The following is a 121896-nucleotide window of genomic DNA, read 5'->3' as shown; positions in this document are numbered from 1 at the left end:
CCTAAGAAGAGAGGGTTTTGTCGCATCTTGCAGGGCCACAGAGGGAAGTACCAGTGTCAATCAGGAGGCAGAAGGAGTGAGGGGGAAATATGGGTGCCAGCCTTTATTGTGGTTTTCATGGGAAGGAATGGGCAAGGCAAGGTAAATATTTTAGGATTGGTGAGTTTGAATAATTTTAGCAGGTTACAGAGATGGTCCCCAGTCATCCTGTACCTGACCCTGGGATGATTTAGGGCAGGGAGAATATTGGCTTGATGTGTGAGAGGGTAAAAGAGGAGACTGGTCTGTGAATTTGTTGGTTTGCATACGAAAGACTTGTTGGCAGGCAAATTGTTTACTATTTCTAGAAATTAGCTAGCCCTGGAAGAGGAAGTCTCTCTAAGATTAGCAAGGTTCCAAGATGTCAAAACATATAAATACAGACAAAATTTTAAATATGACTAATACAGTTGAGATGTTTTTAATTTTGTTTCATTTTTAGTACTGTTGAATTTGATATGAGAACATTTGCATCATGAGATAGGTCTAGGATTTTCTTCTCTTATATTTTCCTTCATAAATTGTGTGTGTGCGCATGTTTGTTTGAGGCTTTACCAGGGATCAGGCAGGACTGGGACAAGGACCATGTTAGGGGAGCAGGGCCTGCATACCAGGCCAATACTTGTCCTTAGGGAAATGTTGGGGAGCTCAGGCCTGAGCTCGACAGGTGAGGAGTCCAGTTGGGCACCTCAAAGTAGAGGCAACCATAAAAGGAAGAATGGTCTAGTTGACATTAGTGCAAGAGCGATAATGTCAATGGGGACAGACTGCCGAAGAGAAGTTGAGTGTTGTAGAGCTTTAAAAGGCCTACATGAACAAGTATTTGGGGGAGTAATAGGGGCCTAAGAGGGCTTGAAGTGAGGAAGAAGGGAAAGAAAAGAAGGAGAAATTAACAAGAAGGGTGATTCTGGAGTGCCGGGAGGTCCACCTTTTCTCCAGAGCCCCAGTGGAGCAGTACTGGTGCAGTACTAGCTTCTTGCTCCTCTCTCCTGATTTTTTGTAAAGATTTTATTTATTTATTCATGAGAGATACACGGAGAGAAGCAGAGACATAAGCAGAGGGAGAAGCAGGCTCGCTGCGGGGAGCCTGATATGGGACTCTATCCCAGGACCCCAGGATCACGCCCTGAGTTGAAGGCAGATGCTCAACCACTGAGCTACCTGGGCATCCCTCTTCTCTCCTCTCTCCTGGTCTTAACAGGGCCCTACTAGTTGCCCATGGCAGTCCTGAACATAGGCCTGGGAGGAGGCAGCTGGGCTTTATGTAGGCAGAGATCTTCTTCAGGCCAGAGGGTGATGAAGTCTTTCATGTTTCTTGCATTCAGGCACTTGGGCTCAAATATATGGTGCAGGTCAAGGATGCCATAAGCAAGGAGATCTGCAAAGGTGATCTTGTCCCCCGCAAATGGTGACCTCTTCCATAGAAACTGTCTGTGAGACCTTCATCTTTTTAGGGAGCCCCTCCAAGGACTCATGCTTTGTTTCTCGAAGTCAGGGCTGTAGCAAACACTGGCCAGCTGATTGGAAGTGTCTGTAACCTAGTTCTTCAAATTGTCCACATGAATCTTCTCTCTTGTTTCTCCTCATAGATTGTGCTTGTGAGCAATGCAGTAAAGGGTGGCACTGCTCTGGGTGATCTTGTGAACTTTATTAATGAAGTAGGGCAGACTGAGAAAGTCGAGGCTCAACTTGAATGTTTCATTCAGCCACTGGCTTCTGTCATACTTGGAGTATCCCCATCACATATTTCTTCTCCTCATAGCCTTGAGTCTGTGTGGTCCAGAAGCAGGTGGATGGTATAAGCCAGCCCATGGGTGCCCCAGGGAGCCAAGGTCATGGCCACCGTTCAGCTTTCTGTGGGCTCAGGGTGTAACCTCAGTGGAGCTGGGCTGGAACTTTATCCTTCCAATTTTTCTTCAAGTTAGAAATTACATCCAAATAAAAAGTTTAGGAAGGAAGGAATCCCAAGAGTCAAAAATTAAAGGGAAACCTACTAACAATATAGGCACTAGTGCTTTGGCTACCCTAAAAGCATTACTACATTAGTAAGTAAAAGACTTGCATATTTTAACCACTTGGAGAGGCACCAAGATTTAAGGCCCTTGTGAGGCAAAGAGATGGAATTAAGATCCCTGAATAAAACATAGGCTGTCAAAACTGTGTACTCTGTTCAGAAGTATAGACAGGATATAAATCCTCCAGCAAAGGTTAATGTCTGGATTTGGGATTTGAGTGAAAAGAAGGTCTCCCTTGATAATTGAAAACTGCAGGCTACCCTCACAGGGTACAAATTTACCTGCCTGTGTGGTAGACATTACTTATGCTCTCCAATACATAGTTTTCCTTTCCTTCCTAGGCACCTAAAAGACTGTACTTCCTCATCCCCCTGCAGCTGTGTGGTGCCACATGACTACCTTTTGCCCACGGTCACTTCTGGGCTGAGGAAGTCAAAAGCCCGTTCACCATCTTTGAGCTTTCTTCTGCTGTAGAGACCCAGGAGCCATAAGAACATCACAAAATAGAAACAGCCTGGATCCGCCTGAATCTCTGCTTGGGGAGAGCTGCTTTTGAGGAGATACCCAGCTTGAAGCAGATTTTGTATGAGCAAGAAACAAACATTTGTTGTCTTAAGCAACAGAAATTTCAAGATTAAATTAATTGCTCGCCTGCTTTCTCTCTCTCTCTACACACACACACACACACACACACGCACACACACGCACACACACACAATCTATGAAGGAAAATATAAGAAAAGGAAATCCTAAACATCTCATGAAGTAAAATCCAGCAGTGTACTTAAGACAAAACAAAACAAAAATTAAAACATCTAGGATTTATCCAAGAAATGCAATCAAGTAGGCTTTATTCTAGAAATGCAATGATAATTCATTATCAGAAAATATATTAATGTGATGTTAGATTTATAATAAGAAATATATATTTGGTCTTCATCCTGGGCTCTGGCACAGAGCTCCTAAAACACTTGGAATTTCCTGTGGTAAGAGCAATAAAGATGTCTTTTGTTATGTTAATGAGGTGACCTTTGGACCGCACCTAATGGTAGAGCTGAACACCTGTAGAACCAGCCATGTGATTAGAGATTAGAAGTTTCAATCCTATCCCCTTCATTTCTGGGGTGGGGAGAGGGTCTGAAGATTGAGTTCAATCACCAATGGACAATGATTTAATCAACCATACCTGGTTAATAAAGCCTCCATACAGACCCCAAAAGACAGGATTTGGAAAGCTTCCTGATTGGCAAACACATGCAGATGTGGGGAGAGTGGTGGGCCCAGAGAGGGCATGGAAGCTCTGCACCCTTTCCCATAGTTTGCCCTAGGCATCTCTTCTATCCATCTGTTCCTGAGTTATAGTTATGTCCTTTTATAATAAACCATTAATCTAGTGAATACATGGGTTTCCAGAGTTCTGTGAACCACTCAAGAAAATTTATCAAACCCAAGAAGGGAGCTGTGGGAATCTCCTGATTTAGAGCCAATTGGTAAGAAGCACAGGTGACAATCTGGACTTGTGACTGACATCTAAAGTGTGGGGGTGGGGGGCAGGGTGATAGTCTTGTGGGACTAAACTCTTAACCTGTGAGATCTGATGCTATCTCCAGGTAGACAGTGTCAGAACTGAGTGGTAGGACACCCAGCTAGTGTCTGGAGAATTGCTTCATGCTGTGGAGAAACCTATGCACACATACATTGGAAATCTGGTGATCAGGTCCCATTTAGTGATATATCACACTAATAAATGAGATACTCTAACTTATCCTGACTAGCACACTGAGTCATCCAAGAAAGTCCTGAGAAACCAGTATAAGAGTGGAAAAATGTGATGCCTGGATGGCTCAGTGGTTGAGCATCTGCCTTCGGCTCAGGGCATGATCCTGGGGTCCTGGAATCGAGTCCTGCATTCGGCTCCCTGTGAGGAGCCTGCTTCTCTCTTTGCCTGTGTTTCTGCCTTTCTCTCTGTGTCTCTCATGAATAAATAAAATAAAATATTTTTTAAAAAGTGGAAAAATGACCTCAAATTGATTATATTTCAAGAGGCCTAGAAGAGAAAATTCAAGATCCCATAGAAGGGACCCATTCTCAAAATGGGCCACCTAGGATTTCCACACATAAATATTCCCTCCCCTTCCACTAAGCATGATCTTAACAATAAAAAAATGTGTATATGCAATCAATACATAAAACCAGCCACCATGAATGAAAACATAAAAGAAAACATGAATACTATTCTCTTGAACTTCATATAATGGAATTATATTTGAACTAAAAATAGTAAGTTGGCTTAAGAAATAAAATAACAAATTGCAAATCATGAGGAGGAAAATGCTATTAACAAGAAAACAAAGATTTGAAAATAAAATCAGAAACAATGAAATACCATTTTTGAAATCACCAACTCAATGTACATGCTAAAACACACTACACATAGCTGAACTAGAAGAGTGGTTTAGAACAATTACCAAAATGGTGTGCAAATGGAAAGAAAATAAAATATACAGGAGCACAGTTAAGAGACCTTGAAACTAGAAGAAACACATTTACTACAGTTGTAATAGAAGTTTAAGGAGAAAATACAAAGCATAGAAGAGAAATAATGTTTGAAAAGATAATGACAGTGAGAATCATACTAAATCTCAAGCTGGAGAAATACAAATAAATCCAAAAAACACATCCAGACACATCATAGTGGAACTGCTGTAAAAAATTCATGAGAGGCACACAGAGAGGCAGAGACATAGGCAGAGACAGCAGCAGGCTCCCTGCAGGGATCCGGGTGTGAGGCTCGATCTGAATTATGAGCTGAAGGCAGATGCTCAAGCACTGAGCCACCCAGGTGCCCCATACCTTCATTTCAATCTCCATGTAACCTCCAGAATAATCTCACTCTGTGCTTCTCAAACTACCTATGGTATGTATGTATGTAATCACACCTGAAGGATCGGTGTGATTATTTTTCCCCTAAATCAATGGCCTACCAATACTTTGTCAAAGTCAACCACTCATTTGGATGTGACAGCACTGTCAAATTGCTATAAAAGCTTTCAAATACTTAATCTCAATTTATGTATTTACTGCAGACTGATAACAAATAGTTCTTGAACCAGCAACCATAGGTGGACCACAATTTGAGTAGTACTGATCTAGTTAAAATTCAATTCTGAAAATTCCACTTAAAATTATGTAATCAGTCTCCATGACCTACAAGAAAACTTCCAAATTCCAAGTAATATGGTATACAAGGTCCTTTGTGATCTGTCTCTCCAGTATTATCTCCTATCTTTGTCTACTACAAACTTTATACCCAGGGCTTGCAGTTTCTTAATCAGTAAGAATCACTGAAAAAGGTGAAGAAACACACTCTAAGCTGAGATTCCTAGAGCAAATCCCAAAGCCAGACTGCAGAAAGGAAAGTCACCAAGTAAGCTACTATTTCCTCTACATCAGGAAGCTTCTAGCTCCTGAACCATATAGCCACTGATATAATTTTAAAAAGCTGCTACAATCAGAACAATCATCATTACCAGTGCCACCACAGAACTACACCATACCTGCTAGGATCTACACTATGAAAACTAACATCCCACACCCTGTCTCTCAACACCCATGATGCTAGTTACTTGACATTGGGACCTCTGTTAATGCTGCTGTAGAAAAACTCTGTCTTCCGTATCTTATGTGAATGCACCTACCTGATTCATTTAACCTTCTATAATGTGCATAACCAGTTGCAAGGGAGTCTCTAGAATGTAGATTTAAATTTTCTAACCCCCACACCAGAGAAGAAGACACTGAATCCATGTTTTTCATAATCCATTAATGGTTTATAAAATTGATGTAAGGTGTCATGACTCATTTTTTTAATGAAATGGAATGGGTTGGGATAGACTAGAAAATATCATAGTACACATTCAGGGTTACTAACATTTCATGAAAATTTTGCTTTAGTTATATAAGTCAAGAGAATGTAATATGGAAATGCACTGAGATACTATATAAAATGCATTTATTACTGTAAGTTCCAGTCCAAAAAGTTTTATTTCTTATTTTATTTTATTTTTTAAGAGAGAGAGAGAGAGAAAGTATGGTTTGGGGCAGAGGGAGAGGGAGAGAGAATCCTCAAGCAGACTCTCCACAGAGCACAGAGCCTGATATGGGGCTTGATCTCATGATCCTGAGATCATGATCTGAGCCGAAACCAAGAGTCAGAGCTCAACCAACTAAGCCACCCAAGTGCCTTTAAAAAGCTTCAAATCCATTATACTAGTGCCATAATTCTCAAACTTTAGCCTGCATCAGAATCCCCAGGTGGATTTATTAAAGCACAAAGGTTGGGTCCCATCCCAAATTTCTGATTCACATGTGGTGTGAGGCCTGAGAATTTACATTTCAAACAAGTTTTCAGGTGATGTTGATACTGTTGGTCCAAAGAACATTCTCTGAGAACTGGTCTAGAACAGTGGTTCTTAATATTGGCCACACGTTAGAATCATCTGTGCAGCTTTTAGAAGTCCCAATGCCAGGCCACACTCCAGATCAATTACATGAGGTTCTCTGGGGTGAGACTGGGTCATCAGTTTTTTAAAGCTCCACCCATGATCTCAATGTGAAGCCAAGAACAAGAACCACTGCTCTAGAAGAATGATGGAATAGATGTTGAGCATCTATCTACAATTTTTTTACCTTATTTATCTAAATCCATCATTCTTTAAGTTATCACCTTCAGGAACTGTTTTAGAACCTCTTGATCTCTAGACTCATGCTTCTTTCACTGGCAAATAGCTTCATACACTGAAACAAATGCTGGATTTGAAATCAGAAAACTACCCTTTGAGAGCTGACTCTCTTTCTTACCAGGTATGTGACCTTGGGCAAGATCATTAGGCTCTGTTTCTTCACCCACATAATGTGGGAGATAGTAAAACATCTTGTCAACCTCACAGGATGGGCATGATAATATAATATAGGCAAAAAAACAACTTTATGAATGATGAAGCCAGTGTGCCTAAAGTTCAGGGTGCATCTAGGGTGGAGCATCAAGACATGAAGGAAGATATTTTGATTGGTGTTCGATGTTTAAGGCTTCTCTGTGTTTGAATATTATCCTGGAGTTTGGACAATAAGCTGTGCAGTGGAAATTTTTCAAAAAGGAATTGATATGAATCATTTGTGCTATTTTTCAAACAATAACTCTGGTGACCAAATTCTTTAATGGGAAACAGAAAGAAAGCCCAGAAAGCCATTCTGAGGCTGTCATACAAGAGTAATTAAGAGAGGAAGAGGGTCTGAACTGCAGCGTTGGAAAATCGGACAGAAATTGTGGCTCTACTTTAAGACATCTCTTGGCAGAATAAATGGACTTAGGTGAAGCAATTAATAGAGAAGAAAATTCACTTGGATTGTGCTCGCATGTGATACTAAAATATTCAGACTTTTAAAATAGAATTTTATCCATGAGCTATATATATAGCTACATCATTACTTGGTTAGATATTCAAATAAGGTACTGAATATTTTGGTATTATTTCGTTTTTTAAAGTTTTTATTTAAATTCCAGTTAGTTAACAGGGTGCCTGGGTGGCTCGGTCAGTTAAGTGTCTACCTTTGGCCCAGGTCATGATTCCAGGGTCCTGGGATTGAGTCCCACATTGGGCTCCCTGCTCAGCAAGGAGTCTGTTTGTCCCTCTCTCTCTGTCCCTCCCTGCCCCATACTGTCTCTCTCAAATAAATAAAATCTTTTAAAAATAAATAAATAAATAAATTCCAGTTAGTTAACATACAGTGTAATATTAGTTTCAGATGTACAATATGATGATTCACCATTTCCATACAACACCCAGTGCTCATCAGAACAAGTGCACTCCTTAAATCCCCATATTTTGGTATTATTTTAGATTTATTATAGATCAATTTAAGTAAGTTAATTGATACTTTCAGTCTGGTCAGAATTTGATTAATTGCCGTATACAGTTTCACTTCTTTCACAAAAATAAAGTAATGCTGCTTTTTACTTATGATGAAGAAAGACATACTGGTAACTTGATGTTAGCAAAACATCACAAACATAAAAGGAGCCAAATGTGGTATTTTTACCACAAGTCTGAGTACAATGAGGCACACAAACTGATCACAAAATAAGACTAACAAACCTCTTCCAAGAACCAGAGCCTGGGGAATACTGCATACTGTGCGCCTCTTGGATAGTTATCATACATACTAGCATGTTAAAGGCTCCAGGAAGTCACACACAAAGAAACACGTTCTGTTCTGCTTAAAGCAGCATTTCCTATCCTTATAAGACTATGAAAGATTTTATTATTTTTATTTATTCATAACATCTATTACATTCTGTAAAAACAGGGAAAGGTATAGTATACTTTGGGTTATGTAAGTTTAGAAAAAGTCTCCCAACTTTTAAATAATACACCTACAAGCATAATTGTACTTATATATTACTTATATTTTGCATATGTTATACAATCACTATTGTGCTTAGGTATTACATACATTGTACAACATACATGAAACAGAAATTTAGGATGATGCAATATGAAATAGTCTTAAAATTTCTTTTTATTGTGGCATAAAAATTCTATATTAATATCAGACAAAGTAGGGCCGCCTGGGTGGTTTTGGGAGCCATACAATCTTTATCACCACTACTCTGCCATCAGAGCACAGGGAGACCTGGGTGACTAAGGGATTGAGCATTTGCCTTTGGCTCAGGTCGTGATCCCAGGGTCCTGGGATTGAGTCTCCCATTGGGCTCACCACCGGGAGCCTGCTTCTCCCTGTGCCTATGTCTCTGCCTCTCTCTGTGTGTTTCTCATGAATAAACAAATAAAATCTTTAAAAAATATTTATCAGACAAAATAGATTTAAAAGCAAAAAAAATTATCAGGGATAAAAAGTGACATTACATAACGTAAAAAGGTCAATTCACTAATAAGACATAAGTGTTCTATGTGTGTATGCACCAAACAACTAAGCTTCAAAATACATGAAGTAAAATCTGATAGAATTGAAAGGAGAAATAGATAAATTTACAATTACAGATGGAGATTTTTCAACACTCTTCTCTTAGTACTTGATAGAACAAGTATGCAGAAATTCAGCAAGGATATAAAAGAACTGAACAAAATTATCAATCACAAGGACCTAATTGACATTTATAGAAAACTTCACTTAATGGCAAAATGTTCATCTTCTCAAGTGCATTTGGAATGTTCACTAATATACACTACATCCTGGGTAATAAGACAAACCTTAACAAATTTAAAGGAATTAAAGTGATGCAAAGTATGTTCCACAACAATAATGGAATTAAACTTAAAAGTTAATTACAGAAAGACATCTTGAAAATTCCCAAGCTCTTAGAAATTAAACAAAACACTTCTGAAAAATCCATGGGTCAAAAAGGAAGCACCAAGACAGATAAGAAAATATTTTGAGCTGAAATAAAAGTGAAAATTCAGCATAACAAAATTTGTGAGATGCACAGCCAACACACCGATTAAAGCACAATTGCCAGATTGAATTAAAAAAAAAACAAGCCACACCCATATGTTATCCACAATTATCTATAATTAGGGAGAAATGTATAGCATTAAATGCTTGTATTGGTAAAGAAGAGAGGACTCCAATCAGTAATCTAGGCTTCAATATTAAGAAACTGGAAAAAAAAAAAGAAGAAGAAAAATAAGTTCGAAAGCTCTTTTTCACATTTGGCCTTGGGATACCCAGCGGACCTGTGTGTGGTAAAAGAAATTTTTAAGGTCACTCATTTTATTTCAGTATATAGTTTCAATGTGTAGTTTCTACTTTACAAGAAAATAAACCTTCCAGTCAAATCCACTTAACCAGGCTCATGTAAACTTCAATACCCTGGAATAGAACCAACAAATAGTGAGAGGACCTCTGTCAACCTGTCTACATTTTATGGAATACAAGCTTTCTCTCAGGAAACCATGGATACCGGGTACATGACACACAACAGCCTTCTATGCAGATGGGCTGAGTGAGGCCTTCAGTGTTAGTCTGAGTATTAACTGCTGATAAAGCTTAATTTCTTTCTTGTTTTTTTAAAGGAAAAAGTCCTAATATTTTCTTCCCATACCCAAATGGATCTTTCACATACCCCAACCCAGAAACTTCTAGACTAGAGAACAAAGGGGTAAAAGGACCTAGTTATGAAGCAATTTCATCTCTGAAGTGATCCCATGGAATTCACCCACAGCAGACAGAGTATACTGACCCCAAAGTGAAGCTATGTAAGAAGTACCTATTTCTGAGGCTGAAATAATCCTTTGGAGAACACACTGCATTTTGTTAAGTTGTCAACCCGTGGGTTTCTATTTCTCCTTATATGTTGTGCTGTGACTATCTTCTAAATACCACATTCCACTGTCAGCTTGATATTTAAAACCAGTTGGCCACACTCCACTGTCATCCATTATGTTGCATTGTTTTACAAGAAATATGACTTCTTTCACAGCAGACATGTTGATCCCAAGGAAACTGTTTTTCACATTTTACTGTATGGATTTCTAAAATATATTTATCCTAGACATAAAAGATATAAACTTGAAGTGATTGAACTTACTTAAACAGTTAATTGATTTATACATGCTGCTCCTTTCTCTCGAGATGAATTTTTTTAATATTTTAAAATAAAGTTTAAAACCCCATCTTTGTTGGCTCAGATGCTTGCAGGGGAGTTGGCTCATGATGCTTTCTCATTTGGGATCATCTTCTGTTGCTAAGAGATTTGCATATGCTTAGGATGACTTAGGATCATTGGTGCAAAATATACTCAGAAATTCATCCATAAGTGACATTTTTATACAAAGAGTCTTGGTCAGGTAGACTTTCAAAGAGAAGCAATCTTTCTTTTCCTTTGACAACAGTGGAAGTGCAAGCTTGAAATTTAAGTATAATTCATCACTACCATGGTCCATTTGATTCAGCATTCAGGATGCTATCACCTCTGTTAGAACCTGAATTATCCTACTAAATTCCAAATATTTCCCCTAATATTTGAAAAGAATGAAAAAGAAAGTGCAAATACTTAACAATTGCACATATTTACACATGTTTAGTATACTAGTTATCTATTGCTGCATAATAAAATGCCACATACATTTGTAGCTAAAAAAAAAACCCCACATTTATTATCTCATAGTTTCCTTGGATTAGGAATCTGAGCACGGTTTAGCTGGATTTTGTGCCTCAGGGTGTCCTATGAGGCTGCAATTAAGGTGTCAGCCAGGGCTGGAGTCACATCTGAAAGCTCAACTAGGGAAGGATCTACTTCCAAGATCACTGCATGATTGTGGACAGAATTCAGCTCCTTTTGGATTACTGGGCTGAGAATTCCAGTTCTTTGATGGCTGTTAGCCAGAGGACACCCTTAGTTCCTTGCCATGTGGACCTCTTAAACAAGGCAGCTTGTTTCATCATCTTAAGCAGAGAGTCTGGATAGCAAGATAACATGGCAACAATCTCTTAGAATGTAATCAAAGAAGTGACATCTCATAGTTGAGATAGTCCATTGAAGCAAGTTACTCAAGGGAAGGGGATTACACAGGGCTGTGAATGCCAAGAGATAGGAATATTTAGGAGCTATCTTAGAAGCTACCCACCACACTGAGATACAAGATCCTACCTCCTTTCAGTTATGATGGCCACTTCCAGTCTTCTCATTTCTTAATAACACATGCAGGACATGCATACAATAAAACAATCCTTTTTTGCTTACAAGTAATAATGTATCAGTGAATTCAGCCAGATTCAAGTCAAAAAAAGATTGACAGGTAAGAGATTTAGACCAAATGGTTTTATTTTTTAACTCCTGATATCAGGAGAGATTTTTCTTTCTTGTTTTATAACCTCTATCACGAGTAGAGTCTGAATATATTTTTTCCTCAAATTTAAAGCAACAGGGCACCTGGGTGGCTCAGTGGTTGAAGGTCTGCGCTGCGTTTGGCTCAGGTCATGATCCCGGGGTCCTGGGATTGAGTCTCTTATCAGGATCTCCGCGGGGAGCCTGCTTCTCCCTCTGCCTGTGTCCCTGCCTCTCTCTGTGTCTCTCATGAATAAATCAATACAATCTTAAAAAATATTTAAAGCAACAAATTCAAAGAGGAGTATAACATTTTCCAAACAGGTGGTGCCACATGATAGTCACAAGTCAGGAAAGTGTCTCTAGCCTCCACTAGCAAACTTGAAGTCAAAATATGTTAGAATCATGGACTTGGTTTGGGTTTTATCCAATAAGGAGACTTTAGACAAGTACTGAAGTGTAGGCATCTTGGGGGTGGGCGGGGAAGCAATGTTAGGAAACACTAGTAGGGGAATGGGGAAATGAGAATGGAAGCAACTGTGGTGGATAAAGTGTGTGTTTTCAAGCTAGTTACTATTATGGCAACTGGAGGTCAGCTATAGTGGGGATCTGTGAGAAAGGAAGTGAAGAAACTATCTCAGTGTTATCCCAACTAAGGGTGAAAAAGCTAGGGTATTTGTTCACTAGCTTCTTATTACCATTGGTTGAAGATCGCTTCCAGAAGCATTAACTCTCTGGCACTTTATGCTTACTATGTGTGAAGGCTGAGCATGTTCCCTCAGCCAGAGGGGGAAAAAAGCCCCCTGGCAGAGTCACTGGCATTCATGGGAAGCAGCCTTCAACATGTAGAGATGAGTGTGGAAGAAATATGGATGGGGCACAAATAAAATCTTCTGTAGTCACTGTAACTGAAGAGCTGTTCAGAGACCACCCAGTTCTTTTCCTGCTTTCATCAAGGGTTATACCTAAAAACACCCCTAAGGAGACAAGCAGTTCTTATGTCATGTCTGGTTGTGTCATACGTTCCTGATCATGGCGGGCAAGTGGTGTGATAACACTAAGATGTGAAATGTACAAGAAGCTCCGAAAGTTTCCCAGAAAAGCCTGTGCCCCCAACACAAAAGCAATGGTTCTAAGTAGCAACGACTCTAATACTGTGATTGATTGGGCAGGTCCCCTGGAAAATCACTGATCATTTGACAGCTTACCAAGTACCCTTGGAAGTCGCAAGAGACCACAGAAGACACAAGGTACCCTGGAATGTTGAAATAGATCACATCGGCCCCTAAGTAACCTGGGAGGTTATAATGGGCCACATTAGCTCCAGAATCCTAGGACGTAGTGCTGAGTCACATCAACCCTAAAGCATCCCAGAGGTTTGGGATGGCCCACATCAGGTCTGAGATAAAATGATCTTTGATTTTCTAATTCCAAGACACCTTTCACAGACAGGAAACAGTGGAAAAGGTAACAGGCAGCAGGCACACTCTGACAGTCATGCATTTTTCCAGCCAGCTAAATAGTAACTGACCTCAAGTTATAACTGCACTAAGACTCCTAAACAAAACTGAGCTTTTTCCAAATTTAAATTAAATCAATATTTGAAGTTGCTGGTAAAATGATTAATAGCTCCCCAAAGGCACAGTCTATTTTTTTTCAACTTAAAAAAGACTTAATTTCTTTTAAGAAATTAAGAAATTAAAATCTTAAAATCTTTTAAAAGATTTTATTTATTTATTTGAAAGAGAGAAGAGGAGCACAGGGTGGGGCAGAGGGGGAAGGAGGGACAAGCAGACTCTGTGCTCAGCATGGAGCCTGACACCAGGCTGGATCCCACAACCTTGAGATCATGACCCAAGCTGAAACCAAGAGTTGGATCCTCAACAGGCTGAGCCACTCAGGCGCCCCACGGTACATCCTTGGTTTGCTTCCTTTTGTGTCTCTAGTCCAGTATTTGGGATAATAAATAGGTATTAAATAAATAGATGAACGTCTTAGTGTAACTGTCCTTTAAGCCAGAAACTATTAATAAGCACTTCATTGGAATAAAAGAAGTGAGGTGTCTATTTTCAAATACATAGGGGAATCAAACAGTTAAAGTTAAACAGACTATTTTTACTGTGGGAATTCTCAGAGTCTTTAATATTCCAAGCTGCATTTTAAGTCACCAGGCTAGGGAGATGGCATATGCACCATTTCCTGAACTTATTTAACCACGAAACTCTGTTATTTTTTTTTTCTCCCATGGAACATTTCAAAATCCCAAAGAAGTTTGAGCTGTTCTAACTCTTAAAGGTGGCTTAATGATTAAAAATCATAAATCATAGCAAAACTGAATTGCTGTGGGGGGGGGATTCTGAGGGAAGGGTGTGGTTGCAATAAGAGAAGAAAAATGGAAGCATAATGATTTAGGGTCTCAAATTAACTGACTATGGCCATTGGTAAAAATTAGGTGTCCCAAAGAGTTCTATAAGGGGCTGGTGTAGTTTCTGCATCATGACACATCCTTTCTGACAATTAGATATTCTCTGTTGTTGGATCCCATGGCCAGTACTACCTGTAGACCTGGGCACCAAGGGCCCCTCACCTAGAAGGAAGCCCACACTTGAAAGTTTAGAAGACCCTGCTTTAGATTTCCTCCAGTAGTGCCCTCCACATAAAGCAAGTAATCCATAGAACCAAGGAAATGTGCTCACTCAAACCCCACAGCCCCTCTTCTAGGTCAAGTGTAGGATGCTAAAATTCTCTACCCAAAGGGATCCAAGCCACTTCCAGGGCCCACACAGGCTTGTTTCCAGGTCCATCCTCTTGAGAGCAGACTGTGCTAAGGAATGGCTGATGAACTGGGTGAATGGGGTACAGGACTCAATGGAATACAGTTGGAGCTGCCCAGAGCCTCTCGTAGTTCAAAACAAAGCCAGAGGTGGAAGGAAAGGGAGGTGGAAGCTATGGCTGGGGTCTTCATTGACACTCTTGCTTCAAGCCCTACAAATATTAGGGGCAGGCCTCCCTTTGCAATTGCAGTATTCCTGCCCAATGAGGCCATGTGTGGAGTCCATTTTTATACATATTCTAGTAAAATTACTTGTGACTTCCTCATCATTTGCACACTTAGGAATTATCAGATAACATGGCATTTCTAAGATTTATCTCTAACATCTCACCATTCCTGCCCTCACATTTTGCAAGGATGTATGAGAGACACACTCCTGTACATGGCCTTTTCAATTATATGTATCACAGTCAAGAAGACATTTTTAAAGACCTCTGAAGAAACAATCCGTGTCACAACAGTGCACTTGCATCAATTCGCAGGGAGTCACTGAAAAAGTAAACAGACTGCCTCAGCCAATAGTCTACATCATGATGACAGGAAATGTCCCGGCTCTGCCCACTGAATGACATTCTTCTAGACCACATTCAATCTGAAAATTGAAAAATTGGGGTGGGGGCACCTGGGTGGCTCAGTGGTTGAGGGTCTGTCTTCAGCTCAGGTCGTGATCCTGGGGTCCTGGGATCAAGTCCCCCATCGGGCTCCCACAGGGAGCCTGCTTCTCCCTCTGCCTATGTCTCTGCCTCTTTCTCTCTGTCTCTCATAAATAAAAATAATCTTTAAAAGTTTTTTTTAAAGGATAGCTCTATGCTTTAAAAAAAAGAAAAGAAAAATTGGGATGTCAAGAGGGTAAAAAGCCATGATGAGTCTGCAGCCTTGGAAACCCAGAAGCAGTAGGCAGAGATTCCTTCCTTCAGGGAGGAAGATAGCCACTGACTTAGGAAAACAGAAATCACTCCTAAATAAAAAGTGACGGAGATTGATAAGAGAACATAAGAAATATTTTTTCTCCCTATTTTTATTGTATCATATCATATCATATGATATGATATCGTATCGTATCATATTTCACTGTAAGACTATTTAACATGAGATCTACCACGTTAACAAATTTTTAAGTGTGTAATACATTATTGTTAATGACAGATACAATGTTGTACAGAATATCTCTAGAACTTGTTCTTGCTTTATTGAAATGTTATGCTCATTTATTAGTAATTCCCATTTCTCCCTCTCTTCAACCTCTGGCAACCACCACTCCTCTCTTTGATTCTATGAATTTGACGATTTTAGATACTTTATATAAGTGGAATCACATAGTACTTGTCTATGACTGGCTAATTTCACTTAGCGTAATATCCTCAAGGTTTACCCATGTTGTCTCATATTGCAGAATTTCCTTCTTTTTGGGCAGCCCAGGTGGTTCAGCGGTTTAGCGCCGCCTGCAGCCCAGGGCCTGATCCTGGAGACCTGGTATCGAGTCTCACGAGTCTCACGTCGGGCTCCCTGCATGGAGCCTACTGCTCTCTCTGCCTGTGTCTCTGCCTCTCTCTCTCTCTCTGTGTGTCTCTCATGAATAAACAAATAAAATCTTAAAAAAAGAATTTCCTTCTTTTTAAAGCCTGAGTAGTATTCCATTGTATATATGTACCACATTTTCTTTATCCATTCATTTGTCAATGGACATTTATGTTGTTTCTACCCCTTGCTATTGCGAATAGTACTGCAATGAATGTAGGAGTGCTGATGTCTCTTTGAAATCTTGATTTCAATTCTTTTGGATAAATACCCAGAAGTGGGAGCGCTGGATCTATGGTGTCCTATTTTTAATTTTTGGAGGAACCTCTATACAGTTACCTACAGTGGCTGCACTATTTTGCATTGCCACTAACATTGTGCAAGGGTTTCAATTTCTCCAAATCCTCACTACCAGTTAGCTGTTGTTTTTTAGATAATGGCCATCCTGATAGATGTGATGTGGTCTTTGTGGCTTTGATTTGCATTTCCCTAATGATTGGTTATGTTGAGGATCTTTTCCTATATATGTTGGCCATATGTATGGGTGGGGTTATTTTTTTTTTTTGAAAAATGTCTATTCAAGTCTTTAGCCCATTTGTAAATCAGGCTATTAGTTGTTTTTTTGTTTTGTTTTACTATTGAGTTGAAGTTCCTTGTATATTGTGCAGATTATCACAAATGGCTTGCAAATATTTTCTCCCATTCCATAGGTTACTTTTTCACTCTGTTGATTTTCTCTATTGCTATACGGAAGCTTTTTAGTTTGATATAGTCCCACTTGTTTATTTTTGTTTTTGTTGACTGTGAAGAAACATCTTGATATAAGTCAAGCTAATACCACTGGTCCACAGACCACCCTTTGAGAATCACTGTATTAAACACTCCATATTCCCCAAATCCCACCTCAGATTCAGGGGATCAGATTCACAAGGGAGATGCCCAGAATCTGATCTTTTAACAAACATCCCTGATGATCATTCGTGTCTAAATACACCATGCCTTTTATGTACACTAAAATTCATGCTCTTTCCTTTTTAAGGAGCTCTTCAGACACTGACCAGAGCTCATTACTCTTATCTACACAATACTTTCAAAATTCTGATTATCTGATTTCCCAACACAGAGTAGATTAGAAGCTATCTACTTGTGATGTGGAAGCAGGTTTGTTTCTTTGTTCATTTGATTTTGGTTTTGAGCTATAATGTGAAACTTTGTTTGCAGAAAATAATTTGCTATCAAATGAGGTTATTATATTTTATTTAAATAACAAACTCCAAATCTAGTTTTTCCTTAACCTTCTAAGTTCAACCTACAAATCTATCTTATCATTCTATTTATGAATCTAGTAAAGTTTAATGATTACTCACACAGATGCCTTTGACTGATGATTAGTCCCATTTAAATGAAATGTCCTTATAAATGGAACAATTCAATTTACTTTTTAAGCCCCTTAAATATCTGACTAACAAATAAAACCTTCTCAGCACTTAATTTATTCCTATAAAAGTAATAAATTAAATTTAAAAGTATAGTGAATCTTAGAGTTCTCTTAAATGTCCAAACATGTCAGTATAATGCCCTTAAAACTAGGGACAAAGCCTTGAGAAATTCTTCCAGATGTATTTTAAAATCTGTAAAAGTTGTGTTGAAAAAGAAGGAAAAATGCATGATCTGTCAAGACCAAAGAATTTAAAACTAAAACATAAAGGTTTTTAAGTATCCTGAGATATTAACTTTAAAGATCCCATTTTGTGAAGGAGTAGCCTGAGGTTGTAGGATTCTGTGAGTGGATGGAGGAATTTCGTAATAATTAGGTACAAACCAGGGATGCAGGCTTTGTGATTGTGACGATTAATTTTATGTGTCAACATGACTGGATCATGGAGGGCCCAAATATTTAGCTACCCATTATTTCTGGGTATGTCTGTGAGGGTGTTTCTGGATGAGATTAGCCCTTGAATCATTGAACTCAGTAAAGCAGATTTTCCTGCCCAATGAGAATTGGCATCACTCAATGTTTTAAGGGCTTGAATAAAACAAAAGACAAAAGAGGGAAAACTGTCTCTTCACTGCCTGACTGATTGAGCCAGGACATTGGACTTCTACACTTAGACTGAGGCTTACACCATCAGTTCTGGTTCTTAGACCTTCAGATTTTGACTGATACCACCAGCTTTCCTGGATTTTCAATTTGCAGATGGCAGATTGTGGGATTTCTCAACTTCCATAATTGCGTAAGCCAGTTCCTAATGCAGTGATCATCCCTTCTTTAAACTTTAGTGTATATATAGTACAAGACTCCGTGAGTATAAAAAGGGGGCTCAGCTTGACAGTTGAGATCAGGAAAAAAATTGCTTTGTCTGGCTGCTACTCCAACCCAGCTGATATCTCTGGACACTATGTACCATCAACTCTCAAACAATATTTGGAATGGTATAATGGGGCAATTAACAAGCCCCCAAACCTCAGTAGCTTAGGACAAGGTAAGTTTACTTCCCTCTCATGGAAAGTCCAATGCAGATGTTCCTGGACTATGGTTTTCCTCTAAGCAGAGACTTGGAGATTCAGGCACATTTAATCATGTGGGGCTGCCATCTTCAACACGTGGCCTCCAAGGTTGCTATGGAACAAGTCAAGACAGAGCTTGGACAAAGCACAGCAGCTTTAACTCAATGATCTAAAGTGTCACAATACTTTGGCCACAATCTATCAGCAAGAATTGGTCACATGACCACTCCAGATGAAAGACTACTGAGGACGTGGTCTAGCCATGTGCTAGAAAAAAAATGGAAAAAAAAAAAAAAAGAAAGAAAGAAAAAAATGGATTTGGTGAGTGTCTGGCAACTCTCTGCCAGGGATGGCATAAGTGTTTCTTTAGAGGGTGTATTAGTTTTCCAAAGCTTCCATAACAAATTACCACAAACTGGGCGGCTTATAACAACAAAAATTTGTCCTCTCACAATTCCGGAGGCCAGAAGTCTGAAATCAAGATGTTGGCAGGCCATGCTCCCTCTGAAGGCTCTAGGGGGAGAATCTTTCTTTGCCTATTCCAGCTTCTGATGGTTGCCAGCAATCACTACCATTCCTTGGCTTTTAGCTACATCTCTCCAATTACTGCCTCCATCTTTACTTGGCCATCTTTCCTCTGTTTGTTTATGTGTGTCTACAAATTTCTCTCTCCTTATAAGGACACCAGTCATCAGATTTAGGGCCCACCCAAACTCAGTATGACCTCATCTTAACTTGATTACATCTGCAAAGACTCTATTTCCAAATAAGATCACATTCACAGGTACTAAGGGTTAGGGTTTCAACATGTTCAACGTATTTTCTGTGTGTGTGGAGCGAGGGAGACACAAGTCAATCCACTACAGATGGAATATTAGTTTTCTATGACAGTTTCTGTGGACCATGAGTTCTGGCACAGGTCAGACCAGGGTCTTACCAGGCTGATATCTAGGGCTGTGGTTCTCACGTAAAGCCCAGAGTCCTTTGCTAAATTTACAGGTTGTTACAACTGAATTCCTTGTGGTTGTAGGACTTAGGTCCCAGGTTGGCTTTTTGTTTTTGTTTTGGTTTTGGGGTTGTTTTTGTTTTTGCTGGAGTTGGCCAGGGGTCAGCTACATCTTCAAAGTCGGTAGAATACTTCTGTGATGTTTTTACCTTCTTGCCTGGTTAAGTCAGACCCTATCAATACAAGACTGTCTGTTTTGATTAGCTCAAAGTCGATTGATTAGTAATCAAGTCACAGCAATCTCATCATATTTCTAAGTTTCAGCCACACTAAAGGACAGGTGATTATACAAGGGTGTGGATCATTGGGGGTTATCTTAGAATTCTGCCTACCACAGAGGTAAGGTTCTTTTAATCACAGGAAGATTTAGAATTAAAGCATAAATCTTTAAAAGCTATACTTTTTAAATTTTTTGTATTAAAGAATCTGTGCATATTTGGTGCCTCTGTACTTGAAATGTTCAAGAAAATTTGTCTAACTGGACTAATAAGCCAGTTTGTAATTCCTACCTACATTATAATTGTACAGTGAATTTGGCCAGGTGCATTAAGTTGAAACATTTTAATATCTTCCATTTTAAGAGAATGGAGGCCTTTTCTCAGTTACTACATGAGGATTCTGCCTCTGTTTTTTATATGATTGAGTTTTTCTGAGTTCAAGGGCTGCCATTTTTTACTTCTTCCATCTGCTCAGGGAAATCTGTAATTCTCACTGAAGTTGTAGTTAATCCTCAGCCTTCATTAGATTCTTAGTTTTTAAAGCTGTCTTTATCCTAAAGTCTGGTATCTACTTCCTGGCTCTGTAAGGTAAATATGTCATTCTGGAAGTAATTTCATAAGGCCATAGCAAATAGCTAACCTAACCTGTATGGCTGTAAAATATTTTGCTTTATCATTTCCTGCCCAGCATCACCAACTCCCAACAAACACTCAAAGATGCCAACTACAAAAATGATTTATAGGGCAGCCCTAGTGGCGTAGCGGTTTAGAGCCGCCTGCAGCCCGGGGGGTGATCCTGGAGACCCAGGATCGAGTCCCACGTCAGGCTCCCTGCATAAAGCCTGCTTCTCCCTCTACCTGTGTCTCTGCCTCTCTGCCTCTCTCTCTCTCTCTCTCTGTGTCTCTATGAATAAATAAATTATAAAAAAATAATAAAAATTAAAAAAATAAAATATCTTTAAAAAATGATTTATATTTAATTCTATATTATTAGGAACATAACTTAAATCAACAAGCAGCAGAGAAAGAAGGATCCACTGCCCATAGGCCCATCTACCTGTTGAGCATGGTAGCACATTTCCTTCCTCCAGTTACAACTTGGCTAATAACATTTCAGTGGTGGCAATTAATTAGAAGTTATTTATTGATACCAGGATGGAGACTAGAGTGAAGCTAATGAGACATCCAGGTTTCAGAATGCAAGGTAGCGCTCACTCACACATGTGCTGGAGAAGGTACTGAAACTTCTTCACAGTGAAAGCACAGGGTCTGCACCAAGAGTGTGTGCCACCTTACATTTTGCACCTGGTGCCTTGCTTTCCTCACCTTGGTCCTGGCCTTATTGGTACCTTAAAAGCCCACTGTTACAAAGACTTCAAAAGATCAAGAAAAGACTACCCTCCATCTTGCAATGATAATTCCTGCTTTATCTGGCTTTCTTGCTAGGTGAGGCCATACATGAAGGATTCGACTTTTTTTGACTTGGTATTGCCTCCTCTCTCAGAGCAGCACCACCTGGCCAAACTTTCTCTGACCAATCTCATGTCTGCCATGGAAAATCCATCACAAAACTACCTAAAAATACCTTTGTAGCATATTCATTTTTATACCAGAATATTCAGATCTACAAAAAATAATGACATAAAAAATCACCTTTAATCCTACAACTCAGAAATAACTATCATTTACACTTCAAAGGATGACCTTTCCATCTTTTTTATGCATACACTTTTTAAATAAAAGCATAGACTCAAGCTGTACATATTGATTTCAGTCTTTTATTTACTTCTCATTATATCGTAATTTTCCAATGAAAAATCTTCCATGACATTGTTTTAAAGGGTTACTTAATACTCCATTGTGTGATCTATATCAGGATTTACTTATTCAATCTCATATTGCTGGAAATTTAGAATGTTTCCAAGTTTTCTCTATTATAAATTTCATTATCATGAGAATCCCCAGGGTTAGACTTTTGTACTCATCTTGAATTATTTCCTTTTGGTTTTAATTATGGAAGCACACTTTGAAGAACTAATCTTTGAAGATTTTTGTACATGTTGCCAACTTTCCCTCCAGAGAGTTTATACCAATTTTTATCTTGGTACTTTGGCTACTAATAGCTCAATTAAGAAAAATAGCAATAGTAGTCATTGTAGCCATCATTTATGGAGGGCTCAACTTCTTTTGACTTAACATAGATTATCTCATAAAGTCTCCTTTATGAGACTTTAGTCTCCTAAAGTTAAGTGTTATTATCTCTATGTCATGGCTAATTTTATGTCAACTTGGCTACACCATAGTATGTAGATATTTGGTCAAACATTATTCTGGATGTTTCTATGAAGGTGCTTTTGGATGACATTAACATTTCAACTGGTGGGCTTTGAGTAAGGCACATTGCCCTCCATAATGTGGGTAGGTCTCATCCAAACAGTGGAAGGCCTGAAGAAAACAAATACTGACTTCTTTTGAGCAAGAAGGAACTCTGGCAGCAGACATGTTTTGGACTTGAATTGTAGCTCTACTCTAGGTCTCCAGCCTGTTGGCCTGCTCTACTGATTTTGAACCTACTACGTCTCCACAATCACATGAACCAGTGCCTTAAAATACATCCCTCTCTTCCTCTCTCTCTCTCTCTCTCTCTCTCTTTTCTCTCCTCACATGATATATATCCATATCCATATATCCATATTTTATTCACTCTATTTCTCTGGAGAATGCTAACACACTCTCTTTGGCAGATGAGAAATCCAAGACTTAGAGAGGCTGATGCCCCTAAGTTTACACAGATGGAAAACAGTAACATCACTATTCTAATCCAATTTATCAGACTCCACAACCCATGTTCTTAATTGTTGTATGAAAGAACTAGCCAAGATCGTCAGACTATGAGCCTATCATATTTCATACTCAGACATTCTCCATCACTGTGGAGAGGTCTGGGTAACTTCTTAGCACCTGCCAACATCAGAGAATAATCCAAGAGCCCCTTCACAGTAGAATATCCTGAAGGGGCAAACTCAGTCACACCAGGGCAGCTTTCTGACACATAGTCTCCTACCACCACTAAAAGGAGACCTTCTGATGAACTTATGTTGCAGTCTTTTGAAGGAGAAACCAGTGCCTTCAGTCAGTAGTGGCCATACTATTGCTCCTCTATTTTTCAGCTCCCAATGCAATGGGTTAGGTTCAGACATTCTCCCTATTTTTGTGATTTCAGGGTCACCTATATGATGAAATTGAAGAGCACAACTTCTTGTGACAGTCTTATTTCAAATCAAAATGGGAAGTTAGCTGTGAGCAGAGACAAATAAATGAAGAAAACTAGCAGACTTTGCTTCTTGTCTCTTCTAATTCCAGCACCTAGGGAGTCACCCTGTCTGAAATGAAAACTTATGAATAAACCCCCTGAAAGGAACATTCTCCTGCCCCAATACTCTAATTTCTTGTAATTCAACAATGTGCTGATATTAAATAAAGATGATGGACCTGAGCGAGCTGCTCTTGGACTGTCACTTTTTCTCACTAATTTTAGGAGAGCACCAGAGGCCCTTAGACACAGTTACTGAGGAATTCAAATTTTAACTACAAATTTTGTATTACAATTGGCAGATGGGAAAGCTAGAACACTAATCTATTTCAGGAAATGAGGCTCCAGCTTTTGGTTTCATATAAGGGGTGTTGACTGCTACTTTTGGAATTCAGACTGCCGCTCAGCTCTGCATCCAGTTCCATCATGTTGGTGTTCAGTTGGCAGGACAATCTGGGAGTCATTCACAAGGATGAATGTGTATTATTTCATATAAAAAGGAAAGCCATGGAGACTACCTCAATTTAAGTCTTTCCTATGTGAAGGTGATGCAACCGTATGTAACCTAAAGATTGAAATATCCTCACCAGGGGCACCTGCATGGCTCAGTGGTTGGGCATCTGCCTTCGGCTCAGGTTGTGATCCCGGAGTCCTGAGATCAAGTCTTGCATCAGGTTCCCTGTGGGGAGCCTGCTTCTCCCTCTGCCTCTCTCTGTGTGTCTCTCATTAATAAATAAATAAAATCTTAAAAAAAAAGAAATGTCTCCCCCTCAAGCCCAAGACCTAAAGGGATGACCCCTTCATGCCCAGGGAACCTTTAATAGCTTTGGTGAAAGTGGTTCCAAGAATGTTTGGCTGCCCCCAATTCTGCCTCAGTCAAATAGATACAAGAAAAGCAAACACAGAATGGGAACTTTCAACAGCAGAAATAATAACCTCGACAAATTGGGCACAGAAGGAAGAAACCTCAACATAACAAAGGCCATATATGACAAACCCACATCTAATATCAGACTCAATAATAAAGGGTTGAAAGTATTTTCCTCTAAGATCAAGAACAATACAGGCATGCCCACTCTCATCACTTCTATTCAACATAGTGCTGGAAGTCCTAGCTAGAGTAATTAGGCAAAACAAAGAAATGAAGGCATTCAAATTGAAAAGGAAAGAGTAAAACTATCATTACTTGCAGATATGATATATATAGAAAACCCCAAAGATTCAACCAAAAAGTTTATTGTACCTAATTAATTGACCCAGTAAACTTGCAGGATATAAAATCAACATTCAGAAATAAGTTGCTTTTCAATACAGTGACAATGAAACATTTTAAAAAGAAATAAAGACAGCTATCCCATTTCACAATGGCATCAAAAACAACAAAAAAAAAAATATGTAGGAATAAATTTAACCCAGGAAGTAAAAGATCCATATAATGAAAACTACAAGACTTTGATGAAAGATATCCTATGTTCATGGAACAGAAGAATTAATATCACTAAAATGTCCACACTGCTCAAAGCCATATTTGAGTCAATACAATGCATATAAAATAACCAGGGGCATTTTTCACAGAAACAGAAAAAAAAAAACAACCCTTAAATTGTATGGAAGAGCAAAAGACTCCAGAGAGCCAAGAGAAAGAAGAGCAAACCTGGAGGCATCACACTTGTGATTTCAAAGTATATTACAGAAGATGAGGAAGATGGCAGCGGAGTAGGAGGACCCTAGAGTTATCTCATTCCATGAAAACAACTAGATGACTATCAAACCATCCTAAATACCCCAGAAATTGACCTGAAGACTGACAGAACAAACTCCACAACTAAAGGAAGAGAAGAGGCCACACTGAAGAAGGTAGGAAGTGTGGAGAAATGGTGTAAGGGAGAGACAAATCACAGGCACTACAGAGAGGAAGGAGCCATAGTCACAGAAAAGGGGGAGAGAGACAAGAGCACATAGGAGAACTCAAAAGGAGAATGTTTCCTCAAAACCATCGGCTTGGGAAACAAAAGGTGCTGAATTTTGTGAATTTTTTCAACCAGCGGGACTTAGATCCTGAGGTTTTAAAGGCCACCAGGATTGGCTGGGATAGAGCCCAGAGAGCAGTGCAGTGCTCCTGGAGAGAAGGCAGGCAAACAACACAGAGGCAGACAGTGTGGAAACAGCTATCTAAAGAATGACTGGGGCACACAGGATGGAAATTATTCACTCTTCTCAGCGTGTTCCTGAGAGACATCATTCACAGAGACACCTCTCCTGGAATAAATGAACTGGCTGACAGACACCATTTCCTTCAACACAGAGCCACCTGCAGGAAGCAGTGCAGCACTGACACTAGCTGCTTAATTTGCATACAGCAAGCCCCATGTCCCTGCACTCTGGTGGGACTGCCCTTCTCAGTAACAGTTGCCTCAGTCCTGATGCAGTGGGCCCCTTCCCCAGAAGACCAGCACAAAACCCTGCCCCTGCCCCTACCACATTTACTGAGCAGAGAGTTCTGTAGGGCCTCAGTTGTGGTGGAAGTAGTGTCGGGTCTCATTTCACAAGCATACCAGAGCACACCTAGTTAAAATTTGCCACAATCGAGCAAGGGGCCAAACATTGCCCATAGCAGGCAAGGAGAGTCTCTGCAGACAACTGACCTGAAGGATAGAACAGCCAAAACACAACCATCAACACATACCAGAGACACTCCCTGAAGTACCAGGCCCTGGGCACTACATGACCTCTTCTTCACAAGGACATTACTTTCAAGGAGCAGGAGACATAACTAACTTTTTTAACACAGAGAAGAAAGCAGAGACTTATACAAAATGTGAAGACAGAGGAATTCATTCCAAGTGAAAGAACAAGATAAGGCCATGGCCAGAGATCTAAGGAAGATAGATATAAGTAACATGCCTGATGGAGAATTGAAAGCAATGATCATAAGGATATTCACTGGGCTTGAGAAAAGAATACAAGACATCAGTGAGACCCTTACCACAGAGATAAAAGAATTAAGAGACAATCAATCGGAGATAAAGAATACAGCAAACGAGATTAGAAACAGGCTTGATGCAATGAACAGAAGGATGAAAGAAAAAGAGGAATGAATCAGAGACCTAGAAGACAAAATAATGGAAAATACTGAAGCTGAACAGAAGAGAGAAACAAGAATTATGAAACGCAAGAATAGACTTAAGGAACTCAGTGACCTCATCAAATTTAATAACATTTGTATTATAGGAGTCCAGGAGAAGAGAGAGAAAAGTGGACAGAAAATTTAATTGAAGAAATAATAGCTGAACACTTTGCTAGTCTGGGGAAAGAAACAGACATCCAGATCCAGGAGGCACAGAGAAATCCCATCAAAGTCAACAAAGCAGACCAACACCAAGGCATATTGTAATTAAATTTGCAATATATGGTGATTAAAAATTTTTTTTAAAGCAAGACAAAAGATATCCTTAGCTTACAAAGGAAGACCCATAAGACTAGCTGTAGATTTCTCAACAGAAAGTTAGCAAGTTAGAAGGGAGTGGCATGATCTCTTGAAAGTGCTGAATGGGAAAAATCTGCAGCCAACAATACTCTATCCAAGAAGGCTATCATTTGGAATAAAAGGAGAGATGGTTTCTCAGACAAGCAAATCTGAAGGAGTTTTGTGACCACTAAACCAGCTCTGCAAGAAATACTAAAGGGGACTCTTTGAGTACAAAGGAGAGACCAAAAGTCACAAAGACAAGAAAGGACCAGAGAAAATCTCCAGAAACAATGACAAAATAAGTAATAATATGGCACTAAATACACATCTATCAATAATTACTTTGAATGTAAAAGGGATAAATGCTTCAATCAAAAGATGTAGGATGTGAGAATGGATAAAAAAAAAAAGACGCATCTATAGGCTGCCTACAAAAGATTCATTTTAGACCTAAGGACACCTGCAGGTTGAAAGTGAGGGGATGGAGAACCATCTATCATGCTAATGGACATCAAAAGAAAGCTGGAGTAGCCATACTTACATCAGACAAACTAGGTTTTAAACCAATGACTGTAACAAGAGATGAAGAAGGGCACTATATCATAATAATGGGCATAATCCAACAAGAAGATCTAATAATTATAAATATTTATGCATCCAACATGGAATCACCCAAATATATAAAACACTTATTAACAAACATAAAGGAACTAATTGATAATGATAAAATAATAGTCGGGGGCTTTAACACTGCACTTACATCAATGGACAGATTAACTAAACAGAAAATCAACAAGGAAACAATGGCTTTGAATGACACACTGGATCAGATGAATTTAACAGATATATTGAGAACATTCCATCCTTAAACAGCAGAAAACAAATTCTTTTCAATTGTACATGGGACATTCTCCAGAATAGATCACATATGAGATCACAGATCAGTCCTTGACAAATACAAAAAGATTGAAATCATACCATGCACCTATTCTGACCCAATGCTATGAAACCTAAGTCAACCACAAGAAAAAATCTGGAAAGAACACAAACATGGAGGTTAAACAACATGCTACTAAAGTAAGTGGATCAACCAGAAATCAAAGAAGAAATAAAAAAAATACATGGAAACAAATGAAAATGGTCCAAAACCTTTGGGATGCAATGAAAGTGGTCATAAGGAGCAAGTATGTAACAAAACAGGCTTACCTCAAGAAGCAAGAAAGATCTCAAATAAACAACCTAACCTTACACCTAAGGGAATTACAAAAAGAACTACAAATGAAGCCCAAAGTGAGCAGAAGGAAGGAAATAATAGAGTAGAGCAGAAATAAATGATATAGAAACTAAAACAACAATAGAACAGATTGATGAAACCAGGAGCTGGTTCTTTGAAAAACTTAATAAAATTGACAAATCTATAGCCAGACTTATTACAAAGAAAATAGAAAGGGCCCAAATGAATGAAATCACAAATGAGAGAGGAGAAATCACAACCAATACCACAGAAATACAAACAATTGTAAGAGAATATTATGAAAAATTATATGCTGACAAACTGGACAATCTGTAAGAAATGGATACATTCTTAGAAACATATAAATTACTAAAACTGAAATAGGAAGAAATAGAAAACTTGAACAGATGGGTAGCCAGCAAGGAAATTGAATCAGTAATCAAAAAACTCCCAACAAACAAAAGTCCAGGGCCAGATGGCTTCACAGACAAATTCTACCAACATTTTTAAAAGAGTTAATACCTATTCTCAAAACATTCCAAAAAATAGAACAAGAAGGATAACTTCTAAATTCATTCTATGAGGCTAGCATTACCCCAATACCAAAACCAGGTAAACACTCAACTAAAAAAAGAGAACTACAGGCCAATATTCCTGATGAACATGGATGCAAAAATTCTCAATAAAATACTAGCAAACCAAATCCAATAATACATTAAAAAATCATTTACCATGATCAAGTGAGATTTAGTCCTAAGTTGCAAAGGTGGTTGAATATTCACAAATCAATCAATGTGATACATCACATCAATAAGATAAAGGATAAAAACCATATGATCATTTCAGTAAATGCAGAAAGAGGATCTGACAAAGTAAAACATCCATTCATGATAAAAGAAACCCTCCTCAAAAAGTAGGTTTAGAAAGAACATACCTCAATATAATAAAGGTCATCTATGAAAAACCCACAGCTAATATCATTCTCAATGGGGAAAACCTGGGAGTTTTGCCCAAAAGTCAGAAACAGGGATGCTCACTCTCATCACTCTTATTTAATATAGTACTGGAAGTCCTAGCCACAGCAATCAGACAACAGAATGAAATAAAAGGCATCTAAATTGGCAAAGAAGTAAAATGTTCACTATTTGGAGATGACATGATACTATATATAGAAAACATGAAAGACTCCACCAAAAAAACTGCTAGAACTGATACATGAATTCAGTAAAGTCTCAGGATACAAAATCAACATGTAGAAATCCATTTTATTTCTATACACCAATAATGAAGCAGTAGAAAGAGAAATAAAGGAATAAATCTCATTTACAATTGCATCAAAAACAATAGGATACCTAAGAACAAATCTAACCAGAGAGGTGAAAGACCTGTACTCAGAAAACTATAAGATACTGATGAAATAAAGGTGACACAAAGAAATGGAAAGAGATTTCATGCTCATGGATTGGAAGAACAAATATTGTGAAAATATCTGTACTATCCAAAGCAATCTACACATTTAATGTGATCCCTGTCAAAATATCAGCAGCATTTTTCACAGTGCTAGAACAAGCAATCCTAAAATGTGTATGAAACCACAAAAGCCCCCAGAGAGCCAAAGCAACCTTGAAAAAGAAAAGTAAAGCTGGAGCTGGAGGCTTCACAATTTCAGGCTTCAAGTTATATTATAAAGCTGTAGTGATCAAAATAGCATGGTATTGGCACATACAAAACAGTATGGTACTAGCACAATACAACAGAGTGGAAAACGCAGAAATGAACCCACAACTATATGGTCAATGAATCTTCAACAAAGCAAGAAAGAATATTCAATGGAAAAAAGACAGTCTCTTCAACAAATGATGTTGGGAAAACTGAACAGTAACATGCAAAAGAATGAAGTTGGACCACTTTTTTACACTATACACAAAAATAAAAAATTCAAAATGGATTAATAGATCTAAATGTGAGACCTGAAATCAGAAAAATTCTTGAGGAGAACACAGGCAGTAACTTCTTTGGCATTGGCTGTGGCAGCTTCTTTCTAGGTAAGTCTCCTGAGGCAAGGGAAACAAAAGGAAAAATAAACTATTGGGACTTTCTCAAAATAAAAAGCTTCTGCATAGCAAAGGAAACAATCAGCAAAACTAAAAGGCAACCTATAGAATGGAAATGATACTTGCAAATGATATCTGATAAAGGGTTCGTATCCAAAATATATAAAGAACTTATAAAATTCAACACCAAACAACAAATAATTCAATTAAAAAATGGACAGAAGACAGGAATAGACAGTTTTTCCAAAGAAGGCATACAGATGGCCATCAGACATATGAAAAGGTGCTCTGACCATTAGGAAAATACAAATCAATACTATAATTTGATATCACCTCACACCACTCAGAATAGATAAAATCAAGAACACAAGAAACAACCGGCATTGGTGAGGATGCAGAGAAAGGGGACCCCTCTTGCACTGTTGGTAGGAATGCAAACTAGTGCAGCCACTCTGGAAGATACTATGGAGATTCCTCAAAAAGTTAAAAATAGAACTACCCTATGATCCAGCAGTTGTACTACTAGGTAATTACCCAAAGAATACAAAAATGTTAATTCAAAGGGATACATGCACCCTGATGTTTACAGCAACATTATTAACAATAACCAAGTAATGAAAATAGCTTGAGTGTCCATTAGCTAATGAATGGATGAAGAAGATGTGGTGTGTGTATGCATATATATATAAATATATATATGCATATTACTCAGCCATAAAAAGAATGAAATTTTGCCATTTGTGATGATGTAGGTAGAACTAAAGAGTATTATGGTAAACAAAATAAGTCAGTCAGAGAAAGACAAATACCTTATGATTTCACTCATATGTAAAATTTAAGGAACAAAACAAATGAGTAAGAGGAATAAAAAAAAAAGAGAGGGAGGCAAACCAAGAAACAGACTCTTAACTATGGAGAACAAACTGACTGTTACGGGGCGGGGGGCGGGCAGTAGGTAGGGAGAATGGGTTAATAGGTGATGGGAATGGGTACCTGGGTGGCTCAGTCTGTTAGGTGTCTGACTCTTGATCTCAGCTCAGGTCTTGATTTCATGGTTGTGAGATCAGGCCCTGCAGCTGGCTCCACACTAGCCATGGAGCCTACTTAAAAATAAAACAGATGATGGGGATTAAGGAGCACACTTGTTGTGATAAGCACTGAATGTTGTACGGAAGTGTTGAATCACTATATTGTACATCTGAAATTAATAATGTATGTTAACTACTTGGGATTTAAATAAAAACTAAAAAAATTTTAAGTATACTAAAAGCTGCATTAATCAAAACAATATGTTATGGGCATAAAAACAGACACACAGATTCAGTAGAACAGAATAGAGGGCCCAGAAATAAACCCTCACGTATTTTGATCAACTTATATTTGACAAAGGAGCCAAAAATGGGCGAAGGACAGTCTCCTCAATGATGTTGGGAAACTGGATAACCACATGCAGAAAATAAAATTGGACATTTTCATACCACTTACAAAAAAAAAATCTCAAAATAGGTTAAAGACTTGAACATAAGGCCTGATACTGTGAACCTCATAGGAAAAAAAACATAGGAAAGAAGGTCCTTGATATTGGTCTTGGCAATGAGTTTTTGGACATAACACCAAAATCACAGCAACAAAAGCAAAAAATCAACAAGTGGGACTACATCAAACTAAAAAGTTTCTGGGAAGAGGGAGAGTTTGACAGGCCAACAAGCACATGAGAAAATGCTCCACATCACTTGCCATCAGGGAAATACAAATCAAAACCACAATGAGATACCACCTCACACCAGTGAGAATGGGGAAAATTAACAAGACAGGAAACAACAAATTTTGGAGAGGATGTGGAGAAAAGGGAACCCTCTTGCCCTGGTGGTGGGAATGTGAACGGGTATAGCCACTCTGGACAACTATGTGGAGGTTCCTCAAAGAGTTAAAAATAGACCTGCCCTACGACCCAGCAATTGCACTGCTGGGGATTTACCCCAAAGATACAGATGCAGTGAAACGCCGGGACACCTGCACCCCGATGTTTATAGCAGCAGTGTCCACAATAGCCAAACTGTGGAAGGAGCCTCGGTGTCCATCGAAAGATAAATGGATAAAGAAGCTGTGGTTTATGTATACAATGGAATATTCCTCAGCCATTAGAAACGACAAATACCCACCATTTGCTTCAACGTGGATGGAACTGGAGGGTATTATGCTGAGTGAAGTAAGTCAATTGGAGAAGGACAAACATTATATGGTCTCATTCATGCAGGGAATATAAGAAATAGTGAAAGGGATTATAGGAGAAAGGAGAAAAAAATGAGTGGGAAATATCAGAGAGGGTGAGAGAACATGAGAGACTCCTAACTCTGGGAAACGAACAAGGGGTGGTGGAAAGGGAGGTGGGCAGGGGGATAGGGTGACAGGGTGACGGGCACTGAGGGGGGCACTTGTCGGGATGAATACTGGGTGTTATACTATATGTTGGCAAATCGAACTCCAATAAAAAAAATACAAAAAATAAAAATAAAATAAATAAATAATAAATAAATAAAAATAATAAATAATATATAAATAAAAAATTTCTTCATAGCAAAAATAACAATCAACAAGATGAAAGGCAACCTGTGGAATGGGAGAAAATATCTGCAAACCATATATGAGATAAGAGGTTTATACTCAACATATGCAAAGAACTCATACAACTCAATAACAACAACACTAACAAAAGCCATTTTAAAATTGGGAAGAGGAATGGATAAAGAAGTGGTATATACATATATATACATATATGGATTATATACATACATTATATATGTATATATGTGTATATATGTATATACATTTTTGTATATTTCATTATATATGTATATATATTTTTGTATATTTCATTGTATATACATAGATATATATATTATGAAATATTACTCAGCCATCAAAAAAGAGTGAAATCTTGCCATTTGCAGCAGCATGGATGAACCTTGAGGGCATTATGCAAAGTGAGATAAGTCAAGCAGAGAATGATCTCTTTTACATGTGAAATCTGCAGAAATGGAGCTCAGGGCTGATTGATGGCTGCCACAGGCAGGAGCAGGGGAAAATGGGTGAACATAGTCAAAAGGTACTAACTTCCGGTTATAAGGTAAATAATATACAGCATGTAATATACATGTAATATACAGCATGATGACTATAGTTAACAATGCTCTATTGTATATTTGGAAATTGCTAAGAGAGTAGATCTTAAAAGTTCTCGCCACACTCAAAAAATTATAAACACATAAGTGATGAATGTGTCAACTATTCTTATTGTGGTGATCATCTAGCAACATACACAAATATCGAACCCATTACACTGTACACCTTAAACTTACACAATGTTACATGTCAACTATATTTCAATAAAACTGAAAATAAATAAGTAAATAAATAGCCTCTGAAACTAAAACAATTGTAATATTTAGCAGTACATATAATGAGAATACATAAATTACACCAATTAAACGTAACAGCCATGAACATGTAATGAACAGCCTCATTAAAATCAAATCACATGTAAGAGCTACTAGAAGTTCAGAAACTGAAAAAATATGTGAAAGACAAATGGGAAATTTCTAAGAACTCAGGGGGAAAATTCAAATTTTCAATTCAAATCTGCTGAAGTTGAGGTCTTTGGTTCTTTCAGCTTCCCACTAAGGAAACTGCATACTTCTTGTTTTGGCAAGGCTTATAGGCTAAGGAAAAGAGAAGGTAACAAGTACTTCCTGAGAACTTCTCGCATGTCAGGAAGGTTGCACAGGCTCCCTCTGGTAGACTTCACGAATGTGACTTGAAGTATTATCATCTGGTTTATAGGGGAAGTCACGGAGCCTGAGAGGTAGTTGCGTCCTGGCACCAGCTGTAGATAGGAAGACAGGCTTCAGATTGCTTCTGTCTAGTTCCAAAGCCCAGAGGCACTCCATCAGCCAGGGAAGGCATTTTTGAGGGCCGCAACCCAAGCATGGCAAAGCCATGTCTGTAGTTTCCTCCGTGGAGAAAGCTTTACTTATACACATATTTGTCACCAACTTTCCACTCTTCCTTCTGTCTTTCAAGGGCTCCCCCAGTATCCTTCTCATGTCCTTTCATTTTCTGTGCCCAATGTGTACATATTGTTTTCCTGAGGTAGCAACTGTCACTTTCCTCTGAGAGAAGGGCTTGTGTCTTAGTCTTGAATATAGGAGCATGATGTGGAGGCAAAGCAGCAAATCTCAGCAATCATGGTGTGGGAGGGGAGGGGAGGAGATGAATGGAAATCCAGTGGCTCCTGACAAGTGCTCCTCCCAAGCCCAGGTGCAGATGACAGAAATTGTTGCAGCAGCTGAGACTTTGCTCAGTGAAAAGAAGAAAGGGATTTTGAAAATTCTGCCTTAGACCAACTCCCCCCACACACACAACAGATGGTTTCTTAAATGTTTCCCTTGGTATGACAGTGAGGGAAAACACGCTGTTTCTGTTTATCTGAATGCCATTGAAACACTAGGACCCTCACAGCCAGGCCTTCCATACAGGGTCCCCAAAACACATGCTACCCACCCCAGGAAGGCATCCTTGTGTGTTCTTTTACCAACTGGTGCCAATTTGCTTAGGGGCATCTAACCAGGGAATTCCTTTCAGGAATGGTACTGAGAGTCTCTGATGCGAAAAGGAGGGATGAAAGAAGTGTATCTTTCGTTGGCTTCTGTGCAGAGCCATGCTGAGATTTGAATGACTCTCTGGAGATGGGATAGGGAAAAACCAAGAGTCTTCGAGCCTGGGGGTGGGGGCAGGGTGCTGAAACAGGAAAATTTTGCTTCCTATTTCTACTCCAACTATGTAAAGAAGCTATCTAGAGCCTAAGCCAGTGCCACAGAGCAGTGACAAATTTATCCAACACACCCATCTAGACCAAGTTTGGAGGGAGAAGAGAGGAAAGAAAGGAGGGTCTCTTGAAAATGGTTAGGATTGCCTTGTGCAAAATAGTTGATAGCAAGGGAGGCTAGCACCTGACAAGTCAGCAGAGCTATCCACCAAGCATTGAAGGAATCTTGCCCTGTGACAGACAGGTAAGGGGACCTGCTGGAGTATACTTTGCAGAAATGTTGCCACAGGTCCAGGACCAAAGCACCATATGGACTGAGCAGCTGTCATTTCTGTTCCAACTGCACCTGGGAGTCCAGTAACCAAAACATGAGATGCGCCACAGAACCAGTGACATCCCTCCAGTAGAGAGGCTTACCCCACATTTTATGGCCAAGTGGCAGCCCTGTTGCAATTTGCACCACCTTGATGTAGCCTAGGTCTGCTGAAATCAGAGAAAGCAAAGAATTGTAAGAATGTAAACTCTTAGGAACAAAAAATTAGTGTTTTAGCTATGTCAGGGTGGCTATAGGCCCCTCTCTACCTCATTCCACAAGAGATGGCCAGAATGTTTTCCCAAGGTTCTGGAAGAGATGAGGCACTTCTCCTTTGAAGCCACGTGGACAAATGGCTAATATGTCACATTACATCTGAGCAAAAGCCATGGTGTGGTACAACTGGACTATTTCCCCATGGTCTTTCTGACCATGTCCCTTCATTTGCCATCAAAGATTATTGGCTTTTGAGGCTAAGCAATAGGAAAAGGAGAAGATGATGGTATGGGAGCATAGCGGAAGATCTAAGAAAAAATGCTATAATCACAATAGCCACAGAGGAAAAACAGCAGGGATAGATAGGCAGTCATCCCAAAGTGGAAAAGAAGAAATCCCATAACTTCACCTGGGGAAAATCAGCCACCTATAATGTCTAGCCCTTAAAACCATAGGCATTTAGACCTCTCCATTCTGTGTGTGATGGTGGAGGGAACAACTAACAACCAGTAGTAACTCAAAGAATTCTAAAGGAATAAGCATCCAACTTGAAGATACATTAACCAGTCTTAGTCTATATGTGAACTAATCTACTTAAATATTTTAAATTTCCCATCTTGAGTAGCAGAGCCTGAAACAGGAGTTATTGTGCAAGTGATTAGTTGCCAAGGTAGGGAGTTCTCTTAGGAGAAAGGGACTAGGGAACCAGAAGTGAGTGGGAAGTGGGGGGTATTAAGCCAGAATGTGGGCTCAGCAGGAGGTTAGCTTCAATGTGGTTGCATGGGGGAGGCTCTGGAACAATGTTTTCAGTAGTGAGATAAAAAAGCTCCTCGGATGACGAGCTGTCTCACTAAGCTGACAAAACATGGGGCACTGAGAGCAAATCTACAGGAAGACGCTACCAGAACTCAGAGACTTTAATTAACAAAATAAACACATAAAACTTTAAAAAAATAGATCATCAAGCAGAAAGAGAATCTCAGGTGTAGCAGGGCTGGCATAGCTAAAGGAGGGCAGCCTGGGTGGCTCAGGGGTTTAGCACCACCTTCAGCCCAGGGTGTGATCCTGGAGACCCAGGATCAAGTCCCACGTCATGCTGCCTGCATGGAGCCTGCTTCTCCCTCTGCCTGTGTCTCTGCCTCTCTCTGTGTGTCTCTCATGAATAAATAAAATCTTTGGAAAAAAATAAAGGAAATGCAGCATCCAGAGAAAGAGGTAGTCATCGTGGACACACAGAACCAAAAAAAGACGGTCAGGGTTAAAAGTGGCAATGCCCATTCAGCATGTCAAAGGAGAAATGGTGCCCTGGCCCATGAACATAGCTATCTAGACCCTGTAGTAAATATTGTTCCTGTGGTAGAGATGGATGCATCTAGCTATTGAAGCAGATGCTAGCAGTTATTAAAATCACCAGATACCTCCCTTCTCTCTGTTTCCTTGCCCATAGGCAGCCTTCTTTTCATATTCGGGCCTCCATTAGAGCTTCCCATCCAGAGAGAACTTACTAACAACTGAAAAAAGCAAACCTCAGGATTTTCATTATCAATTACATATCAGTGTTCTAATTTGTGTATCCATTTCCTGTGACTTCGGTTAATGGTAGTTTCGTAGGGTTTGTTCTACTCTAGACCCAGCCATACACTTCTCTTCCCTAAGGGTATTATTGTCAGATTAAAGACTAAATAGTGACATTTAGAAATATGAGTTAATTTGCAATCTCTGGATTTGCAGGCACAAGGTCTTTGATTTTGAATGAGTTCACTCAACTAAGGCCCTGCTCCAATCAGGCCCAATCCAAAGGCCTTTAAGCAGACCCACCTAAAGTGACCACTTTAACCACAATAGGAAGAATAAAGAAAAGTTTCTTTGTCTTTGTGATCTGGGAAAAGTTGCTTCAGTCTTTGGTATGCATTTTTTTTTTATTTGAAGACAAACTGTCATATCACATTGCCTAGGTGATCATACAACTAGACATATTTTATGCAGTCTTTATGAGAATGGGGCTCATGGCCAAAATGGAAGTTGATTTCACTGACTTTCTCATACAAGGCCATCGTGAGCCATGCTGGAGTCAGGTCTCCCTTAGCCTCACCCAACAGAATATCCATCTGCAGCTGTATCTACTACACTGTAGGTATAGGATCCTGGAAAACAGGATCCATGTATTCTGCACATTTATATCCCCAGGGCTGAGCACAATGCTTGGCACAGAGTAGATGTTCAATTAATACTTGTTGGATGGGTGAATGAATGAATGAATGAATGAATTTCATGGATAAGAAAAAGTGTAGAAACCAGTATCATTGACCCAAAAAAGGAGAGACAAGCATGGTGTATTTTGGAAAATTTTCCATCCCACAAATGATTCAAATACCAAAGTCCATGAGTTAAAAGGTTAAACCTTTAGTTATCCACCCTCTCCACCCAAAATGGTTGATGAATCATCTGCCTCTCTCACTCTTTTGCTTTCTCTCAATCTTCCTTTCCCTGGGGGCCAAAATCTGCAGCTATAATTTAGTCATGCAGTAAGTTTATTATTCATGTATTGGTTTGCTTGAAAAAGAGCTAGGGTTGAAGCCAGAGAGAAAACAAGACTCATGAAGCCATAATTTCTTAGAGGTAGAAAATTCTCACTCTTTTTACCCTACAGTGGCAGTAACATACCTGGCCCAATTCAATACCACAGCTCCTTCACTTTGTTTAGAAAAAGGTAAGCCACCCCCCAAAAAGAGGTTGCCTCCTCCTTCCCTTCCACTTCAGCTTCCTATTGAGTAATAGGGACATGCAAAGTGAAAAACAAATTCCTCTACTCTAGAAGAACTTATAGTTTATTTTTTTAAGATTTATTTATTTATTTATTCATGATAGATACAGAGAGAGAGAGAGAGAGAGAGAGAGGCAGAGACACAGGCAGAGGGAGAAGCGGGCTCCATGCTGGGAGCCCAACGTGGAACTCGATCCCGGGACTCCAGGATCACGCCCTGGGCCAAAGGCAGGCGTCAAACTGCTGAGCCACCCAGGGATCCCTGAACCTATAGTTTAAACACAAGCTAGAAAATATTAATTTTAAAGAAGGACCAAATTTTCATTCAATCTTTCTAGAACAACATGGATAAAGCTCTAATTGTGGGTTAAAACTTCATCCAAGATTTATATGTAAATATTCTCACCTCCTCCCTGTATTTGCCTTTTGTCTTTTCATTAATGATTTATAATATAGACCCATAAGTTAGCTTAATGACATGCTCATTTATCTAAAGTTTTGATCTCCTTGAAAGAATTTTTCTGTGCTTGTGAAACAGACTTTGAAAGATTTTAATGATTAAATGAAACCAATGGATCCCTAAAGACCGGAAATCCCAAGTTTCAAATGGTTTTCCAAAAAACTGAAAACTCTCCATTACTGAAAGTATGGCAAGGTAAAAAATAGCCTATTTGTCCTTTTTGATGCTTCTTTGTGCAATGGAATCCATGTAGGAAATGATTTCACATCATCTAAGCCTCTAAAAGTGGCCTCCAACATGACTAGTCCTAGAAAAGAACCAAATCTAACCTGCCAGCTTCAGGTAACCCCTCTTGATACTTTCTGTTGACAGGCTCGTCTGGGCCAGTAGTTTTCAATCTTGGCTGCACATTTGAATCACCGAGAGTTCTAGTGGGCATGCCCCATTGACCAAATCAGAATTTCCAAGAATGGAACCAAGACATCAGTACTTTTTAATGTTCTTTGAGGCATTGTAATGTGTGGCCAAGGGTTAGAACAACTGCTCCAAGCCAATGCTTCTCAAATTATTTTCCAATAGACCAACAATATAAAAATAGCCAAAAGAAGTAGTTCAAAGTGCATACCTTTGACCTCTACTATAAACCCAGTGGATGGGTATTTCAGAAAACCTACTAGTGTAACAGACCCTATTCAGGTGATTCTTATGCACGTTGTAATACATATTGCAGATTAGTTTTTCCTAATCCATTCCAGTTCCCTTACAGTAGTGGCTCTCAGAGTATGATCTCTGGTTAGCAACACCATCACCACGTGGGAATTTGTTAGAAACAAATTCTCTGGGGCCCCCACCCTAAACCTAATGAATTAGAAACTCTAAAGGTGGGCCCTAACAATTTAAGTTATAATAAACTCCCAGGTGATTCTAATGCATGCTCAAGTATGAGGACCGATGACTTATAACATGTCTTACTGAGATCTGAAGGTTAGAAAGCTAAAGATTACCTTTTCCATATTGTCTTAGAGCTCAGGCTCTTCTTGTGACTGGGCTTATTCACCTCTTTAAGGACTGAAGGGTAGGGATAAGAGGGAGACCATACTCCTCTTAGCAAGCATAACAGTGGAGGCAGATGGTTTTTCTGTGATAGTAGAGGTTCCAGTGCCTAGTCTCTACTCTGGTGGGTACTTACAAGCAGGACACAGAACTTCTTCTTTGTTGGCATGAAGCAGCTGAGGAGGTGTGCCCTTGAGCCAAGAGTGATGGCAATGGCTTCCTCATCCGCAGGGGGCAGCTGGAGTCATGTAGTCTTAAAATCAAGAGAGGGCAGAAACATCCTGAGGCCCCAGCTCCTGATCATTCTCCAGTAAAGGTAGAAGCTCCCTTGGTGAGCCAGTTACATTACTCCTGGAAGTCCAGTCCAGAACCTGCTCCTTTAATCCTCCCAAGAATTTCCTAAATTTCCTAATTCCTTTCATGCTTAAACTAAATAGAATATATTTAATAATCTGCAACTGGACCCAGACCAATGTAGCACTTATATTAAAGAACTGCTACTATAATTATTGATGTCAATATCTTTCCCAGCAGACAGATCCTGGAAAGCATGCATATGGAATTGTCCCAGAGTACTATTACCAAGACAGAGACTGTCTTTATCATTTGCTTATGCTGACTCCAATAAAGGGTGTCTCAGTCAGGTGCCCGATCTGCTCCATCATTTCCATCAGAACCCACCAAAGTCACCTCAAATTAAAATGCAGTTTAATTAAAACCTATTAGTAAGCAAACATGGGTCTGAGGCATGTCTCCTAACCTCCTCTAAACCCGCTAAACTGTAATGAAACCTCCCTTCTCTATGGAAATAATCTCTTCTCACCCCTTTCAACTGCAATGAAACTTCCCTTCTATATGGAACTTCTGGAGTTTCGTTTGGTCAACTATGTATCTGCTTACTAAACTCTTAAAATTCAAGAATGTATAAGAAGAGAGCGTTGCCTTCAAACATTTTGCAGACCAATATAGGAGTGGAAAGATTCCTTAAAGTTGTCTATATTGATAGAAATGCAAGCAAATGCCCACCAAATATTCCACTGCATCTAGTTCAAGTCATGAAAAAATGACTTAAGTGGCCATCAAGAAATTTTGATGCTGTCCTTAATTCAACAACTTTACTTCTGGCTTAGAAATATTTTGGCTTCTTTACAATTCAACAATAGCACATGAAAGTAACAACAGGTGTAGAAAACCACAGAACCTGGAATAGAGTAGATATTTAGAAAGTGTAGAGCTGGGATCCCTGGGTGACTCAGCGGTTGAGCGCCTGCCTTCGGGCCAGGGTTGAGTCCCAAGTCGGGCTCCCTGCATGGAGCCTGCTTCTCTCTCTGCCTGTGTCTCTGCTTCTCTCTCTCTCTCTCTCTCTCTCTCTCTCTCTCTCATTCTCTCTCTCTCTGTGTCGTTCATGAATAAATAAGTAAAGAAAATCTTAAAAGAAAAAAAAGTGTGGAGCTAATGGATTAGCTTTATCTTTTGGACTGGGCCATTAAAACCTTCCCACATCCCTTTCCTGCAGTTTGTGTCCAAAAGTGATGATTCTGTCACAGCTCATCACTGGATGAAGGACCAACATGACTTAAACTGTAAGAGAGTTGACATCAATAGCCAGACCCATCACGTCTATCAGAAACCATCATGTATTCGGGCACCCGGGTGGCTCAGTCGGTTAAGCATCTGCCTTTGGCTCAGGTCATGATCCCAGGATCCTGGGATCAAGTCTAGCATCAGGCTCCCTGCTCTATCCCTCCACCCTGCTCATTTCTCTCTCTCTCTCTCTCTCTCTCTCTCTCTCTCTCATGCTCTTTCTGTCTCTCAAAAATAACTAAATGAATACATAAGATCATTAAAAAATAAAAACAAGAAATCATTATGTATTCTATACACAGGATAAATCTGACCACAGGGTAGCAGAGACAGTTGTCTCTGTCATCTGGTTTAGAAAGGAGAGCACAAATACCCTCCAAAATCTCTAGCCCATCCTGTACCATTCCTAATTCTAACACTGAAACTTCATCTCTAGGATCACGGTTGCTCTTAATCTCAGCCAGGACAGCAAGCCCTGAAAGTAAGCCACAGTGATGCAAAACCACAGAATAAAAGTGGTACATCTTCCTTGAGAATCCATTTTGCTTGAAAATTTGGAGAGATGCACACTCTCTGTACATTTAAACAGATATGCAGATATTTCAGAGTGGAATTCAATCCCCACGTTAATTTTAAAATCTCTATTGAGGTATAACATGCATACAGATAAATGCATATATCACGAGTACAATTTGATGACTTTTTCAAAAATCAAGAGACAGAACATTACCAACATCCCAGAAGTCACTCTTTTTTTAAATTTTTTTTTATTGGAGTTCAATTTGCCAACATATAGCATAACACCCAGTGCTCATCCCATCAAGTGCCCCCCTCAGTGCCCGTCACCGAGTCACCCCCACCCCCCGCCCACCTCCCTTTCCACCACCTCTTGTTCGTTTCCCAGAGTTAGGAGTCTCTCATGTTCTGTCTCCCTTTCTGATATTTCCCACTCATTTTTTCTCCTTTCCCCTTTACAGAAGTCACTCTTATGCTTCTTTCAGATACTACCCCCCAAGGGTAATTCCTTAACTTTATGTAAATAGAATCATACTATGTGCTTAGCCTCTGGATTCTTTTTGCTCAACATTGTGTTTGTGAGATCCATCCATATTGTTGCATGTAGTTGACGGTCATTCATTCTCATCACTATGTAGTATTCCATTGCGTGAATATACCACAATTTATCTATTCTGCCATTCATAGTCATTTAAACAGTTTCTAGTTTAAAATTATTGTGAATAGTGCTGCTATAAATAGTCTTGTACATGTCTTTTGGTGGAAATAAGCATTCATTTGAGCTGGGTATATAACCAAGAGTTGAACTGTAAGATCATACAGTGGGCATTTGTTCCACTTCCGTAGACACTACAAAAGGTTTTCCAAAGTGGTTGCATCAAGTTCCATTTATTTCTAAAATTAGTTTTTAAATGGGACTCTAAAGAAATCTCATCCTTGAATTGATGTTTTGACTATCCCCTTGGAAGATCTCAGTTTTTACTCTTTGATTTATTTTAAGATTTTGTACTGGGTGCCTGGGAAAGTGGCATCCATTTTTAGTCAAGTATATCATGGTTACTGGGGCTGATTTTCACAATTATTTACTTAAGAAATTATAAAAACCATCACTACTTGTATTTGTTATCTATCACTGCGTATCAAATTACCACAAACTTAGCAATACAAACAACAGTTCCTATAGGTCAGGAGTCCAGCCACAGCTTAGCTGGGTACACTGTTTTAGGTCTCTGACTACATTCAAGGTCTTGGTCAAGGTCTAGCTGTCAGAGGGTCCACCGGGAGAAGATTTATTTCTAAGCTTTCTCAGATTGTTGGCAGAATTCATTTCCCTGTAACTGTAGCACTGAGGGCCCTGGCTTTTTATTAACTGTTGGAGACTTCCCTCAAGTCCTAAAGGTATACTTCTCTCCCAATTCCTATGTGGACTTCTCACATTATTGCTTACTCCTTCAAAGCAGCAAGGAGAATCTCCCTCTAATCTTCTACTATAGTATCATATAATATAATGTAGTCATGGAACATCCCATCACTTTTGTCATATTCTATTGATCAGAAGCAAGTCACAGGTTCCCACCCACATTCAAAGGCAGGACAGTACAGATAGGTGTGGCTACCAGAAATCAGAAAATCATTGGAGGTCACCAGAGGTCTGTCTAACATTGCTTCTTGAGCTCCTGTTATGTTCTAAGCCTCATGTAAGCACTTTATTCCCATTAGCTCACATAATCCTTTCAAAATTTTCACAGTAAGTGGTGCCTGGGTGGCTGAGTCACTTGAGTGTTCGATTCTGGATTTCAGCTCCGGTCATGATCTCAGGATCATGAGAATGAGCCCTGCGTCAGGCTTCATGCTCAGTGGGAAGTCTTCTTGAGATTCTCTCTCTCCCTCTCCCTCTGTCCCTCTTATCTCTCTCTGTATGTGTCAAATAAATAAAATAAATATCTAAAAAAAGTTCACAGTAAATATTTGTGAATATTCGTGTTTGTCAGGGTTCTTGGCTACAGACTACCAACAATAGTCATGGCTAATTTTAGTTCAGATATATTTTATTGGAAGGATATTGGGTAGTTCACAGAGTCCATAAAAGATGCTAAGTCCAACTTGGAGAATGGATGAAATGTAACAGTGGGGAGAGTAGATCAGGAGCCAGAAATTAGTCAAGTCATACCATAGGAAGAATCTGGTGGAGATGCCTTCACTACTTCCCCTGCCACTGAATATCTTGCTCCCTGCCTCTGCATCCCTCCAAGAATAAAGTCTAAGTCACTGCACTCATGGTGGAGGGATCTCCAAAATGTCTGTTATTCATCTGCAACAAGTATAGAATTTGAAAATAAGCATTTAGAAATTTTATAGTACTTTGATGGAGTAATTTTCTGTCAAGAACCTAATAATATATAATTGAGGTTTGTAGTTTTATGACTTTTTTCATTTATTATTCATCTCTAGTGACTCATTTTTATGGTCTGTTATAAAATATTACTCCCTAGAAAATTGGAAATTTTTAAAACCTGGCCCTCCAGCATGGATAGTTTGTAATGGTCTAAACTGTCATGGTTGGCATTAGCTACTGGCTTCAGAGGTGAACTCAAGAGGGCATACCTGAGTCTTGGGCCTGCATAGTGGCTGCCATCTTGGAGTTCAATAACCTGCTGTTTTCAATGTCTGTGTATCTATGCCTGAGCCTCTCATAGGTGGGCTCCCCAGATGTAGAAAGGGGTACAGATGCCAACAAGCCAAAAGCATGACAGAAAGAATGGGGAAGAGGGAAAGGGAAATATTTATTTTAAGGAATTGGCTCACACTGTTGTGGAGGTTGGCAGATCTGAAATCTATAAGCTGGCCAACAGGCTAGACACTCTAGCAAAATTTCTATGTTACAATCTTGAGGCAGAATTTCTTCTTCTCTGGGAAATCTCAGTTTTTCTCCTAAGCCCCTCAACTGATTGGATGAAGGCCACCCACATTATCAAGGGTAACTTCCTTTACTTAAGATCAACTGATTGGAAATATTAATCATATCTATTAAACACCTTCCTGGTAACATCTAGACTAGTGTTTGACCAAACGACTGGGCACGATAGCCTAGCTAAGTTGACACATCACCATCACAGTGACATAGCCGCTAAATTCTACTGACTCATTCATAGTCTGCTAAGAATTGTGGTGGAGAAGTGTAGCAATTGCTCTCAGTACCACTATGCACAAAGACCTGTGTTAAGTGACAGTGCCTAGGCACTAGTACTATACCATGAAGACCTTGACTGGCTGGCTGGTTCCCCAAGGCATGACAACAGATGGGAAATGCAAGGTTGGGAATGGAGCATGGGAGGGAAGGGGCAACAGAGGACCAAGGTTTGGGGAAGGCAGGCTTGAAGAGAGAGGGCAGTGCAGACTCTAGCTTATAGCCAAGGTATTGTGAGGTAATGGTATGCAAAGACACAGAGGGGCACGTGAACCATAGACAGAAGGAAAGTAGCTGGAGAGGGGGAAGACATGCCCCTCCAAGATACTTCCTAAATGCCATCACATTGGAAGGGCCAGCCCTGGAAAGTAATCTGAAAAAAATGTTATTCAACCAGTCCACATTTCAAATTGTAGAATTTTACTTTTCATATGGCAATAGAAAGGCAGAAAATCATGTTCATCAGAAGAGAAACTAGCTCAAAGGATTATGCCCCTGGAAATTTAAGATTGTATTTTGACTGGATTGTATTTTTATTTAAGGTTTGGTTTTTTTGGTGGTTTTTCTAGTGTTGGTATCGGTATAGGTGAGTCTAACCTTTCATCACTAAGTATCCCCACTTTAAATAGGAGACCCAGTCTTCTAGAAGACTCAACACACTCAGGCCTATAGATCCACTTGCTTCCCCATTTCACTCTGAGCCCACACTGGACAGTGAGACCTGTCCTTGTTCACTTTGAATTCCATACTTGGGTACTTAACCACAACTTGACTGCAAGAGCATGGGAGCCCACTGGGTCTATTTTGAAATCTTCCAGAGGTGGGCTTTACTTGCTTCCTACATCTCAGCAACTCACACAGTCACAATTCCCTGGGTCAGCTGCCCCCGAAAGAAGGGAAGATATGGGACTGCCATTGAGCTTGAAGTTCATGCTTTTAATTGAGAATCAAGGTGGGGGGAGGAAAGGAGCTTTTTATTTTTCCCAACTTTTTATGATGAATGTTTTTAAACAGAAAAGTTGAAAGAATTATACAATAAACACCCATATACTTACCCTGTTGACTCTACGCTTACCATGTTGCTATGCTTGCTTTATCTCATATCTATGCTTCTCCTCATGTTTCTCTCATTTATGACTTTATCTTAACTTTTTGGATCCATTTCAAAGTAAAATGCAGTCATCAGTATATTTTACTGCCGAACACTTCAACATGCTTAGCATTAACTAGATTGAGCTGAGTTTTAGTAACCGAAAGTGACAAGAAAGCTTTGGAATCCACCCAAGGTATCATTAAGGGATACAAAAGATATTCAATACAGCATGGTTGAAGGCAATGATTGCAGACAAATAAAATCCCTGGGAGGAAAAACTTATATGTAAGTGTAGTTCGTGATGCTACTTGTTCCATCCCTTGAAGGATATCCCTTTAATGTTTGTCTTTAGTCATATTACATACATCTCTATTAGCACCACACTGGTGTTCCACTGGTATAATGCAGGTATTCATTAAGATTTTTAACTATTTGTTTGTACATGAAGTTTTTATTATTAATGAGTTTATTTAAACATGATTATTTATTCAGTAGCAATGTACATAGACACATTTTCTGGGCAAGTACTTATATAATACCTGTATGCATGTGTGCATGTATATGTATATACACATACATGCATATATGTATATACTTAGACATTAAATTATGTAAGGAATGTGGGAGCTAACCTAGTGCCAACCATAAGAGTGAAGCACTAAATATCTTAGATTAAAACATTCTTCTCCCTGTGACTCCCAAAATAATGTATTTCTCTTACCCTTTGCATACTTTTATTTCATTTTAAATTTTATTTTAAGTAGGCTTCACACCCAATGTGGGGCTTGAACTTACAACCCTGAGATTAAGAGTCACATGCTCTACCGACTGAGCCAACCAGGCACTCCATGTGCTTCTTTGTTTTAACCTATTTCCCTTCCTCCTACTGTTTCTTCTATATTACACACTTTATAGATGATACCCACTACCCAATTTGACTCGAAAATTTGCTTTGAGCTAAAATACCTCATGACTTTCACAGATGGTAAAACAACCCAATTTTAAGCTGTTGACCTAAGGCAAAATAATATACCTTTTTTGTTTTCAGGGACCTTGGAATTCAGATTCTTTTGAAAGCTGTCACTAAGCCATTTGTCTCAGGAGGTAGCCTTAATCAAAGTAGAAGTATTCCTCATACTTTAGTAATAAAAATTAGTACTGTTGACTCACCGTCTATCAAACAGCGGGTAATACACTGGGTAGTTCATTGATTTCAACCATTCAACAGCTATTTGTGGACTGCTTCCTATGTGCCAGGCACAGTGCCAGGTGCTGCAGATAAAATAGCGAATAAGATGGGCCCACGAAGCAATTTAAATTGCAATTGGGACAAGTTTTAACAACAACCAAAAAAAGTGGTATTTGGAATGGATTAAACAGGGAAGGCCCTTACCTTATAGTCTGGGAGAATGGGGCAGTGTGGGGAGTGTTTAAGGCTTTCCTAAGGAAATGACATTTTATCTGAGACTTGACAGATGAGTAGCATTGGGCCAAGCAGGAAAAAAGAAGAGCATGCTAAGCAAAGAAAACAGGATATTTTAAAAACCCTTGATTAGGAAAGACGTAACTAAAATCAAGTCATCCTGCTTGGAGTCTTGGAGCCTTAGATCTTGACATTAACTTATTCATTGATGGGTAACCTCTGAAGGGTTTTAAGTAAAATTAGAAATTGTTTTGATCATAATTCAACCACTATTAGCAAAGGATGCATTGTTTATAAGCCCTTACGTTCTTTTTCCACCTTCTGGCTATTGTGAATGATGCTGTAATAACTTTGGCATATGAGTATCCGTTTATGAGTCCCTGTTTCCAATTCCTTTGCGTATATACCTAAGAGTGGAATTGCCAAGTCATATAGTAATTTGATATTTAACTTTCTGAAGAACCACCAAACTGTTTTCACAGTAGCTGCACCATTTTATGTTTCCATCAGGAAAGGACGAGGGTTCCAATTTCTTAACATCCTGTATTATGATTATGATTGTCATTCTAGTAGGTGTGAAATGGTATCTCACTGTGGTTTTGATTTCCATTTCTTTTTGTTTTAAGATTTTATTTATTTATTCATGAGAGACAGAGAGAGAGAGGCAGAGACACAGGCAGAGGGAGAAGCAGGCTCCATGCAAGGAGCCCAACATGGGACTTCATCCTGGGACTCCAGGATCCCTCCCTAGGCGGAAGGCGGTGCTAAACCCCTGAGCCACCAGGGCTGCCCTGATTTCCATTTCATTAATGACTAATGGTGTTGAGCATCTTTTCATGTACTTGTTGGCAATTTGCATATCTTCTCTGGAGAATTTTTTTATTCAAGTCCCTTTATGCATTTTTAATTGGTTTATTTATCTTTTTGTTGCTGAGTTACAGGAGTTTGTTCTATATTCAAGATATTAAACTCTTATCAGACAGGAGTTGCAAATATTTTCTCCCATTCTGTAGACTGTCTCTACATTCTCTTAAGGGTATCTTTTTTTTTTAAGATTTTATTTATTTATTCATGAGAGACAGAGAGAGAGAGGCAGATACACAGTCAGGGGGAGAAGCAGGCTCCATGCAGGGAGCCTGGTGTGGGACTCGATTCCGGGTCTTCAAGATCAGGCCCTGGGCCGAAGGCGGCGCTAAACCACTGAGCCACCCGGGCTGCCCTCTTAAGAGTATCTTTAGATGAACAAAAGTTTTTAATTTTCAAGAAGTCCAGTTGCTCTGTTTTTTCTTTTGTTGCTTGTGCTTTTGGTGTTATATCTAAGAATCTATTGACAAATATAAGGTCATAAACCTTTTCCCTATGAGTTCGTCCAAGAAGTCTGGAGTTTTAGCTCTAATATTTACATCATTGATACATTTTGAGTTAATTTTGGTATATGATGTGAAGCAAGAGTCCAACGTCATTCTTTTGTATGTGGAAATCCAATTTTCCTAGCACAATTTACTAAAGAGATAATTATTTCCCCATTCAGTGGCCTTGACATTTTTGTCAAAACTCAGTTGGCCATAGATGTATGGGTATATTTATGGGGTCTCAATTCTATTTAGTGGGTTTATATATCTATCTTTATGCCAGTACCACACTGTTTTGATTGCTGTAGCTGAGTAGTAATTCTTGAAGTCAGGAGGTATGAGGCCTCCACCTTGGTTCTTCTTTTTCAAGATTATTTTGCCTATTCTGGGACCCTTAGAAATCCATATGAATTTAAGAATCAGCTTTTTCACTTCTGGGGAAAAAAAGTTGTTAAAATTGTGATAAGAATTGTGTTGAATCTGTAGATCACTTTGGGTACTGTTGACATTTTAAAATATTAAATCTTGTAATCAATGAACAATAGATGTCTTTCTATTTATTTAAGTCTTCCTTCATTATTTTCAGCAATGCTTCATAATTTTCAGTATAAAAGGTTTTTGCCTCTCAGTTAAATTTATTCCTAAGTATTTTATGCTTTTAGATGTTATTATAAATGGAATTGCTTTCTTAATTTTCATTTTGGATTGTTCATTGCTGGTGTTTAGAAACGCAGCTTATTTTGTGTTGATTTGTAGTCTATAACTTTGCTGAATTCATTTATTAGCTCTACTATCTTTCTTATAGATTCTTTAGGATTTTCTATATTAGGACCATATCATCTGCAAATATAGTTTTACTTGTTTCTTACAAAGTTAGATGCCTTTTGTTTCTTTTTCTTATCTAGGAGCTCTGGCTAGAACCTCCAGGACAATGTCAAATAGTTCACTGCCTGATTTTATAAATAATGTTTTTTATTGGAGCACAGTCATACTTATTTGTTTAAATATTGTTATGCCTGCTTTTGTGCTACAATGGAAAAGTTGAGCAGTTTGACAGAGACCAATTGGCTTAAAAATTTAAAAATATTTACTATCTAGCCTTTTATAGAAATAGTTTGACAACTTCTCCTCTAGGCAGGCATATAATCAAGTCTGAGGCCCACCATATTATTTCACTCGTGTGGAATTCAAGGGGGAAAAAAAGAACAAACAAGGAAAAAAAGGAGAAAAAAAAACAGGCTCTTAACTATAGAGAACAAACTGATGATTGCCAGAGGGGAGGTGAGTGGAGGGATAGGTAAAATAGATAAGAGGGATTAAGACTACACTTATCTTGATGAGCACTGAGAAATGTATAGAATTGTTGAATCATTATAATGTACACCAGAAACTAATATAACAATGTATGTTAATTAAGCTTGAATTTAAAAAAAATTCATGGAGGAAGAAGAGCATGTTCACCATGCCCAAAAGTGTTGATGAAGTAAAAAGCTTGGCGTTTTCATCTAACCTGTAAGTGATTAGTGAAAAAAAAAAAAAAGGATGGTCTTGATTTGAGATATATATTAGAGAATGAGAAGATTTTTTATGTTATTTGAAGCCGTGGAAGTTAGAGGAACACTTATAATGAACGACGTGGGTCAAGGATCAAGACTTGATGTATTTCAATACTTAATGATAAGGATGAAAAAGCCCGTCACAAAAGACTGAAGAGTGTGTGCATCAGAGAGCATGGTGTACTTCAGAGAAACGAAGTAAAAAGAATATTTCAAAAATAGGAGGAATTTTTTTTCAATAGGGAAATAGTCAACAATGTAAAAAGCTGACTAAAAAATCAAATTAAATGAAGACTTTAAAATGTCCATTGTTTTTAGCAGCAGTTACAGGTCACTGTATAAGAGAAACTTCAGTTAAACATGGACAGGAAAGACTGAACAATGAATTTGAACATAAAGGAATCTATATCATTCAAGATACTGTCATGAAATATATCACACACTCAAATTAAATAAATTAGAAGAGTCTAATAAATGGAATATTTACAAAGTTGTTGGCAGAGTGGAGGGAAACCGACAAAGGATGTTGATGCATCTGAGGGCTAGCAACAGCAGGGCAACCATTATTACCCTTAGGCCTGAGGGGGCAAAAGGGAAGCAGTTATCTTTCCTGCAGACATTAGCTATAGAAGAGGGATGTCTAATAGGTGTAGTCACCTTCAGTTGAGAAAAGAGCCAACACACTGAGGATGATGGGGGGAGGAGCTGGAGGAGTATATATCTTGACCTCTCTCTACTCTTTCTCTAATATCCTCATAGGGCCTGAAAGTTAATCAATGCAACTTGAAGGCAGAGGGCCAGGAAGGTCATTGACATCATCTGTTAATATCAGCTTTCTTGGGATAGAGCAGAGTAGAAAAGCATAGAGAGTAGATCTGGGGCAACCAGAAGATATCCAGCATGAACCGAGGTATCTTATGAACCAAAGTTTCTGAGAAAGTGAGAAAGGAAGAGATGCAAAGTGGAGGGATTATCCTCTCCTTGGAAAAGAATCCCTCCCTCCTTGGTAATAAGAGGGAATGGGGAAGGCTCATTGTGTTGCCAGTGAGTTTGTAAATATGATGGTAGGAAGCTGATGGAGTTCTGATAGGATGGCTGCTGTTTTCTCTGCAAAGGACAAGCAATGCTATTTAAGAGTAAAGAGGGTAAAGGGTAAGGAGAGCAGAGAAATTGGAGAATAGAGTTGCGAATGTGAATGTGTGAAGAATAATGAAAAGAGCTGGAGGACAAGATGGCCAGAGAAATGAAGTCAACTGACCATACATATTCAAAGCCCAGATTAGGTTAGTGCTAAATAACAAAAATTCAGCTCAGTAAATGTGAAGATCTAATTGGCTTTATTAAATGATTCATGAATGGGGCAGCATCTAGCAAACACAAAGAAGCTCCATTGAGCTGCAGAAAAAGAAAAGTCTTTAAAGGCAAAAAGGGAACAGAAAAAAGGAAATTATTAGCAAAAAATCCATTGTTCTAGGCAAGGTTGCCCTCCTAAGGGGAACGGAAGAGGCCTATCAGTAAATTTCCTAGTGCTGACCATGAAATTCCATGTTGACTGGTTAAAGGTGACATTCCTGGAGGTGGGGGGGTGAAACTGCAGTGAGGTTAGGTATTAGATCTTGGTTTGGTGACAGAACCTTAACGTAAGTGACTCCATTTTGGGCCTGTGGTTTGCTTTTTAACACTAGTCACTTGGAATTTAAAGTGGACATATATCCGATTGCTTGTATGATTTTCTCCAGTTGCTCTTCAGATATAATCTTTTAAAAAATACTTACAAATATTAATTTAGGGGCAGCCCAGGTGGCTCAGTGGTTTGGCGCCACCTTCTGCCCAGGATGTGATCCTGGAGACCTAGGTTCGAGTCCCACATTGGGCTCCCTGCATGGAGCTTGCTTCTCCCCCTGCCTGTGTCTCTGCCTCTCTCTCTCTGTCTCTCATGAATAAATAAATAAAATCTTTAAAAAAACAAATATTAATTTAAATACAACAATCTCACAAGATAGTTATTATTATCCATATTTCACAAGTAAGAACATTAAGGATAAGAAACATTAAATGATCTACCAACGTTTACTCAATTAATCAATGTTATTCTAGGATAATCCAACTTTTTCTCATGATGCTGAAATCATGAGATTTCACCCAAAAGAACACTGATAGGAAGGACTATAAATTATTTTCCTATCAAGGTATACAAGCACGAAAATAGGTGAAACATAATAGTCAAAGGAGGACAGGAAAATAGAAAGCAAGTGTGTGAATAATTGGTCTCGTGCACTAGAGTATGCATAGAAGGAAAGCTGATCAGAAGATAGCACATATTTTTATTTAGTTTGTGTTGCCTGGTCATATAGGATGACCATCTAATTCCCAAACTAAAACGTTTTGAAGAAATAAACATTTGAAGAATTACAATTGCACGCTTTTTTTGAAATATTTATTTCTTGACCAACAAAACTGGACTAATATCATTGGTAAAACTAAAAAATGTTGGGGCACGTAGATGGCACAGTTGTTTGATCATTCAACTCTTGGTTTTACTCAAGGTGTGATCTCAGGGTCATGAGATAGAGCCCTACATTGGGCTCCACGTTCAGCGGGGAGTCTACTTGGGATTCTCTCTCCCTCTCCCTCTCTCCTTCCTGTTCAGGCTCTCACTCTCTAAAATAAATAAATCTTTTTAAAAGAACTAAAAACTGCTATATTTAAAATATTTTTAAATATGAAATTTTTAAAAAGTAACACTGTTTCCATGTAAAAGACTTCTCAAAATGTTGTTTCAAAATTAAAAAATACATAAAAAGAATAATTATTTTTGGTAAATATACATGCACTTTAATCAGTTTATTAATAATATCTATTTGTAATATTAAGCTATTGACTTTTTTTTCAGAAAATGTATTTTTTCAATAGGGCTTAATAACATTGCCTGCAATAGTCTCCAAAATTGTAGTTTATAGCCAATATATTTGAAAATTTTGATAACTTCAACTTATTCTTTTCTGAAGATTTTAGTATTTTTAATTGAGAAAATATTCTCCCTATAAAGGTAAAGGTATCTGATAACTCTAGAACTGCTAATTAGAGAGTATTCTCAATTATAATTCTTTTACTGAAAAATGTATAAATATTTTGAAGGGTACTTTTTGTTTCCATTTAGGGTCCTTCAGCAAATATTTTTACAAGATAAAACTCATTAAGTTCTCTGAATTTATGATTCTTTTGAATGGTTCACCAAATTTTAACACTGCTAAATCAAGGCCATCTCAAGTTTATTCTATTCCAGTACAGATTATAAACTTCTCTAATTTAAAATAAGAGATGCATCAAGTCAAGATGTTACAAAGTGCAGTTGTAGAACACCAAAGTTAAACTTCATACACAGTTTGGGCTCTCAATATACAATTTATTAAATGATAAATTTCAATCTCTTCCCAAATAAAAGCTTTATTTTCATAATTGCAATTTGCTAAAAGCTTCAAAAGCTGAAATTTTTGGTACTTCATTTCTTGAGTACTTTGATTAAAAATTTCCAGATGATTTTGAACAAAACACAAAGAACTTGTTTACAATAACATTCAATACTCTGTAGGACACTTTAGTTCATTAACAACACACTTCTACAAAGACTCAAATATTTTATAAATCTGAGTCATGACAAACAAAAAGAGAATCATATACTGCCATGTTCCACATCAGATTTTTCACAGAAGTTTGTAATTCAATTATCCTAAATGTGTACATGTATATGTAAATACACTTGTAAATGCTGACAGCTATAGCTTCTCTCTCCATCAGTAGAGTATGGCAGTGTAGATATAATGATGATATAATCCACAACCAGTTCCAAGTGTATTTCTGCTTTATAGGTTTCTCCTTTTTTTAAAAGATTTTATTTATTTATTTCAGAGAGATAGAGAACACAAGCAGGGGTGAAAGGAGGGGCAGAGGACAAAGCAGACTCCCCGCTGGGTAGGGAGCCTGATGCAGGACTCTGTCCCAGGACTCTGGGATCATGACCTGAGCCAAAGGCAGACGCTTAACCTACTGAGCCACCCAGGTGCCCCAGGTTTCTTAATTTAGTAAGAATATTGTTTTTGCCAAGATAATTATATTCCACCTAAATTTGTATTTGTATTATCATCACAACAAAATTATTTTATCTTCATTATTGGATTTTTATTTTTTAATTTATTTTTCATTATTGGATTTTTAAACTGAATTTATAAATAAGCATTTTAAAGTGAGATGTTTTACCTTTAACAAAGTTGACTTCCAAAAGCTATACTTTGATTGCATCAATCTGATGAAAAAATTAAGCCATTACTGAAATTAACCAATTTTCTCTTTGAAGCATCTAATGTCATCGATATAAAACAGGCCTCATTTAACTGTGTGCAAAGATCTTCTGTTAATGGAGCCAACCTGTTAACGCTATCACTTTGCTCTTTATACATGCATGGGAAAACATGGAATTGAAAATGAATGAAATTAATTTAGAGGACTTGTCATTTGATCTAATTGAAAAACCGTGCTTCACAGAATGCCATGCAAATTCTCCTTCTGCAGCTAACTTTTGAAATAGATCTTGATGTTCTCTCAGTGGATTGGGGTCTTCTGGTTTTCATATAGTGATATCACTATGACTTCTAGTTGGAAGGTAAATGTTGACAAACCTTTTTGCGCAGGTTATACATTCACCATCTCTCTTTTTTTAAGAGAGAAAAATTCTCTAGTTCTTAACAAAACATACTTTCTTTTTCTCACTGCCACTGAAAATTTATTGCCGTAGAGAGGGTGTATTCACAAAAAATCAAACCAAAAAAAACCAAACAAACAACACAACAACATTACCAAACAAAACAAGTAAATAGCTGCAGATTTACATCTTAACATAATTAATAAAACTACTGCAGTAAGAGTGTTCTATTTTCACTTTATGCTATAGGTTTCCCATATGCATTTCACTTACAGTTAACCATGGTATCTCACATTTCCTCCTGACCCTTTGAACTGGCAACTTAATGCATCTTTTTGTCTAAGAATTATTTTTTAATATTTTATTTATTTATTTGAGAGAGAGAAAGAGTGTGTGGGTGTGTGCGCAAGCGGCCCTCACATGTGCACAGGAGTAGGGGCAGGGGTAGGGGCAGAAGGAGAGGGAGAAGCAGATTCCCTGCTGAGCAGGGACACCCCCTCCCCCACATGGGGCTTGAACTTTATGCATCTCAATTGTGGCATGGGTCACAGCATAATTGGCTGGTACACTGACCAGCACTGGACTTGCATCAAATAGATCACCAAACACCAAGGGTTAGCAATCTCTAACTAATGGAGTCTGAGAGAACTTGGTTCCACCAGCAAGCTGCAAGCTGTACATAAAAAGGAGGTGTTTGTTATATTGCATCTGTAAAGAATTGCCATTTTTTACATTTAAACACATGTTAAAGTGACAACTCTGCACACTACCCACGCATCTCATACACTACTACATGAGACATTTCTTTGCTTTGAAATCTATTTTACCTAATATATTTTTTTTAACTAGGCTCCACACCCAGCATGGAGCACAATGCAGAGTTTGAACCCACTACCCTGAGATTAAGATCTGAGCTGAGATCAACTGTCTGCCACTTAACCGTCTGAGCCACCCAGGGGCCCACTTGACCTGACATTTAATATATCTACTCCTGCTTTATCTTTGTTGTTAATATTTGCATGGCACACTTTCTTCTGTCCTTTTACTTTCAACCCACTTATGTCATTGTATTTAAAGTGAGTTTCTTATACACAACATATAGTTGGGTCGTGGGTTTTTTAATCCACTCTGCCAGTCTGTTTTTAATTGATGTATTTAGACTATTGACATTTAAAGTAATAATTGATATGTTAGGGCTTCTACTTCCAATGTATTTTTTAAGATTTTATTTATTTATTTATTTATTTATTTATTTATTTATTTATTTATTTATATTTATTTATTTATTTATTCATTCATTCATTCATTCATTCATTTGGGAAAGAGAGAGCACAGAGGGAGAGTGATGGGGAGAAGCAGACAACCCACTGAGCAGGGAACCCAATGAGGAACTTGATCCCAGGACCCTGAGATCATCACTTGAGCCAAAAGCAAACACTTAACCAACTGAGCCACCCAAGTGCCTCTACTTCCATTTTATTATCTGCTTCTGATTATTGCCTGTATTTCTCAATCCCAGCCTTCCAGTAGAACACTTGAACATTTTTAAGTTTTTGTCTTGATTTAACTCCAAAGAGAATAAAATACTTCTGAATCTAATAAAACATGTACAGCATTTGTATCCTGAAACTTACAAAATGTTGATGAAAGAAATTAAAGAAGAACTAAATAAAAGGAGTGACATATTGTGTTCATGGATTGGAAGACCCAACATAGTAGAGCACCTGGGTGGCTCAGTCGGTTAAGCATCCGACTCCTGATCTCAGCTCATGTCTTGATCTCAGGGTTGTGAGTTCAAGCCCCGTATTGGGCTCCAACAATGTGGAGTGGAACATACTTTTTTTTTAAAAAAAAGATTCAATATAAGGGCACCTGGGTGGCTCAGTCATTTAAGTGTCTGCTTCAGCTCAGGTCATGATACCAGGGTCGGGAGATCGAGCCCCACATCTAGAACCACTCTAACCCATGCTAAGGCTTACTATATAGGTGTCATAGTCAAGACAAGTACTATGCAGAGGAATAGACACATGGGACAATGGAAAAGAAGAGGGAAACCAGAACTAGACCAACATGAATATGTCCAACTGATCTTTGAAAGATGTTCAAAAGCAATTCGTAACAAAGTGTCTAAATCTACTTTTGATGTTTGTTAACAGCTTCCAGGTATACCTAGCCCTTCTCTTCTTTTGCCATACCTACATATGGGCATGTTGATAAGGAAGTGTGGGCACTTCGTCCCCCTTGGCACCTCCAGGGAAGATCAAAGTATGAAAACCTGCCCACACCTGGGCATTCCCACCCTTACCCCAGCCCCTAATCATAATAAAATCCAAAGCCACTTGTCTTTCTCTTTATTCAAGCCACTCCGGATTGTCTTGTGCACCTGCCCTTCCCTCCCCACAGAAAGCCATATTAAGTGAACTCTTTGCATACTGTCTTCCTATGTGTGTGGTATCATCAGTCTCAACACCACAATTAGCTTTAGGCCTGGGAGGTGATCCCGCTGGCCACAAAACAATTGTTGCCGTGAACAGGATTGGGGAGCATATCCCTACACACTTACCAGGATCGTTCAAAGAAAAATAGTCCTCACGTCAAATGATGGCAACAATGCAGAGAAACTGGATCTCTCATACCCTGCTGGTGGGAACGTAAAATAGTACAGGCACTCTGGAAAAGAGTGTGGTAGTTTCTTTAAAAAACCAAACATGTGCTTACTATACAACCCAGATATTACATTCTTGGGCATTTATCCCAGAGAAATGAAAACTTATGTCCACACAAAGACTTGTACTCAAATAGCCATAGCATAGCATCTTTATTCATAATAGCCCGAAGCTGGAAACAACTTAAAGTTCATGAACTGATTAATGAATAAACAAAATATGGTACATTTAAACTGTGGAATGGTATAAAAGGGAAAAAAACTACTCATACTGGCAGTAATATTAATGGTCCTCAAGGAAATTATGCAGGATGGTGGGGGGGGGGCAATTCCAAAAGGTTATATCCTGCATGATTCCATTTCTATAACAGTTTTGAAGTGACAAAATTATAGAGATAGAGGTTAGTGATTGCCAGGGCTTGGGTACAGGGATGAGGCAAGGGTAAAAGTTAATACAACAGATTCTTATGATGGAGTTCTTCTGTATCTTATATTTTTAAGATTTTATTTATTTATTCATGAGAGACACAGAGAGAGCGGCAGAGACATAGGCAGAGGGAGAAGCAGGCTCCCTGCGGGGAGCCTTTACATGACTCCATCCCAGGACCCCAGGATCACAACCTGAGCTGAAAGCAGACACTCAACCAGTGAGCCACCCAGGCGTCCCTCTTCTGTATCTTAATTGTGGTGGTGGTCACAGTATTCTACACATTTGATAAAACTGCACAGAACAACACACACACACACACACACACACACACACAGAGGACTGTATATAAAACTGATGAAATCTGAATCAGGAAGGTCGATTGTATCAATGTCAGTTTCCGGGTTATAACACTGTAGTATAGTTATGCTAGATGTTACCATCCGAGGTGGTGATAGGATATAAATGATCTCTCTGTATTATTTCTTACAACTGGGCGTGAGTACACAGTCTTTCAAAATAAAACCTTTTTAAAAACAACTCTCCCAATGTCTAGGCTATTAAAAAAAAATTCAAACCCATGTTCCAGTTTGGACAGTAAGTTAAATGTTCACTGTAGAGGGACGCCTGAGTGGCTCAGTGGTTGAGCATCTGCCTTCGGCCCAGGGCTTGATCCTGGGGTCCCGGGATCGAGTCTCACATCGGGCTCCCTGCAGGGAGCCTGCTTCTCCCTCTGCCTGTGTCTCGGCCTCTCTCTCTGTGTCTCTCATGAATAAATAAAATATTTTTTTAAAAAAAGAAATCTTATGGAAATCACTTTCTTTAAGTATCTCAGATCCCAAAGTTGTGCTATTTAGCTGAGAGAAGGTCTTTTCCACACTGCTTCCTATACTCAGAATGAATCACATGGCACTGGCATTGGCAATCAGGATGTAAGCACACCTAATTCACTTGGACAATGTGCCATGTTAGTAGACAGTTACAAGGAGAAAACTATAATTGTTTTGATGACAATAACTGAAGGCAATTGTGCCAAGTTCTAGGATATTACCTTCCCCTTGGTGAAGCATGAATAATCTATCACTTGTAAATTTTAAGAATATGTGCTCCGTGCAACTTACAATTTTCCCTCACACCTGCTGCTCCTCCTCCACTGTTCCCCAAGTCCCTTAATGGTATTTAGCCACTGTCACCTTCTGCTTTCTTCAGCACTGCTCAGTGTGAGCCTGAGAAACCTTCAACCGGTCCTGCTGTGTTCCCAGCTGGAGAGCGATAGGGATCTCTGCCACCAACAAGTGAGTCAGGAGTTACTGGTACAACCATCAATCTCACATCCTGAGTGTCTCTTGCTGTAAAACTGAGCTTTCTCAGCACTTTTGGCTTTCATTCAACCCCTTTGGACTGGGCATATTAGACCTCTATCTGCTAGCATAGGGCCAAGTCTCTAGACATGGTGACTTTCTCCTCTTCTTTAGTGATTTTCTCACCCTCACACAAACATCACCTCTCTCTCTCTCTCTCTCTCTCTCACACACACACACACACACACCACACACACCCCTTAGGCATAGCAAGGGTCTTATACTGCTCTTTTTATCTCCCTCTTCTTTGAACCAGGATTTCACACAAAAACTGCTCTTGGTACCTGTTAATTAAATTTATTGATAAAAAGCCATTCCAAACAACATCTAGTGGAACAGAGAATGGAGTAAATTGCTCTTCCAAATTTGATTCTGCTTAAAAACCCGGAGGACCCATTGGGATGAGAAAAGAAAGAAGCTCATTCATTAGAAAGCATTAAATTTATAACAAGGATACAAGCAAAACATAAGCACCACCACTCACATAAAACCACAAGATGATAATTCATGGGGCCATAGTGGTTAAATAAAATGGACCCCAGAGTTCAAACTGCTGGAATAGATTATTTTCCAAAGTGGATAAATTGGATTCTTCCCTCCCATATTTGTTTTTCATGTGGAAAAAGCAACCTTGAGTCAGAAAGTTTGAACAAAGAAAGTGACCTCCTTACTCCACTCCTCCCCCCCAAAATAGATATTAATCTGAAGCTGACTAAAGCAGGAAGCTGTAGAAAGCAACAGATGTCACGATGACTATTCCATTCAGCTCACTGCCCAGTTGGAAGTTTACGCAGTTCAAATGTCCAGGTTTCCAAAGGGCCAGGAAAAGACAGGCTCTGAAAGGTGAAGTCTCCTTGTCTTCCTTGAAAGTGGGCAACTCATAGGGCAGGCAGAACCTGACCAATATCTCCTCAATCTAGAAAATTCCTACCATAGATTTTAGCTCTGCTACTGAAATATGAAATTCTGCCTCAATTCACAACCCTATAACTTATCGAAAACCAACTGCTTGGCAAAGTAGACAAGGCTTCCATTGGAATCCAAATTTATATTGCTCAACCTCCAGCCAAAGGGCTCCTGGAGAGCCTATGAATGGGCCTTAGGGGATTTCTTAACATTATAAGCCAAAATTTGAGTTCATGTGCATTTTTCTGAGAAGAGGTTCAAAAATTCCAGCAGATTCTCTCTCAAAGGAGACTTTGACCCCAGAAAAGGTCAAGACCATTAGACTAGCTCTAAAGAGACTCCATGACTCCTCTGTTATCATAATTTCAAGAGGGAAATGAGCCCTGAACTTGGATTTAAACCTAAGCAAGACCTAAATTCACAGCTCCAGCTCCAGAGGGAATTTACATGCCGTCTATACATCTAGATCCATGATGGTGACTTCTCGGGACTCCATTATTCTTTGTTTGAAGGATACAAAGTGAAATAGCCATTTGCAAGACCTCACTTGTACCAAGGAGGTTCCCAGCACCCACCACCACCACCACCACTGTGATCTTCCATTTCTCTGAACTCTCTGACTCCGGTGCCATTGGGCGAAATGGAGTGAGTGAATAAAGGAAAAATGAAGGGGTTGCCTGTGGCAGTTCAGAGAACATAATAAAGCTGAAAGAAAAATCTGGCTGAGGAGAAAAGTATGGAGAGAGGGGGAACAAAATGAAGAAGGAAATAAAGGAAGAAGCTTGGAGAAGAGAAAAAGTATGGACTGTAGGACAGAAACTGACATGAGGAATGAAAAGTACAAAGCTCTACTAAGTGTAATTAACAAGTATGACTGTCACCAAACAACAGTCTGTGCGATAGATAATATGATGGACTCCAGGTCTCTTGGTAATAACTAGGTTGAACAAGCTTCCATAGCTGACCAGAGAAAGTATGACACACAACCTTTTGTGTGGCCCCTGCCCACTTATAGAAGAGAAAGGGGAAGGAGTGAGGGGGATGCTGGGAGGGGCTCTGTCATCCAGCTGAAAACTGCCCCACTGGCAGTTCTGTGGACCCTTTTGAGGCCATTGGCTAGAACACAAGAATCTCGTGAGAAATCAGTCAAAGATAGTGTACTGCCTCAGCTGCTGTCCAGGAATCCCTCCACTCTTATCTGCTCACCTGGGTCATGTGGGAGCAGCCCATGTCCTACACCTCCTCCACCAACACAGGAGGGGCAACTGTATCACGGTCCTATGACGTGGGGAGAATAGGTGCAGCCAGGACAGGAAACAGCCTTGCAAACATGTGCAATAATTCCTGTCTGCCCATGTCTTAGCACCAATAAGCCCATGGCTGCGTGGGCCAATGTGGGTTAATGGGGAGGGGGGCATTTTCCTGTCATTCTAGGGCTCACCTGCTTTCATATGCATCATATGTCTACAGTGTGAATAGCACCCCCGTACACATGATGCCTCATTCAGTACACAGCCTGAATGCCCATAAATGGATGTTTTGACAGTAACCATTAGTAGGTACTGGACCGGTAGGCACAGACACCAGGCGCTATAGCACAAGATCCATAATCCTCAACAGCCTGCAACAGCTAAGAAACTGGACTGGGTGGTTCAGTCAGTGAAGTGTCCGACTCTTGATTTCGGCTCAGGTCGTGATCTCAGGGTCGAGAGATCCAGCCCTGAGTTGGGCTGCACACTGGGTGTAGAGGCTGCTTAAGATTCTCTCCTTCTCCCTCTCCCTCTGCCCCTCCTCTCAAAAGACACATAGCTAAGAAGGGATTGGGGTAGGATTCAATCCTAAACAGGGAAGATGCCAAGGGTCTAGCTCCTTTTTTCCCCCTCTACCCTGTGCTGCCCTCCTCTCTAGGGGAGACCACCCTATGGAGAGGAGCATCTCATTCACTCTACTATTGCAGAAGTCTCCCGGTTGAGGCTCCTTCTATGTGTGCTTTAAAATGAGAGCTTACTAGGGCTCAAAGAAGATTATCAAACTCCCAAGTTGTGTTTCTCCACCTTTTGAGATGGGCTTAAGAGGAGGGAAATGTAGCCTTTGTTCGTGGAATATACAAATAAGCTTATTTGTACGAATAAAATGATCTATCCTGCTGATTTAACCTTTACCCCTGAAGCTGAAAGAGCCCAAGTCTGTGAATCACTATATCAGCCTGCCTCTGAGGCCTGCCTAGTCCCCTGAGAGCTCTGGGGGCTGGGGGATATAGCGTCTCCCCACTTTGTGCTTTCCGCACTAGAATGGCTGCCGGCCTTCACCAGTGGCTCCGACTTTATACCTGGCAAGTTTTACAGATTTAGACTTTGCTTCAAAACTTTGTGGTTCAAGGGCTCCATCTTGAGGCATGTTCTGTTTCTGTCAGTGCCTCTGAGTTTGGGAAAAACTGTGAAGCATGATTAGGAATTTTGCTGCAATGCACAGTGACTTGCATTTGCTTAAATGTTTCCATCAGTCTGCAGAAAATCTTCAAGCTACAGAACAACATGCTTTTGAGCAGACACGGTGAACTCCTTTTGACAAGTGATAGCTCCTCCTACAAATATATTTATCTTTCAACAATAATCACATCAGGAAAGTCATTTTTTTATTTGTTTGTTTGGGTTTACAACAAGCTGTCTTCTCCAGGAGTTGGGAACAGTTCACAGAAGCCACCCATTAAGAAAGTGTGGATGACGGGATGCCTGGGTGGCTCAATGGTTAAGCATTGCCTTTGGCTCGGGTCGTGATTCCAGGGTCCCGGGATCAAGTCCCGTGTCAGCCTCCCCACAGGGAGCCTGCTTCTTTTTCTGCCTACATCCCTGACTGTCTGTGTCTCTCATGAATAAATAAGTAAAATCAAAGAAGAAAGAAGAAAGAAGAAAGAAAGAAAGAAAGAAAGAAAGAAAGAAAGAAAGAAAGAAAGAAAGAAAGAAAGAAAGAAGAAAGAAAGAAAGAAAGAAAGAAAGAAAGAAAGAAAGAAAGAAGAAAGAAAGAAAGAAAGAAAGAAAGAAAGAAAGAAAGAAAGAAAGAAAAAGAAAGATGACAAACAGCCCCCAGTGCTGAGCCTCCATGCAAAATCCTCTGCGATCCTTCACAAGATCCTACTTCCAAGGGATCAACAAGAAAAGGCGAGCCATGATTCAGCCTCCCAGACATAGATTGACAGGCTTCACAGCAGCAAGCTCCTGGACAAACTAAGTGCCCCACTGGCTCCCCAGACCTCCAAATCCACTAACAAAGCCCTGTCCTACCAGCCAAGTGGTCTCTATGTTTCCAACTCAAGGCCAAACAAGTGCAAATCCAATACCAAAAAGCTTTTTCACCTGAGAAATGTTCTGGGCCTTTCCAGTTGTGCCAGGGTTTCAGCAGACCCCTAACCATACCAAGTATCTTCATTTTCCCTGATTTCCTCCATATTGTTATTTCTGTGTGAATTATCACCACCCCCACCACCCCCACCACCCCCTTCCACTGCCATCAACTTTACAGTTTTCTTGGTGAATTCCCATCTGATCTTCAAGGTGTATGGTTCAAGAAAGCTCCTACTCACCCACTCAGCCTCTGCAGGAATAACAACATGCTTCTCGTGTCTTTTCGGGAATGATGAACAACTTTTCATTGTTTTTTTCTTTCTCTTTCTTTCTTTCTTTCTTTCTTTCTTTCTTTCTTTCTTTCTTTCTTTCTTTCTAGTTAGAATCAATGGTCCCTTCATCACATTACATCATAGGATAATTTCTTTTTTAAAAAAGATTTTATTTATTTCTTCGAGAGACAGAGAGAGAGAGAGAGAGGTAAAGACACAGGCAGAGGGAGAAGCAGGCTCCATGCAGGGACCCCGATGTGGGACTCGATCCCGGGTCTCCAGGATCAGGCCCTGGGCCGAAGGCAGGTGCTAAACCACTGAGCCACCCAGGGATCCCCTACAGGATAATTTCTAATGTAGTATTCCCTCACTAGAGTGTGAGCACCTTCAGGTAACATCTTATTCATTTCGGTATCCCTAGCGACTATCTCAGTGTTCCATAGATAATGGACACATAATATATGTTGGAAGACATGCTGTCTTTAAAAAAGGGGAAATATTATTAACCCAGTCTCTAAATGATGTACATGATTAAAACATCTAGTATAGGATTGGAAAGAAAACAGAGTGATGGAGGGAAAAAAAAGATCAAAATAAAAAAAACGAATAAATCAAAACAGAAACTGACTCATAGATAATAGAGAAGAATCTGATGCTTGCCAGAGGAGAGCAGGTGGAGGAGTGGGAATAGCAGAATAGGGAAAGGGGGTTAAATAGCACAAACTTCCAGTTGTAAAATAAATAAGAACCAAAAATGCATAGGGGGTGTAATAATATGTAAGTAACGATCTGATATGGTGACAGATGGTAGCTAGATTTATCGTGGTGATCACAGTGTATATAAATTTGGAATCACTATGTTATACACCTGAAATTAACGTAATGTTGTATGTCAACTACACTTCAGTGAAATAGAGGAAGGAAGGAAAGAAAGAAGGAAGGAAAAATGGGAGGGAGGGAGGGAAGGAGGGAGGGAGGAAAGAACCGGAATTTCTTAAGAATCAACCTTTGCTTTCTCCTACCCCTTCCCAAACTCCAAATAGCTGTCCTACAGAAAGATAACCCCTTCACAAAGAAGACGGATTCTGAACTTTTGTAGCTACATTTTTTTAAACAGGGTTGGAGACAAGATAAAGATGGGAATGGGGGTATTCCCTCCCACCCTTACTGCCTACTCAACACCTCCATCTGGATGTCCTCTAGTCTTTTAACTTACAAAGTGTCCAATAGGAAACTTGTGTCTTAACTAGAGGTGGACAAACCTCTATGACTCTCAGCCAAATCTGTTTTTGTAAATAAAGCTTTATATGAATACAGTCGTGCCCAACTGTTTATATATTGTCTATGACTACTTTCACACTACTATGGCAGGGCTAAGTAGCTGCAAACAGATTCAGTTTGGCCCACAAGGCCAAAATTGTTTGCTATATGGCCCTTTACAGAAAGTTTGTCAAGTCCTGGCTTCTTAACTGTGCAGACTGTGTTCTTCATTTTAACAGCTGGCCCTGCTATCTAACCAGAGTTCCAAATGTGATCCTTCTCTCCTTTCACCTTCACCCACAGAGCCAATCAGTTGCCAATCGAAGCATTGCTGTTTCAGCCCTCAAAATTTCTAGAAACTTCCAAACTTCCAAAGTTCTAGAGCTTTCTTTCCCCCATCTGCATTCACTACACTGGTCCAAAGCAGCATCCTTTTTCAGCTGGACCACTGCAAAGCGTCCTACCTGCTCTCCCCACCACCAGCCCAGAGTGACCTTTTTAAACCAGAAATCTGATTGTTATTTCCCTAATTATATCCCTTCAGTAACCTCCCCTTGCCTTCAGGATAAGGCAACTTGGTCTACAAAGCCCTTTGTGATGCCACCCAACCTTGCTCCCCAGCTCCACCTCCATCAACAGCTCCTGCTCCTGCCCACAGCCATTGCTTTGTCACAGCATTTCCTCTCTTCCTCTTTCAAGCCACAACGTGCCTTCTATTTTTCTGTTCTGGACTCATCTCCTCCCTCTTCTGTACCCTTGGGTTTCTGCTTCTAACTCTTCCTCATCCTTAAATGTTACTTCCTCCAGCCTACAAGCCTTTCGTGACTGCCACAGATTACACCTCCTAGCTATACCTTCCCATGCTACTTTATTTGTTTGCTTATTTTAAAGATTTTATTTATTTATTTTAAAGAGACAGAGAAAGCAAGAGACAGAGCATGAGAGGAGGGGATGGGGCCGAGGGAGAGGGAGAAGCAGACTCACCACTGAGCAGGGAGCCCAATGTGGGGTTGGATCCCAGCACTCTGGGATCATGACCTGAGCCAAAGGCAAATGCTTAACCAACTGAGCCACCCAGGTGCCCATATACTACCTTATTTATAATAAATGTATAATAACATATTTTATATCTAATATTCATAGAACAGTTTAAGTATAAATAACAAATATGCCATTTATAATATAAATTTTATATACATATATGTGTGTGCATTGTGTATACATATATAAATATATATATACACACTGCACACACATTGCAATTTATTACAGACTTTAGTTGCCTGACTTTCCTGCTAGGCTCTGCATTTTGTAAGTACAGACATTCTTTACTCTATTTCCTGTCTCATCCACAGTGAACAATACATGATAGTTACTCCATTCTACAGAGAATGGAGCCTTCCTACCCACTATATCCCTCAACTGCCAGACACCTGCTACCTCCTCTTTGATAATAGCACCTATAGCTGGGGTAGCCTCAACAAAGTCATTACTGCGACTGTGTATTCTTTTTGTCAATCCACTCCCCACTCTTTCCTTGCTGTGCTCTGTATCACGGTGCTTTGAACCATGCAAATCATACTTCCCAGGCTTCTGGTTAGGTTTAACCAGTGGGAGGCCCCAGCAAAAGACCTGAGGAAGAGGAGGAGCAGAGCAACGTATTTCTCCGATGCTCATTTTCATCTCTCTCTCTCCCTTCCTTCCTCTCTCCCTCTCTGGGCTTCCAGGCATCTCTAGCAGTGGCTGTGTCCCTTCATGGTTCCAGCTGTTGGGGGGCAGCCCCTGCCATGATTTCAAATACTCAGGGTGATCTCGGCTCTTGGACTCTACTCACACTGTCTTTTCCATTGTCCTTTCAGCCCTAGAGATGCTTGTCCAATTTGCTCTTTGAGCTCTTCTACCATTTTTGTTAAATTATTAAATTAAACTATCTGCTATAATTTCTTTTTTACTGACTAGTCTCTTATTGCCATAGTCACCAAAGCTATTTTCTTACAGCTAGAATTCTACCTGCCATTCACATATATTGAAGAACTTCTATATTAAGCACACAATTTGGGGATAAATCTCATTGGACAGAGACTGAAATCTATGTACAAGGACATGCTGGAGAAGGAGTGTAAAATCCTAGATTTGTGAGGAGAAGGAAGGACCTCAGACAAAAGAATACCACCCTGTGACAAAAAGTTTGAACACCAAAGTTCGTTGCAACTAACAGGTTCTAATCTACAAAGTAGAAATGCAGAAAGAGGACCTGGGGTGAAAGGAGGAAGGAGAGAGTGGTATTGAAAAAGATTTTTCTGGAAATGTCAAATTTGTAAACCAATGACTTCAAGCTGAGGGGTAATTTTCAGCTTCGCACTGTGAAGCAAGACCGAGGCAGAAGTGAAAATACCATCAACTAAACAGCAATTCTCAGCAGACTGCAGGAAACTCTGTTCCTACAGAGAATAATGCAGGAATAAATAACCTGTCCCCTAGAACAGCAGGGAAACCATTCGTAACAGCCTGGAACAAAACAGAGCATGAGAATCAGCTGAAACTTTGAAAGCCAAAAAATTTAAAATCAAATAAAAAGTAGATGGATAATAAAGAACAAGAAGAAATTCATGCACTTGGATCTAGAAAATCAGCCAATTTGCATTTTGATTTTGAAAATCTTGTTTTTAAATAAACAAAAAAAAGAGAAAATCTTCTTTTTAAAATTGTGTTCATGTGGGTCCCAGAGATGTGTGATTTTTAATCATTCCATTCAAAATTGGCTGAAGTGTTACATTTTTACTATATGGAAAAAGTATCTGAAGAGAAAGTTAAGCATTTTTAAGGCCACAGGCTATTCATTAGTTTGACCCATCAATCAATATCTTAAAATTTTTTTCTAAGACTAAGGACAAAAAACATTCTTGATTCACTGATAAATTTAAATAAGTAGAAGCCTGGAACAAGGACTAGAAGGCAGCATATTTAGGAATGACTCCTAAAAGCAGGGATGTGGGAATGGGGAGGGTGATATGAAAAACCAAGAGTACATTATGGAGATGATTATCTCTGTGAGCAACTGAGGCTTAACACCATTGGGGATCCTCTTGGAATCCATTTAGAATAGTATACTAGAATTATCTTTCTGAAGGACAGAGTTTAAAGTATTTACTACCAACTGCCATCCCCATGGGTTAACCATCTCAGAGGCGTTAACTCTACTGTGCTTCTGGATGGAATGAGCAACTTTTCGTGGCTTCAGAGAAAGCCCTCATGCAGAACAGCTGAAAGACTTTCCAGATGATTAAGAGGGGAAGTTGGCAGCATGCATAGGTACTGGGCACCACAGCCAAAGTCAAGTGGGCCAAGGAGATGTGACACAGGACACAAAGCACTATGTGTTACAGGATGACCCTTTTACCACCCAGATGTGCTTCAGTCCAAACAAGGTACACTCTGTCACTAATTCTTCAAGGTGGCAGCTAGCCAGCTGTGGTCTCTCATATAAGACAAAGACAGAAGCGTTGGTAGAATGAACTAGACAGTCCTTGATGGTGCCACAGACCCCAAGGCTGTAATTGATGGTCGTTCTCTCAATCCTTAGCCACGTATTCCAGATTTCCTTCATTTTCAGGCATAAGTTCAACCCATCTAGGTTCCTTACCAAGGAAAGTAAATACACATTTTTTAATTGTGTGATTTCCATGTTCCAATAACTCAGATTGACCTCAGTGATTAAACCCTGATTACTGATGATTTGCTGGAGGGTCTCTTACACTTATGGAGTGTGGGCAAAATGGAAAAATGAGCACAGGATACCCAGAATGTAGACAAGGCATACTGGAAAAAGCAAAGTCCAATTCCGGTATATCTTACCCACTGTCTCAAGTAAAATGAGACACTAAAATGATAATATATATCTATAACAAGAAGTTTGACATTAAATATCAAATTATCCTAATTCACATAACAAAATGAGCCTCAGTAGACCCCAGTTACCAAGAACAAAATTAAAATTAAAGCCACCAGGATTAGAGTTATTTGAACAAATCCCCTACTCCAGATGACTAATTTGGGTTACTTTTTCTTCTCAAATCAAAAACGTCTCTTTCTGGGTTAACATTATCTAGATTATAACGTTCAAATGGCAGTAAACAGGACCCAGAGAGTTACTGTACGATCTCCAAATTAAATGGTAAGCCTGTTTGAACATGATTTAAAAATGTGAGAAAATACAAATATGCCACCCATGCCAACTACATCAAGTTTGGGCAGAAATGGTTCAAACCGAAGCACTGTATAATTGCATTCACCACACTTGCCTAAGCTGCATTTACACTCCAATATACTGCTTTTTGGCCTGAGAATCCAACCAGGTCTTAAGTCAGACATTTATGATATTGATGGGCACTACTGGTTTCTGTTCCTACTGTTCCATGGAATCATTCAAGCGAATTCTGCTTCCTGAGTGAAACTTATCACCAAGAAGGAAGCTCAGTGCTGGTGATTTGTCACCAATATATTTCCCATCATGAATAACTCCATTCACTTGCCAGTTTGTAATTCAGAACCATGAGAATAAATCACTCAGAGCTTGATCACTCCAGGTAATAAATCTGACTTTTCAGGCTGCTGTGCATACGAGTGCATAGCCTATTTATTTCCTCGTTTCTTTTGTCACGTCTTACTACATAAATATACTGTTTATGCACCAAATTCACAAGAATTCATGTGGCACATGGTCTGGAAACACAATCGAATATTTGAAATAAAGTTACATGGTTGCAGGAGCAGCAGTTTATTTAAGCCTTTAAAGATCTTAAGAAACATCTATCAAAATTATGCTATACATTCTCATAAAACTAGAAGACTGCGTTAATAAATATTATATGCTATTTAAATTCTATGCCATTTAAAGAGTGACAAGTTACTTCATATAGAGTTACTCAGCTCAACTAAAAAATCTTCAATAGAAATGACATTTCCACTCCATCTACATATATTAGACAGAATTCTTTTCAAAAGGGAGTGCTAAGTAAGGTGCGCCTGGGTGACTCAGTTGGTGGAGCGTCCAACTTTTTTTTTCAAGATTTTATTTATTTGATAGAGAGAGAGGCAGCACAAGCAAGGGGAGTAGCAGGCAGAGAGAAAAGCAGGCAGGTTCCCTGCTTAGCAGGGAATCCAATGCAGGGCTCCATCCCAGAGTCCTGAGATCATGACCTGAGCCCAAGCCAGACACTTTACCGACTCACCCAAGTGCCCAGAGCATCCAACTCTTGGTCCCAGGTTTTGATCTCAACATTGTGAGTTCAAGCACTGCATTGGGCATAGACCCTACTTTAAAAAAGAGACAGAGTTAAGTAATATCCATTACTCAACATTACTGTTTAGTGGAGAAAGGATGGTCTTTTTAACTAATTATATTGAGGCAATTGGATAACCATTTGAAAAAGAAATGCATTTGACTTACTTCACTATTTTTAAAAAATGCAGATGCATTGCATATCTAAATGTGAAAGGTAAAACAATAAGTCTCTCCAGAGGAAAAACAAGAGAATATCTTGGAACTAGCAAAAAAATTTTTCTTTTTTTAAAGATTTTATTTATTTGTTTGAGAGAGAGAGAAAGCATGCACAGAGGGAGAGGGAGAAGCAGACTCCCTGCTAAGCAGAAAGCCCAACTTGGGGCTCGATCCTGGGACCCTGGGATCATGACCTGAGCCAGCCAAAGGCCAATGCTTAACTGACTGAACCATCCAGATGCCCCAGCAAAACAAATTTCTGAAACAGGACACAAAAAGCACTATCTCTGGGAGAAAAAAATGTAAATAGCATTATATCAAAATTAAGAACTTCGATTTATCAAGAGACCATGAAGAGAGTGAAAGGGCAATCGACAAAGTAGGAGAAGTTATTCATGATACATGAATCCAGGAAGGACTCATATTCTGAATAAAGAACTCTTAATAAGAAAAATACAGACAATCTAATAAAAATTAGGCAAAATACTCAAAAATACTTTATTAAAGAGCCTATCCAAGTGAGAAAAAAAGGGATGGGGGAAGAAAAGATGCCCAGCCTTCCTATTATCTGGGAATTGCTAGTTAATAGCCCAATGAGCATGCTTGTGATTGAAGCCAAGATGGAGTTAAGTCCACTAAAGCTTCTCCTACTTATTACAACTAAAAATGCTGGAGAAAATACTGAGGACTGAAAAGTAAACAAAAGCAGAAAGGAGAAAAAATCAAAACGTGCAGAAGTGATTCATAACAGGGGTAAATTTCTCATTTTTTTCTCTTCTTTTTAAAAGATTCTATTTATTTATTCATGAGAGACACAGAGAGGCAGAGACATACGCAGGCTCCCCACGGGGAGCCCGATGTGAGAGTCGATCCCAGGACCCCGGGATCAAGACCTGAACCAAAGGCAGACACTCAATCAATGAGCCACCCAGGCATCCCCTCTTTCTTTACTTTTACAGCTTTGCTCTGAGGACAGGCCCAGTTATGGAGCTATGAAGAGGCACCAAAGTGAACAGCTAAAACTGAGATAGAAGGTCCATCTTTCTGGCCAGAGGAACCAGGAAAAATGAGTTCATTTGGTCCAAAGAGGGGAAATAGGTCTTTTTGGTCTCTTTTCTCTTTCACCTTTGCCCCAAGAGTGAGTCCTATTACAGATCTGCACTGCACTGGCAGGATAGGTGGCAAAAACCCTGAGATACACCCCAATTTTCTCTCCAGAGTAATCAGGAAAGGGGCCCCTGAGAGGCAGGAAGGGTGGAGGAGAACCAGAGAGAAGAGAATTGGAGGAATGATCCTCAATTCTCTATACGAATCCACACAAATCCTGGGCTTCCCTTTGAGTTTTGCATGCATAGGAGAGATCCAAAGAAGCAGAGTAGATGCTTTGAGAAGTGAACTATATGTCAATCCACTGCCAAGTCTCAACCTAACCCCCAAGTGGCACATATGAGGAACAAACCACAAGAAGCATGGCAAAGGCTTTGTAAACCAGAGTGAGAGTAGTAACATCCCCCACTTCACGGTGTGGTAAAACTTGCAGTCTGATTCTGAGTTAATTATATGCCAGACAAAACAAATCAACTCTCTCCAGAGAATTTTAAGTATGCTCAGTAAAATGAAGGTAAACATATTTGATATGAATGGCAAGATGGAAGTTGTTTTTTTAAAGATTTCATTTATTTATTTATTTATTATTTATTTATTTATTTATTCATTCATTCATTCATTCATTCATGAGAGACAGGGAGAGAAAGGCAGAGACATAGGCAGAAGGAGAGGGAGAAGCAGACTTCCTGTGGGAAGCCTGATGCAGGACTCCATTCTAGGACCCCGGGATAGTTGACTATTTTTTTTAATAAAGTACTTAAATCATAAATATTTGTTATATCTACTGAATTTGTTCTTATTTTTGCTCTTTCATTTTTTTCTCATGGTCATTTTATTTTATTTTATTCATTTCTCTGTTGTTATATAAACCTCTTTCCTTGCTTTTATCCTGTCCAGGAGTTTGGAAAACAATATATTTTATAAATTCTAAGATCCATATTTTTCATATTTTAATGTTCCTAGAATTAAAATTCATCTTATAATTGATGATACACTATAGTTTAATTGGCAGTTTTTTTCTATCTTGGTGGCACATAAAAGATGTTTCCTACCTCAGATCAGAAGAAAAACAGTATGTCACATTTTCATTTCTTTTTTACCTTAATTTTTTCAAAAGATTTGGAAAATCTATATTTCTCTAATTGAGTCAAGAAAGAATGCCATTTTGAACAATCATCTCCACTTAAAGACAAGAAACTCTAAAAAGGCATTTTCTTTCTTCATCTTTGATCCAATTAATTCCGAGTCTGGTGTCTTCTACCTGTATTATTACTATTCAAGCAATGTTTTTATATTATATCTCTTTTCTTTTAAGAAACGTTCTTGACAATTACAGGCAGTTTTATAACCAAATTCACAAGAATCATTTGCATTAATTTTTGGTTTAATAGATTTGATGTTCCCTGCTAGTCATTTTGTAATACAATTTACCTACTTTTGAGCTCTCCATTTTCTCTCTCAATTTTTTTAAATCTCTCAATTGATGGAGTTCGTTTTCAAGTAAATTTTTCAGAATATATGTGTATATGTATGTGCACACAATGAATTTTTTTGAGCCTTTGCATATGTGAGTTGACTTTCAGTTGTCTACACATACATGTATGACAACTATGAGTGATATAAAATAACTGGGTTGTATTCCTTTTTCCTCAAATTTATTAGGTATTGAGCTGCTGTCTTCCCACACTTTGTATTGCAGAAAAAGAACTCTACACTCAGCTTGCTTTTCGTTCCCTTGTTGGTAATTTATTTTTCATATCTGAGTGTTTGTGGGGTTTTCTTTACCTTTAAAATAAAAAAAAGAAGGACCAAGATGGCTATGTCTAGGGATGTAGTGAACCCTTCATACTTGAAGATATTGGTTGCCTCTCCAACATCCACTTCTTTTTCTCCCTTTCTTTTTTTTAAGATTTATTATTTATTTATTTATTTATTTATTTATTTATTTATTTATTCAGAGAGAGAGAGAGAGAGAGAGAGAGAGAGGCAGAGACACAGGCAGAGGAAGAAGCAGGCTCCATGCAGGGAGCCCGATGTGGGACTCAATCCCAGGTCTCCAGGATCACACCCCAGTCTGCAGGTGGCGCTTAACTGCTGCGCCACCAGGACTGCCCATATCTCTCCCTTTCTTAACATGACCCTCATATTTCCTAGCCATGTGATTTGAATCAATTATTTGAGACTTTTCTCCTTTTTCAACATAAGCAACTCATACTCTAATTTTCCATCTAAGCTGTATCCCATGAGTTTGAAGTATACGTTTTCATTTTCATTTAATACAAAATATTTTCAAATTTCCTTGTGACTTAATTTGACTGGTGAGCTTTCTAGAAGTTTGGTTGTTTAATTTCCCAATATTTTACCACTTCAACTAAAATGTAGAAGTCTTACAACCATATATGTCCTTTTACTTTCTCCTGGACCTTTATGCTTTTCGTTGTCATATGTATCCATCTACATACATTGGACCTTCACTGGACGTTATAATTTCTGCTTTCAGCAGTCATACCTTTTCAAAGTACTTAAGAGGAGAAACATATCTTATTATATTTACCCAGGCATTTACCATTTTTGCTACTCCTTCTTCATTCATGAAATTCCATTTTCTCCTAGTATCATTTCTATTCAGCCTGAAGAACTGCCTTTCATATTTATTTTATTTTTTGTAAAGATTTTTTTTTTTCAGAGAAAGAGTGCACACACAACAGACAGGGCAGAGCAGGGTGGGGGAAGAGGGGCAGAAGGAGAGGGAGAAAGAGAATCCCAAGCAGGCTCCACACTCAGCACAGAGCCCAGTGTGGGGCTTGATCCCAAGATGCTAACATCATGATCTGTGCCCAAAACAAGAGTCCACCACTTAACCCAACAAGCCATCCAGGTGCTCTGCCTTTAGTTTTTATTTTGGAACAAGTCTGCTAGTGATGAATCCTTTTAGTTTTCTTTCATGTAAGAATGTATTCATTCAGCCTTCATTCCTAAATGATATTCCTGGATATAGAATTTGGGATTGTCAATTCTTTTCTTTTAGCACTTCAGTGATGTTGCTCCACTCTCTTACCTCTGTTTTCTGATACGAAATCCCCAAGTCATTTGAGTTGTTGTCAACCTATTTGTAACGTTTTGTTTTTCTGTAGCTGCTTTCAACATTTTTCCCTCATCTTTGGTTGCAGCAGTTTGACTATGATGTGTCTGGGTGTGGTTTTCTTTGTTTTCTCCTTTTGGCATTTACAGAGCTTCTTGAATTTGTATGATTATTTGTATAATTAAGAAATTGTAAAAACCATATTTGGGAAGCTGTATGTCATTATTTTTTTAATATGTATTTTTTTCTCCACCAACCTCCTTCACCTCTCCTTTTTGTACTCCAATGACACACCTGTTAGATCTTTTGATATTGTTCCATAGACCCTGAGGCTTTCTTCATTGTTTTTAAATCTTCTTTCTCCCAGTTCTTCATATTGGAATATATTTGTTGATCTATCTTCAAGTTGGCTATTTCCTCTCATTCCCATTTTGCTGTTTGGTCATCCAGGAATTTAAAAACTTCAACTATTCTTTTTCCAGTTTTAAAATTTAAATTTGACTTTTTTTTTTTTTTTGCAGTTTCTATTTCTTTGCTAAGAAATTCCATCTCGGGGCACCTGGGTGGCTCAGTGGTTGAACGTCTGCCTTTGGCTCTAGGCGTGATCCTGGGGTCCTGGGATTGAGTCCTGCATCAGGCTCCCCACAGGGATCCTGCTTCTCCCTCTGCCTATGTCTCTGCCTCTCTCTTTGTCTCTCATAAATAAATACAATCTTTAAAAAAAAGACTCATACTGGAATAAAATATGAAGGGAAATCATATGCTGTTTATACAAGCCTAAAACAAAATGATAGAAAGTTTAAAACTTAAAAACAGAAAATCAATGACGTAAAGCCAAAAAAAAATAAGTAGGATAAATACATGATTTAAGAAGAAGATACAGTAGTCATAAATATTTATGTTAAATAACATTATATTTAAAAGTACAATACAAAACTTTTTAAAAATACAAGGAAAAATCATAAGATAAAATAATACTGAGAGACTTTAGCCAACTTTTCTTATATTTAGACAAAAAAAAAATCCTGAGGATGTAGAGCATCGGTATAAACAAGGAATATGATTCATTTAATAGGTGTATATTACATAAATTGCAAAAGAAAATACACTTTTTACCAACGTCCATGGAAATATTTAAAAATTGATTATATATTAGACCATGAAATAAACCTTAATAAATTTCAAAAAGTAGAGATTGTGTCAATTATATTCCTAACCTCAACACAATCAACTTGAAAAGGAATGATATTTAAAACAAACAAAAAAATCATTCAACTTCTTAGAAATGTGAAACCACTCTCATCAATAATTCTTGGGTCAAATGGGAAGTCAAACATTATCAACTGCATAGAAAATAATGAGAACTACTCAAATAAATCAGAATAAGCTAAACAAGAAAAATCAAGCAAAGAAGATGAGCAAGCAATTTATTGGAATTTTAGTGGCTAATACTGTGGAAAATAGTATGGAGTTTCTTCAAAAAATTAAAAATAGAACTACCATATGATCCAGTAATTCCAGTACTGGATATTTACCCAAAGAATATGAGAATGCTAATTCAAAAGGTACATGCACCCCTATGTTGATTGCAGCATTATTTACAATAGCTAAATTATGGAAGCAGCCCAAGTGTCTATTGATAGATGAAAGGATGGAGAAGACATGGTGTGTGTGTACATATATATATATATATATTTATATTTACATTATATATATAATGGCATATTATTCAGCCATAAAAAGGATGAAATCCTGCCATTTGCAACAACACGGATAGATCTAGAGAGTATGATGCTAAACAAAATAAACCAAAGACAAACACCTTATGATTTCACTCACATGTGGAATTTAAGAAGCAAAACAAATGAATAAGGGGAACCCCCAAAAAGGGAGAGGCAAACCAAAAAAACAGACTCAATTCTAGAGAACAAACTGATGGTTACCAGAGGTGGGCGGGGGTATGGGTGAAATCAGTGATGGGGATTAAGGAGGGCATTTATCATGATGAGCGCTGAGTAATGTAGGGAACTGGTGAATCACTATATTGTCCACCAGAAACTCATATAACAGGGTATGTTAACTACACTGGGATTAAAATAAGATTAAAAAATAAGAAAGGGACGCGTGGGTGGCTTAACGATTAGGCCCCTACCTTGGGCTCAGGTCGTGATCCCGGGTCCAGGGATCTAGTTCCGCATCTGGCTCCCTGCAGAAAGCCTGTTTCTCCCTCTGCCTATGTCTCTGCCTCTCTCTCTCTCTGTGTCTTTCATGAATAAATAAACAAAATCTTTTTTAGAAAGATAAAAAATAGGAAAGCCTCTACAATCAATTATGAAAATATCAGTTGCTAATAAATGAAATTACCCTAATCTCACTAATAATCAAAGAAGTGTACATTAATGTAAAATAATAATGTATATATTTACATATCAATTTTGCTAAAATTAGAAAAGTAGAATCCCCTTTGGGGCTGGACAGGATATTGGAAATCTCCTTACCCTTGGAGGTAATGTGAACTGGTAAATTATCATGAGATGGCAACTGGCAATTAATGTACATCCATGACATATTAAAATGGAAATCAATTTACAGGTCAATAACTAGAATGATACTTATGTGTAAATCACATGTTTGCATATATGTCTAATGTGTGTAAATATACATGCACACATACATTGGCAAATGTATAGAAATGGATCCAGAAGGATATATACAAATCACTGACAGTGTTTATCTCTAGATGAGGAAAGAGGTATTACAGAGAAGAAATACAAAAAAAGTGAATGTCACTTTTCTCTTCCATATATGTGTATGTGTTTGCATTTTCGTTTAGGGAAAAAAATTAAATGATTACAATCAATACACTCCTCACAAAAAAACATTTACAGGCTAATTCCAATATTCAGAGACACACAGAGCTTTAATCATCTTATTGTTAAGCAAAAACAGGATAAAAATGAACTGAACTAAAATTTAACACAAGTAGTCTTAAAAATCTCAAGCAAATAAGAAATCAAGTTATCCAAGAGGAAAAATTAAGATGGGGAAAAAAACAGAAATGAGAATTAGGATGAAGAAACAGAATTGCTAAGCAAATCAAAGATAATCCAATTAGGTAGACAAATTTCTGGCTGGTTTTTGCAAATGCAAAAACATACTATTAAATGATGAAAATATAAAAACCAACATACCAGAGATAAAAAATAAACCAACACATCTTATAGTAATTAATAAAATACTAGTGTATTTTATTTTATTTTTTTTTTAGTGTATTTTATTTATTCATGTTTCACTACATATGGCTTTTCATCTATAGTTTGTCAAGGTTCTTGTATTCAGATCAGTCATTTCTATGTTTCTTAATACTTTCAAAACTTTCACTATACATGTGCCTTTTTAAGCATAAAATTATTTGGTTAAATAAATGCTCAGAAATGCATGGTATTCTTATCCAATGTGTCTGCACAAATGGATTTTTCAGTTACTCATTCTAAACTTAATTTCAAAGAGATTAGGTAAATACATGCTCTGAAGTGCTGGCATCTCTTAGGAGGAGTCTCAACCTTCCTGGCACTTCCGAAGTTATGTTTATAAACTAGTAAGCCCAGCAGGTGCTTGGCAGTTGAGCCATGAGAGCAGTCATGTAAAAAACACTTCCACCTGTTTGTTGGGTAAAACATTTTGCATAGAAATTCTAGAAGAGCGGCATCAGCATCATGGTGGCATAAAATATCCTTCCATTATATCCCCTTTTTAAACAATTCATTCGGCATCCATCCATGAATAAAGTGCCTCTGGGATTTGCAGGATCCCTCACGATATGCCAAAGGACCCAGAAGGAGTCTTGCCCATCTGTAAATATGGGAATAAGCACACAGACCGGGCAGCCCTGGTGGTGCAGCGGTTTAGCACCGCCTGCAGCCCAGGGTGTGATCCTGGGGACCGGGGATCGAGTCCCACGTCGGGTTCCCTGCATGGGGCCTGCTTCTCCCTCTCCCTCTGCCTGTGTCTCTGCCTCTCTCTCTCTCTCTCTCTCTCTGTCTCTATGAATAAATAAATAAAATCCTAAAAAAAAAAAAGCATACAGACCTTCATATGGGCTGCAGAACCAGCCAGAGCTGACAAACCTGCCCCAATCCTATCTCTGCTGCAGTCAGAAAAAAACCAGGAAACAAGTGACTTGGGCAGAAAGCCAAGAAGGGAGAATGTTTGTAGAAGTCCAGCCTTCCCAAGGGAAGGTTCCAGAGTGCTTTTGGAGCAAATATATATATTGCATATTCTAGCATATATATATTCAGTATTCCAGCATTCTGAAATTTATTTTTTTTTATTTGAGAGAGAGAGAGAGCACATGAGCAGGAGGGGCAGAGGGAGAGGGAGAGAGGATCTCAAGCTGACTCCCTGCTGAGGGTGGAGCCAATGTGGGACTTGATCTCAGGACCCTAAGATCTCGACCTGAGCTGAAACCAAGAGTTGGTCACTTAACCGACTGTGCCACCCAGGTGCCCTGGAAAAATGCATTTTTGTTACGTATATATTTTTTATTGTACATAATTATATATTTTTCTCATATCATACATTTATTTTATGTAATATGTTATATATCACAAACATTATTAAATATATTTATTATATGTGCATTATATCTTTACATATTTTATTAAATATATATTAATATATGTTATATTTACATATTTAATATCTATATATGTTTGGACACGCTGAAGACAGGAAGAGGAACTCTGCCAATGCCATCCCTCTCCTAAAGCAACACCATGTGGGGCTGAGCTAGCTGCCAGCATCCTTTCCCCTGTGAGAAAGGGAGAGCGGTGGTTGAGTGCTCAGCTTTCTTAGCTGTGCTGGATGCTGCTGAAGAAACCTGTTTGCTCCAGCAGCATCCAGGGTACTGAGATGGCATCTCCAAGACTTGGGAGAGGGAAGAAATCAGGAAAGAGGCAGATAAGAATATCAAAGGACATTAAAGGGATGCAGTTCCTGCTGACTATACCCAGGACTTCAGCATGAGCCCTGGGGCAGCCTTATTCAACGATCCCTCCAGTGGGCCCATAGGTAGCCCCAACACCCCAAATACTAAACCCATACCTCCACATGCCCTGGGGCCAGCTCTTTGTATGTGCTACCCAGCATGGTGGTGAGAGCAAGCTCTGGTAAATGGAGTGCACTCAGAAAAACAAAGTATGGAAAATAGTATGGAAGCTCCTCAAAAAATTAAAAATTGAAGTCCCATATAAGCCAGCTACCCCACTTGGTGGTATACATGCTAAGAAAATGAAAACAGGATATTGAAAAACATCTGCACTCTCATGTTCATTGCAGCATTATTCACAATAGCTATCCATGATATGGAGACAATCTAAAAACCTGCCAACGGATGAACAGATAAGAAGATGTTACATAATTAGAATGATGATGTATATATATTCAAAGTTGCTAAAAGACTAGATCCTAATTGTTCTCACCATAGAACAGAAACGATAATTACGTGATGGGATAGAGGTGCTAGATAACACTCTGGTGCTCATCATATTGCAGCATATAAATGTATCGAATCAACATGTCACACACCTTAAACTTACACAATGTTACCTATGTCTATTATATCTCCATAAAAAAGGAAGTTATAAAATGATACACACTTTGTTGTTTTTGAATTTGAAAACCACGATGGCATAGATAGTAAACACAGACTATTTATATAAACTTAATGATCAACACACCTGTTGCTGTTTATGGGACAAGTGACATTGTCATCATTTCTGGATCCCAACAAGGCTGCAGCACAGTTGGGACTGAAGACCATGCACTTTCAATAGCCCCTCAAGAGTGTGCATCCTTGAGAATATCAGGAGACAGTAGTAGAGTAGGGTACCTAGCGAAAGACATGTGTGGTGATGTGGTACCCTCAGAAGCCTCAAGGCAATGGATATTCTTTTTTTAAAGATTTTATTTATTTACTTATTTGGGAGGGGCAGAGGGAGAAAATTTCAAGCAGACTCCCAGTTGAGTGTGGAGCCCGACTTGGGGCTCAATCTAATGACCCTGAGATCATGACATGAGCAGAAATCAAGGGTCAGACACTTAACCGACTGAGCCACCCAGGTGCCCCCAGGCAATGAATATTCCTATCAACAAGGAGGCCAATGAGCCCAAGGATTCCCAGAAATAACTGGAGAGACATGGAAGTGTAGAAAGGCAGGTGGAGATGTGTCCTGAACTTCAGTAGGTGAAAACTACAAACCAAGGAAAGTGAAGTATTATTGTGATTGTATTTGTACTTACAAATTAGGTCTAAGGACATTAAAGTCACTTAACATAAATGAAAACCAAGAAATTATAAAGGAAATGATTAATATAAATGATTACATAATAAACACTTTTCTATGCCAGGAAAATGACAAGTGGAAAAATATTTTGCAATGTCAATGACAAAAAGTGAATATCCTTAGTATATAAAGAGCTTTCATGGATCAATGAGAAAAAAAAAATCCTCATATAAAAATTAATTAAAAATAAATGAATAATGTATAAAAAGAAAACAGCACAAAGTACCAATAAGCATATGAAAGTATATGCAATCTCCATGAAAATCAGAGAACTGTAAATAGAAGCAATGATGGCATATGACTTGTAGTTTATCCAACCCGTTTAAAATGGCTTTTTAGGGGTGCCTGGGTGGTTCAACTGGTTAAGTGTCTAACTCTTGGTTTCAGCACAGGTGATGATCTCAGAGTCTTGAGATAGAGACGGGTGTCAGGCTCTGCACTCTGCATAGAGTGTGCTTCTCTCCCTCTCCCTCTGCCACTCCCCACCTCTGCTCATACTCTCTCTCTCTCTAAAATAAATAAACAAATCTTTTTAAAAAGAAAGAAAATAGCTTCTTATTGAAGCATACAGAAGAACACATATCTAAAGTGCATAACTAGCTGAATTTCCACAAACTGAACCTGTCCGTACAAACACCACCCAGATCGAGAAACAGACCTTATTATCCACATCCTGGAAGCACCCTCATTTTCCCTTCCAGTCACAACCTCCCACCCTCCACCCAAGGGTAACCACTACTCTGCCTTCTCACAGCATGCTTTTGTCCTTTCCTATCTTGCATATTAATGCAATCATACAGTATGTACCCTTCTGTCTGGCTTCTTTTGTTCAGATGATGTTTGTAAGACTAACCTATGCTATTGTATGTAGTCATAGATCATTCATTCTCATTGCTGTGTTAACTAATCCATTGTAGGTGCACTAAAATTTATCCATGCTACTATTGAAGGTCACTGTGCAGTTTTCAGTTTGGAACTCTTATGAATTGTGCTCTCTTGACTATTTAGTACATGTCTTTTGGGGATCCTAAGTACACATTTTTGTTGGATATATACCTAGGAATAAAATTGCTGGATCATAGGATATGCACTTTCCCAAATTTAGTAGCTACTGTCAAATAGTTTCCCAAAATATTTGTACCAATTTACATTTCCAGCAGCAATGTATGAGAGTTCCAACTGTTCCACATCCTTACCAACACTTGGTATTGTTATTTGTATTATAGCCATTCTGGTGGGTAGGTAACATTATCTCATTTTGATTTTTCTTTGCATGTCCTTAAATATAATGAACCTAACACTTTTTTCTATGTTTATTATTCTTAGATGCACTTATTTGTGAAGTGTCTGTTCAAATCTTTTGCCCACTTTTCCCTTAGATCGTGTCTTTTTCTTATTGATTAGCAGGAATTCTTCATATATTGTGGATATCAGTCCATTTTCATTTTCAGATATTTGTATCATGAATATTATCTCCTAGTCTTTGGGTTGCCTTTTATTTTTGTTTTGATGAAGAAAAGTTCTTAATTTTAATATATTCCTTGAAAATATTTATTTTATGGTCAGTGTTTTATTAGCCCTATTTAAATAATACAGGGTAACAAACATGTTCTCCTATGTTTTCCTGTAAAAGCTTTATGGTTTTACTATGGGTGAAGATTTTCATTTTTTTAATTTTTTAAAAATATTTTATTTATTTGAGACAGAGAGAGACAGAGCATGAGCAGAGGGGGAGGGACAGAGGGAGAGGGAGAAGCAGGCTCCTTGATGAGCAGGGAGCCCCATGCGGGGCTTGATGCGGGGCTCGATCCCAGGACCCTAGGATCATGACCTGAGCCAAAGGCAGACACTTAACTGACTGAGCCACCCAGGCACCCCTGGCAAAGACCCTTAAAATAAAACACTCAATAGTGGCAACTTCTAGAAAAATGGACATACCATATTATAAATTTTTTAAACGTCATGTTTTCCTGCAGGCTTAACATCCCCACAAACAGGCTGTGACCACCCCTGCCAGGTGACCAGGTACACTGGTATAATAAGGCTAGTTCCTGCCAACAAGTTGCCGCTCTTACCCTCCCCTAACTGGGACCTAGTGACTTTCAAACTACTGGGTTGAGCCTGTGTGGTTCCTGTGTGGCATGGCATGCCTCCTTCTCTGGGACCTGAGAGCATAATAAATCCTTTAATTCCATATGCCCTTCCAAATGTAATTTCCACAGCCACAGTAGACTGATCCTTAAAGACCCCACAGGGAGATTTACACCCTCATTCACAAAACACTCACACAATGCTGATGGCCACGTAAATTGTTTCAAACTTTCCTACGGGTAATTGGGGAAACTTAACAATCTTTTTAAGTGTTTGATTTTATTTAATTTTTTTGATGTTTGATCTAATTACTCATCAACTAGGAATTCAGCCTAAAAAAATAATGAGGGTGACAAAAAAGGTTTCTATCAAAGATGTTCAGTATTGTATTTTTGAATAGCAGCAGAAAGTAAATAAAACTTGAAACAATCTAAATTATCTTCAACCGAGAAGTAATTAAATGAACTTGGGATTAGTCACAATCTGGAACATTGTTCAGTATCAGAATAATTAAAAACTTTTGCATGTATTAGCAAAGTAGATCACTAAGACATAATAATGAGGAAAACAAGGCAAGTTGCAAGATGATACATAGATGATATGATGTATAGAGTAAAAATACACCCCCAAGTCACAAAAAACATAGTGTTTTAGTAATAAAGAAAAATATTCATAAGTTTGATTACATCAAAGACACCATGGAGTGAACATTTAAAGATGCAGAAGAGGAGAACACATTTGCATCTCATATAAACTGGTAAATGATTAGTATTTGGAAGATATAAAGAACTCATACAAATCAATAGGAAAAGACAGGCAACCCAATAGAAAAAAATGGCAAAAGAAATATTTAAAGAAGAGTTAATACCTATTCTTCTCAAACTATGTCAAAACATAGAAGAGGAAGGGAAGCTTCCAAATCTATTCTATGAGATGAGCATTACCCTGATGCCAAAACCAGATGAAGACACTACATAAAAGAGAACAAGCCAATATCTCTGATGAACATAGATGCAAAAATCCTCAACAAAATATTAGCAAACTGAATTCAGCTATACATTTAAAACATCATTCACCATGATCAAGTGGAATTTATTCCTGGGTTGCAAGGATGGCTCAATATTCACAAATCAATCAACATGATACATCACATCAACAAGAGAAAGGATAAAAACTACATAATAGTTTCAATAGATGCAGAAAAAAACATTTGAAAAGTACAACACCTATTCATGATATAAAAAAAAATACCCTCAACAAAGCAAGGAGGTTTAGAGGGAACATACCTCAGCATAATAAAAGCCATATTTGAAAAATCCACAACTAACATCATCCTCGATGGTGAAAAACCTTTCCTCTATGATCAGGAACAAAACAAGGATGTCCACTCTCACAACTTATTCAACACAGTACTAGAAGTCCAAGCCACAACAATCAGACAACAAAAAGAAATAGAAGGCATCCAAATTGGTAAAGAAGGAGTAAAGCTTTGACTATTTGCAGATGACATGATACTCTGTCTAGAAAACCCTAAAGACTCCACCAAAAAAATTACTAAAACTGAATGAATTCAATAAGGTCACAGGATACAAAATCAATATATAGAAATCCATAGAATTTCTATATTCCAATAATGAAGTAGTAGAAAATGAAATTAAGAAAACAATTGCATTTACAATTTTACCAAATATAACAAAATACCTAGGAATAAACTTAAGAAGTTGAAAGACCTATACTCTGAAAACCATAAAACACTGATGAAAGAAATCAAAGACAACACACACACACACACAAATGGAAAGACATTCCATGCTCATAGATTAGAAGAACAAATGTTGTTAAAATGTCCATACTACCCAAAGCAATCTACAGATTTAATATAATTCCTATCAAAACACTAACAGGGGCAGCCCAGGTGGCTCAGTGGTTTAGCACCACCTTCAGCCCAGGGCGTGATCCTGGAGTCCCGGGATCGAGTCCCACATCAGGCTCCCTGCATGGAGCTTGCTTCTCCCTCTGCCTGTGTCTCTGCCTCTCTCTCTCTCTCTCTCTCTCTCTCTCTCTCATGAATAAATAAATAAAATCTTTAAAAAAAACACCAACAGCATTTTCCACAGAACTACAACAAATAATCTTAAAATTTGTTTGGAACCACAAAAGACCCCAAATAGCCAAAGCAATCTTGAAAAAGAAGAACAAAAGTGGAGGTATTGCAATTCCAGATTTTGAGTTATATTACAAAGCTGTAGTCATCAAGACACATAAGAGACACATAGATCAATAGAACAGAGTAGAACACTCAGAAATAAACCAATGATTATATGGTCAATTAATCTTTAACAAAGGAGGCAAAAATATTTAATGGGAAATAGTCTCTTCAACAAATGGTGTGGGGAAAACTGGACAGCAATATGCAGAAGAACGAAAGTGGACAACTTTCTTACACCATACACAAAAATGAACTCAAAGTGGATTAAAGTTCTAAATGTGAGACACAAAACCATAAAAAATCCTACAAGAGAACACAAGTAGTAACCTCTATGACGTCAGCCACAGCAACTCCTTTCTAGATATGTCTCCTGAGGTAAGGGAAACAAAAGTAAAAATGGACTATTGGGACTACATCAAAATAAAAATCTTCTGCACAGCGAAGGAAATCAGCAAAGCTAAAAGACAACCTACAGAATGGGAGAAGATATTTGCAAATGACTTATCTGATAAAGCATCCAAAATAGAAAGAACTTATAAAACTCAACACCCAAGACACAAGTAATAATAATCCAATTGAAAATGGGCAGAAGACATGAACATACATTTCTGCAAAGAAGACATCCAGATGGCCAACAGATACATGAAAATATGCTCAACATCACTCATCATCAGGGAAATGCAAATCAGAAGCACACTGAGATATCACCTCACACCTATCAGAGTGGCTAAAATCAAAATACAAGAAACAACAAGTGTTGGTAAGGATGTGGAGAAAGGGGACCCCTCTTGCACTGTTGATGAGAATGCAAACTGGCACAGCCACTCTGAAAAACAGTATGGAGACTCCTCAGAAAATAAAAGATAGAACTACCATAGGAACCAGTAATGTCGTACTGGGTATTTATCCAAAGAATATGAAAACACTAATTCAAAGGGACACATGCACCACAATGTTCATAACAGCATTATTTATAGTAGCCAAATTATGCAAGAAGCCTAAGTGTCCATCAGTAAATGAATGGATAAAGAAGAAGTAGTATATATATCCAAAAGAATCCTACTCAGCCATAAAAAAGAATGAAATCTTGCCATTTGCAACAACGTGGATGGGTCTAGAGGGTATAATGTTAAGTAAAGTAAGTCAGTCAGCAAAAGACAAGTACCATATGATTTCACTTGCATGTTGAGTTTAAGAAACAAAACAAATGGGGACACCTGGGTAGCTCAGTGATTGAGCATCTGCCTTTGGCTTAGGGCGTGATCCCGGATTCCTGGGATCGAGTTCCACATTGGGCTCCTTGCATGGAGCCTGCTTCTCCTCCCTCTGCCTGTGTCTGCCTCTCTCTGTGTGTGTCGCATGAATAAATAAATAAAATCTTTTTAAAAAGAAAGAAAGAAAGAAAGAAAGAAAGAAAGAAAGAAAGAAAGAAAGAAAGAAAGAAAGGAAGAAAGAAAGAAAGAAGAAAGAAAGAAAAAATGAACAAAGAAAAACCAGAGACACAAACCAAAAAACAGATACTTAACTGTAGGGAAAAAACTGATGGTTATCAGAAGGGAGGTGGGATGTGTGAAGTAGGTGAAGGAGACCAAGAAAACACTTAACACGGTGAGCACTGAGTGAGTAATGTATAGAATTGTTGAATCACTATATTGTACACCTGAAAGTAATGTAACACTATATGTTAATTCTACTGGAAAATTAATTAATTAATCAATAAAAATTTTTTAACTGGGCCATAAAACAGTAAATCTAAATGGCTAATAGCCATATGAAAAGGTGCTCAGCCTCATTAGTAATCAGACAAGTGTAAAGTCACATAAACCACCACTACACAGCCACCAGGTTTTAAAATTCAAAAAAATATAACAATGCCAAGTGTTAGAGATGATGGAAACAACTAATTGAACTTCTTATGCACTGGGTGTGGGAGTGTAAATTGGCACATTCTGAAAAACATTTTGGCATTATTTAATACAGACAGAGATAGGCATATACAATGGCCAAGTAAGGGGCTCCTGGGTGACTCAAATGGTTAAGCGTTTGCCTTTGACTCAGGTCATAATCTTGGGGTCCTGGGATAGAGCCCCACATCTGGCTCCCTGCTCATTGGGGAGCCTGCTTCTCCCTCTACCTCTGCCCCTCCCCCTGCTTGTGTTCTCTCTCTCTCGAATAAATAAATAAATAAAATCTTTTAAAAAATGGGCCAAGTAACTCCACTAGATTTATAACTTAGAGAAACCCACACACATGTGTATAGAGACATGCTTTTTGTAAGTTCATACCAACATTGTTTGTAATTGTCCCAAGCTGGAAATAATCCAAATGTCCATTAGCAATGGAAAGGATAAACAGTGGTGATATGGTCATGCAATGGGATACTACATCATGATGAAAATGAGCAAAGGTTAGCTGCAAGCAAAAATACAGGTTAATCTCACAAAATGTTTGGCGAGAGAATCAAGGCACAAAGGAATATATTACACACAGCATAATTCTATCTCCATAAAATTAAAATAAAAAAATAATGATGATAATAGGTAAGGATATACACCTAGGTAATAAAATTACTAATTAAAAACAAAGCAAGAAAGTGATTATCATGAAATTCAGAATAGTAGTCAGAGGATGTGATCAGTGAGGAACCCACGGGAAGCTAGGGATGCTGGAAATGTTCTATTCTTTGACCTGGATTGGGTAACATCAGGGTTAACTTTTCAGTAATTCATCATATTGGATATTTACATCTCATAATTTTTCTCTGAGTTTATATCATAATAAAAGGTTTTAAAAGCACACACACACACACACACACGAAATCTTAATTGTGATATAAATGTATTAAATTTGCTTTAGGGATGCAAAGCACACTTACAATAGTGGTGGTGTCTGGCGAGGGAAGGAAGCAGACCAGGGCTAGGGCTTGGGGAAGGGGACTTTGACCTTATCTATAATGTTTTTAATTTAAAAAGTATATCATTTTTTAAAAAAGTATATCATTCATGTATCCTTGTGCTATTAAAGGTAAATTTCGATGGAAGTATGAAAACAAAGACAAATAAAAACAAAAGGTGTTTTATTCTCAAGTTGTAAAATTTAATAAAATCCTTTGTACATACAACATACAAAAGCACATGTGCAGCTGGAGGAAAGCAAAGCAAATCGAAATATTTGTTTCTCTGGGTCATAGGATTGTGGATGGACTTTTCTTTGTGTTTTCTTGTATTCTCTAAATATGTTATTATATTTATCATAACATTTAAATTAGAAAACAAATTAGAGAATCAATAAGAAAACTCTAACATACCCCCCACTAGAAAATGAGCAAAGGACCAAAAAAAAAAAAGGGGGGGGGGACATTTTGGAAAAGAATAAATTCAAATAATCCATCGTAAGGCAAAAAAAAAAAAAATACCTACTCCAAAAGTGGACATTTGAATTAAAATAAAAATGTCATTTTTGACCCAGACTGGCAAGGATTACAAATATTGAGAATGATGGGGCTCAGGGCAGGTTGCCTCAATATATGCCAAAGTGTTATATTAATTATTCTGAACGTGAGAAGCAGCCAGTGCAAGCAGGACACTCTGACCCTCTTTCCTGTCCCCCTGAAAGCAGGAAATAAATTTCCCATGTGAAGGGTACCCTCAGGAGGTAGAGAGCCATCCTTATCGCAAGAGATACAGAATTCAGGGCCGAAAAGGCTATGTAAACAAATTCCGCTCAGTTTTTTCACTAATTAGTACCCAGACCGAAGTTTCTTTGTCTTGTCAGTTCTTCACAAATTTATCATCTCTTTGTCTCAAAGGTATATAAACAGCTTGCTTTGGCCACTTCTTAGGTTCCATATCTATGAAACCTTCTTACGTAGGAAATATTCCTTTTCTCCTGTTAATCTGTCTTGTGTCAATTTAATTATTAGACCAGCCAAAAGAACTAAGAGGGCTTGGAGGAAATTTTCCTGACAAGAAGATCCAGTGTTACCTAGGGTATGGAAACCATTTCACATGCTTCTCAGTAGAGGTCCAAATGGAAGCGGCCTTTTGGGACACTGTATGGCAATGTGCATTAAGAGTCTTTAACCCAGTAATTCCATTTCTAGAAAATCATCCTAAAAAGAAAGTCAGAGATGTACATATTGGCTGACATTCAAGAACGGTCACAGCAATATTAGTCAACACCAAATATTCGAGAACAGTATAAATATACACACAGGAAACCGATAAAAAGAAAAACACACACATACATGCACACGAGCTATGCCGTATTATGCTATTTAAGTTAGAAATCATTTTCACAAAGAGCTAATAATATGGGAAAATCCTAAAGATAGCATATTATGTAAACAGAGCAGGACACATGGAGATACCCCAACCAATTCGATTCCAGTTCTGAAAAAAATTAAGAGAGCATGTGTATGAGCATAAGGGATTATGTCTAGGAAAAAGTCTAGAAGCACATATAATGGAATATTAACAGCGGTCTTAATGGGAGATTTTTATTTTCATCCTTGTGCTTAGATCACCGGATTCTTTTCAATAAACAACCCATGAGAAATAAACACATATTTTTAAATGTTTTTAAAAAACTTTATAACAGAACTGACAATGATGCAGTGGCCTGATGATTTCTTTTGTAAAAATTACCTCTGACATTTTAACTACTTTCATGCCTCTTTCCAGCCAACTCTGTAATTCACTCTGATCTCACCCGGAGTCTCTTCCTTGCTCTGTAAATCTTGTGCTGGCTTTTAGCCAAAAGCAATAAAACCTGACCCGACCCGATCGGAGAGTTCAGTCGGTGGTAACAAAAGGAATTTATATCTTTGCTCTGCTAAATGTTCCCCCTTCCTTCCTACCACAATCCTGCTATTGTTGAACTGCTGTCCACATTACCAAATTGTGTGGACCATCAGGGGCTAATGGGCCAACTGTGAAGATATCTCTTGATCTTAACATGCCATGCCAGTTAGCATGAGCATATTATGAAGAAATATGTATAGTAAATAATAACTTCGTATAAATGAAATGTCAGTCTTCATAAATATTAGAAGAAGCACACTTCGTGTGGGTCAGCAGACTTCTGCATGTCATTACTCATTTTTCTCCCATGGGGCCCCAGAGCTGAGTTAATCAAGTATAGGTCAGAAACAGGTCACCCGACACCGAGGGCCTGTGAATAGTGGTTGAAAATTCGAAATAATAAACACCTCAGGGTCTCGCTCTTTATTTTGCAGACCAGGAACTCTGAAGAAAAAATCCGCCCCCTATTTTCAGCACTGACTCCTGACCACATTTATGACATCGACCATTAGCTAGGATTCACCAAGCAACACTCATTCACAAGGATTTGTTGAGTGCCCGCTGGTGCAAGACACGGTTCTAGGCACTTGATATATTACAGAACAAGACACAGAAATCTCTGCCCTCATAGAGCCTATGTTCTAGCAAAGGAGACAGACTATCAACAAAAACCAGAGAAAATAAATGATATAGTTCATAGAGTGTGGTTCATGCTGTGGAGACATAGAGGAAGGTAAAGGAGATTTAGAAGAGTAGAAGGTGGGGCACAGTTTGCAAGAAGTAGAGATAAGACTTCCTGGGAAGTGGACTATGGGATATGCAGATCACCCTTCAAGGAAGGAGTTGCTGCCTCAGCTTCTGGAAATGCTGACAACCCCTTCAGGGACTGCCGCCTCCACATAAAGCTACCTCTTGCAAAGTCGGCCCAGGTCAAAGAGGGGAACATAAGAGATTGGCCATTTGAGCCCAATGGAAAACAATTCTGACAAGCTATTTTTAACTCTAGGACCAGCCGAGGCTACTTTTAGACCTGTGTCACAGATCAGCTTCTCCGTCTGCCCATTCCTGCTTTCTCCCCATCCCTTTCACACCTGTTGATACCAAGAGCACCACCTAATAAGCATCCTGCAACCCAAACATCATCTCTCAGAGTCTGCTTCCCATAGAATCCAACCCACAATAGTGACATTTGAGCAAATGCTTTGAAGGAAATGAAGGAGTGGAGTGAGCCATACATATATCTGGCAGAAGAGCATTCCAGGCAGTGAGTATGGCCAGTGGAAAGGCCCTGAGGCAGTGTCATGTCTGGCATGGTCAACAAACAGGAAGAATGCCAGTGAGGCTGGAATGGGGTGAATTCAAAGAAATCAGTAGGAAATAAGTTCTTTGGCTTTTATGCAATATGAGATGCACAGTCAGAGGAGGGTTTTGACCAGAGGTATGACATGATCTGACTTACACTTTTTTGAGAGAGAGAAAGAGAGAGTGGTGGGGATGGGGTGCAGGGAGGGGAAGAGCCAGAGGGAGAGTCTTAAGGCGGCTCCATGCCCAGCATGGAGCCCAACGCGCAGCTTGATTCACAACCCCAAGATCATGACCTGAGCCAAAATCAAGAGTCAGACACTTAACCAACTGAGCTACCCGGGTGCCCCCTGACTTACACTTTAAAAAAAAAATCACCCCAGCTTCTGGCCTCTACGTGGAGAATACACTGTAAAGGGCAACACAGAAGCAAGAGGATAGATAGGAGGGTATTAACATAATCCAGGGGTGAGTGGTAATGGTGGCTTGGTCCAGGGAGGTGGCAGTGAATGTGGAGGGAAGTGGTCAGATTCTGGAGACATTCGAAGGATAAAGCACAATTTCAGGATTTCCTGAAGGATTGGATAATCTATGAGAAAGAGTGGAGTTCACGTTCAAGTGTGTTGCACTTGGGACATCTCCATTCATTTAAGTGGAGATGCCTAGTCTGATTGCTAATACAACCTAGCATTCAGAGAAGATGTCAGGAGACAACATGGTATTCATGATGTCACGGAAGGAGCAAAGGCAGACATAGAAGAGAAGAGGACCAAGGACCAGGGTATTCCAATGTCAACACTTCAGGAGGGGTGGGGGAAAGAAACCAGCAAAGGACACGGAGAAGGAGCAACCATTAAGGACAGAGAAAGCAAAGACAGTGTAATGTGTTGGAAGCCAAGTGAAAAACATCAGGGAAGACGAAGGCTAAAAACCAGCCATTGGAATTAGCAACATGGAGAACTTCCGTGGTGTTGACAGGAGCAGTTTGAGAACAGAATGCAAATCATTGGAAGAAAAGAGAATAATTTTTACTTTTATGTTTTTAAAGATTTATGTATTTTAATGTATGTACGTATTTTAATGTATCTTTATGTAAAGATTTATGAGAGAGAGAATGTGAGCAGGGGGAGGGGCAGAGGGAGAGGGAGAGAAAATCCCAAGCATACTGCTGGCTGAGCAGGGAGCCCGACTCAGGGCTCGATCTCATGACCCTGAGATCATGACCTGAGCTGAAATCAAGAGTCTGACGCTTAACCGACTGAGCCACCCAGGTGCCCAAGAGAAGGAATTTTTAAATTTCATTTTTTCCCTTCCTTTATCTTTCTCAAAAGATACATCCATCAAAAAGGGATCCTTTCAAGAGAACTTACCCCACGAAAAACCTTTTCAAACCAAGGTGGCAACACAACCGGGGGGGGGGGGTCACTAAAAAACAATGATAGCCCTTGTTTCCTTTTCCTTGGGGAGCTGCTGATAAAGGAGGCTTCTGTTAAGCTCATTAACAGCCCCTTGGGTGCCCAGGAGAGCTCTTCAGGGCTAACTAATGTGGAGACACATCAATGAAGTTCATAAACGTGTGCCTCCCGCAGCTCAGCTCTGCCAAACAAACCCAGTTCCTTCCATTCTAAAGCCATCTACACAGGCCAACCAGGGAGGGAGCCTCAACCAAACCATGAAAGATCAAAGCCATCCTTAACACTCCGTACAACTTCCTCCTGGTCATTGAGTTACCTGTATTACAGAAACCCGCATTGCCATGCAGCACAGTGTAACCACACATGTATACGGCCTTACCACACCCCGTGCCGAGTGAAATCTTACTCACACTTAAAAGCCCAGTTCAGGGGCCCCTGGGTGGCTCAGTGGTTGATCGTCTGCCTTTGGATCAGGGCGAGATCCCAGGGAGCCTGCTTCTACCTCTGCCTGTGGCTCTGCCCCCCCCCCCCACACTCTGTGTCTCTCATAAATAAATAAAATCTTTTTTTTTAAGCCCAGTTGAAATGCCTCCTCTTCTGAGATGCCTGCCCTGATCCTCTCCTGCATCAAGTTTTCATAACATTTCATACATCTGTTACATACCGATATTAGACACACATTCTCCCCCTCCGACAAGGGATGCTTGTGGGGGCGCCTGGCTGACTCCGTTAGTATTGCATATGGATCTCGACCTCGGGGTCCTGAGTTGAAGCTCCACATTGGGTGTAGAGGCTGCTTTCATAAATAAACTTTAAAAAGGGGGGGGTTGCTGTAGTTCTCAGTATCTCCCATTTGTCTATAAGCATTATAACCATCCATCTCAGTGTGCTCATACATCTGTTGTCCCAGGATAAATGTTAAGAATAATCCCTTCAGCTTTCAAAATATATCGTGGTTTTGGATGATAAATGGAATGGGCCACCCTACTGAATGGTCACCCTACCTACCATTCAGATGGTAGAACTTGAGCCTCAGTTATACCCCGGGCACCCCTCACGGTGCCTAACACAAGGCCTGGCACACAGTGGATGATCAATACACATGCGACGAGGGACGCCGGGGTGGCTCAGCGGTTGAGCGCCTGCCTTCGGCTCCGGGCGTGATCCTGGGGTCCCGGGATCGAGTCCCACGTCGGGCTCCCTGCATGGATCCTGCTTCTCCCTCTGCCTGTGGCTCTGCCTCTCTCTCTGTGTCTCTCGTGAATAAATGAATAAAATCTTTAAAAAAATACACATGCAACGACAAGTTGTAGAACTAAGCGCTTCCACGAAGAAGTGTGTACTGTGTGTACTCTGTCCTTGCTGAGTAGAGGAGACCTGTCCTCACGTAAAAGCGGGAAGCCTCAGAGCCCCAACGGGGCGGAACTGCCCCTCTCCCGTCTCCCCCGCCGGCGGCCCACGGATGGGCCCCAGACCACGGGCAACGAAGAGCCCCTGGGAGCCCGGACGCGCCTCCATCCATCACCTGGAAGCTGGGTTCAGCCGAAGGAATCCTTGGACCAGGAATCAAGGGCCCCGGGCTCGAGGCTCACGTCGCCCGATAAGAAGCTGTCGCCCTGGTTCCCGACCACAGCTTTTTACTTTCCCCGGGAGCCGCAGGCAACACGAGGCTTCTCTGCGCTGCGCCGTTTTGGGCTTTATTAAAATACAGTGAAAACGCAGCTCCTGATTCCTTAGGTCTGGAGGGGGGCGCGCGAATGTACGTTTCTCACGAGCCCCCATGTGACCTGACACAGCTGTTGCAGGGACCACACCTGGAGAGCCAAGACTCTGGGAGGCGGTAGCACATCAAAAGCAGCCATTAGGAAAAAACAAAGACATTTCTTTTATTGCAATGAAAACAAACCCAGATACTCAAAATAAGAGAGCTCTAGAAGCAAGCTTTTGTTCCAGTATTTTTCCGGTCCCATCTGGCGGTTCCTTTCTCGCTCGGCCTCTTGGTGGGGACCTGTGTTCACAGGTTACACTGCTTCCAGCGGCGCACGGAGGTCTTTCTTCAGAGGAGGCTTGTTTTCTTCCTCCCTCAGCTCTCCCGTGTTAATCCTAGGTCTCATTAGCCCCTGGAATGCCTCCCAGTTTGGCATCAGCTGCAAATTTAATTAATGTCCCAGGTAACCCTTCCACACAGCACAGGAGAAGATGCTAATTAAAACAGAGGCAAAACTAATCCCCCTGTTCCTCCGCTCCTACCTCCCGTTACTTAGTATCCTAGCAGTTCTTAGATTTCAGCTCCAACACAGTGTGGATTCCATTTGTAGAAGAGGCAATTTTTAAAGATTCTTTACATCAGCTGGACATCTGCGAAGATTTGAAAGACCCTGATTTCAAGTGAAGGTTTCCTCCCTGGCTTATTCCTGAGGTACGTGAGCTGATTATTCGCCACTGTTTACTTAGGCCACTCAAGAAGCCCCCGGCTTTGGAACAAGTCAGACACAGAAACCTGTCCCCCATACTACTGGTGTTCCCATCAAAACCTCCAGGGCACCCCCCTCCCACCAGAACTAAAAGCTGTTCTAGGAAACTACCAGCTTCAGAAACAAAGGCGGAGCCAAAGCCATGCAATGTAAGGATATATTAAGAGCACTGCTCGGGGGAGAAGTGATCCCAGATGCCCGTGGACTGACTCATCCACGTGGGATTCCCATTGACCACAGAGTACCCTGCCTACCCCCACCCCAGCCACCTCTATATCAAGGCCACCCAAATCAAATGCACTTTCACACAGTTGCACATTTCCTCTTGTTCAATGTCCCTGGGGTTAACGGGAACCTTCTTTTAAGGTTCACGTAGAGCAGGTCTCAGCCCTGACTGAGTGTTAGAATCACTTGGGAAGCTTTACAGATCCTGTAGTGCAGGCCACACTCTGCACCCATTAAATCAAAATCTCTTTGAATGGACCCAAACATCAGTCAGTATTTTTTTAATTTTTAAAATTTTTTTAAAGATTATTTATTTATTTGAGAGAGAGAAGGAGAGGAAGAGCAAGTGAGCTCAAGGGGGGGAGGGGCAGAGGGAGAAGCAGACTCCCCACTGAGCAGGGAGCCCGATGAAGGGCTCCATTCCAGGACCCCAGGATCACGACCTGAGCCAAAGGCAGACTCCTAACTGACTGAGCCACCCAGGTGTCCCAGTATGGTTTTTTTTTTTTTTTTTTTTTTTGACTCTTCAGGTAACTCAAATGTGCAGTCGAGGCTGAGGATTACTTCATTAGAGTGAACTGGACCAACTTGACCAATCCCCTAACCCCTACTCTGAGGTGTCGCTCTTCACTAAGAGATTGGAAGATTTAGTTGGGGAGGACAACAATTTCCCTATAAGGAGCACTCTCAGGAGAAGGGTGAGATTCCTGGGAACACATACTAGGTTGGAGAGGCAGGGAAGGGAATTAGGAAGTGTCAGAGGTTTTGGGGAAGAGATGAAGGTTGCTCCAGACCGATAGTTGTAATGCCTGGGGCCATCTCCCGACCCCGCAAAATGGGTGGCACCTCACACTGCCTTTGGTTCCTGTTCCCTAAGGCCCTCTGCTCAGTCTCAGATTTACTGTATTCACTTCAGTGTCACAGTTTGGTCAACAGTAGGACTAATGGCAGGCTCATGGCCACGTGAGACATTGCTTCTGTGGACAATATGAGTGTCCCAGCCATCACCTTACCCGTAAACTTCTATGTTGGCTAAAGCCAAAGGGACTGCTTTCTTCCCTTCTATCTGCCAAAGCCAGTGGAGCAAGGAGCTCATGAGGGCCGACCTGAGCGTTTGATCCCTGGGGAGGCCAGTCACCCTTCAGGCTACCCCCTTTTGCTCTGGTCACTGGACTCATGAGTGGTGACCATTGTTCACAAAGAGCTCTGAAAAAGGAAATGTAGCTGAACAAGCACATGCAGAGGCCAGCTGAAACAACATCCCAAGTGCAGGCCCCTGGTAGATCCATCAAGTCAACTTCAAAGACAAAGCTAACTTGTTCATTCATTCATTCAGCTGTGTCCTTTCTGTTCAAAGATAACTGCCTTCCAGCTCATTTCTCTTAGGAACATCCTGCCAACAGTAGTACTTAAAATAACTGCCTTTAAGGTAGCGCTAGCACTGCTTCCTGAAGATTTCTTTTCATTTTATTTTTATTTATTCATGAGAGACACACAGAGAGAGGCAGAGACATAGGCAGAGGGAGAAGCAGGCTCCCTGCGGGGAGCCTGGATGCAGGACTTGATCCCAGGACCCCAGGATCACAACCTGAGCCACCCAGGCACCCCTGGCATTGTTTTCTTTGGGTTCCTGTTAGGAATCAAATCGTGTCCCACCCAAATTCATATGTTGAAGCCCTAGCCCCCTCCTCACCCCCAGTACCTCAGAATGTGACCTTTTTTGGAAATAGGATTGTTGCAGATGTCAGGAGTTAAGATGGAGTCAGGCTGGGGTAGGGTGGTACCCTAATCAACATGCCTGGTTCCTTATATAAAGGGAGAAATTTGGAGAAAGATACAAACAGGGAGAATGCTATGTGAAGATGAAGGCAGAGATTGGGGTGTTGCTTCTACAACCCAAGGTGACCCAAAGACTGCTCGCAAATCAGCGGGAGCTAGGAGGGAAACCTGGGACAGACGCCCCCTCCCAGCCCCCGGAAGGTACCACCACTGCCAACACTCAGACTTTCAGGCTCCAGAAGTGTGAGACAGGACACATGCGTTTGTGGTACCTCGTTATGGTATCCCTAGCAAACAAATCCAGGTTCAATCATTCCCAAATAACCCAAAGAGGTTTGTCTTAAGTGATTGCCTTTGGTAAAAGCACCCTGATTGTTCTTCTGAAGAGCACTCTCTTCTATTCAGGGCACTTCCATGGATTTTGATGTAATTCCCTGTTTATGTGTTTATGGTGTGTCTTTCCTCACTTTGCAAGAAACTCTGTGAGAAGTAGGAGCCCAGCAACGGGGAGCTCAGCCTCAGAAGTCAGACTGGTGGAGGACCAGCCCAACAGTGACCTTGGCAGGGGGAAGTTATTTAATCTCTCTGTGCCTTGGCTTCCTCATCTAAAATGGGGGTAATCGCACTTGCCATGTAAGTTTTTTGTGAGAATCAAGTAAATTAATATGTGTAAAGCATTTATAAGAGTATATTTGGCACATAAAAATATGGAAGAGTCCAGATGTCCATCCACACATGAATGGATAAAGAAGACCATCAGAAAATGAAATCTTGCCATTTGCAATGACATGGATGGAACTAGAGGGTATTATGCTAGGGAAATAAATCAGTCAGAGCAAGACAAATATCATATGATTTCACTTATATGTGGAATTTAAGAAATAAAACAGGTGAGCATAGGGGAAGGGAGGGGAAAATAAGACAGAATCAAAGAGGGACACAAATCATAAGCAACTCTTAACTATAGGAAACAAACTGAGGGTTGCTGGAGGGGAGGTGGATGGGGGGATGCGGTAACTGGGTGATGGGTATTAAGGAGGGCACCTGATGTAATGAGCACTAGGGGTTATACACAACTGATGAATCACTAAACTCTTTGTCTAAAACTAATAATACCCTATATGCTAATTAATGGATTTTAAGTAAAAAAAATAAAATGATTAAGATCCTAGTTAAAAAGTTTTTTTTAAAAAAAGAGTATTTGGGGGCAGCCCGGGTGGCTCATCTGTTTAGCGCCTGCCTTCGGCCCAGGGCCTGATTCTGGAGACCTGGGATCGAGTCCCACATCGGGCTCCCTGCATGGAGCCTGCTTCTCCCTCTGCCTGTGTCTCTGCTTCTCTCTGTGTGTCTCTCATGAATAAATAAATAAGATCTTTAAAAAAAAAGAGTATTTGGCACATAATAAGCCCTCTATGCAAATGTTAATGACCACTATTAAGAGCAGAGACATTGCCAATTTTATTCAATCCAATGTCATTAACAGTGCCTGGCACATATTAGTTGCTCAGTAAGTGTTTGTAGAGGGACTGAACATTTGACTCCAACAGATTAGTACTTTCTTCTACTAAGGTCTCTAACTAGAAGGTCCACTGTAGCTTTCCCATCATCCAGAGGCTCAGAAAATACACACTTAAAAAAAAAAGATTTTATTTATTTATTCATGAGAGACACACAGAGAGAGAGAGGCAGAGACACAGGCAGAGGGAGAAGCAGGCTCCATGCCGGGAGCCCGACGCGGGACTCGATCCGGGGACTCCAGGATCGTGCCCTGGGCCAAAGGCAGATGCTAAACCGCTGAGCCACCCAGGGATCCCCAGGAAATACACACTTGATTCCTTTCATCAACATGTGTCAAGAATGATTCCAGAGACACATTTAGAACCTCCACTTCTCAAGATCCTCGACCTATAGCGTGCACCTTTCAGACTTGCAAAGGATCTCTTACTTATTGTTAAGACTAAAAATTTAGGTTGAGCAAGTAGAAAAGATGATGAATTCGTATTTATAGGTCCTCTAATTTGGGAGGGTCTAGAAAATGTTTTTTGTAAGCTACTTCATTTTTTTCAAATATTTACAATTTTGATGGCTGTCTTTTAGAAACACTGCTATTCAAATTTTCTTCAAATCAGCCTCAGTGTGCTTGAATATTTTTCTTCCAAAATTCCCAGCTGCGGTGTCATTCAGTTAATTATTTCCCATCAGAAGGGGTGGTATATAGGTAACTTGATTAACAAGTAAAAAAGTACACGTTATCTAGTAAGAGGGGAGAAAATGTAAAAGACAAAGAAAAATATCTAGTTTCATCAAATCTACCTATGTCCTTTTTCCCAGAACAAGCTGTGCAGAACCAGGCTGGAGCACCCTGAGCCGGTACACTTGTGAGAAGAGAAGTCTTATTCAAAGATCTAACTAGAAAAGCCTACTTTAGAGCAAACTGCTGGTTGGAGCTAAATTTATGATGGATTAAAGGTGTTCGCCAGACCTTCCCTCCTTTCCAAACACAGAATCATGCATAACCACAGACTGATAAAGAAAACATTTACACACACACACACATACGCGAGCACAAATGGCCATTTCGACCCCTCGAATCACCTAGCCAAAAACAGATGATGTGGATGACTGCTAAAACAGCTCTTTCTGAAGATACTGATATTAAAATGGAAGTCATAACGAATGACCACTGAATTTTACACACTCTGGGTGTTCAGGATGCTCTCCGCATGCTGGGCATTAATTCCTGCTCAGCTCACTTCCCAAATCTCCACTGAAGCTAACATGCCAGCAGGCCCCTGAGCTGCTGAGGCAAGACCCTTGAGGAACTCAGAACTTACCCAGCAGATTGCACCATTTGCTCAGCTCTAAGGTGCCAAGGGTTGGAACACAGTGGTAAACTGAGGGAAGAAAGATGTGTGCCAGACAAGTTAGGGAGATTGCCAGATCCTCTAACTGCTCCCAAGCAAAGGGTTTGAGTGAGGAGGATAGGGAATCAGCCAGGGAGGCTGAAATAGGAACGCAGAGTTACAGAAACTAAAACCCTGAAAATGGGACTTCTCTGCAGGGCTGCAAAGTAGGTCCCTTGTTATCACTCTAAAAGTCCTGCATTTCTTTTTTTTTTTTAAGTCCTGCATTTCTGAGGGGGTCACACTGATGTGCACATGCTGTTACCTTTGACTCCGTCTTGGTCTTTTGAGTCCTAGACCTCTCTATGAGAGACAAATCACCCTGAAATTGCTTCCTAAGGGCAAGCCATGAAGAGATGGGAGGAGGATGGCCTGCATGCAGGTAGTAGCAAAGGGATAGGTGGGAGCACCCAGGAAAGGTGAAGTGATATTTTAGATTAATGCAGCCACCAAGACAGTGGCTCAGGGTATGAGAATGGAACTAATATTTATGGGGGCACCTAAAAATTTTAAACACTCTCCTCCATGGAATGAGGTGATAGCCACTGTGGGATCTGAGCAACCATCTTTCCACTTCTTCTTTCTTCCCAGAATTCTACTGAAGGAAACTCAGATTTCCCCCACAGCCATATCCCATAAAACTCCCCCAGTATCTCTCTGAAAACTAGGGAAGGAGAGGGCAAGGTATATTTCCAGACTCCAGGCTTTTGACATCATCCAGAAGGAGAAAGAAGCCAGCATCCATCAACCCCACTTGTGTTTTCAATTACACATAACAACTCCTGGCTCTGGTCTGCATCTCCTTCTCCTCACCTCCCCTGACACTATATATTGTGGTTTTATTAAGTCATCAATATCATGGCTTACTCTTTGTCAGAAATTATAGCCCAACTCCCTCTACTTCTTGTCCACTCTGGATGAAATTGGTTCTTACTCTGCAAAGAAACTTTCTGTGATTGAAAACTTCCCTTGCCCTATCTTGAGAAGTCAGCATTCACTGTCCAGAAACACCATTGTACCTTCTTTTAAATAAATGGGGATAATGGTGTAACAGGGTATGAAGTGGGGGGAATTAGCCCAAGTAGGGGAAGTGAAGACCCACTGGTAATTTAGATCTGTGTTTCCCCAACTCTAACACATGGAACAATCATCCAGAGATTTTGTAAAATGCAAATTCTGGTGAGGAGCCAGAGATACTGCCTTTCTCACAACTCCCAGGTGATGCTGATGCTTCTGGTCCACAGACCACACTAAGAGTGGCAAGGGTTTTGGGCATTGTTTTGCAAAGAGGAGTTAAACATCTGCCTTTGTCCCTGTTGCCAAACAGTAGGCTGTTGTGTCCAAAGAGGCTTGCAAAATAGGGTTTTGCTTTCTCTCAAATATGTGGGAATACATACAGTCCCTGTTCCCCCTACAATGGGATTTAGTGTTTGCCAGAACCTTTTAGGGCTTTGATTATTGTCCTGGGTAGAGCAGCCTCCCCAGAAGGAGGTCTGTGTTCATGGGGTCTGTGGCACCTTTGGGTCACCTTCCAGGGGCAAGCTCTGGCATTAGCAGCCCCTGGAGGTTACCACCTCCACAATGGAATGAGGGGCCCTGCTGTGTCGAGTTATGTTTCTGATGGGACCAAATGCATTTGGGCTCTAGAGGCCCTAGCAAGACAGTTGACAGCTGGCCCTGAAGCCATGGCCCAAGAGATAGGACCTGTGTGAGCCAAGACACCCCACCCTGAAGGCATTCCCAGCCTCCATCTCTGAGACACCTATCTAAGGTCATTCCCTCAACATTGTCCCCAACTCTGCCTTCTTCTCTGACAAAAACTTTGCCCAGAAGGACTATGTCCTGCAAATAATAAGAAAAGCTTTCACCCAGGGACACCTGGGTGAAATAAATAAATAAATAAATAAATAAATAAATAAATAAATAAAATCTTAAAAAAAAAAAAGAAAGCTTTCACCTAACAACATTCACACTGAGCTGGGCCCTGTTTCTAAGTGCTTTGTATATAATAACTCAATCTTCACAACTAACTCATGAGATAGTGTGACGACTTTATTTTATTTTTAATATTTATTTATTTATTCATGAGAGACACAGAGAGAGAGGCAGAGACACAGGCAGAGGGAGAAGCAGGCTCCTCGCGGGGAGCCCAATGTGGGACTCGATCCTGGATCCTGGGATCACGCCCTGAGCCAAAGGCAGACGCTCAACCGCTGAGCCACCCAGGCGTCCCAGTGTGACAATTTTAAAGCTGGATCCCCCACCCAAATTTTTGACAGCCCTGCTCGTCAAGAGGTGGAATCTATGTCCCCTCTCCTTGAATCTTGGTGAGCTTATGACTATTTCAACCAATAGAGTATATAGCACAGTGACACTACATAACTCATTAAGTCATGCAAGGCCATGTAGCTTCTGTTTGGCTCTCATGGGACACTTACTTCCGGGTGTTATTTCTTGCCAAGCTGTGAGAAATCCAAGCCACATAGAGGTACTCTTCTCCACAATCCCATCCTTCCTTGAATATATCCCAGAAGTCAGACATGTAAGGAAAGAAGCCTGTAGATGATTCCACACTCCCCACCCCCATCCTTCAAATCACTCCCCAGCCGAGACCCCCAACGTCAGGGAACAGATCTGAATTGTCTTCATAATGCCTTGTTTGAATTCCTAACCCATAAAAGTCTGTGACTATGATAAAATGGTTGTTTTATACCACTAAATTTGAGGAGGCTTAATCTAGCACAGATAGGTACTATTGGTAGATCCATTTTACAGAGGAAAAAACTAAGGCACAGAAAGCTTTAGCAACTTTCCCCAGGTCACATAGCAGTGGGGACTTGAACCTAGTCAGTCTGGTATCAGAGTGTGTGTTCTTAACCTCTATGCTATACTGCAAACAATGGCTGACTCCTCTTCTCCCCCATAGATCCTTGTTTATCTTACCTCCACTAGCCAGCTTCAAGATCTCTTAACAAGGAACTCTGCTGACAAAGGCTGGTCCTGTTCTTAGCTCCATCCCCACAGCCTGAGGAGAAAAGCAGAATCCCAGGCAAATTCAGGCTTTCAAGCTTGGAGAAGTATGTCCTATGTCCTAAGACACCTCCCTCACCCTCTCACTGGGACACCAAGGCTATTTTCACCTCTTCTGGAGGCTGGCTCCACAGAGAGGGCCTTGGGGCAAGAGACAAGGCCTTCATTCTAGCACAACTGAATGGGAGGGATCGTTTCCCTCCAATGATGTCCATGGGTGACTTGCCTGACCAGCAGGTGCCCAGCATCCTCCTGCCACACACTGAGAACAGGCCATTTCCTGGATGTGCTCCCCTATGCTTTCCCTTCCTCCTAGACATACCATTAGTGACTCCATGGGTGTCCAGAAGCTTATAATTTGATATTTTTTAGGGCTTTTTATCCCCCCAGGGAGTCACATGTCCACAGTAAGAGTTTTTTTTTTTTCAGGAAGAAGGGAGACTGGGGTACACAGTGGAAGGAAGCTGAAAATCTGAGGAGACAGATCTACAGGAGAGGAAACAGTGATTGAGGAAGAAAGGACTTCCTGTTAGCCCAGGGCTTTGTGGTGCCTTAGACTTAAATGACTTGGGGTGGGGGGGGGGAGTCCTTTAAGAAAAGACTACAAAGTTGCAAATACAAAATTTGGTTGAAAAGTGAATACTTATTAAGAATAAAAAATAAGTTGTTAGCAAATGACAAAATGTAAAAGGCTGGTAAGTACCACATATAAAATCCAAAATAATACCGTTGTATTTCTATCAATTACTCACTTGACATACCTCCCTACTATTTGCTTGCTTGTTTATTTTTATATATTTTGGGCTGTTAACCTGTATCAGTTATCTATTACTGCCAAAGAGCCTAAAAGCTTAGTTGTTTGAAACGACAATGATTTATGATTTCTCACGATTCTGTGGGTGGGTGTCCTGTGGGTCTGGACTGGGCTGACTCACGCAGTTATAGTCAAGAAAGGTAGGATGGTCCAAGATGGCCTCACCCATGTCTGAGGCCTTGAGGCCGGAAGTCAGCTCAGCTTCTTTCTCCCTACGGTTTCTCGTCATCTAGCATGGTCTTCCTTACCTTATTACAGGAGCATCCCAAGGGGGCAAACAGAAGCTGCGAGGCATAGGATGCAGTGTCACTCCCACTGCATTCAATTCGTAAAATCAAGTCACAAGCCCAGGGTAGATTCCCATAGATTCCACCTTGTGATGGAGGAGCTACAAAGTCACTGCTAAGAGATGTGACCACAAGGAGGCCTGATGCTTTGGGGCCCCTTATTCTAAAAATCAACCATGATGCCGTGGATCACTTTGCCAGACTACTAGGATTTTGCAAAATACTTTCCAATAGAAAGAATGAAAAGATAATTGTCATCCTTCTAGCTCAAGCAATTCAAATTTATTATTTTTTTTTATAATTGATAGTTTAGAAATGTTCCTTTCAGCTCCACAACTCATGTAGTATGTAAATTTTTAGGATAGTCATCAAATTTGGGAAAACCTCTATCACATTTCTTTCAGGGCGTTTCAAGTTTTCTTGTTCAGTTATTGAATGTTTAATATTCTTTGCATTGACAACACTCGTATGGTATGTTCGCACTGTCTTATTGTGTGTCGTGTGGGGAACTGTTTGTTATCTTCATGGATGTCAGGATTTCCTGTCAAGTCAACAAGGAATTTAAATTTTTTCCAATGTGTTCTTAGAACTCTTTTCTCTTCAGTAATTGGATTATCAACAATCCTATTCATTGCTTTTATTAGGAATTTATCTCCGCCTCTTAAAGAGCAGCCCTATATTTTCATATCAATCACAACACCTGGTTGATCAGTTCTGTGGGTAGTAGGATTCCTCCTAGAGGCCATTCCTACATTGGGATAGCTAGAAATAAATACATTCAAAAGTGGCAAAGTTGAATTTTACCTGAGCCCTGTGCTCCTGGAAAGTAGAGATGGTTAATAAATCTCACCACGCTTTTGTGTTAGGGGGACACAGCTTATCAGAAAGAATGCTCCTACCCCATATAACCGAGACTCATGGATGCCCTCCTTGTTTACCCATGACAAGGCCAGACACAGACCTTCCCAATTCCCATTCTTTGTCTCATAAATTATCAGCTGAACTGTTGTCCTCACTGATCAATCAGAACATAATGCCTGTTAACCAAACTTTGGGTAAGGTTTTTGCCTTCCTCCCAGCTTCTGAACTTCGGCTTACCACCAGCCTGAGACAGCATACAGCCACCCCTGGGTAAACCAGTAGAATATTCTCTGAGCTACCACGATCTGTTCAAGCCACCCTCCCATCCCTCTTCCCCAAACTCAGTTCTTTCTAGCTCAGTTCTTTCTTGTTTACTCCTCCCTGTGAAAGAAAGCCCTATTTGCTCAGCTGGGGTTTGTTTTTTATTTGACATAAATGACTGATAAACACATTACTATAGCCCACTAGACCCGAATTGTGTCCCCAATTCAACTTCCCTTTGCTGAATTCCTAACATTATCTATGACAAAGATTCCCTCCTTGAACAAACCTACTCAGGCTCCCTGAACTTTTCAACTGGGTCTCAGTCTTTTGACTTCTGTGTTTATCTCTGCATCGTCCACTTTTAGCAAGAATCCTGCTAAGTCACTTTAGCCAGAATCCCCCACCCTTCATATCCGATCGCCCTCAACGAATGATGAGGCTCCTTAAACCTCCACCAGCCCTCCCCAGGGCTGCAGAGCACCCCAGCCTGCCGGCAGCAAGAGTCCTGATAGGTCAGTTCAGCCGGAATCCCCCTGACCCCTGGCATTTCTTCTTAGCAATGTGCCGTCCACAGATACACCCCGCTTCCTGCTCCTTGGCTACAAATGCCCACTTGCCCGAGCTATATTCAGAATTGAGCCTGGTTCTATATGGAAGTTTCTGTTCCTCTATTGTAGTAGTCCTGAATAAAATCTGTTTTCACCACTCTAACTACTGTCCAGCTCTGGTTTTTCTTTGACACCTGTTGCTTGCTATTCCAAAGCTACTGGACACAAGAAGTGGAACGGAGGAGTCAGAGTGGAAAGGGATAGCAATCATAACTAACTCAAGTTCAATCTCACAACCCTGAGATCATGACCTGAGCCGAAATCAACAGTGGAACGGCTCAACCAAATGACCCACCCAGGCACCCCACCAATTCAAATTTTAAAAGCCTGCATTTAAAAAACAAAAAACAAAAAACAACAACAACAACAAAAAAACAAACCAACACATGACTTAAGGGGGGGGTTGGAATCCAGGTATTATGGGGCCTAAAGCTTATACATTTGGAGGCCCTCTTTAAGAAACAGAACACAGGGGATCCCTGGGTGGCTCAGCAGTTTAGCGCCTGCCTTCGGCCCAGGGCGTGGTCCTGGAGTCTCGGGATCGAGTCCCACATCAGGCTCCCTGCATGGAGCCTGCTTCTCCCTCTGCCTGTGTCTCTCCCTCTCTCTCTTTCTCTCATGAATAAATAAATAAAATCTTTAAAAGAAAAAAGAAACAGAACACAGTATTACAAATACAAAATTAAATTTGAAAGTACATATCTATCTATCATCTATCTATCTATCTATCTATCTATCTATCTATCTATTCATTAGAGACACAGAGAGAGAGAGAGACAGAGACACAGGCAGAGAGAGAAGCAGGCTCCTCATCAGGAGCCTGATGTGGGACTCGATCCCAGGACCCCGGTATCATGACCTGAACCAAAGGCAGATGCTCAACCGCTGAGCCACTCAGGTGCCCCTAAATATTTCTTTAGAATTAGGAACTAACTATATCCCATCAAATTACAAATGTAAAAGCATATACTTATTTTTTTATTTTATTTTTTTATTTCAGACAGAGAGTGAGAAAGAGAGTGAGCACAAGCAGGGGGAGCATCAGGCAGAGGGAAAGGGAGAAGCAGGTTCCCTGCTAAGGAGGGATTCAATCCCAGGACTTTGAGATCATGACCTAAGCCAAAGGCAGTCACTTAATCGACTAAGCCACCAAGGTACTCCACCATATAAATTTTAAAGCATGTAACATAAATATCACAACACTTGCTAAATAAATACATGGACTTAATTAATTAATGGACTGGCCCATTTCCAAAGCACATTAGTTGTATTATTGTATTTGCTGCATCATGAAGTACTTCCTAATAGGAGAAAGCTGTTTTGACTAGGCCTCAGTGAGAACCAAATCCTCCACTCAGAATTTCACACATCTGACTAGCTTCTGCCTTCGTGCATTTCAAACTTTGCTTTCCTCATTACTGTTAAAAGACAGTTCTCCAAAAAAAGCTAAAATCATGACATATACTGCTATAAAAATGATCATGTGTGAAAGATTTATTTAACTTAGTCAGTAAGGATTCAGGCAGACATCACAGCTGATTCAAAGGTAAAGTAAAAAAGCACAAATGTAATAATATGGAGTAAAAGAATATTGACATGAATATGCAAACGAAGGCAGAACTGTTTTTTCTACAGCGGCGGAGTGGGGGAGATCAGTTGAACCTCTATAGGACAGGACAGATTTTACACATCAATGACCAATAATTATTTTGTATTGGAATCGGTTATTTACAACTTCAAGATTCATAAAATAGCTCTGATAGAATCTGAATCTCATAACCCTAGAGCGTGTCCTTTAGATGATGCGTAGTTTTCCACTGAGGCACACTTTTCGACTATGGTCTCCTCACTTGTCATCAAAAAATGATCTTAAAGAAAGAGTTTTCATGATCACAAAAATAACATCGGTCTCACTAGGTTTGGCCCGACTGTTTACATAGGTGCAGCAAGAGGGTTAATGTGCCATATAATAGGCCTTAAGTTTGCTGGAAACTTCATAAGGAATCTCAGACTAGACTTTTAAAAGCTTCTTATTATTTGCTGTGTGGAAGCTGGGAAACCACACCAAGAAAACTTTCACTGCAGGTTTCACCTGCAGTACCTATAAATTTGAGCAAATGCCTTTTTCTCAAGGTCCCTGGATTCATCCAGAGTTTCCTGGGGTTGCCAGGAAATGACCTTCCTCACCACCTATAAGGCGAGGTACCAGATACCAGGCCAGTTTTCCTCTGAGGACCTCATGAGCATTGGCTCCATAAAAACCAAATTAAGTTCCTTGTAATGGGCAGGTCACCCCTGATTAAATGAGCATCATTCTCAAGTACAATTTAAGGAAGGCCTTGGTTGCACAATTTTTTTTTCTAATTATATCCTTGTTAAAAAAAAAAAAAGAAGAAGAAGACAACAACAGATTCTTACTGTATCTATGCAAATAATCATGTCACCATAAAAAGTAAGAGGACTAGGGACCCCAGGGTGGCTCAGGGGTTTAGCGCCGCCTTCGGCCCAGGGTGTGATCCTGGAGACCCCGAATCTAGTCCCACCTCGGGCTCCCTGCATGGAGCCTGCTTCTCCCTCTGCCTGTGTCTCTGCCTCTCTCTCTCTCTCTCTTTGTGCATCTCATGTATAAATAAATAAAATCTTAAAAAAAAAGTAAGAGGACTCAGTAATCGTTTTTGAATTCTGAAGGGAGTCAGGCAGAGAGGATTAAAGATCTTTCACAAATGTTTCATTTCAGTCTTTTGCAAAAGCAAAATCTGCCAAACTGTTATGGGTTTGTTAAAAAAAATTGAACTGAGTAAATTTTAAAGATCTTATTGGTTTTATTCAACAAATCATGAGCCTGGCAGCGTCGCATCCAGCAGACGGAACGGAGCTCCAAGGAGCTGTGCAAAATGAAAGGCTTTTATAGGCAGAAGGGAGCAGGGACAAGGAAGTTATACTAGCAAAAAGTGGATTGGTTGTGACAAGGTCACTTTTCTTTAGAGGATGGCAGGGACCTATCAGGCAGATGACCTTCCTTGTGCTGATCACATAGCTCCTGATTGACTGCTGTAAGATTCCATTTCTGGGAGATCTGAAACTGTATTTTCTCAGTTTGGTGGCATGGCGCCCATTTTGAGCCTACTGTATTGTTTTTAACAGGTTACAGATATCTTAAGAAGAAAAAAAGGGGCTTCCTTATAAATAGAAAATAGAATGCTGCCTCAGTCTCTTTGGGCTGTTATAACAAAATGCCAGAGACTGGGTAGCTTATAAACAATAGACATTTATTGCTCACAGTGATGGAGGCTGGGAAATCCAAGATCAAGTCACCACCAGATTCAGAATCCGGTGAGAGCCCACTTGCTTATAGATGGCCATCTCCTCACATGGCAGAAAGGGCAAAGTAGCTGTCCGGGTGCTCTTTTATAAGGGTAGTGATCCCATTCATGAGGGCTCTACCTCGTGACCTTACCACCTCCCAAAGGCCCACCTTCTAATACCACCAAATTGGGGGTTAAGTTTCAACACATGAATTTTGAGGGGACACAATATATTTGGACTATAGCAAACATTAAAATAGCATCAATAATATTCCAGACAAAACTATCATCATCCCTCATTGGTGCACTCAGTTGTATATAATAAATTCTTGATTCTCTGTGTCTTGAGTTAGAGTCTGTCTCCTGATTAACTCAGCCCACTGGCATGGTTTCAAAGTTTTCTAATTGATGCCACAGGCGACTTGTGCCTAAGAATCTATTCTTTGAAGTACTCTGTACAGTCCTTGTCCGTGGGGCTCTGAGATAGTACTTTTTTTTTTAAAAGATTTATCTATTTATTTGAGAGAGAGAGAGAGAGTGTGAGACGGTGAGGGGCAGAGGGAGAGGGACGGAGTCTTTTAAGCAGACTCCATGCTGAGCATGGAGCCTGACACAGGATTCGATCTCATGACCCTAAGATCAGGACCTGAGCCAAAACCAAGAGTCAGACACTTAACTGACTGTGTCACCCAGATGCTCTTGAGACCGTCTGTCTATGTTAAAGTCAGGAACTTTGGCCTGTGCTGATTGCAGAGCCTTCAGAGAAGTATTAAAACAAAACAACTCCCCCAAAAAAGATCTGTAGATGATGCAGACCCAAAATGCATGAATTTATTATTTTTTCTGTTTTCATTTTATTTTTTTTAAAATAATTTTAATAAGTTTATATTGCAAAGGGCATTGTTAGTAATAATACTTTTTGTCTTGTTTTATTATTTTTTTTATTTTTTTATTGGAGTTCAGTTTGCCAACATATAGCATAACACCCAGTGCTCATCCCATCAAGTGTCCCCCTCAGTGCCCATCACCCAGTCACCCCAACCTCCCCCCACCCACCTCCCTTTCCACTACCCCTTGTTCGTTTCCCAGAGTTAGGTGTCTCTCATGTTTTGTCACCCTCACTGATATTTTCACTCATTTTCTCTCCTTTCCCCTTTATTCCCTTTCACTATTTTTTATATTCCCTGTATGAATGAGACCATATAATGTTTGTCCTTCTCCAATTGACTTACTTCACTCAGCATAATACCTTCCAGGTCCATCCACGTCGAAGCAAATGGGGGTATTTGTCGTTTCTAATGGCTGAGGAATATTCCATTGTATACATAGACCACATCTTCTTTATCCATTCATCTTTCGATGGACACCGAGGCTCCCTCCACAGTTTGGCTGTTGTGGACATTGCTGCTAGAAACATTGGGGTGCAGGTGTCCCGGCGTTTCACTGCATCTGAATCTTTGGGGTAAATCCCCAACAGTGCAATTGCTGGGTCGTAGGGCAGGTCTATTTTTAACTCTTTGAGGAACCTCCACACAGTTTTCCAGAGTGGCTGCACCAGTTCACATTCCCACCAACAGGGCAAGAGGGTTCCCCTTTCTCCACATCCTCTCCAACATTTGTGGTTTCCTGTCTTGTTAGTTTTCCCCATTCTCACTGGTGTGAGGTGGTATCTCTTTGTGGTTTTGATTTGTATTTTCCTGATGGCCAGTGATGCGGAGCAAAATGCCTGAATTTAATTTACTACTGATAATTTTCAAAAGTGAGAGATCTGACAAAAGTTCATAACAAGAATAATGCAACTGACAAAGAAATGTGTTTATTTATGTGGCATAAAAAACAGAATAATAAGGCCAATCCAAAAAGTTTGCGACAGATGTTTATAAGCATTGTGATTAAGGCTGTTATTAAGGAAGATAATAAGCACTGTATCTGATTTATAAAATTGGATAAACATATTTTTAGAGAAAAATATGGAGGCAGAATCTATTATACAATGCCAATATAACATAAGTTGTATTAGGTCTATATTTTATATATATATAAAATATATATATATATATATTTTATATATACATATATATAATAATCCTGAAGCATAATACATAATGAATACATCAAGCATATACCAAGAATATCAAGTAAAGCGAATCCATGAATCTGCAGCAGGTCCTAAACATCTGCCATATATATCACACTCTGTAAGTAATCCTATGGGCATCCCTACTTGAAAACTGCTCACCTAGATTCAAATGTAAAACTAAGGGCTGTGGCCACATAAGTATTTTAAATAACACTCAAAATGATGGCTGATAACACTCTACTGTTATTGCCTGATATCATCACCCAAAGCAACCTGGGAGCTGTAGGAAACAGAATCAGATCCTAAAGAACAAGGGTTTTGACAAATCTCTAGAAACTTCCCAAACAATATCCAAATTCTAAAATACTTTTGTGGAAAAAAAATTACCTATGCATATTTAACCTAGAAAACGCTGTATGTTTCTTCTGCTTTGACAACTCCTCCATGCAACTAATCAATAGTAATGCATCAAATAAGCTTAATTATTTCTAAGACATTTTTTTCATAAGATGAAGAACAAATCTTTATAATTTTCCAGGGGCTATTAGAAATATCTGAGAGATAGTTTTAGGTATAGAAAGATATCCTGAGGGTTTTATTTTATTGTTTATTTAGGATTTGCTTTAGAGAAGGCAAAAATCAAAAAAAAAAAAGAAAGTTATCAAACTAGATTTACACACCTGATCACAATGGGATCATGGGTACCTAAGAAACCAGTTACTTATTTAACCAAAGTGACAACATTTTTTAAATGTATAGATTTTAGCATGCCTGTAAGACAACCAGCTAGTGCAGTCGGTAGAGCATGAGACTCTTAACATGCCTATAAAGAATTTTAGCTTTTCAGTAAGTGAGGAACTTTTATTTTAAGTAAGTGAACAAAAGCGTAGCAAACTGTTATCTAGGCAGAGTACAGAGAAAAAGTAGCTATTGATGCTATAGGTAAAGGCAAAAAGTAAATCAAAGAAGCAGTGAAAGCTGAGAAAACTTTGCTCAGAGTTTAATCCATTTCATAGCTTATCTGACTCAAGGATTATAAACTGAGGCAAATAAAATTCACTTTCCAAATTTTGTATTTTGTTAAGTTTGTTCATATTCTGGAATAAACCGACCTTTAATTTTAAGGCAGATCTCAGAGGGTTTATGGATCCGAACTAATTTAGTAACAATACTACAATGCTGTTAAAATGTGATGTGTTCATCACTGGTGTCTTTAAGAATTTACACATTTAAACAATTTCTCAAGGGCACCTGGGTAGTGCAGTTGATTGAGCATTCGACTCTTGATTTTGGCTCAGGTCATGATCTCAGGATCCTAGGATTGAGCCTTGCATCAGGCTCCATGCTGGACATGGAGCCTGCTTAAGATTTTCTCTCTTTCCCTCTGCTTTCCCCCACCCATGCACTCGCTCGCTCTCTCTAAAAAAACAAACCAACAACAATTTCCCACTTTCAATTTCCAGCGCAGTAAATATCATTAATAATAACCCAGAAAAACAACAAATGACCTTCTGGGGGTCATTCTGGAGACTCTCCCTCTCCAAAAATACGAGCAAAAAACTAAAACTTTGAAAACTGCTGCTTTTAAGACAAAACTATTTTTCTTGAAACACAGAAGCACATATAAAAGTGTATTTTTCTGAAACTACTTCTCCTAAGTATAGTTTTAACCACCTATATTTATTAAAAATATGAGGGCTCACTTGGAAACCCAGAGTTGGTATAAATATTATTTTAAGCTAAAGACATCTGAGAGTCAATATGTTCAGGAAAAAAAATAAAAATAAAAAATAAAAACAAAAATTTTCTCAGAGCTTCCCTTATCTACCTAAAACAGGAACTTCTGGAAAATAAGACTGCCATAAATTCCTCTTCAGGTTGGATCTATTCCCAGAAGGGAGAATGCTGACAAGATCCACCCCAAATTCCTTCTCCAGAGGAGTTTTATAGCCCACAAGGGAAACTTTCATACCTGTGTAGACAAACATCACTACAAATTCTCTTACCTCCTTTTGTTCTGAAAATCCACTTCTCTTCCCAAAAATCATTTTTCTCATAAATGCCTTTGTCTCCCTCCCCTTCACCAATCAAGATGGCATATAAATCCCAAACTCTAACCACACCTTTGAGTTACTCATCACTGAGTTGTTCCACTTGCAAGTGTGTTGCATGCACAAATAAACTGTTTTTTCCTCTGTTAATCTATCCTTTGTCAATTTAATTTGCAGGTCCCAGCTGCAGAACATAGGAGAGTAGAAGAAACACTTTTTCCTCCCCTCTGTAACTATTAACCAAAGTAATTTCTATGTCACAGAGAAAACTGCAGGAGGAGTGGGAATAACTGGGAAATGCCATCACACACGAAGATTTTAATAGATGTGTAGAGCTCATGACTAATAACTTTCTATGGCCACACACATTCTTTTTTTAAAGATTTTATTTATTTATTCATGAGACACAGAGAGAGAGAGAAGCAGAGACACAGGCAGAGGGAGAAGCAAGCTCCTTGCAGGGAGCCCAACATGGGACTCGATCCCAGGACCCGGGATCATGCCCTGAACCGAAGGCAGATGCTCAACCACTAAGCCACCCAGACATCCCCACACACATTCTTTATACAAACTGAGTGTGGCAAAAATGAACACATTCCTTAACAGACTCAAAGACACGGCCTCTCTACAAGCATATAAAAAAATAAGAAGCAAAAGCATATAAACTAAAAGTTATGCTTCATAAGCAGTGTTTTAGCATTCTTACTTAGAAATGATCTAGGCATCCAGTAAATATCCATTATTTCAATTTACTATCAATCCAATTTTTGAGCACCCTAAAAATCTTCAAGTGGACATACTACAAAGCATAGTTTCTGTTGAAACAAAATTTGTGAGAATAATGACTCAATTTGGTCATACACAAATTTATGTTTTTATAAGCTTAAATATTAAGCAGAAGAAATGCTAGTTTATTTGGTTGTAAATCTCTATAAGTGAGAAAGAACATAAGCACATAGAATAAAGTGTGTACTTACATTCTACTTAACTCTGATAAATCAGAGAAGATGCAGCTGTTTTTATTAAACCAAAAATAGTAAGCTAATCTTATTTACCAAAGATTTACCTAAATTAAGAAATTGAGTTCCTAAACATTTTCTAGTTAGTTTCTGTAAGAATTTTTTTTATCTAGCACATTTAAAAATTAGAACTTCCATTTTCTCATTTTCTAGTAAATTAGAGAATATTCAATATACCGAAGTGCTTACTTACTTTAATAAAGCAATCAGAACAGAGGTCCTCTGAGAGACTTTATAATCCAGTTTTTCTACAGGGTTAGGTAAGTCAGTTAACCTTCTACCGGACAGGACAGAACTTGCATGTCGTTAGACAGGAATTATTTTGCATAGGTTGTCTACAATTTATCCAACAGAATCAGAAACTGATAATCCAGAGTGGTGTCTTCTAGACAATGTATAGTTTTCTATCAAAGTGCAAATGTTTTCTTACACTACCCATGTAATTCAGGTGCTGGATACCAGAATATGTTCACATATTTCGTTCTAAAACTTCTGTATCACCAAGGTGTCTACACAGTGGATGGTAGAGGCCATTTCTATGCCAGGATGACTAGCAATAACCATACACAGAAGTGACTTTATAGAATTTATCAATTTTTGGGCGCCTGGGTAGCTCAGTGGTTGAGCGTCTGGCTTTGGCTCAGGTTGTGGTCCCAGGGTCCCGGGGTCCTGGGATTGCGTCCCGCATCAGGCCCCCTGTGAGGAGCCTGCTTCTCCCTCTGCCTATGTCTCTGCCTCTGTCTTTCTGTGCCTCTCATGAATAGGCAAAATCTTAAAAAAAAAACTCATCAATTTTTATCTTACTAAACCCAAACTAAATCTAAGCCCAACTCAACTTGCTCTCAGTTGGATCCTCAGAATTCTGATTGATGTTGCTCGAACACTACCTGACAACACAACATGAGGGGAAATGTCAGGGAGTAACATTCGCAATGAGACAGACAGAAAGGTCTCTGATGTTTGGTATGATGCCTCAGCTTGACTGGCCCACAGGGTACCCAGAGATTTGGTCAAACATTATGCTTGGTGTGTCTGTGAGGATGCTTCTGGATGAGATTAACACTTGAATCCACAGACTGAGTAAAACAGATGGTCCTCCCTAATGTGAGTCGGCCTCACCAAATCAGCTGAAGACCTGTAACACAAAAACTTTGAGTGAGACCCTCAGAGTGGAACTTACACCATCAGTTTTCCTGGCTCACAGGCTTAGGATCGGTACTGAAACTATACCACCAGCTCTCCTGGGTCTTGGGACTTTTCATTTCCATAATCATGTGAGCCAATTCCTGATAGATAGATAGATAGATAGATAGATAGATAGATAGATATTGTTTCTCTAGAGAACCTTGAATAATATACAAGGTCTTAACCAATTACAGTTAAAATATCTTTTTCAAATTTTACAAAAATATAGAACAATGTATTCCTAAGGCCCATCCAAGAGCATGTGCATGTGAGGGGCTCCTAGAGAGGGCCTCTATAGAGCACCTATAGTGAAATATTCATTAGCATCACAGTCAATCCCTCTTTATTTCTATTCATCCTTCAAAATTCTGACCCTCAAAGAAGGCTTACCTGACTCTCAGATGTCCCTTTTCCCCTTCCAAACAAAAGAAATGATTGTTGGGATGCCTGGGAGGCTCACTGGTTGAGCATCCACTTTTAGCTCAGGTGGTGATTCTGAGGTCCTGGGATGGAGTCCTGCATCTCCTTCCCTGTGGGCAGCCTGTTTCTCTCTTGGTCTGTGTCTCTGCCTCTCTCTGTCTCTCATGAAAAAATAAACACAATCTTTTAAATAAATAAATAAATAAATAAATAAATAAATAAATAAATAAATAAATAATAAAAATGCTCACTTCCCATGCTACATGTATATCACATATGTAGAGGCCACTTTTATTTTTTTAGAAGATTTTATTTATTTATTCATGAGAGACACAGAGAGGCAGAGAGAGAAGCAGGGTCCACACAGGGAGCCCAATGTGGGACTCGATCCCACACTGCAGGATCATGCCCTGGGCTGAAGGCAGGTGCCAAACCGCTGAGCCACCCAGGGAGGCAACATTTAGACAACAGGGGTGAGCAATGGAATGTAAAGAAAGGCAAAAGGGCCTGGCTAAATACACACAGACCCATCCAGCGACCCCCATCAAGATATCCATAGGCCCTAACTGACTAATGGGCTACTTACAACCAGGCACAGTTACCAAAAAAGGGAGAATTCAATATGTCCTCATACCTCCTCACCTTTCCCCTTGAAAAACTGCCGCATCCTCTGCCTGGTTGCCCACATCCTCTCCTTTGCTTTCCCGCCCACAGCTCCCTCCAGGTGGATTCAATAAACTTCCATCTCCTTTGTTCTGCCTTGGGTGAACGCTTTCCACCTGCCGTAGCACTGGCTTGCACCTGCTCGTGGCTCCACCTTCAGGGGCCCCCAAGCGATCAGGAGAGACCTCACATTGGGTGTCCCATGCCGGGAGACTTTACGGCTCCCTACATTTGGGGGAACCCCGCACGAGGCCCCATTGCCGGTCAGGGGCTCTCCCCAGATTCTCCAGGAACTTCCCAGGGCTTTCCCTGCGTGGACCGACTCTAGTGGTCCTGAGGAGCCCAGGCCGGCCGGGGGACTCTGGTGAGGATCCGCTGCTCGAGGGGTGTCCGGCTGTACCGGCCTGGCCCGCAATGGTGAGGGATTTCCCCTTTTGTCCTCCGGAGGGATCAACGCCTCCGTGTCCCTTGTCTTTCAGCCCTCAGGCAGCCTAACCCTGGCACCTTCCAGAGAATTGAAGGTCTCCGGCCAGGGCGGCTGCCTGGTGTGGCCTGAAGGGCTGAGGGCCAACACGTCAGACTGCCTACGCCTGTGAGGGCCAAGGACTCCTTTCGTCTGCTTTCTACCTGCGGGCCCAGGGCTCTGCTCCAGACCTGTGTCCCCCTGGCAGCAGAAACAAGCCCAGGGCGAATCCGCACACCTTATAGACTAGGTCGAGACACTTTCCCCGACGCTGGCTGCGTCTCTGCCTCTGTTTCCCGCCTTTTCCAGCCGCCATTTTGACCCGCGGCTGGGTAGTGCGTCCGCACCCTCCTCATCCTGGCCCAGTCGGGCCAAACTGGTGTCTGGCTCTACCTGTTGCCGGGGATGCCCCGGGGGGATGCCCCCGCCCAAGCTCAGCCATTTGCCGTCGCCATTCGCCCAGGCCCTCCTGGTGGGACGCCCACAAACACAGTCGCCTCATCTAAGGTCGGGTCCTTTTGCAGGTCAGCAGGAAGGCCTGACTGAAATGTCGACCGCAAGCCGGGACTCCATTCCCTTTGGCCGGACGCCCCTTCGGGAACGCGCAGCCAGTCTTTCCCACTATAGGACAGACCCCCTCTGTTCCTTGGACTCATCCTTGAGCTCTATTCTGAAAAGCTGGAACACATTTGACCCACGAGGGCTGAGGGAAAAAAAAGTCTCATCTTTTTATGTTTCCTGGCCTCATTACAAACACCGAGATCGAGAGTTACGGCCCTTCCACAGAACTTTCTTATCATACTATTTTCCAGCTTGACCTCCTCTGCTGGAACTCCTACAAATGGTCGGAAGTCCCAGATATGCAAACCTTTGTGGCATTGTCCCAAAACCCCAACCCCCACAATAACTGGAAACAGTGTCTTGCTCTGTTTCAGACCCCGACCTAAGGGCCTCTTGCAGAATATGTTTGGCCATGAACCAGGCTAATCAGCGCCCCTCCCTGACCTTTTGGATGACGATTGTCTAAATAGGCCTCCTCCTAATAAACCCAGGTTGCTGGAGGAAACACAGGCCATCGCTAATGAAGGGGATGCTGACTCTCTCTCTGATCCTCCTAACACACCCAGGTTACTTGTGATATGTGGGGGCTTCTCCATCATTCATTTCCTGGGTTAATGGCTAGGATAATTGGAGCCAACTGTCTCTGTTTGGTCTACCTCCAGAAGGACTTTAAGGAATAATCCTAAGCAACTGCCAAACCTCCTCTTGTTTCAGGGAAGTTTCCGACATGGACTTGTCTATTTCCACGTGGTGGTACAAAAACATGGCATCTGTTCATCTCCTGGAGCTGAGGAGCTTTGGAACCAGGAGTCCTCTTCCTCTGCCTCTGAGCTTTTAGGCACCTCACTTATTCTGCCTTCCGCTCCCGCTCCTGTTTCTGCACGTTTTGGGTGCTGCCTGCATAACTGGCTCCTTTTAACATCCTTGGTGCCTCCAGCACCATTGGCTCCTCCTACCCTCCCTGTCAAGGAGAGAGCACCCCCTTGGACTTACACCAGCTGATGTGCGAAACAAAGAGAAAATAAAAACTAAATCTCCTTACTACTGACAGCCCATTGACAAGTCCCTCAAACACGCAGAGTAACATTACTCTAGAAACTCAGCGGTGCTTTCTTTTTTATATTTTTTAATTGGAGTTCAATTTGCCAATGTTAATACTTTGTAAGGGCAAAAGGCAATCTTAGCTTGATAATACTTGACTGAGGGCAAAAGGCCATCTTGGCTTAACATTACCCCGACTGCCCAAGATCCTGTGAATCTACTTTAAAATATACAAATTCCTTTGGAAACTTCCTTTATCTCAACCCTCCCCCAAGTTGGCAATCATCCCCCAAGCATATGACCCACCGATAGACATCTGAAGGGTCTCATGACTCAGGCTTTATTAGGCAGTAATAAATGACCTTTTCCTAACAACAGCTAGCCCCCTCAAGGTCCTGAGAACCTTGTTTCCAAAATACCTCAGAGGCTTGTGCTTTCCCTAACCCCCTCCTAACTTGAAATTATATAATCAGTCACCCATCACAACCCCAGCAAAGTTCTTTCTGCCCACAGGTCCTGTCCCGGTGCTTTAATAAAACCACCTTTTTGCATGAAAACATCTCAAGAATTCTTGCTTGGCCTTGAGCTCTGAACCCCAACATTTTTCTGCATCACCACCCGCTTCAGATTTCCCCACCCGTGCCCCAGGTAAAAACTAACAATCAGAAACAAACTGATTGACTTTTAAGTGGACCCAGCTGAAATATAGTTCAGTATTTAAACTAATTTAAGTTTGCTGCTTTAATTAAGATAGATATGTCTTTGTAGAGTTATCAGAATTAAATAGGAAACTTTTATTCTACCAAGTATTACTGAAGGTCAAATAAGCTTGTATTATCTGTGGCAATTTGCTAGCAAAAAGATGATTTAAAATGATAGTTAAGGGATCCCTGGGTGGCGCAGCGGTTTGGCGCCTGCCTTTGGCCCAGGGCGCGATCCTGGAGACCGGGATCGAATCCCACGTCGGGCTCCCGGTGCATGGAGCCTGCTTCTCCCTCTGCCTGTGTCTCTGCCTCTCTCTCTCTCTGTGACTATCATAAAAAAATTTAAAAAAAATAAAATGATAATTATTGGTGTCTCAAGGTTTTCATGGGTAATTGTTTAGATAGCTTTCAAAGTCTTTGATAATCTGACACTTTAAAGTTTTGCTTGGTTGACAAATTGGATTGAATTCTTTGGACATCTAAGTCCTTTCCAAATGAGACAAAATACTAAAGCGTTGATTACTGAACATAGGTTTGTGTTTTTGATTTTTTACTGCAGAGAAACTAAGGATACTTAGGTCTGTTGGAAAACATGCTTTGTGCCTTATTGATAAAATGTATTAATAGGGATCCCTGGGTGGCTCAGCGGTTTGGTGCCTGCCTTTGGCCCAGGGCACGATCCTGGAGTCCCGGGATTGAGTCCCGTGTCAGGTTCCCGGCACGGAGCCTGCTTCTCCCTCTGACTGTGTCTCTGCCTCTCTCTCTCTCTCTCTATCATGAATAAATAAAATCTTTAAAAAAATGTATTAATAAATTTGCCATCTGAAGAATTCTGGTGTAACAGACAATTCACAATTGGTTCCTACTTAGTTTTCACTGGAGACTAAAGTTTCTAAGAGTTAAAATTCTGCTAAACATAATTAAGACTGATGGAAATAAGGGAAGCAACTCTGTATGTGGGAAAGTAAGAGATGTGTAAGAAATAAGGAATGAGAATACATTTTTATTGGAGGAAAAAGGAAGTGATTTTGTCCTAAAAAGAGACTGGTTGTTTGCAGAGAAATGGCTTGGGACAAATTCTGAATGCAGGGGATCCCTGGGTGGCTCTGAGGTTTAGGACCTGCCTTTGGCTCCGAGTGTGGTCCTGGAGTCCTGGGATCAAGTCCCACGTCAGGCTCCCTGCATGGAGCCTGCTTCTCTCTCTGCCTGTGTCTCTGCCTCTCTCTCTCTCACTCTCTCTCTCTCTCTCTCTCTCTGTGTCTCTCATGAATAAATAAATAAAATATTAAAAAAAAACAAATTCTGAATGTAAAAAGAAAAAATTGTAGGCTTGTGAAGGGAACTCTTTGGAAAGGAATTATATCTGTGGTCAGGTCAGACTAAGATTGAAATGAATGAATTTTTAAAAAGATTTTATTTAGGGCAGCCCTGGTGGCTCAGCAGTTTAGCGCTGCCTTCAGCCCAGGGTGTGATCCTGGAGACCTGGGATCAAGTCCCACATCAGGCTCCTTGCATGGAGCCTGCTTCTCCCCCTGCCTGTGTCTCTGCTTTTCTCTCTCTCTCTGTATCTCTCATGAATAAATAAATTAAATCTTTTTATAAAAGATTTTATTTATTTATTTATTTATTTATTTACTTATTTATTTATTTGAGAAGGAGAGCATGTGTGAGAGAGCGTGCACGAGCATGGGAGAGGGGAAGGGCAGAGGGAGAGGGAGAAGCAGACTCCTCGCTGAATGAGGGGCCTCATGTAGGACTCAATCCCAGGACCCTGAGATTGTGACCTGAGCCAAAGGCGGACACTTAACTGGTTAAGCCACACAGGCACCCAAAATGAATGAATCTTAAAAATACACTATTACAGCATTGAAATTCTGCTTTTCTCTGTTAAAAACAGTTTTTTTGAATTGTTGGTCTACTCTTGATAAGAAAATATGAACAAAGGTTTTTTCTCTTTGCCCAGAAAGAGCTTCTATGTTT

General features: G+C 39.9%; 1 pseudogene; it reads right to left on the bottom strand.

The window, feature by feature from the left end:
* Positions 1 to 772: 772 nt before the first annotated feature.
* LOC112673218 (glutathione S-transferase Mu 1-like) lies at positions 773 to 61086 on the bottom strand (annotated as a pseudogene).
* Positions 61087 to 121896: the final 60810 nt, after the last annotated feature.

Source organism: Canis lupus, chromosome X, assembly GCF_003254725.2.
Source record: "Canis lupus dingo isolate Sandy chromosome X, ASM325472v2, whole genome shotgun sequence".
Lineage (NCBI taxonomy): Eukaryota > Metazoa > Chordata > Mammalia > Carnivora > Canidae > Canis > Canis lupus.
This window is presented reverse-complemented; position numbering and strand designations above follow the sequence as displayed.